The sequence below is a fragment of the Haliotis rubra genome, unplaced genomic scaffold (genome assembly GCF_003918875.1).
Source record: "Haliotis rubra isolate DU_JTF1 unplaced genomic scaffold, ASM391887v1 Scf354, whole genome shotgun sequence".
Classification (NCBI taxonomy): Eukaryota; Metazoa; Mollusca; class Gastropoda; order Lepetellida; family Haliotidae; genus Haliotis; species Haliotis rubra.
In genome coordinates, this window is record NW_025767029.1 from 951507 (window position 1) to 1095685 (window position 144179).

General features: G+C 42.4%; 3 protein-coding genes and 5 long non-coding RNA genes across 17 annotated transcripts; 6 read left to right on the forward strand and 2 right to left on the reverse strand.

Annotated features, from left to right (window-relative positions):
- Positions 1 to 8659: 8659 nt before the first annotated feature.
- Positions 8660 to 18558, forward strand: LOC124285171 (pre-mRNA-splicing factor 38B-like). Its single transcript, XM_046721354.1, has 6 exons — positions 8660 to 9108; positions 11048 to 11118; positions 12805 to 12877; positions 13352 to 13542; positions 14386 to 14640; positions 17715 to 18558. Exons 1-6 carry the CDS (start codon positions 8779 to 8781, stop codon positions 17770 to 17772), a joined length of 978 nt encoding a protein of 325 aa, XP_046577310.1. The 5' UTR covers positions 8660 to 8778; the 3' UTR covers positions 17773 to 18558.
- A 2536-nt stretch (positions 18559 to 21094) lies between these two features.
- LOC124285182 (baculoviral IAP repeat-containing protein 5.2-like) lies at positions 21095 to 33280 on the reverse strand. Its single transcript, XM_046721367.1, has 4 exons — positions 33076 to 33280; positions 30400 to 30509; positions 23197 to 23314; positions 21095 to 22704 (listed from the first exon to the last, which is right to left on the reverse strand). Exons 1-4 carry the CDS (start codon positions 33187 to 33189, stop codon positions 22618 to 22620), a joined length of 429 nt encoding a protein of 142 aa, XP_046577323.1. The 5' UTR covers positions 33190 to 33280; the 3' UTR covers positions 21095 to 22617.
- A 2025-nt stretch (positions 33281 to 35305) lies between these two features.
- LOC124285172 (cell death-inducing p53-target protein 1-like) lies at positions 35306 to 79350 on the forward strand. 8 transcript variants are annotated; one of them, XM_046721356.1, is made up of 9 exons: positions 35306 to 35391; positions 40101 to 40195; positions 42665 to 42706; positions 46452 to 46478; positions 48291 to 48311; positions 52949 to 52969; positions 66435 to 66458; positions 70566 to 70761; positions 78384 to 79350. In XM_046721356.1, exons 2-9 carry the CDS (start codon positions 40123 to 40125, stop codon positions 78490 to 78492), a joined length of 513 nt encoding a protein of 170 aa, XP_046577312.1. In that variant the 5' UTR covers positions 35306 to 35391; positions 40101 to 40122; the 3' UTR covers positions 78493 to 79350. The 8 variants fall into 8 exon arrangements, with proteins under 8 accessions (XP_046577312.1, XP_046577315.1, XP_046577313.1 ...); XM_046721355.1 differs by lacking the exon at positions 35306 to 35391 and adding an exon at positions 35440 to 35460 and having other exon boundaries at positions 78384 to 79101; XM_046721359.1 differs by lacking the exon at positions 66435 to 66458 and having other exon boundaries at positions 78384 to 79101.
- On the forward strand, positions 69141 to 70101 carry LOC124285176. Of its 3 annotated transcripts, none has more exons than XR_006900747.1 (3): positions 69141 to 69264; positions 69459 to 69505; positions 69962 to 70101. It is a non-coding gene; the product is annotated as an uncharacterized LOC124285176 (long non-coding RNA). The 3 variants fall into 3 exon arrangements; XR_006900746.1 differs by having other exon boundaries at positions 69145 to 69234; positions 69429 to 69505; XR_006900748.1 differs by having other exon boundaries at positions 69176 to 69234.
- Positions 74349 to 74945, forward strand: LOC124285178. Its single transcript, XR_006900750.1, has 3 exons — positions 74349 to 74393; positions 74720 to 74748; positions 74916 to 74945. It is a non-coding gene; the product is annotated as an uncharacterized LOC124285178 (long non-coding RNA).
- Positions 77347 to 77775, forward strand: LOC124285177. Its single transcript, XR_006900749.1, has 3 exons — positions 77347 to 77400; positions 77681 to 77725; positions 77765 to 77775. It is a non-coding gene; the product is annotated as an uncharacterized LOC124285177 (long non-coding RNA).
- A 1201-nt stretch (positions 79351 to 80551) lies between the features above and the next one.
- On the forward strand, positions 80552 to 82202 carry LOC124285174. Its single transcript, XR_006900744.1, has 2 exons — positions 80552 to 80755; positions 80901 to 82202. It is a non-coding gene; the product is annotated as an uncharacterized LOC124285174 (long non-coding RNA).
- LOC124285175 lies at positions 81736 to 82248 on the reverse strand. Its single transcript, XR_006900745.1, has 2 exons — positions 82214 to 82248; positions 81736 to 82061 (listed from the first exon to the last, which is right to left on the reverse strand). It is a non-coding gene; the product is annotated as an uncharacterized LOC124285175 (long non-coding RNA).
- Positions 82249 to 144179: the final 61931 nt, after the last annotated feature.

Sequence of the window (144179 nt, forward strand, 5' to 3'; positions counted from 1 at the left end):
GTTCACTGAGGGGTTGTTTGGTGTGTGCTGGCTCCTAACGCTTAGTTACTGGATCCTGTATCCTTACGCTTTGTCCAGGTCTAAGTTCGGACATAAGATTACTTGCTGTGTCATGGTTAGCAAGCATTCTATCTCTCCGTTTTTGAAATTTTTGAACTGTGTTCTCGTTCATTTCGTGTCTGTTCACGACCGGCAGGTTTGACTGTATTATTCGATTGAAAAACAGTTCAGCTGGAGATGGAATTCCAGAAGCAAGTGGGGTTGTCCTCACACATAGAATTGCCATGTGTTCATCTTCTCCAGCCTCTAGTGCTTTCTGTAGGGTATGTTTCCCTTGCCATTGGCTTGGGGATGATGTGGGCTACTTGTCTCATGTTTGAAACAATATTCTTGACTGACACTGGCAAAGTCAATGGAGCTATATTGTGGCCCATTGTCACTTATGAGAACATTTGGCACTCCATATTCTGAGAAATAGATTTCATGTGACTGATTACACTTGTTGAGGTAATGGAATTCAGTTTTCGTATGGTAGGGAAAGAGCTTTGGTATGATAACCCTGTCACCCTTCAAAGGATGCCATCATAGATAGCGATTTCGTCACGATAGTTCCAAAAGTCTTGGATTTCAGCACTACACTGATTCCTTGAAGCTGGCCATCCAGTCATGACAGATTTCTTCAAAGCTGCTAGTGTTAAGTCCTGGTCACTACATTCTTTGATTTGTTGTAATCTTGGCTGGGAGACATTGGCTACTTCATGGATGGTAATGTCCATGTCTGGTATTTCCACACCACTGACAGGAACCCTCGATAGAGTGTCAGCAATTGGTATGTCCTTGCCAGGAACATACTTCACCTCAAAGTCATATCTCTGTATGCGTAGCAGCATCCTCGTCAGTCTTGGAGGAGCACTCGCCAAACATTTCTTCGTTATGCTCTCCAACGGTTTATGATCCGATTCAATGACCACATGTCTGACATAAACATATTGGTGAAAGCGTTCTAGACCAAACACAATTGCAAGCATTTCCCTCTCAATGTTGCAATAGTTGCTTTTTGTTTCAGACAGACTTTTGCTAGCATATGCTACTGGTCGTCCATTTTGGAACATAGCAGCTCCTAGTCCTCGTTTGCTAGCATCTGTTTGTAGCACTACTGGTTTCAGTTCATCGAAGTAGGTCAATACGTCAGCTGAAAGAAGAATATCTTTCAGGTTTGTGGAATGCTTTTTGGTGTTCTGGACACTAAGTAAACTCTACGTCCTGTTTTGTGAGGTCACGCAACGGTGCTGTAATGGTTGCAAGGTTTGGTGTGAAGCGGCTTAGGCAGTTCGCTGTACCTAGGAACGACTGCAATTCACTGACCGACTTTGGGGCATTCATGTTCACAATTGATGAAATTTTGTCCGGATCTGGCTTCAGACCATCCTTGCTGATTACATTGCCGAAAAAATTCACACTGTCCTGTTTCACGTCACATTTGACGGGGTTCAGTCTCAGACCAACTTGCTCTGTCCGTCTGAGCATAGCAGTTAAGTTTGCATCATGGTCTGCATCGTTTTCACCATGCACAATAATGTCATCAGTGATCCCAATCACACCAGGTAGACCTTCATATGTCTGATCAATCTTCATCTGGAAGACATCCTGTGCTGAGACCAGACCAAAGGGAAGTCGCTTGAAACAATAGCGACCGTATGGTGTATTGAACGTCGTCAAGCGTTTGGATTCAGTGTCCAGTTTGACATTCCAGTATCCAGAACGTGCGTCAAGCTTACTGAATACTTTCGCTTTGGATAGAGAGGGTAAAACATCATCTAGAGTCCTTGTGTAATGATGTTCTCTCTTGATCCACTTGTTTAGATCGCGTGGATCTAGAAAAATTCTGAGATCTCCATTAGGTTTTGTGACATAAACTAGACTATTAACCCAGTCGGTAGGGCAGTCTACTTTCTCAATGACATCAAGACCTGTCATTCGTTCCAGTTCTTTCTTCAAAGGAATTTTGAGTGATTCTGGGACGCGTCGTGGAGGATGAATAACTGGTTCTGCATCAGCTCGCAACTCAATGTGGTAGTCACCTGGAAATAACCCTACTCCTTGAAAACATTTTGCAATTGATCTAACATATCCTTTTATGGATCTCCTGTCTTGCTACCAAATGGTGAGCATTCTTTATCGCACCTTGTGTCCGTATGAAGCTCTGAAATGTCACTAGTTTTATGACATGAGTTGCAATAAGAATGTTCACAGTTCAGTTTCATAATCCCAATGTCAATGCATGTACGTAGTCCAAGCATTGTATTTCCGTTGGCTTCTGTCACATGGAATTCACACTTTGAGGACTTACCCCTATGGCTACAGTTCAATTCACATGTTCCCTACTGTTTGATGGGATAACCTCCATAAGCTTTCAGCTTTATGTTTGTCGGTTTGAGATGCTTCTCATGGTCAGATTTAGGGTGTTGCTCTGGTACAAATTCCTTGTAGACTCTGAGAGGAATTACATTTGACTGAGCACCAGTGTCAATTTTACACCTGACTGTATGACTGATGTCATTGAATGTAATGATAACGTTCGCAAAAGCTTGATCCCTTGGACCATCATTGTAGATTGATTCAATGATTATACTGTCACAAAATTGTTCATCTGTATCACATTTCTCATGTTCAATGTCTATAGTGTCCAACACAAAATCCTTGAAATCGTCTGTCATGTCATTCACATTTGTGTCCCCATTGTCATTGTTTGTCAGCTCATGCACCTTCTTATTGTGTCTGGTTTGAGCTTATTTTCTGCGTAAATGTGATCGTCCTCTTGACTGAGATCTTGTGTTTGTTGTCTTTCGTCCTCGTTCGTTACTGTCTGTGTTGTCTTTCGTCCTCGTTCGTTACTGTCTGTGTTGTCTTTCGTCCTCATTCGTTTCTGTCTGTGTTCAACTTTGGCTTGGAAATGCACAAACTGGCCCAGTCATCCTGTTTCAAGTTTTCCTTGTGCTGGACATTTAGCATCACGTCCATGATCTAGTCCACAATTCCAACATTGTCCCGTTTTGAAAGGAGCTTTCTTGTAACGTGTGTAGAACTGTCTATTGTCCTTTAGTTCACTGTTCTTTGTCACTGTGTGAACAGTTTTGGTGTCTTGAATGTCGTTCATTTGAGTCCTTGTTGCTTCTTACGTTCGTACAATTGTCATGGCTTGATCTAAGGTAAGAGTGTTGTCTTTCGCAATTAGTTTTCGTTGAATGCTTTCATTATTCACTCCTGCAATGCGAGTGTCAAGCAACTGATCGTTTGTGTCTGTGTACTCAAATTCGGCTGCAATGCTTTTCGACCTGGTGATAAATGCATCCACTGTCTCTGAAGATTATTGTTTAAGAGCTCTCAGCTGAAATCTAGCTACTCTGAAGATTGATTTCGGTTTCACATACCTTTCGAATTTAGTCCAATGCACATCTAACTTCCCTTTGTCTTCCTCCGAAAGATTCCATCCTTCTCGAATATCCATACCTTTTCACCAATCCATAGCATGAGATATTGAATTTTGACAACTTCTGTTTTGTCAGCCAATGGTCCATCGAAAATAAATTGAGATGTTTGTTTAAATTTACGAAATGCTTCTGGTAAATTACTGGATTTTAAGTCTAAACTCGGAATTGGAATACCTGTGAGTTCTGCCATGATTTACAAATAATGTCCCGTATGGTTCCCCATACATCCGATGTCGCCAGCGAGAGAAAGTTGAATTTCACGATTCTCGTCTCTCAAGACGCTTTCTGTCATGTTTCACACACACCACGTGAAAGTCCATTCACTCGGCGCGGCGCAGTGCACTTTATATTGTCCAAAAAGTGGGTTGTCGTCCAGTCCTAACGAATGCGTGTGGCTTCGCTTTTTCTGACACCATGTTAAGCTTGGTCCTTGGTCAAAAAGATGACGTGAATGTCTATTAAACTTATATAACAGCGCCTTGTTTGCGTATGTTAAAGAATACAAACGGCTGTGGGTTGTGAGGCCGATACGTTTATTGCTGGTCTATTTAATATACAGCCTGAAAGAACATATAAGAAAGTATATTAAATGGAATCACATAAATATGTACACGTTCAAATCACTCATAAGTCTATAAGATACACCTAGTTAAATACATCTGAACTATGTCACAAGTTATAATGTTACATAATATTAATACAAATATACAACGATCATAAAGACATACTGTAGGTATCTTTAGGAAATATTATAGTAAATACATTTCTGGTATATATGGAATCTGGTCAGGTATTGCATACCAGGTTGGTTGTACCCAAGCTGATCATAATGGAGGATATTCTTCTGAATGATCACACTCACAGATCTGCAGAGAACAATATATATACAAGTGATATGATATAAAATAATGTTTAAAAGTAAAATTGCATTCGCCACACAAATAAAACATAAAATGACATGTAATATTACATATATGTGTCAATTAATCACACATTAAAACATACGGGCATGCATTTAATTAAAGGTCACATGCAACCAAAAAATCAAACATAATTAAAACACAATTATCACTTCTTCATGACATATAATATGCATTGCTGATTATGAAAAAACAAATAAACAAAATTATAAGCGTATAATCGCAAATCAAAAGTGCAATATTTTGTACTTGGGTTTACCTCCCTCGAAACGAAGCAGCCGGATACCGAACCCAGTCAGAGCGGGTGGGTGTGCACTCAAGTGTAACGGCTGGTTCATTAGCAGATGCCGCCTTCACGGCTCATTGTGTGTGTATATAGAGAGATGTTGGGTTTTGTAAATACATGCTCATTTTTTGTGTATAACATTTTGCAATCAACAGACATCAGAACATGTCATGTGTTCAAGTATCACACCTGCCTGTCTGTGTAATTACATAATGTGACAGAGACCGAACTCGGGCCATAAATCAATGCGTTTGTTTATGGTGTATAGCCTGATTGGTGTTAAGTTCAAACTGCATGTGGTCAGTGATCGCAGTTGTGTATTGAATATTGTTGTCATTAGCAGACAGGCAGGCAGACACACAGGTGTCAATAAAACAAGACATTGAGTTTTGCGAAGCTGACCGGAACATCGCCATCGACAGCGACATATCAGCCTGGCACGTGTTCGATGGTGCAGGAACGTCCAGAGATGGAATTGGAGACATTGGCAGCGAATTTGGTTCAGCGACGAATCTCGTTTCCAACTTCAAAGACACGATGGTAGGACGAGGGTCTATAGACGGAGAAACGAACGTTACGCCCGTAATTGTGTAGTTGAAGCGGACAGATTTGGAGGGGAGAAGTGTGATGGTATGGGGGGCCATTTCTTACAACGGGAGAAGTGACTTGGTGCACGTCCGTGGTAACCTGACTGCAATTCGTTACAGGGATGAAATTCTGCAACGTCATCTTTTACCTGTCATCAACCCTCAACGTCACGTTTTCCAACAGGACAACGCCAGACCGCACGTGGCTCGCATCACGATGGACTACCTGATGAATCAGAACATCACAGTTCTTCCCTGGCCTTCAAAATCCCCGATTTGAACCCAATAGAGCATTTGTGGGACCAGCTTGGGAAACGCGTTCGACGTCGTCAGCCTCAACCCCAAAACCTGTGCGTTTCTTTTTTGCAGAGTATATCTATATCACAGTTAGAAATTGTGTCAACGCTAAATAATGACATTGCTTTTAAGTATCGAACTGAGAAAGTGACTCGGTAAGAAGAACGTGTGGTGAAATAGACAAATGAAATTATATAAACAGTTTATTTACTGTCATAACATATAAAAAGCTCGCGCCTGTGAGATATCAACAAAACATTATGAAAATAGCTCACACCAAAGCCTTCACCGAGTATTCACCAGACAGCCCGCTTCCAAGTTGCGCGAACCTATTTCACTGTGCACGTGCTATGAGCGCAGCCAAGCTGTTGAAACCCGTATTCCCCAGAAAAGTCTGGGGAAAATTAGTGAAACGTTTGAACTCCGATTTCGCGCGTTTTTTCATCGCGTTATTTTTCAACTTTATAAGTTGAATTTGCATTTTTGACGCTTTGTTTCGGTAAGTCCATACCGAAAGGTATCAGAATCTGCAAAGTTGTGTTTTACGTTGCATGTGACCTTTAAGCGGACTAGTAATTACTTTTATAAGTTGTCTGATATTTAGTTGATATACGTTTAGGATTGCGTTCAATACATAAACAATCCATATACTCACAATAACACAGTGATCTGATAGTTTATCTTCAACTATACATATTTATATTATATTTCAAGTAAACCAAGTCTGACTTACATGCCACAATACATTATATTTCTAATTATAGTAAACAAGAAACTGTCTAAATATACAACGCTTTATACAATATTAACCATACAAAATTCCCGTGACTCTGGCTATATCTCTCCTTCAACAGTACAAGACGGCATCTGAGTTTAAAATCTGAACATTGTAGTTAAGCTGTGGCCAGCTTGGCCTATCAGTAAAACAATAGAAATGACTGAGAGTTGGAGCACAGGGTGTTGAAAGCATGCAGTGTGACAATTAGTGGAGGTTAGACTGACAGTTACAAGGCTTACTATGCAGAGCTATGGACTAAGAGTAAAATAAAGTATAAAACATAACTAAGATTCTTACAGGTGTTCCTATTGTTTAATAGAGTAAGTCATTAAATGGAAACAATGCCATCCACCTTGATACTTAATATAATCTTCCAAACTTTAACTAGAACTATGTACATATATATATATATATATATATATACTCTCCCCAAAAAGAGACGCATCGTGAAAATAGCAATTTCATGTAGCAATGAATTAAAACGTGATTCATTTTACAAAAGGTTTTGCTCTGTTTATGAGTCCTATGGTGTTTATGTTTCGAAAAATCATAACAAAACGCACCATCCGTAAAATACCCGTATTTAACAGCATGATTTTCAATTTCGGCGTGTAGTGTCACAGAATACACAATTCACATGCAATGCACGTGAAAGTTGGGGATCAGATAGTCTCAATGATGGGTATAAAAGGTTGATCGCTGTCTGTCGATTATTCACTGTATTTGGAATATTGTTGACGAACGCAAAATGCCACGTCTAAGTGAAGCCAACCGTCATATCGCCATTGGTTTGCTTGAAGCTGGCCAGTCTCAACGTGCAGTTGCCCGACGCATGAATGTTCACCAAAGCACCATTTCACGGCTCTGGGAGAGATATCGCCGGTAGAATGCGATAGCAGATGCCCCTCGTAGTGGGCGACCTCGAGCGACCACTGCGGCGCAGGATCGCTACATCCGGGTACATCACCTGCGTCATCGAACAGCTACGGCGACCAGTGCCGCTCGACAAATACCCGGATTGAGGAGGCTTTCTGCACAGACCGTCAGGAACAGGTAGAGAGAGGCTGGTTTACGAGCCAGAAGACCTTATTTTGGCCCTGTTCTTCGACAACAACATCGTCGACATCGAGTTCAATGGTGCACCAACGTTCAGGCCAGGAACCTACCGAATTGGCGTAGAATCTGGGTCAGTGATGAATCACGATTTCTATTGGAACGACGCGATGGAAGAATGCGGGTGTACAGACGTCGACGTGAACGTTTCGCCGACGCTTGCGTTCCCCAGGTGGACAGATTCGGCCGGGACAATGTTATGATGTGGGGAGCAATCACCTGCCGTAGGAGAAGTGATTTTGTGATGATCCAGGGCAACCTGACAGCTCAACGGTACTGTGACGAAATCCTACGCCCACACCTCCTTCCAATCATTGATCGCCAAAGGGAGTTATTTCAATAGGACAATGCCAGACCCCACACATCACGTCACAACATCAATGTGCTCCCCTGGCCCTCAAGATCACCGGACTTAAACCCGATCGAACATCTGTGGGATGCCCTGGACAGACGGGTGCGACGCCGTAACCCTCAGCCCCAGACACTTCAGCAACTCGCACAGGCACTACAGGCAGAGTGGGCTGCGATTGGGCAACACGAGATTCTGAGACTTATTCGTTCGATGCCGAGGCGATGCCATGCAGTTCTGGATGCCCACGGTGGTCACACGAGGTATTGACTTCAGCGCCACCAGACGTCTCCATGTGACACTCAAATTGACTTTTCTCGAGTTGGCGCCAAAGACGGATAAGTCCACATTCCCAGTGTGCAATTTCGCTATATTTCATTGACTCATAAAGCCTACAAGTTGTTTCAAAATAAACATAAAAATACAGTTGAAATTCCTATATGCGTTTCTTTTATGGGAGAATATATATATATTTGAGTCTGCCTCACTTAAAAGTTTAATCTTCAAGTTCAAGTTACATTCGCCATGTCTTGGTGCACTGTTTACCAAGGGAGACAACTCCCAGTTCACTGAAAGTATTACCGTGAACTGAACGAAACGAAATTCAATCACGTAATGTGACACTGTTGGTGTACAGAACGCTTAGGCGTTGCTCGCCAGCATTGCTTCGATCAGGTTTACTGGCAATGTACGACAGCTAGTTATATTTTACGTACGCTTCTAACAATATTTTCAGGCGTGTCACAAGGTAGATAACTCTCCCAATTTAGGTGATCGCTTGAACAATCCCGCCGTCAGGTGAGAATTTCAGGTATTTGTATTTGCGCATGCGCGATGACTCAGGTAAGAGGAAGCTACTGCATGACGGTTAAAAGTTAATAACAAACGGCGGATATCGAAATTGTCGGTTCAAGAAGTTTGTGACCATTTCTCATGACCTAACACCTGCAATCAGCTATGAAGGAGAAGGATCTTGATAAAGATACCATTGTAGCGTACCACGCGTACCTACAGACGCGCATCCACAACGAGCTGAATGGCGTGGGACTGGGCCCAGGATCGCTTCCGTGTCGTATGGGACTGATCTGCATCGCCTTCTCTCTGGCGTCCCTCGTCACGGGTGTACTGGTCATCACTCTGAGACACAGACATGTCTACCTGGTGGACTGGTGGCACGCTTTCATCGGACCATTCTTCATCATTCTGTCACTGATACTGATCACGCTAGCTACCTACCTGATCATCACAGCCAAGAGACGCAGCAATCAGTACAGACGAGAACTGTTTGTAAGTACCACACCTTTACAGGTAGATACGCAGGTATACAGGTGTTTCTGTTTACTTTCCACATCTCTGCTGCACCACCAACGTCGTCTCAAACAAACTGTGTCACTGAGTAATCATGGACCTTAAATGGCTCAATCCAGTTATTTTAAAATCTGTCTTCCCATTTCCTGTTTAGTGTTTACAAACACCTGGCTGAACTGACTGTAAGTTTAGTTCCTTCATGCTTACAGTATATGTTACGGCTCATGTTTCAAATGCTTATAATGACTACTGCAGTTTACTTGAAAATAACTATAGTACAAATTCTTTAGGGCTACAAATTAGGGACCTTAAATTAGACAGCTAAACACATGGTACAACTAACAAAAAATAAAGGTAAATGGGTCGGCTGTAACATTGTACATGCTGATCTCAAAGTGGGTACATGATTGTAGCATGAGTCCAAAGGCTAATGTGTTTTGATAACATACCCTAAAACTATTTTTCAAATTTGATTGATATATTTTCTTGCTAATGTGTACATGTCAAGAACTGCAGATGCTTCACAAGTTTAATTTCCAGTGTTTTACACAATGCAAAATATGTACACAGAAAACCCACAATACAGCATCAGGAGTTGTCCATAAACGTGTGTGCTTCATCATTTACTCACTAACTTCTAGAATGCAGATCAAACAATTTCTAGTTATGTTTTTTTCATCCATCAGCATGATCACTGTCCACATGATCACTGTCCACATGATCACCAATTCATTCCAGGCTTGGAAGTCATTATCTGAACATACTCTGCACTACACCATTTTAATACTTTACCTCATATTACCAGCAAGGGCCTGAAAAATTGATTGATGTGGGTTGCCCTGTACCACCACTTTGTATGTCAGGGTAAAACCCTGCACCACCAGGTGGTACAATCAGTTCTGTAATGCATGCACAAATACAACATCCGGGAGCCAGCAAGTGTATTATTTGTAAAATGTACTTCAATAAAGACTTGACCAACTGAGCATGTTTCTTTAGGGTGTGGGGCGGTGGGGTAGCCTAATGGTTGAAGCGTTGGCTTGTCACGCCGAAGACCCAGGTTCGAATCCCCACATAGGCACAATGTGTGAAGCCCATTTCTGGTGTCCCCCGTCGTGATGTTGCTGGAATATTGCTAAAAGCGGCGTAAAACCACACTCAGTCAGTCAGTTGTTAGGGTGTTTTAAATGTATGACTCTAAGAAAGCCAGTTCCACGTCAAAAGACAGAAGAGTAGACATGCTAGCAGTAAATGTTTCCTGTTCTGTAAATGTCATGTGAGGATGTTGAAACCAGTGATGGGCACAGAGGTAGCATATCCCGGCCTTGGTTTATGTTTTAGTACATCGTGATCTTTGAACTGTCGCTGAGCTGCACAAAGCAGGGAGAACTCCATCCTCGATAATCTCCACTATACCCTGGATGCATCCACGGCTTGGCCCGATGATTTTATTACCTCCCTTGGCTGGCTTTTTATCCAATCAGGTGTCTACACTGGGAAGTTGAGCGAACCAATCACAACTCACTTTCACTTCTTAAATTATTCTAACCATTTAAACTTGGCAACACAATTGATGCAGAGGTACTCTGAAAGAGGTAGAAGGAGTTCTTTGAAATATTTTTTTAAAGTTTCAGATCTGTCAATTTGTCTGTATTCTTTTCTCAAAAATCTGAGTGGAACTGCGAAGAAACCACTGCGACTGCTATCTTTGTTGACAGTGGCAAGCGCGGATGTAAGGGCGGCTTAGCTGATTGGCTACTGTGAGAATGTGGAGCCATCAAAGGGAGGTAATATAATTGTCGGGCCAAGCCGTGGGTGCACCCAGGGTATAGTGGAGAGTGATCGTAACGTATACCCTGGAGATTATCGAGGATGGGAGAACTCATTCCAATTGCTTTACACTTCGTGTCTGTTTCAGTTCCGTCCAATCGGGGACTATGGCGTGGCAGTTGTACACAAGAGCACGTTGATCCATGAACAGGAGCACAGGTAGGACTCAGTCTGCATCTGAATGGAGATCTGTGTAGTGTTTAGTGAGTGACTGGATCTGAATGGAGATCTGTGTAGTGTTTAGTGAGTGACTCTGGATCTGAATGGAGATCTGTGTAGTGTTTAGTGAGTGACTCTAGATCTGAATTGAGATGTTTGCATAATCAAGCTCCTTTATATCTCTCTGAACTTCTCACTGTCTACTCCCTTACCAGAACTCTCAGATCTCAAGGCCAATGTCTTCTCTCCATTCCCAAAGTTCTCCTTTCTTCCTTTAGCAAGAGGTATTTCCAGTACGCTGGTCCTACTCTGTGGAATTCTCTCCCTCTCCACATAAAGCAGTCTCCCACATTGGAAACTTTCAAAATTAAGTTGAAGACTTTCTTTTTTTCCAAAGCCTATCCCTAAAATCAATCTTTCTGTCATCAATTTCAATGTATACTTATTTTACTATTTTATCCTCTGTATGCATTGTATGTATGCTTTTATGTAGCGCCTTGAGCATGTATCAGTGGGTGGAAAAGGGCACGCTAAAAATATCCATTATTATTATTATTATCTGTGTAGTGTTTAGTGAGTGACTCTAGATCTGAATGGAGATCTGTGTAGTGTTTAGTGGGTGACTCTGGATCTGAATGGAGATCTGTGTAGTGTTTAATGGGTGACTCTAGATCTGAATGGAGATCTGTGTAGTGTTTAGTGAGTGACTCTGGCTCTGAATGGAGATCTGTGTAGTGTTTAGTGGGTGACTCTAGATCTGAATGGAGATCTGTGTAGTGTTTAGTGGGTGACTCTAGATCTGAATGGAGATCTGTGTAGTGTTTAGTGAGTGACTCTGCATCTGAATGGAGATCTGTGTAGTGTTTAGTGGGTGACTCTAGATCTGAATGGAGATCTGTGTAGTGTTTAGTGGGTGACTCTAGATCTGAATGGAGATCTGTGTAGTGTTTAGTGGGTGACTCTAGATCTGAATGGAGATCTGTGTAGTGTTTAGTGGGTGACTCTGCATCTGAATGGAGATATGTGTAGTGTTTAGTGGGTGACTCTAGATCTGAATGGAGATCTGTGTAGTGTTTAGTGGGTGACTCTGCATCTGAATGGAGATCTGTGTAGTGTTTAGTGGGTGACTCTAGATCTGAATGGAGATCTGTGTAGTGTTTAGTGGGTGATCACTATGAAACCAACACCTGGGTGTTTCATTGGCAGCTAAATAGTGAATGACAATCAAGGTGTATAACTTGAGATCTCCAGGGGAATGTACCCATATGTTGGTGTTTACCACACTGTGAGCATTGAAGACAGTGCATGTCACAGTGACTGTGTCATGTTGTACCTCACAGCAAGTGATTACTTGTCATTTGGTCTGTGTACATATCATTTGGCTTATGTGTTTGAATTAATTGTGTCTTGTCCACTGATAGACTACTCTTTCCTGATTGGCCGGTATTAGAATGGGTGGTATTTGCATTGCAATATTACACTGAAGAGTGTTTTAATATGATTGTATCTACAATATTTTTCATGATAAATAAGCAGTCAATTGAAGGGTAGACTACATAAAGATGCTCATGAATGAACTCCACATGAAGAGTGTACTGCATAATTCAACAAACAAACAATTTGTCCACTACTCAGCTGCTTTAGTTTGATTGTAACCATGGTAACATTATTACTGCCTTTGTTCAGGTCGGACCTCAAGACTGGCACCACACCACACAGAAAAGTCCTGCCCAGTTCTGATGCCTTTTCTTCGCGCTCGGTAAGTGAGCAACTGGGCTGGGTGGGTATAAGCTGCAATCAGTCAAAGTGCCTTAAAGCCAGGTGTTACAGGTATAGAGCCATGTGTTCCTGGTATAGAACCAGGTGTTCCTTGTATAGAGCTTGATCTTCATGGTGTAGAGCCACGTGTTCCTTGTATAGAGCCATGTGTTCTTCTATAGAGCTAGATGGTGTCGAGCCCTCTGCATGGTATAGAGGCCTGATCATGGCAATTGGAGCCCTGTGAGTGCCTCAAAGCCAGGTGTTCCAGGTATAGAGCTAGATGTTCGTGGTATAGAGCCATGTGTTCTTCTATAGAGCCATGTGTTTTTCTATAGAGCTAGATGTTCATGGTATAGAGCCATGTGTTCCTGGTATAGAGCCTTGTGTTCCTTGTATAGAGCCAAATGTTCCTGTGTAGAGCCATGTGTTCCTGGTGTAGAGTCCTGTGTATTGTTCTTATCTGTTCGAACAGCGGGACCGCAAGAAGGGCCATGAGAACCGAGGCTACAGTCACAATGGTCAGGAGGATCGTCATCAGAGGGATGGCCGAGACAGACGCCATGATGATGACAGAAGACGCCATGATGACCGCCACAGAGACAGGGACCGTGATGACAGAAGACGCCATGATGACCGTGAGAGGAGGCGACCCCCAGATGACAGGTGAATTTTGGAGGCTTCAAGCAGTATTTGCTCACTTGGTCATTCAACTTGACATACAGATACTCCCAGGATCTTTCCACCATTGGTGCATATGTCTCAAAATGTGAATAAAGTCTTAAATTTTATGACCTTTAACTTTACTGAGATCTGATCTTTCAAGTTGATGTATCCTTATGTCTTGAGTTAACAAGCTCTCCATGAGAACAGGGGAACTTTATGATGAGTCATGTGGATTAAGGACAATCTTAATTCTCAATGTTGGTGACAAACACAGAAGGTCACTTTACAGTGAGTTGGACACTGGTGCTATTGGTGTATCCTTGCCACCTTGACCATTGTCACGTCATCTAGACCAAACAGGTTGTGGAGCAATAAGAAACACAGGTGGGAAAAAATGTTACAAAAGAGAAACACTGCAACAGCACATCATGTGACAAAAATCAACAGCTTGGACCATATTGTTATATTACTGGAATCAGATTGGCTCAAAACTATGTGAAAAGCAGGCTGTAGGTTCTCCGGACACCCACTTTTGGAGAGATTGTTACATCTTGTTTGAGGTATCAGATTTTTGATTTTAAAGCACTTTCTTCTCAAAGCCATCTGATCATCTTGATAGGCAATTTTAAATAATAAACCCAGACCCAGAATTTTAGAAGCTATCATTTTACTTCCAGTATCAAGCAATGCCTCACTATTTGTCCCCTGTTACCAAAGAATTCACATTATTTGTCAGTCTCTACTGGTACAGTGGAAATTCGGTTTTCAGGTTTGAACTTGAAAACCTCTAAATTGAAAGCACAAATAGTTTATCTTCCAGCTGAGTACTTGTGTTTGTTCCAGACGAGATGACCATCGCAGGCCTCCCAGAGATGACAGAGACCGAGGTGACCATGAGAAAAGGCGACCTCCACCAGAGAATCGTGAGAGAGGAGATCATGAGAAACGACGACCACCACCCGGTGATCATGAGAGGGGAAGTCAAGAGAAACGACCACCACCACCAGAGGACGGAGAGCAGAGGACATCTACTCAGGGCGGTCGGAGAGCAGCAAGGGGAGCGCCAAAGCTTCAAGTTACAGACACCTCTAAGGATAGGTGGGGAGACGTAATGTTCCTCGTGTTACAGGGAGAGACGTAATGTTCCTCGTGTTACAGGGAGAGACGTAATGTTCCCGTGTTACAGGGATAGATGTAATGTTCCTCGTTTTACAGGGATAGACGTAATGTTTCCAGTGTTACAGGGAGAGACGTAATGTTCCTCGTTTTACAGGGATAGATGTAATGTTCCTCGTGTTACAGGGAGAGACGTAATGTTCCCGTGTTACAGGGATAGATATAATGTTCCTCGTGTTACAGGGATAGATGTAATGTTCCTCGTGTTACAGGGATAGATGTAATGTTCCTCGTGTTACAAGGAGACGTAATGTTCCTCGTGTTACAGGGAGAGACGTAATGTTCCTCGTGTTACAGGGATAGACGTAATGTTCCTCGTGTTACAGGGATAGATGTAATGTTCCTCGTGTTACAGGGAGAGACGTAATGTTCCTCGTGTTACAGGGAGAGACGTAATGTTCCCGTGTTACAGGGATAGATGTAATGTTCCTCGTGTTGCAGGGAGAGACGTAATGTTCCTCGTGTTACAGGGATAGATGTAATGTTCCTCGTGTTGCAGGGAGAGATGTAATGTTCCTGTGTTACAGGGATAGATGTAATGTTCCTCGTTTTACAGGGAAAGACGTAATGTTTCCCGTGTTACAGGGTGAGACATTATGTTCCCCGTGTTCCAGGAAGAGACTTAACGTTTCTTGTGTTACAGGGATAGACGTTATGTTTCCCATGTTACAGGGAAAGGCGTAATGTTCTTGTGTTACAGGGAGAGACGTAACGTTCCTTGTGTTACAGGGAGAGACGTAACGTTCCTTGTGTTACAGGGAGAGACGTAATGTTTCCATGTGTTACAGGGATAGACGTAATGTTTCCATGTGTTGGGACACGTTTTCTTCAATACAGTGATGACATTGAACTCACACAATTTAAGAGTGGAAGAAAAATATCAACAAGTTATAACTGACATGAGCTACTGTAGGAGTATGAATGTCTCCCTGTCAGAATGGTGTGTGTGCTGCCTCCTACTGTCAGAATGGTGTGTGTGCTGCCTCTACTGTCAGAATGGTGTGTGTGCTGCCTTCTACTGTCAGAATGGTGTGTGTGCTGCCTCCTACTGTCAGAATGGTGTGTGTGCTGCCTTCTACTGTCAGAATGGTGTGTGTGCTGCCTCCTACTGTCAGAATGGTGTGTGTGCTGTCTTCTACTGTCAGAATGGTGTGTGTGCTGCCTTCTACTGTCAGAATGGTGTGTGTGCTGCCTTCTACTGTCAGAATGGTATGTGTGCTGTCTTCTACTGTCAGAATGGTGTGTGTGCTGTCTTCTACTGTCAGAATGGTGTGTGTGCTGTCTTCTACTGTCAGAATGGTGTGTGTGCTGTCTTCTGTCAGAATGGTATGTGTGCTGTCTCCTACTGTCAGAATGGTGTGTGTGCTGCCTCCTACTGTCAGAATGGTATGTGTGCTGCCTCCTACTGTCAGAATGGTGTGTGTGCTGCCTCTACTGTCAGAATGGTATGTGTGCTGCCTCCTACTGTCAGAATGGTGTGTGTGCTGCCTCCTACTGTCAGAATGGTGTGTGTGCTGTCTCCTACTGTCAGAATGGTGTGTGTGCTGCCTCCTACTGTCAGAATGGTGTGTGTGCTGCCTCCTACTGTCAGAATGGTATGTGTGCTGTCTTCTACTGTCAGAATGGTGTGTGCTGCTGTCTTCTACTGTCAGAATGGTGCTTCTGTCAGAATGGTAATGTGTGTGGTGTGCTGCCTGCCTCCTACTGTCAGAATGGTGTGTGTGCTGCCTCCTACTGTCAGAATGGTGTGTGTGCTGCCTCCTACTGTCAGAATGGTGTGTGTGCTGTCTTCTACTGTCAGAATGGTGTGTGTGCTGTCTTCTACTGTCAGAATGGTGTGTGTGCTGTCTTCTACTGTCAGAATGGTGTGTGTGCTGTCTTCTACTGTCAGAATGGTGTGTGTGCTGTCTTCTACTGTCAGTCAGAATGGTGTGTGCTGCCTTCTACTGTCAGAATGGTGTGTGTGCTGCCTTCTACTGTCAGAATGGTGTGTGTGCTGTCTTCTACTGTCAGAATGGTGTGTGTGCTGTCTTCTACTGTCAGAATGGTGTGTGTGCTGTCTTCTACTGTCAGAATGGTGTGTGTGCTGCCTTCTACTGTCAGAATGGTGTGTGTGCTGCTCTTCTACTGTCAGAATGGTGTGTGTGCTGAATGGTGTTCTACTGTCAGAATGGTGTGTGTGCTGCCTTCTACTGTCAGAATGGTGTGTGTGCTGCCTTCTACTGTCAGAATGGTGTGTGTGCTGCCTTCTACTGTCAGAATGGTGTGTGTGCTGCCTTCTACTGTCAGAATGGTGTGTGTGCTGCCTTCTACTGTCAGAATGGTGTGTGTGCTGTCTTCTACTGTCAGAATGGTGTGTGTGCTGTCTTCTACTGTCAGAATGGTGTGTGTGCTGCCTTCTACTGTCAGAATGGTATGTGTACTGTCTTCTACTGATGGTGGCAATTGTGATGCCCACAGTTTGTCTTTGGCTGCAGGAATGTTTCAGTTAATGCTCCACTAGAGATTCACAAGTATCTATTGAGTCTCATAGAATCCCAAAAGTTAATGGACCATTCGTAATTTATGGGAACAGGTGTGATGATGATTTTTATGGAGAAGGATGTACAATGTGAATGACACCCCAAAAAACAGTATGTACAAAGTAAGTGAGTGACCTCTTCTCCCCCCCCCTCTTCCGCATGTCACATGAAAAATCAATGACACCCCCTTCCTTATTTCTTAAGCACAATTTTTTATATTATGTACCAAATTGACACACATACACAGTACATGTGTATAAAATTGATGAACCTCCTACCTCCCTAGAACAAAATGGCACACACACACACACCCTTAAAATCATCATCATCATCCCACTCCCCAGCCATGTCACTAACCACTTGTCAGTCTACAGAAGAACTGAGTGTGAAACATGGAACTATCAAGCTGTGTGTCTTGTCATACTGTAACATACTAAACACTATGGGTCTACATGTCAATGTTCTGTCTTTCAGTAAACTTGTTTTGGATGCTGACTTCGGGAAGCCTGCAGATGACGAGTCCGAGCTGTAGATGACCTTCACCTTGTTCATCCATAGCCAGATCTGTCTTGTGTAGCAACAGGAAACTGGGAACCACACATTTGAGATGCAACTTTCCAAATTTTAATTGTATGTGAACATAATTCCATGGAGTTAAGTGATGTATGATTTCTTCCCAAGTGCTATTACAAATAAACTCATGCTCACAGTACACCACAGTGGGGACCTTCCAGGGGGTGTGCTTGCTGATTTGTAAGTGAACTGCAATAGTACTTTACTGTGAGGGAATCAGCTGGTCGCAGCCATTCACAGCAATTCTGATCACGTTAATCATAATACTGAGTAGGCCATGATGTTGGCATGATGGATTTTCTGCAGCCTTGTATATATGTGCATCAATTATATTGGCATGTAGTTTCTATACATTCTAGGAAATGATTTGTGAATGTAAAATCATGTAAAAACTTTCTTAAGTTTATCTTCTGTAGTTTGTCTGAATACATAGTACTGTTTCTATTTACATGGTCCATTTTCATCTCAAGAAGAAATTCAATGACATTCATAAATCTCAAGATGTACATCAAGATAAAATCATCCGCATATTTTTATCTCCATAATTATGATTCATGTTTATAATTGTTATGTATCGTTTTAACTGTTTATGATTATATTGTTATCTTCAGACAGTGATGGCAGTATATGAACATAGGAACATTCCTGTGAGCTCTTGCCGATTTGAAGCCATTTTGGAAAAGGGTTCATCATACATTATTTGAATGCTCTGACTTTGTTTTGTAACATATCATAACTTTCCAAATCAATATTTAGATTTTTTATAAATCTGTACACTATTTTAATAAACATTTTGTAAAAAAAATATTGCTGTAATGACTTGACAGGTGGATGTGGCACCTGGAACAGAAAGATCCATGCCCAGCAAATGTCATCAAGATCAGGCCCTGATTTCTCGAAACAAACTTAAGGTTTTACTCAAATTTCAAAATGAGTTTGACAATTTGAAACAGCTGAATTTTTTACTTAAGGCTTAAGTTTGTTTCAAGAAATCAGGGCCAGATCTGTTACTCCTGGATGGGGCACCTGGAACAGGAAGATCCATACCCAGAAACCACTGGGTAATATACTGACTGACTGAGTTTGGTTTTACGTCGCTTTTAGCAATATTCCAGCAATATCACGGCGGGGGACACCAGAAATGGGCTTCACTCATTGTACCCATGTGGGGATTCGAACCCGGGTCTTCGGCGTGACGAGCCAACGCTTTAACCACTAGACTACCCCACAGCCCCCTGGGTAATATAATTAAGATCAGATCTGTCACTCCATTAGCAGACCTGCAGCATGCCTGTAGCAGACCTCTGTGCATTAAGATCTGAGGACACATCCATAGAAAGCAGTGCAGGTGAATCCTAAGCAGGTAGTTTTCTTTCTTTCTTTCTGTAGCTTCCACAGTGCTGAGAAAGGACAGGATGTGTACAATATCCACAACTTGTACTGGTTTGTGATAAGGAACCAGATGTGCTCACTTGTACTAACAGCTACAGAAAGCCTTGACACTGATTGGCTGATGACAAGTTCCTCAGATGGCAGTGTCTTTACACAGATTTTGAGTTACAGATATGAATGACTGGGTTGGATTATGTTGGAGAAACAGGTGGTCCACAAGTCGCTGTGGTGCCGGCAATCCCAGACATAGCTGGGGTGAACCAGGATGCAGACAAAGAAACTCACCAACATACAGGACAACGTCTGGAGATTACACAGTAGTTTGTGTACAATGTGCTTTATTGTAGCCTGTGACAGATCTCTTGCCCCTGTAGAGAATCTCATTCACCATCAGCATTCCTTGTCAGTGAGCAATGTATGGAGGGTTTACATTCAAGAAGCTTCACTTAAAGGTCAAAGGCGCTGACAGTACTTTGCATTACATGACGTCACCACACTATTCTAGTCTGTCCCCTCGGAATCAAACGTACCCTTGATAACTAACGATGCGATTCATGCCCATTGTCATTTCCCATTAGACTCTTAAAGTGCTACTGGCACAATGAACATGCTTCATCCCTGTGTTGGAGTGTGCCAGTTACCAGTACCGGTAATACATTTGTCATCTTGGAAAAGATATGCATTTCAATGTCTCCCAATGTGTAATAAGTTTTAACAAGACAAGTTCAGGGCAAAACTGTACTTTATTACACTATACACGAGGATAGAGCAAACTGTATTATTAAATTTATTACCCACAGGACATTTATGTGAAGGTGAGCTACGTCTCAATACAACAGCTAAGACACCCTAAATGGATGGTGAATGGTTTGTGGGGTCCAGCTGTTCACAGGCCGTGGGAGGTGGCTGTCCACTGTCACAACCCTTTGTCTGACTCAGCGTGTTATCTCCATGGAGTGGGGAGTTGTTCCGTGAATGGTTTGTGGGGTCCAGCTGTTTACAGGCCGTGGAAGGTGGCTGTCCACAGTGTCACAACCCTTTGTCTGACTCAGCGTGTTGTCTCCATGGAGTGGGGAGTTGTTCCGTGAATGGTTTGTGGGGTCCAGCTGTTTACAGGCCGTGGAAGGTGGCTGTCCACAGTGTCACAACCCTTTGTCTGACTCAGCGTGTTGTCTCCATGGCGTGTGTAGTTGTTCTGTGAATGGTTTGTGGGATTCAGCTGTTCACAGGCTGTGGGAGGTGGCTGTCCAGAGTCTGGCATGGATACAACACTTGGTCTGCTGCTTCAGTTCATTAACAAACTTGGCGTGGCAAGCATAATTAGTTTTCAGCTTCTTAGCAAACAAACCGTGAAGGTCCGGGTTAGAATGATCCTTCAGTAACCCATGCTTGTCGTAAGAGGCGACCAATGGGATCGAGTGGTCAGGCTCGCTGGCTTGGTTTACACATGTCATCGGTTCCCAATTGCGCAGATCGATGCTCATGCTGTTGATCACTGGATTGTCTGGTCCAGACTTGATTATTTACAGACTGCCGCCATATAGCTGGAATATTGCTGAGTGCGGTGTAAAACTTAACTCACTCACAGCGAAGATGATGTAAAATTCATTTTGTAAACTTGTGAAGCAAGTGGACAAGTGAGTCGATGTGTGTTCCCCATTTTGTTTGGCCATTCGATCCGCTTTTAACATGGTGAGTGGACATGTGACCCCATTCTGTATATATCCAGTGGTATGTGGACATGTGACCCCATTCTGTATATATCCAGTGGTATATGGACATATGATCCCCTCTTGGTATGGTGAGTGGTAGTACTGGTATGTGGTCCTATCCTTCCCACACAGAAATGGAACTACAAATATCAGTTAGGATTGACAAAAACCGTTATATATTGTGTATAAGTTTTATTATATACATTGGCAAACAATCTAAACAATGCATAGCAGTTACTGCTAAGTTTATGAATGATAAATAGTTGTGTCCTGTCCGTCAGCCACATATAGCACACACCCAGGTGTTCTGTCAGGCACACATTGCACACACCCAGGTGTGTTCTGTAAGCCATACATTGCACACGCCCAGGTGTGTGTGTCAGCCACACATTGCACATGCCCAGGTGTGTGTCAGCCACACATTGCACACGCCCAGGTGTGTGTATCAGCCACACATTGCACACATCCAGGTGTGTGTCAGCCACATATAGCACACACACACGGGTATGTTGTCAGCCACACATTGCACACATCCAGGTGTGTTGTCAGCCACACATTGCACACGCCCAGGTGTGTTGTCAGCCACACATTGCACACATCCAGGTGTGTGTGTGTCAGCCACACATAGCACACACACACGGGTGTGTTGTCAGCCACACATTGCACACACACACACACACACGTTGTGTCAACCACACATTGCACATGCTCAGGTGTGTTGTGTCAGCCACACATTCAACACACACCCAGGTGTGTTCTGTCAGCCACACATAGCACACACACGCGGGTGTTGTGTCAGCCACACATTGCACACATCCAGGTTCTCTGTTTCCACATCACCAATGTAATCTAAATCAGATTTTAGTTACTGAAACTAATAAACAAAGAAATCACGACATTCCATTACAGGTCAACTGACTACAATCTTTCAGCTGACCAATTGAAGTGTTTTCTAAGCAAATCAGGAAGGTGATGTTTTCAAACCTGTAAACTTGAAACTGCTAACACAGGGTATTCTGAATAACATGTACAGCTGATTCTGTCAAATCCATCCTCTGGCTATTGTTATCCTCTGGAAGGATAACAATATATGGATGATACTTGCTTGATAACGGTGTTACAACCTACACCGAAACATCGCCACAGCAATAAAGAAGTTGTTCATCCATATATTGTTATCCTTCCTTACTGCTCCAACTTCTATATGCCTCTCAAAGAAGTCATCATCTGACTGTAGTTTCAGATAAATCTGACATTCAAGAATTCTTTCAGTTTTCAGTTTTGAATTGAAACTTTTCAAAGTTTAGTCTTCAAAGGAAGGCACCATTTTGAAAATGTGTGCTGTAAAGCTGAAGATAGCTGCTTTCTGGCTTTTTGTTTAGTACTTTCATTGATGGTTGAAGTTGGTGAAAGGACATTGTGACCTGTAATGGGATGCCCTCAGAAATTTGTTTAATGGTAATAACAACTAAAATTTGATTTCAAGGAGATTGCAAAATCACCTAAACACTTGTGACAATACAAGAGTAATGACAATGGTATGTTTGTGTTATGAAGATGTTGATAGTATACATTGTGTAAAGGGAGGAGGTTGCTTCAAGAGAATAATGACAGCAGGCAGGTGAAACAAGGTAGCAAAGATTTCAGTGATATCAAGTGTAAAATGTCTTGTGTGTCTGGTTTTTCACAGGTGTAATACGTCAGTTATCCACCAGATTCTTCATGGCATCTCGGACTGCATCAGCTTGGATCTTGTATTCTTCTATTCTGGCATCTAAGATCTTACGCTGCAAAATCAGAGCAGAACAAAAATTACACTGATTTACTAGACAAAAGTGAAAGGTTTTCAGGTAGATTTACCTGGGCAAACTATACATATAAAGAGATATGCAAGAATACTTATGAAATTTGGACAGGATACTTCTACATAGAAATGAGTAACCAAAATGACCCTGTGTTTATGAGGCAGTTTTATAGGTTGTGCAGCAATGTTAATACAGTGGACATGTACAGTTAGTGAGGGGAATGCTATACAATGTATTTAGACAGTGCTGGAATGGGGGTTTCTTTTGGTTGAATAAAATTACTAACTGCAGCTACATTTCCTTGTTGCCTGGTTTCACACAGTTTTCTTTATCGACTGGTACCCAGTTAGCTTTCAAGGAATGATATTGTTTCTGTCGTGTTCACAGAAGCAGTATTGTGATATTAAACCTCAACCATCTATACATTCAAATATTCTATACTGTAGCTAAGAAATGGCTTCACTGGCTTCTTACCATTTTGAGTGACCATCTCTTTATCTCCAGGTTGAGCAACTGTTCCACTGTCATCTTACCAGTTGTCTTGGGCAGCTTGAGAAACGGGCACTGGGGGGAGTGCTTCATATGTTCCTTCCTGCGGTGAAACCAGGTTTAACATGGCACTCAAAACATTTCAGTACTTACATCAGCAACAAGTGTGTGGCTGCTGGGGAGGTAATGTAAGTAGTGAGCGATTGCCTGTGTTGCAGGTGTGTGTAGAGACCACTGTATGTATCTGGGGAATAAGCTTGTGGTCAATCAGGCTGTGCAATAGAGCTTGGGAAGTACTTAAGAACTGATTTGAAAGGTGAAAGTTTGCAACCAATGGGAAGTGTGTGTCATGTTGGCTGTTTCTCCTTTATCTCCGACTGCTGTGAGTAATATAAATGATAATTTCATGTTTTAGCTAAACTATGTCACTGTACAGTGTTGCTGTTTGTGGTATTGGAGCAAGTATAAGTAAAAATTGCTGTAAACTAGTCCACTGTGTTTGACAAGTATGGCCATGAAGATGTCCGTATAGTTATGTGTGAAGTCACCAAGTACATGGTGTACCTTTCAAATCCAGTGTCTGGGGTTGGTGATATATCCTGTATGTAAGGCAATCATGGACAGATCGAGAAGGGGGCGAACCCGACATGCATCCCGATGTGTTTGGAATGTGTGACATCTCTAGTGTCTGTGATATACCCTGTATGTAAGGCAATCGTGGACAGATCGAAGGGGGCGAACCCGACACGCAGCCTGATGTGTGTGGAACGTGTAACATCTCTAGTGCACTGACAAAAACAATCACAGTACCATAACATAAGGCCTAAATAAATATGTTGTGGTTCCGATTACCTGACTGACCCTAGAATTCTTGTGCCGACCCTATTTTTTTCAGATACCAGTTTTTTTCCCCCCGACACCGACAGACATTGGTCATTCTGATAGAGAAAGTCGACATGATGGCCGCAAGTTTGATTGCATAAACAACTATACATTGATAAATGTGTTACTAGTTTGTACTTTACTCCTAAACAAATGTAAATTAAAAAAACAAATCCTACCTACCTACCCTAAATTTTAAAGAGGTGTAATTGGAACCACAACATGTTTTTCGTTTGGCCTATCTAACATTACTAACAATACTAATTCTCTTTAAAAACAGTTCTTATAATTATATTATATCACCGGGAAAATTTAAATATTATATGCATGATTGGGTGAACAATGGGAGAGAGAATGCATGATGTGTTTGTGAAAATAAGTTTGTGAATCACAGCATATACGAATCATTTTAAGCAAAGAAGGTTTAGCAAATATTTAAATTTCCTTTCAAATTGGTGTTTGTGATTCCTCTAGTGTGTGACACAGGACCAATACTGTTGCTCTTGCCATAGTTCACATATCCTACTCATACAAAATTCACAAAAAGGGCTGACAACTCCTTGTTTCATTCCCTTAACACCATGCACAAGGAAACATAACAACAAGCACCATATTTTGAAATGTTTTGGTGTGATGGGACTCCACCAATCATACACTCCTTAGGCCAACATTTCATTCACAGCCAATTCCTTGCTAAAGAACCCTGATAACACATACTGGTGCTAAAATTTTATAATAATAACACCAACAGCACCAGGGAAAACATTAATAGCCACTGATTTTGAGCTATATTTCTACACCACATAGATAGTGTAGTGCATGCCCTTATCACTACCCCGGTCAGTTGATCACACAAGGTGCCTGTGGGACATTAGCATGTAGTCCCACTGGGTTCTCCTTCACTGCGGAGTGAGCAGGGTGATAAATGAACAAAGTCACTTCACTGAACAGTAAGGCTGTAACGATTCACTCGCATATTCGGTGAATCGAAACGTAGCCATTCATGAATTCAATTCTTTATTCGTGGTCACCAGAACCGAATATTAACGAATATTTACGATTTTTTTAAGGGAGCATGTTTTACTCTTGAACCCTTGCGTACTTTTGGAAAGTGAGATATGCAAGAATATGTACTAGCATTGCAGTAGTGCAAGTCATGTCAGTTTGCCAAGGCCGCACATGGTACTGTCGACTATAACTATTACATACCAAATTTGAGTGTCATGAGATCACTGGTTATTGCTGTTACAAATCAAAACTGTCAACATGGGCGTTCCATATTGTACATCAATCACTTAACTACAATTTTGTATTCGTGAATAATTATTCGTATTCGTTACCCAATATTCATGATACGTATCATATTCGCCACAAAGTGTATTCGTTGCAGCCCTACTGAACAGATACAAGTGCTTCAGTGTGGGGGAACGACCAAAGCCCCAGAAACCCAACCAGGTACTTGATTAACGTTGCTTAACCTTATGGGATTTGTGACCTGTGCATTGTACACAGGCCCATGTATCACCAGTATCACAGCTGGTCATGTGATGGAAACACATATCATTTACTCTCAACTTCAACTAAGCCAAAATGTGAAAATAGAAGGATCTGTTAGACAGTGCCCCGTACTGATATACTTGTTAAAGATCACATATACTGTAGGAGGGTACTTTTTTGACAACAGTGCACAATTCTCACCCGCGAACGAAATTTCAACCAATCAGAGCGGGGCGTCTCTGTGACGTCATATGAGGGCCGATGCAGAATTCATCTACATTTCAGGGGGTAAATTATCTTGTTTACAGGTTTGTATAAACCTGAAATCGTGACAACTGTTGTGGAAAATGAAAGCTATATGTTCTCACAATCTGCTGTCTTTTAATTTTGTCTCCTGCTTTGCCTAGTTTCCGAAGTTACAACTTGTTTTCATAGACGATTCTGTCAAAATCGCTTTGTGTCGTTAGGCCTTATTTGTATAATGACTGATCCAAATTGATCCTATTTCTGTGTTTTTTTACCTCGATATTTCATCATGTCATGTAAAACTCTGTTTGTATTCTCAAAACAGTGTCGGCCCATAAGTTTTCACATGCCATACAGCAATTAATACTCCCTTGTTGTAACCAGTGTTAGGTGGTATAAACCTACACATGTTATTTGTCATCATTCACTTGATGGTCAGTTAATGAATTCATAACAGGTATAATTAGTGGTTACACACTTAGATTACCTGACAAAGGTTCACATTTGCCATTTCTTGTGTCTGGAGTAAATATTCAACATTATAAACATCGATCAAAGGATTAACCGATAACACGCTGATTGATTAATTACTTTTATCTTACGCAGCGGATTTGTCAAAAGGTAGTGTTTATGTATGTAGATTTACTAATCTATACTGAATACACTCTGTCGTGTCGGTGTCTGCTTAAAAACAATGTCCTTCTTTCAAAGGATTAACCGGCAATACATTGATTGATTGCCCACTATTGGCTAACTAAATTACTGTTTTTAAAGAAAGGCGGACATTATGCAATTAGTTGCCAGGTGTGCTATCTGGGTGACCAATGAAATTATACACTAATGTGAAATACCTGAAAACATTTATCCATTTTTCGTATATTAAATTGTTAGAAGACACATCACTTGGAACAGCTGCAGATGAATGGCATATCACTCGTTTTTGTGGATATTAATGGATAAATTCCTCGAACAGGGTAATAGCCTGACATTGTTCCTATAACTTTAATCTGTTTTAATTTTAATATTTACATTTGGTTTTTATTCATTTGTCGTAGCATTCAACAGAATCATTGTTTTCGCCGTGAAGTGTAATGAGACGGACAACATACACTAGGGTGTGTGTGCGAATTATGATTCACATTGGAAAACTATAAAATGTCTAGGCATTACAGTTCTGTTAAAAATTCACTATAAGTATCAGCAGATTGTCTGCTTTTTATTTAGTTTCAAAATGCATACAGGTATGATAATAAACTAATTAGGATTATAAGACCAAATATAAAGACGCACATTGACTAGTATCTAAATACTGGTGCGTGGACATTAACCATGTTCACGAATGTAGCAAGAAATTTATCGCGCAGTATTGTGACTTCGACCCCCCACCTCGCTTCCGAGGAAGAAATCGTTATGTTAAAAGTTGTGTCATGGAAAATCTTATGGTCATCAATCATATACATATTTTACAACAACTAGTAAGTAGTTTTGATTCTTTAACTTCCGTGAAGCAATCTGAACACAAGTAAGAATTACTAAGATATCGTTTCAGGCTTCCACAATGCTCGCTTCGCACTCACAAACATAACCCATTTAGCACGAACTGCGGGGTCCTGTGGAAATCTGTGCATGGTAACACCATCGCCCGACCCTTAGGAGCAATTGACGACAAAGCAACGATTCGGCATGTCGTTGTTCATGTCGAGAAATCATCAAAATGATGAGCGTGCTACACACTTTCTATACAACTAACTGAAAATCGTTCCTCATATGACGTCACTGCAGTGCTCTGGCGACAGAGTTACGTAACCTGTCTGTGGTTTCGTTGGCGGGCGAGAGTGAAGCAGGCGACTTTTTGGCAACTTTTAATCGCTCGGTATTAATTAACCACAAGTTTTTGTAGAATGAATTTGGTGTTCCGCATAAGTCTAACATCAAATATTTCATATGTAATAGTTAAAAGAGTACAAAAAAACAAAGTTTATTTGTTCTTGAATTTGTTAAACTTTGTCATACTTGCCACAGTTGTTAACCGACGTACATAGTCCTGATGTTTGTCACTGTTGTTAACTGACGTACATAGTCCTGATGTTTGTCACTGTTGTTAACCGACGTACATAGTCCTGATGTTTGTCACTGTTGTTAACTGACGTACATAGTCCTGATGTTTGTCACTGTTGTTAACTGACGTACATAGTCCTGATGTTTGTCACTGCTGTTAACCGACGTACATAGTCCTGATGTTTGTCACTGTTGTTAACCGACGTACATAGTCCTGATGTTTGTCACTGTTGTTAACCGACGTACATAGTCCTGATGTTTGTCACTGCTGTTAACCGACGTACATAGTCCTGATGTTTGTCACTGTTGTTAACCGGCGTGCCGCCGACGCATATAGTCCTGATGTTTGTCACTGCTGTTTACCGACGTACATAGTCCTGATGTTTGTCACTGCTGTTAACCGACGTACATAGTCCTGATGTTTGTCACTGCTGTTAACCGACGTACATAGTCCTGATGTTTGTCACTGTTGTTAACCGACGTACATAGTCCTGATGTTTGTCACTGTTGTTAACCGACGTACATAGTCCTGATGTTTGTCACTGTTGTTAACCGACGTACATAGTCCTGATGTTTGTCACTGTTGTTAACCGACGTACATAGTCCTGATGTTTGTCACTGTTGTTAACCGACGTATAGTCCTGATGTTTGTCACTGTTGTTAACCGACGTACATAGTCCTGATGTTTGTCACTGTTGTTAACCGACGCATACATAGTCCTGATGTTTGTCACTGTTGTTAACCGACGTACATAGTCCTGATGTTTGTCACTGCTGTTAACCGACGCATATAGTCCTGATGTTTGTCACTGTTGTTAACCGACGCATATAGTCCTGATGTTTGTCACTGTTGTTAACCGACGCATACATAGTCCTGATGTTTGTCACTGTTGTTAACCGACGTACATAGTCCTGATGTTTGTCACTGCTGTTAACCGACGTACAGTCCTGATGTTTGTCACTGCTGTTAACCGACGTACAGGTACATAGTCCTGATGTTTGTCACTGTTGTTAACTGACGTACATAGTCCTGATGTTTGTCACTGTTGTTAACCGACGTACATAGTCCTGATGTTTGTCACTGCTGTTAACCGACGTACATAGTCCTGATGTTTGTCACTGCTGTTAACCGACGTACAGTCCTGATGTTTGTCACTGCTGTTAACCAACGTACAGGTACATAGTCCTGATGTTTGTCACTGTTGTTAACTGACGTACATAGTCCTGATGTTTGTCACTGTTGTTAACCGACGTACATAGTCCTGATGTTTGTCACTGTTGTTAAACGACGTACATAGTCCTGATGTTTGTCACTGTTGTTAACCGACGTACATAGTCCTGATGTTTGTCACTGTTGTTAAACGCGGCGCACATAGTCCTGATGTTTGTCACTGTTGTTAACCGACGTACACAGTCCTGATGTTTGTCACTGTTGTTAACCGACGCACAGGTACATAGTCCTGATGTTTGTCACTGTTGTTAAACGACGTACATAGTCCTGATGTTTGTCACTGCTGTTAACCGACGTACACAGTCCTGATGTTTGTCACTGTTGTTAACTGACGTACATAGTCCTGATGTTTGTCTGAGCTACAGATAACATTTAGGGTCACTGAGTTTATACTCGCCTGTGCTCATCTCAATTGGGTATCCGAATTTTCCTTTGAGTAACCAAATAAATTTTACCTACCTCACTCAAACTGTAATATCAAATTTATTGAGAATTTATAAAACTTCCAACATACTTCTATCAGGGATTTACCTGGAGTCTTGTATATGAGGGACCCTGGGACTCATACTCTTAAATTCCAGGGGTCCTGGACAACAAAATGGCGATCCCAGACACTTAAATATTATTTAATACTGTTACTGTATTGTGTATCATGATCATCGTATTGTTACAGTAATTGAATTGCAAATGATACCATAACTGAGCTAGTAGCAAGCTCAGTGATAACTTATTGTTACTTGATTGGAATTTTTCTGCGTTCCTGTGGATGCTCTAATAAATTTTGTTGTGTCCATTGTCAATTTTTATGAGTATAGGAAGCAGGAATTTGCGTCCTTTAAATCCCTGCTTCTACTCAATAGGCTTAACAAGAAATGAGTTTTCACATAAATATTCGTGTAATTTACGCCGATACGCAGCTTTTCTGTACCTCTGTGTTTGTTGTGTGGATTGTGCAGGAACCAAAGACTCCATGAAAACTTTATAACTACATTATTCTGATTAATTCACATTCATGTGTACCCGTGAAGTTCCGTGTTAGAATATTGGCCTTCAGTAACCCATGCTTATCGTAAAATTCGACTAACAGGATCAGGTGGTCAGGCTGACTGACTTGGTTGACACATGTCATCGGTTCCCAATTGCGCAGCTTGATGGTCGATCGCTGGATTGTCTGGTCCAGACTCGATTATTTACAGACCGCCGCCATATAGCTGGAATATTGCTGAGTGCGGCGTAACACTACACTCACTCACTCACATTCATGTAAAATGTTACCATGGGTCATCATTGGGCTCCCATCCATCCAGTTCTTTGAGGCAGACAAAGCAGCGGACAGCATCTGGCTCCTGGTCAGTGGGGATGTGATACCACCCGGCAGCAGCCAACTACAAGAAGCAGCATCAACCATGTTTCATTGAGTTTATCAATGGAAGACCTACATAAAATTTAGGAACATTAATATGAGATAGAAATGTATTGCTTAACAGGAAATACTTGATATTGACACACAAGACACTGCATTTATTGTCGAATTCTGTCAAGATATGGGAAATTGTGTACATGTAGGCAGTGTGCACATTTAGGTCAGCAAGATGATCAATGTTTTGGCTAGAGTGCACTTTACAGGCCGCAGAGCTCGCGGCTCGCTGCGGGGCAATTATCGCGCTGTCTCACGCACTGTCTCGCTATATCGCCGTAATTGCTCCATCTCCCATCACTGCCAGTCAACCATCCTTAGGGTTTAAGGTTAGGTACCCTTTCCGATCCTCAGGGTTAGGGTTGGGTTTGGGAACCTCTGATACTTAGGGTTAGGGACCCTCACTTCTGTGCAAATGACCCGTTAAACGAGCACTCGTTAACTGTGATGGAGCTTGTGGTCCCGAGGTAGAGTGTCCGCTAATTACGCCATTAATTAACGAAGTCAGTTCACGACGAAGCGTGTTCGAGTCCCAGCAGAGCTAATTAATCTGAAAAAGTGCGCGCCCGGTAAAGTGCACTACCCCCAGTGTTTTCAGGTCCATAGCATATTTCCTATTTCGCATAAGAAACTGATGCAACTTCTGAATTGAAAACTACATGAAAGCTAAGTTCATTTGGGGTACATAATGGATCATCAAATTTTGTTCCAACCTTTCATGGTATTCACTTTTCTGGCTAAATCAGCCCAAATAAGCTTCAAGGCCTGTAAGCAGTAACTGTCATTGTCTAATATTGTCAAGTCAAATGTGCCAATGCATTTCAATCTTGGTACACAGTAAAAGTTCACTTTGTGGAACATTATGAATCACTGGATAATGGATTTAATCCACACAAAGATGTTGTGTTGTGGGTTGATTTATCCTACCATACATTTGAAATGAATACCTAATACACATTTATAATAATAATAATAAAGTTCATATTTGTAGTGCACCTAAATACAAAATTTGCTCAAAGACACAAGTCATAGGCTCGTTTGGACAGGAGGGTCTTCAGTTCACTTTAAAATATGTCACAGTCATTGATTTGCTGGATATTTGGTGGGAGTTCATTCCAGAGTGCAGGGCCTGCTTTGGCAAAACTCCTGTCACCGTAGAGTGTTGTTCTTGTTTTGGGGACATTTAGTTGTTGAAGTGAAGCTGACTGCAGCGTTCTCGGAGGTTGGTATCTGGTTAAAAGGTGTTCCAGATACAGAGGGGCTAGACTGTGAAGAGCTTTAAACACAAACATCAGTAATTTGTAAACAACCCGATGGTGAATTGGAAGCCAGTGTAGGTCGTATAAGATTGGTGTAATATGCTTGTGTTTGCGTTTTCCACCTATCAATCTTGCCGCTGAGTTCTGAACCTTCTGAAGTTTGCTCAGGCATAGCTGGTACAGCAGTGAATTACCGTAATCCAGCCGAGATGTCACAAAAGCATGGATAAGTGTCTTGGTTGCCGCAATGCCTACATACCGCTTGATTTGACTGATATTTCGCAGGTGGTAGCAGAGCTCCAGATAAGATTTAGCTCATGTGGGTACTGTGCCCACTGTATTTTTGTGGAGTGGGTATTATGAATGTTGAGTGTATATTTCATTTTCCGTTACCCACTGCTTTAAAAAATGTGCGTATTTCAGTCATTTTACTCACCTAAGTATTATGTCATTGAGTAAGTTTACTAAGCAGGTAAGTTCTGCCTTGTGTCATACCTAATCAAAACCAACTAAAATATAATGGAAATGATTTCATAAAAAATCACTCATCCTATACTGACAGTGCAACACTTATCCTATACTAACAGTACAACTTGATAGCAATCAATGTCTTTTTATTACGCAAGTGATTTTTATAAATATATTCCATATGCATTTGTTTTAAACTTTTTGCGTATCTAACATGTCAAATGCGTATTTGCTACGCAACAATTACTTTTCAATGCGTAAATGGAAATTTTCTATGTGTATTTTACCCAGATATGCAGCTTATCTGGGCCTCTGTGGTAGTAAACAACCTTGCATACTGCATTTTTATGATGTGCAGTCCCTAGTGTTGCCTGAAAGATGAAACCTAAGTTTCTGGCTTTGATGGCCTGATAACAAATTCTCCAATGTGAAGGGGTGGTGTTGACATCTTGGAGAGCGTTTGTCTGGAACTGATGATCATGAGTTAATTGATTTTGTACATACATGCGGGGGTGTCACTTATTTTGTACATACCATTTAGGGGGGGGGGGGTAATTCACATTGTACATGCTTCTCCACAAAAATCATCACTCCCACCTAGCCATAAATTATGAACGGTCCCTTAGTTAGTATCAACTTACTTTAAAGAAAGTATGTAGAGACGACATACGTTAAAACTGACGTCATGGTCTGAAAAGCAGTACTTCCCATTCCTCTATGAGATAATATCAGCTCAAAACGTGCAATACAAATTACAAATTATACAATATCGATTTGGGCTCAGAAGAGCTTTGACTAACGTTGTACCTTTGCAGCAGTACATTCGTGCTCTGCTTCATATGGCCAGTTCTGGAAACTGTTAAGTCGTTTTTCTTCTAAATGCATAAAATAATCGTCGATTTCAAGACTGATGTTTGCCATGATGATGCCAACATGAAAACAAATACAACGAAGTTGTTCGAACTACTTTTCAAACCTGCCGGGTCGAAGGCAAGCAGCGCCATCTGCTGGGGGAAGGGACGTCACTCCAGCTTGACTTATGTCGCAAAGCGCACGTAAAATCTCCAAATCATCGTATTCGCTTGCCACTTGGTTGTGCGCTCCCAGCAAATACATCTTGGCTTGGAACTCCTATCTCAAATAAAAGCTAATATATATTTCTTATTAAGATATAGAGATTAAGCTATCAGTCCTTTAACGATTCTATAAATAGGCGCACTCTATCACATTAATACAAACAGGGATACACCTGTCGGTATTCCGCGAAGAAACAACCGATCATTTCAAAATTGTTATGTTTTTCTTTAAGGGTTAAAATAACTCAAGATCATTATAAACATGTGTAACTTCTCAACAATGCAAAAACTGTGGAAATGGAAATGGATTGAATGGGTTGGCAAAATCAAAACAAGGTATTTTGGCCAAGAAGTTTAACTTAGCTTTCGGTACATCGATAATCGAATATCGTTCAATAACCATCAAATAGCCAATTGCCCTCCACTGATTTACCCATCTCAACTTGAAACTAAAGAGACAAGTGAGATCGCCTCAAATGTTTCATGTTTAGATCTATGTATAAAGATTCAGAGTGACAAATAATCTCAGCAAAGCTGTATGACAAAAGGGATGATTTCAACTTTCCAATAGAATCTAGTCAACCTCCCTTTCATGTCGAGCAATATTCCATCAGCTCCAGCCTTTGGTGTTTACATTTCACAACTTTTGAGGTACAATCGAGCGTGCTCTTTTTATCAGGATTTCAAAGAGCGGCATGCCACTCTTGCTCAGGTTGTTTTGTTTGTACATTGTTCTACTCGACTATCTCTGTGTCCGAGTTATGTATCTTGTACATCGTTCTACTCGACTAGCTCTGTGTCTGTTTAGTTCTGTATCTTGTACATCGTTCTACTCGACTAGCTCCGTGTCTGTTTAGTTCTGTATCTTGTACATCGTTCTACTCGACTAGCTCCGTGTCCGTTTAGTTCTGTATCTTGTACATCGTTCTACTCGACTAGCTCCGTGTCCGTTTAGTTCTGTATCTTGTACATCGTTCTACTCGACTAGCTCCGTGTCCGTTTAGTTCTGTATCTTGTACATCGTTCTACTCGACTAGCTCCGTGTCCGTGTAGTTCTGTATCTTGTACATCGTTCTACTCGACTAGCTCCGTGTCCGTTTAGTTCTGTATCTTGTACATCGTTCTACTCTCGGACTAGCTCCGTGTCCGTTTAGTTCTGTATCTTGTACATCGTTCTACTCGACTAGCTCCGTGTCCGTTTAGTTCTGTATCTTGTACATCGTTCTACTCGACTAGCTCCGTGTCCGTTTAGTTCTGTATCTTGTACATCGTTCTACTCGACTAGCTCCGTGTCTGTTTAGTTCTGTATCTTGTACATCGTTCTACTCGACTAGCTCCGTGTCTGTTTAGTTCTGTATCTTGTACATCGTTCTACTCGACTAGCTCCGTGTCTGTTTAGTTCTGTATCTTGTACATTGTTCTACTCGACTAGCTCTGTGTCTGTTTAGTTCTGTATATTGTACATTGTTCTACTCGACTAGCTCTGTGTCTGTTTAGTTCTGTATATTGTACATCGTTCTACTCGACTAGCTCTGTGTCTGTTTAGTTCTGTATCTTGTACATTGTTCTACTTTGACTAGCTCTGTCTGTTTAGTTCTGCATGGTCTGTTCTGTTCTATTATATGGTCCTGTTCTATATTTTCAGTCTAGCCATGCCCCTCAGTATAGAAAACTGTTTCAACGGAACGTTATGTCCAGTAGTTTTATTCCTCGGTAACAAATCTCTCCAGTAATCTTTTACTGTTAGGTCTGTTCCAGTACGGACTATTTTCTCTGCGGAACTGTTCATCATTTAGGTAATACCTGAGAACGAAATTTTGGTATTTGATAACATTAAATCACGAGGTTAGAGCCTTCACTTGAAGGAACACGAGTTCTGTCATTTGCGTCGCCAAGTCGCACGTGCATGTTGAACAAGGGACCAGTCATGTGATGTAGGAAGGGAGACAATTCGGTTTTCCCCCAACGAAATAATTTCTGCACACGGCACCATAGTACTTACATTAGGTGTGACCGAGCGCCAGTGATCTAAGTATCTGACATTTAGGTATGTAACTGGCTCTTGTTGTCCTTCTTGGCTGTACTGACATATCAAACACATTCGTTAACATTTCAGGTATTGTCAGCTGACGGAATCCTTTGTCTTTACAGACAGACAGGTTGAGGCGGACAATTTGTGTTTTGTTGGGGCTCAACCTATCATGTTTACGTTCTCATCAAGCGTTGTTGTGCTCGTATTATGCCTTCATGCCAGTGCTGAACCCGGTTCCTTGTGTTGGTAAGAGGGTGGTCATGGAGGAAATTACCATACTTTCCTCTCTCAAACCAAACCGGCGATATTCGAGCAGGCAGCCTGCTACAGAATTAGCCATACGTAATTAGTCCGACGGCATGTTCCACCATTAGGCAATGTTCAACGACAGGACGCGCCTTACATGTTGGCTGGTGTTATGGTGGACTCAATAGATGTATTGCGTGACAAGGCCAGTCGGGTAAACATCCAGCACTGATAAGTAGGGGTATTGTTTTCACATGTACGCTAAATGGTACGTATTATCAGACAGCAGATAATTACTGCTTTCAACAGACTTCAGTATCAGAGACAGCTGTCAGTTCACTATTCCAAGACTATTCTTTCCGGATAATAAGTGTCATGCCAATCACCAGTTGGCTGACTACTCCCTTTTGGTACTCAAACATCAGGGTTAAATGTGAAGTTTTAATCCAGACTTAGTAGCTTGCAAGAAGCTATTAAACTCAGATTAGGTTCTAAGATTCAACATGTAAATGGTGCATGTACAAGTTTATTTAATGTCACATTTTTCAGATGTTTTGTCAGTTATAAAACTTCAAAGTGGGCCTATTTCTCATCAGCTCAAAAAAGCTCAATCAAGCATGCAAGTGCTCAAAATCTGAATCTGTTATTTGTGACTCAAGTACTAGCTAATGCAAGGTAACGCTAAATACATTGATATTGTTTCTTCCATTCAGTTATCTTGTTGAATAATTGTTCTTTCAGTTATCAAATCAAATTGAGGTAAGAAATGGAGGTTGCATAAGTGAACAGACCGAATTGTTATTTAGAAAGATATTCCGTTATCAGAAGTATTCTACCTGGTTCTCTAACACAAGTCAAGTTTCACCCCTGTCTTACTTGGCTCCTCAAATAATAAACATTGGACATGTTTAAGTTCTGGAGTTGAAAAGGAAATGGTATCAGAGATTCTGGGAAGACGGGCGTCGTCACTGTTAGTAATGGACTGTGTGTCAATAATTCACTGTCACCTTCCTCCTTGTGACAATGGGCTTATTCTGAGGCTCTGGTACCTTTCATGTATCTTCTGGGTTTATTGTGTATGGCACATATTTGGAATCTTTTGCTTTTGTAGCACATGGTGCATATCATGTTTCTACTAGCTTAGTACATAGTGAGCTAAGATAGTATGGGTAGTACATAGTGAGCTAAGATAGTATGGGTAGTACATAGTGAGCTAAGATAGTATGGGGTAGTACATAGTGAGCTAAGGTAGTATGGGGTAGTACATAGTGAGCTAAGATAGTATGGGGTAGTACATAGTGAGCTAAGGTAGTATGGGTGAGTACATAGTGAGCTAAGATAGTATGGGTTAGTACATAGTGAGCTAAGGTAGTATGGGTTAGTACATAGTGAGCTAAGATAGCATGGGTTAGGGGCATAGTGAGCTGAGGTAGTATGGGTTTAAGACATGAGTAGAGCTAAGATAGTATAGGGTAGTACATAGTGAGCTAAGGTAGTATGGGGTAGTACATAGTGAGCTAAGAAGATAGTAGCACATAGTGAGCCAAGATAGTAGTACACAGTGAGCTAAGGTAGTATGGGTTAGTACATAGTGAGCTAAGATAGTATGGGGTAGTACATAGTGAGCTAAGGTAGTATGGGTTAGTACATAGTGAGCTAAGATAGTATGGGTTAGTACATAGTGAGCTAAGATAGTATGGGTTAGTACATAGTGAGCTAAGATAGTATGGGTTAGTACATAGTGAGCTAAGATAGTATGGGGTAGTACATAGTGAGCTAAGGTAGTATGGGTTAGTACATAGTGAGCTAAGATAGTATGGGGTAGTACATAGTGAGCTAAGGTAGTATGGGTTAGTACATAGTGAGCTAAGGTAGTATGGGTTAGTACATAGTGAGCTAAGATAGTATGGGTTAGTACATAGTGAGCTGAGGTAGTATGGGTTAGTACATAGTGAGCTAAGATAGTATGGGGTAGTACATAGTGAGCTAAGGTAGTATGGGGTAGTACATAGTGAGCTAAGATAGTATGGGGTAGTACATAGTGAGCTAAGATAGTATGGGGTAGTACATAGTGAGCTAAGGTAGTATGGGTTAGTACATAGTGAGCTAAGATAGTATGGGTAGTACATAGTGAGCTAAGGTAGTATGGGTTAGTACATAGTGAGCTAAGGTAGTATGGGTTAGTACATAGTGAGCTAAGATTGTATGGGTTAGTACATAGTGAGCTAAGATAGTATGGGGTAGTACATAGTGAGCAAAGATGGTATGGGGTAGTACATAGTGAGCTAAGATAGTATGGGGTAGTACATAGTGAGCTAAGATTGTATGGGTTAGTACATAGTGAGCTAAGATAGTATGGGGTAGTACATAGTGAGCAAAGATGGTATGGGGTAGTACATAGTGAGCTAAGGTAGTATGGGTTAGTACATAGTGAGCTAAGATAGTATGGGTTAGTACATAGTGAGCTAAGATTGTATGGGTTAGTACATAGTGAGCTAAGATAGTATGGGTTAGTACATAGTGAGCAAAGATGGTATGGGGTAGTACATAGTGAGCTAAGGTAGTATGGGTTAGTACATAGTGAGCTAAGATAGTATGGGTTAGTACATAGTGAGCTAAGATAGTATGGGGTAGTACATAGTGAGCTAAGATAGTATGGGGTAGTACATAGTGAGCTAAGGTAGTATGGGTTAGTACATAGTGAGCTAAGATAGTATGGGGTAGTACATAGTGAGCTAAGGTAGTATGGGTTAGTACATAGTGAGCTAAGGTAGTATGGGTTAGTACATAGTGAGCTAAGATGGTATGGGGTAGTACATAGTGAGCTAAGATAGTATGGGGTAGTACATAGTGAGCTAAGATTGTATGGGGTAGTACATAGTGAGCTAAGATAGTATGGGTTAGTACATAGTGAGCTAAGATTGTATGGGTTAGTACATAGTGAGCTAAGATAGTATGGGGTAGTACATAGTGAGCAAAGATGGTATGGGGTAGTACATAGTGAGCTAAGGTAGTATGGGTTAGTACATAGTGAGCTAAGATAGTATGGGTTAGTACATAGTGAGCTGAGGTAGTATGGGTTAGTACATAGTGAGCTAAGATAGTATGGGTTAGTACATAGTGAGCTGAGGTAGTATTGGTTAGTACATAGTGAGCTAAGATAGTATGGGTTAGTACATAGTGAGCTAAGATAGTATGGGTTAGTACATAGTGAGCTGAGGTAGTATGGGGCAGTACATAGTGAGCTAAGGTAGTATGGGGTAGTACATAGTGAGCTAAGATAGTATGGGGTAGTACATCGTGAGCTAAGATAGTATGGGATAGTACATCGTGAGCTAAGATAGTATGGGGTAGTACATCGTGAGCTAAGATAGAATGGGGTAGTACATCGTGAGCTAAGGTAGTATGGGGTAGTACATCGTGAGCTAAGATAGTATGGGGTAGTACATCGTGAGCTAAGGTAGTATGGGGTAGTACATAGTGAGCTAAGGTAGTATGGGGTAGTACATAGTGAGCTGAGGTAGTATGGGTAATTACATAGTGAGAAAAGATGGTATGTTTAGATACAATGGTGAGTGGGTTTGGAGTGTATAGCACGAAGCTTGCCATCATGTGTCGGTATTTCAGATTATATACAAGCCAGGAAATACGCTTGTTGATGGAGTGTATCCTGCTGGGGTCATGACAACACTGCCGAGTACCATGCATTGAACAATTTGAAGAGGAAGAGGAAACTATTTCCTTTGTATAGAGGAACAGTTTGGTCAGAGAGTCGTATGTTGTGAAGAGGAAATTTAAATGATTTTATTGTTATGATACATGTTCACGGAACCATATTACAGAACCTAGCTTCCAGCAAGCAACGATGTTTATATGTCACAGTAATTAATGTCCCAATTGAGATCAAATTTCAATGTGATTTAATTTAATGTGTATTTTGTTTGTTTGTTTGTGCGTGTGTTTGTTTGATGCTGCACTCAGCAATATTCCAGCAATATGGCGGCTGTCATTAAATAATCAAGTCCAGTGATCAACAGCATGAGCATCAAACTATGCCATTGGGATACGATGACATGAGTTAATGAGTCTGACCAGCTGTTCCTGTTAGGCCCCCCACCTGTTCCCATTAGGCCCCCCCCAAAATATGTCCTCTTCCAGTTACCCAACCGACCCTATCCTATTGTGTGTTGATATATCCATGTGTGTATAAAGCTGTGTTGTATCGTGTGTTGATATATCCATGTGTGTATCAAGCTGTGCTGTGTGTTGATATATCCATGTTTCCAAGTCCGACGCAAATCTAATATCAAGTTGAGGATAGCAGTACTGCTTGTGCTTGGTGCTTCTTGTGAATCATTGTTGGGATGTGATTCACGTTTTCATAAATCATCTGTTTTGAGTTTTTTTCTTACATGGTTCAGATTGAATGTCTCCTGTATCATTGTTCACTGTTGTATATAGTACTGTATATGTCACAGAAGCTGCTCTCAACTTTGAGATATGTCTGGACCCCCACCACCATACCCAGGAGGCCCAGCCTACCCCGTAGACAACAAGGGAGTGCCCCCTCCAGGTAGGTATACGGTCAATGTCTGGACCCCACCACCCTACCCAGGAGGCCCAACCTACTCCGTAGACAAGGGAGTGGCCCCTCCAGGTTGATATATGGTCAATGTATATATGATACAACAAACCTCCTTGGTCCACTGTGGTGTACCCCAGGGATCGGTACTCGGTCCGCTTCTTTTCATAGCATACACGACCGATGTTGCAGACGTAATTGACAAACATGGCATTTCCCATCATTCGTTTGCAGATGACACTCAACTTCAGAAAAACTCAACTCCCAAGGACTTTCACACTGGTCTTCATAAAATAACAGACTGTACTAAAGATGTTAAGTCATGGATGACAAACAACTTGCTAAAGTTAAATGATGACAAAACTGAGGTGATGGTTATTGGATCCAGGCAAATGCAAAAACAAATTACCACCAAAACTGTTCTGGTAGCAGATGCAGAGATACAAGCTGTCGACTCTGTTAAAGACCTTGGAGTTACACTTGACTCACACCTGGCGATGGACACTCATGTAAATCAACTCTGCAGAATATGCTTCTTTCATCTACGAGCCATTGGCAGAATACGCCATCTCATCAGTCGTGATGCAGCACACGGTCTGGTCCAGGGACTTGTTATATCAAGAATTGATTACTGCAATAGCCTACTTTTTGGTATCTCTCAGAAGCTGCTATCAAAATTGCAAAATGTCCAAAATACAGCCTCCCGAATCATAAGCAGAACTTCAAAGCTCACACATAACACCTGTCATGAAAACCTCCACTGGCTGCCTGTTAAATCAAGAATTGTCTTTAAAATATTGTGTTTTGTCTACAAATGCCTCAATGGCATAGGCCCAGAATACCTGAAAGAACTCCTTACCCCGTACACTCCAGAAAGACAGCTCCGTTCTCAGAATCTGAACCTACTCTCTGTGCCTCGGTTCAAACTGCAAACTTTTGGAGGAAATCCTTTGTCTGCTCTGCCCCTCTACTCTGGAACTCTCTCCCTATCACCATTAAATCAGCAGTTGACTTTTATTCCTTCAAACGACTTCTCAAGACTCATCTGTTTTCACTGCATTATGACTAGCAACTAGTCCCTTATTGTATATATGTATTATTATCCACTCACTTTGTTAGCGCTTTGAGCATGGGCCTTGTGCATGGAAAAGGCGCATTATAAGTTCACATTTATTATTATAATGTCTGGACCCCACCACCCTACCCAGGAGGCCCAGCCTACTCTGTAGACAAGGGAGTGGGTCCTCCAGGTTGATATACGGTCAATGTCTGGACCCCACCACTCTACCCAGGAGGCCCAGCCTACTCCGTAGACAAGGGAGTGGGTCCTCCAGGTTGATATATGGTCAATGTCTGGACCCCACCACCCTACCCAGGAGGCCCAGCCTACTCCGTAGACAAGGGAGTGGGTCCTCCAGGTTGATATATGGTCAATGTCTGGACCCCACCACTCTACCCAGGAGGCCCAGCCTACTCCGTAGACAAGGGAGTGGGTCCTCCAGGTTGATATACGGGTCAATGTCTGGACCCCACCACTCTACCTACCCAGCCTAGGCCCAGCCTACCCTCAGACAACAAGGGTCAATGTGCCCCTCCAGGTAGGTGAATACATGGGGGCATGGTATACATGGGGCATGGTGGGCGAGCTGGCTAAGCGCCTGGGTAGTGATCAAGCGAGCATGAGGTGCCGGGATCGAGCCCACCTGTGACCGGTTGTAAAAACCTTGGAGTCAACTCTTTCAGTGTTGTCACAACCCCTAGTGTACAGTACACAACCCTGTGCACTTAAAAGAACCCATGAAACCGTTGGTATATGACCAGATGGTGGCCACATGAATACGTGCAGACAACAGTTGCGGGTACAGCAACGTGCAGTGATCTTGGACAACGTACTGTGACTGTGTCCCAATCCACCCTGCTGTGAATGGGTACCTCGTATGGATGGGAAAGCCGCAATAACTCGGTGCGCCTAGTGGCTGCAAGACATGTATGCTCCCCAGGGAGCTGAGATTGATAATAAGATGTGCCGTTGAGATTGACATCCAATGATCGAGGGAAAAACTATCAGCGCCTTGAGCATGCACTAGTGTGTGGATATGTGCGCTATATAAATATCCAATAACAAATAAATAAATAAATATACGGTCAATGTCTGGACCCCACCACCCTACCCTGGAGGACCAGCCTACCCTGTAGGCAACAAGGAGCACCAACTCCTGGTAGCTATAACATTGACAGTCACGGTTGGCCTGAATACTAATTTTGAAGTATGAGAAAAGGCATTAGTGCAGGACGTAAGTTGAATTCAATCCAAAAAGTCGTCATTCTGATGTTTGTATTTGAGAGAAACTGTGAACACTGTCCATGATTAGACAGGTTATTCTCCAACATATAGTATCATCCTAGTTAGGGCTGTCCTTACAGAATGTTTAACATTCAGCTTATTTTTGTTACTTACAGTGCAGTATCCCCCGCCTGGACCTCCACCCCCTGGATACCCAGGTAACATTGGTAATATGTATCTTCTTTGAGAGGCATTTTAGAAGTTGTATAGATGAAGGGCAACCAAGTTCTATGGATAGTCAACTTCTTTATTGCAATGGGTGCGACGTTTCGTCGTAGATATCGGTGGTAACATGTATCATTGCTTACTTGGTAATATGTAGATATCGGTGGTAACATTGTCATTGGTTACTTGGTAATATGTAGATATTGGTGGTAACATTGTCATTGGTTACTTGGTAATATGTAGATATCGGTGGTAACATTGTCATTGGTTACTTGGTGATATGTAGATATCGGTGGTAACATGTATCATTGCTTACTTGGTGATATGTAGATATCGGTGGTAACATTGTCATTGGTTACTTGGTAATATGTAGATATTGGTGGTAACATTGTCATTGGTTACTTGGTAATATGTAGATATCGATGGTAACATTGTCATTGGTTACTTGGTAATATGTAGATATCGGTGGTAACATGTATCATTAGGTACTTGGTGATATGTAGATATCGGTGGTAACATGTATCATTGGTTACTTGGTGATATGTAGATATTGGTGGTAACATTGTCATTGCTTACTTGGTAATATGTAGATATTGGTGGTAACATTGTCATTGGTTACTTGGTAATATGTAGATATTGGTGGTAACATTGTCATTGCTTACTTGGTAATATCAGTGTTCCCGTTCTCCGGTAATTACCGGATTTTTACCGATAAAAATTGTGAAGATCCGGTATTTTCAACTGCCGTCGGTAGCTGCCGCCGGTAAATTTTGTATTGCTTAAAGTTGCCATTTATCGGCAGATTTAATAAACTTGCAGATAACATCTTTGTTTATTCTTTGTTCTCTTCAGATCATTATGCAAACGTATATTGAAAACTAGGGTGGCAATCCCACATCTAAATATAGACTATATAGTTTTATTGGTTGTAACATGTTTATTTTATTGGTTAAAGATTGGTTTCTAATGACGCTTTTAAGCCACAGTCTGCTATAATGGGTCGTGAATTGGTCAAAATCTGAGGCTTACTTTTGTGATATGTAGATATCGTCTCGGCAGACTAACATATCGTCATTGGTTACTTGGTAATATGTAGTTATCAGTGGTAACATGTATCATTGGTTACTTGGTGATATGTAGATATCAGTGGTAACATATCATTGGTTACTTGGTAATATGTAGATATCAGTGGTAACATATCATTGGTTACTTGGTGATATGTAGATATCGGTGGTAACATGTCTCATTGGTTACTTGGTAATATGTAGATATCGGTGGTAACATGTATCATTAGGTTACTTGGTGATATGTAGATATCGGTGGTAACATTGTCATTGGTTACTTGGTGATATGTAGAGTGGTAACATTGTCACTGGTTACTTGGTAATATGTAGATATCAGTGGTAACATGTCTCATTGGTTACTTGGTGATATGTAGAAATCGGTGTAACATGTATCATTAGTTACTTGGTAATATGTAGTTATCAGTGGTAACATATATCATTGCTTACTTGGTAATATGTAGAAATCGGTGTAACATGTATCATTGGTTACTTGGTAATATGTTGATATCAGTGGTAACATGTATCAGTCATTGGTTACTTGGTAGTATGTAGTTATCAGTGGTAACATATCTCATTGGTTACTTGGTAATATGTAGATATCAGTGGTAACATATCTCATTGGTTACTTGGTAATATGTAGTTATCAGTGGTAACATGTATCATTGGTTACTTGGTAATATGTAGTTATCAGTGGTAACATGTATCATTGGTTACTTGGTGATATGTAGATATCAGTGGTAACATGTATCATTGGTTACTTGGTGATATGTAGATATCGGTGGTAACATGTATCATTGGTTACTTGGTGATATGTAGATATCAGTGGTAACATGTATCATTGGTTACTTGGTGATATGTAGTTATCAGTGGTAACATTGTCATTGGTTACTTGGTAATATGTAGTTATCAGTGGTAACATTGTCATTGGTTACTTGGTAATATGTAGTTATCAGTGGTAACATATCTCTGGTTACTTGGTGATATGTAGTTATCAGTGGTAACATGTATCATTGGTTACTTGGTGATATGTAGTTATCAGTGGTAACATATCTCTGGTTACTTGGTGATATGTAGTTATCAGTGGTAACATATCTCTGGTTACTTGGTGATATGTAGATATCGGTGGTAACATGTATCATTGGTTACTTGGTGATATGTAGTTATCAGTGGTAACATGTATGTCATTGGTTACTTGGTGATATGTAGTTATCAGTGGTAACATAGTCATTGGTTACTTGGTAATATGTAGTTATCAGTGGTAACATATCTCTGGTTACTTGGTAGATATGTAGTTATCAGTGGTAACATATCTCTGGTTATCTTCTAGTTACTTGGTATGTATGTAGTTATCAGTGGTAACATATCTCTGGTTACTTGGTGATATGTAGTTATCAGTGGTAACATATCTCTGGTTACTTGGTGATATGTAGTTATCAGTGGTAACATATCTCTGGTTACTTGGTGGTAATATGTAGTTATCAGTGGTAACACTTGGTAATCTCTGGTTACTTGGTAATATGTAGTTATCAGTGGTAACATATCTCTGGTTACTTGGTGATATGTAGTTATCAGTGGTAACATGTCTCTGGTTACTTGGTGATATGTAGTTATCAGTGGTAACATATCTCTGGTTACTTGGTAATATGTAGTTATCAGTGGTAACATATCTCTGGTTACTTGGTGATATGTAGTTATCAGTGGTAACATATCTCTGGTTACTTGGTGATATGTAGTTATCAGTGGTAACATATCTCTGGTTACTTGGTGATATGTAGTTATCAGTGGTAACATATCTCTGGTTACTTGGTGATATGTAGTTATCAGTGGTAACATATCTCTGGTTACTTGGTGATATGTAGTTATCAGTGGTAACATATCTCTGGTTACTTGGTGATATGTAGTTATCAGTGGTAACATATCTCTGGTTACTTGGTGATATGTAGTTATCAGTGGTAACATATCTCTGGTTACTTGGTGATATGTAGTTATCAGTGGTAACATATCTCTGGTTACTTGGTGATATGTAGATATCGTTATCAGTGGTAACATATCTCTGGTTACTTGGTAATATGTAGTTATCAGTGGTAACATGTAGTTATCAGTGGTAACATATCTGGTTACTTGGTGATATGTAGTTATCAGTGGTAACATATCTCTGGTTACTTGGTAATATGTAGATATCAGTGGTAACATATCTCTGGTTACTTGGTGATATGTAGTTATCAGTGGTAACATATCTCTGGTTACTTGGTGATATGTAGTTATCAGTGGTAACATATCTCTGGTTACTTGGTGATATGTAGATATCGGTGGTTACTTGGTAACATGTAGATCTCTGGTTACTTGGTAATATGTAGTTATCAGTGGTAACATATCTCTGGTTACTTGGTAATATGTAGTTATCAGTGGTAACATATCTCTGGTTACTTGGTGATATGTAGATATCGGTGGTAACATGTCTCTGGTTACTTGGTAATATGTAGTTATCAGTGGTAACATATCTCTGGTTACTTGGTGATATGTAGATATCAGTGGTAACATATCTCTGGTTACTTGGTAAAATATAACTGGTAGAATGTAGTGGTTACAGATGTCACCGGTTACCATAGTAGCAACCAGATAATATACTGATAGCACTCTCGATATTTTGTTAAATCTGAAATTTGTGTTGCAGCTCATCCCGGTTATCCCCAACAAACAGGTAGGTCAACCACATCTCTGTCAGTTTACAGCATCTCTCGCACACCCGTACAGACTGTGGGCTTCAATGTAGGATAAATGTATTGTTTACAACAGAACTGTGATGGTTTGAGTATGTTGTGTACCTTGTACAGATTCCAGCGATTTCTTCAAGCTGGATGGTGCTATACCCTGTGTAGTGTATCAGGTTCGGGAGTAGATAGTCAACATGACTCTTAGAAGCACTGTGGGGGTTAATGTCAGCTGTAGATGAAGGGCTGTCACAAGTGTTACGGTTAATAAATTGCCGTGACAAAAGGTTTAAGAATCCCCTGTGAACCAGCAAAATATAACACAGACAAGTCTAAAATATTCAATAATATATTGAGCAAACAATAAGTAAGATACAATAAATCACAATCCAGATTTCTAGTACAATGCAATTGAGTCACAAATCTGAAGTTTTGAGTCACAAGTATAAAATATTAACTCACCAGAGTCTTGGTATTTACAGTGAGAATAGTTATATTAAATGAAGCTTGTTTACAAATGAGAGCAGTAGTCAGACACGCAGTATCAGGGTCAGACGATGGCGATGGTGACGAAGGACGACAACGATAGGCAACTCCAGTGATATCGAAAGTTCTGTGTAATTCTGTGTGTTAGTCCGTGTGTCAGTCCTTGTGTCGCACCACACAACAGCCAGCCTTTATAATATATACTGACACAGATTCTCGAACTTCCCAGCAAAGCATGGCTGTATCATTAACCACTTAGTTCTTTCTTGATATTGCTGGGAGACTCCGCAACATGACGATGTCAACACATAAACATCCGGTCAAGGGAGGTAACTCTGGAGTGCCATCCCAAAAGGCGTGCCGCTAAAAATACTATTGCCATTGAACATATATGACGCGAAATGTGACCAACAAGCAACACCCAAAACTTTAAACATTGTGACTCATAATTATTATCACCTAACCAATGTTATTACAAAACACACACTCGCGTAACACAAGCCTTTGGGGGTTAATGTCAGTTGTAGATGAAGGGCTGTCACAAGCCTGTGGGGGTTAATGTTATTCTTGATCAAGGGCTATCACAAGCCTGTAGGGATTAATGTTAGTTGTAGATCAAGGGCTGTCACAAGCCTGTGTGGTTTAATGTCAGTTGTAGATCAAGGGCTGTCACAAGCCTGTGTGGTTTAATGTTAGTTGTAGATCAAGGGCTGTCACGAGCCTGTGTGGTTTAATGTCAGCTGTAGATCAAGGGCTGTCACAAGCCTGTGCGGGTTAATGTCAGCTGTAGATCAAGGGCTGTCACAAGCCTGTGCGGGTTAATGTCAGCTGTAGATCAAGGGCTGTCACAAGCCTGTGTGGTTTAATGTTAGTTGTAGATCAAGGGCTGTCACAAGCCTGTGTGGGTTAATGTCAGCTGTAGATCAAGGGCTGTCACAAGCCTGTGGGGGTTAATGTCAGCTGTAGATCAAGGGCTGTCACGAGCCTGTGTGGTTTAATGTCAGTTGTAGATGAAGGGCTGTCACAAGCCTGTGTGGTTTAATGACAGTTGTAGAATGAGGGCTGTCACAAGCCTGTGTGGTTTAATGCCAGTTGTAGATCAAGGGCTGTCACAAGCCTGTGTGGTTTAATGCCAGTTGTAGATGAAGGGCTGTCACAAGCCTGTGGGTGTTAAAGTCAGTTGTTAATTAATCTATGGGTGTGGCATTAGTCAGAATTGTGACTAGACGTATTCATAGAAGCACTTATCTTACTGTTGCCTTGACAATATGCTATTATGTACTTATGATAATAAAGAAATAATTGGACAATTACAGGTCAACCCTATGGAGTACCAGGTCGGTTTTAACTGCATGCTCCATCACTAACAGTGGCTGTGTTTAAGTGAATTTTTGCATGTGCCCATTATGTTTTTGTTGGTCTGCACTATAATTTGTTGTAAATTACCTGAAACCTTGTACTTGGATGCTAAGTGTTGACTCCCTTGCATCCAGTGTGCATCCAGCTGCAGTTTTGCTGTAAGCTTTGCTTTGTACTTTCTACTAACACAGTAGTAAGTGGATCCTCTCGTCAGTAGGAGGGTGCCCACGTTAGAACTGTTCTCATCTCGCTTCTAAAACCTGCAACATGATGGAGAGTAACATAGCTGAGTCCTGCGTGGGTGAGTCAGCCTTACAAACCGCCAAGAATGTTGTATTTTAGTACACATTTTGTGATCATGTGATTAGTACAGCTTTGTTTCATTTTTGATGGCAGCAGTATTTGATGTTGTAAATGAAAGTCCTTGAGTCCTTGTCATGACCCCAGTGTTAAATCAAGCCAGATTGCAGTGTTCAACTTCAAGGAGCCCAGCATTTCCCTGAGTGTCTGGCATCCCAGCACACTGTCTGTGTTAACGTATCTGGAAATGTGACCAATCTCACCCCAGCACACTGTCAGTGTGACCAATCTCACCCAGCACACTGTCAGTGTGACCAATCTCACCCCAGCACACTGTCAGTGTTAACGTATCTGGAAATGTGACCAATCTCACCCCAGCACACTGTCAGTGTTAACGTATCTGGAAATGTGACCAATCTCACCCCAGCACACTGTCAGTGTGACCAATCTCACCCCAGCACACTGTCAGTGTGACCAATCTCACCCCAGCACACTGTCAGTGTTAACGTATCTGGAAATGTGACCAATCTCACCCCAGCACACTGTCAGTGTTAACGTATCTGGAAATGTGACCAATCTCACCCCAGCACACTGTCAGTGTTAACGTATCTGGAAATGTGACCAATCTCACCCCAGCACACTGTCAGTGTGACCAATCTCACCCCAGCACACTGTCAGTGTGACTCACCCCAGCACACCGTCAGTGCGTGTACAATCTCACCCCAGCACACTGTCAGTGTTAACGTATCTGGAAATGTGACCAATCTCACCCCAGCACACTGTCAGTGTGACCAATCTCACCCCAGCACACTGTCAGTGTGACCAATCTCACCCCAGCACACTGTCAGTGTTAACGTATCTGGAAATGTGACCAATCTCACCCCAGCACACTGTCAGTGTGACCAATCTCACCCCAGCACACTGTCAGTGTTAATGGATACACATAAAAGGTAAGAAGTTATGGATATCAACTTGTTTGTTATGAGAAACACGCTTTTTCAGAGTATATACTTACTCCTTCATCATTCATCTGATGGAGGAGTAAGAATATACACCGTTACGTCATGTTCCTCAAATAAACATCCATAACTTTTCACCTTTCATGTGTATCCGTTAACACTTACAGATATGTGTGTCCTCATTTAAAACTGAAAATTTGCATGACGGTCCATATTTTGTTACAGAATTTTTTACAGAAAGCAGTAGTGTAGAAGGGCTGTGTAAGTATCAAGAAAATACTTTTGGCGACCTTTGAAGTATGTACGGTTACAACCTCAGAAAATACGTAGTTTTTGTATAGTACCCTCTTTGGTAATATTTTTATAAAGGACATTTATGATGGCAAATATGGTATGAAGGTGTTTATTTTTATCTGCCCATCTGCCAAGTTATGTGTTCAGTGGAATGAATAATGCACTCAACCAGTCTACTGGCTTGTGCTAGTTGACGCCACTGGTACTAAACTGTGCACTTGTCATACAGTGTGGCATGTAATTACTTGTGGCCAACCAATGCCGGTCTCCGTATGAACCAGCTGAACCATGGTTTGAAACAACCACGCAACCATGGTTTACAACTACTGTTTCCACTGAACACATTCTGATAACCTCTTCCTAAGAAATATTACACACAGCGGACAAGACACTTCTACCACTTTACTGTGTGTTTTAGTAAGTGTATTTGGAACCACAACATGTTTCTGTAGCTTTTGTATCAGCTAGATTCACATTCACTCATAACCCACCACTCACCACAGTCCTCAGTATCATGATTCACATCTTTTGACAACCACCAAACTCACAATCATTACTTCCATATCCCTTGATGGTTCATAGCTGAAGGAGTCATGATTCACATCTTATGACAACCACCAAACTCACAATCATTACTTCCATATCCCTTGATGGTTCATAGCTGAAGGAGTCATGATTCACATCTTATGACAACCACCAAACTCACAATCATTACTTCCATTTCCCTTGATGGTTCATAGCTGAAAGAGTCATGACTCACATCTTATGACGTCCCACCAAACTCACAATCATTACTTCCATATCCCTTGATGGTTCATAGCTGAAGGAGTCATGATTCACATCTTATGACAACCATCAAACTCACAATCATTACTTCCATATCCCTTGATGGTTCATAGCTGAAGGAGTCATGATTCACATCTTATGACAACCACCAAACTCACAATCAGTACTTCCATATCCCTTGATGGTTCATAGCTGAAGGAGTCATGATTCACATCTTATGACAACCACCAAACTCACAATCATTACTTCCATATCCCTTGATGGTTCATAGATGAAAGAGTCATGATTCACATCTTATGACAACCACCAAACTCACAATCATAACTTCCATATCCCTTGATGGTTCATAGCTGAAGGAGTCATGATTCACATCTTATGACGCCCCACCAAACTCACAATCAGTACTTCCATATCCCTTGATGGTTCATAGCTGAAGGAGTCATGATTCACATCTTATGACAACCACCAAACTCACAATCATTACTTCCATATCCCTTGATGGTTCATAGCTGAAGGAGTCATGATTCACATCTTATGACAACCACCAAACTCACAATCATTATACTTTATGACAACCACCAAACTCACAATCAGTACTTCCATATCCCTTGATGGTTCATAGCTGAAGGAGTCATGATTCACATCTTATGACGTCCCACCAAACTCACAATCATTACGACCGCCTCCGTGGTGTAGTGGTTAGAGCGTCCGCCTGGAGAGCGGAAGGTCGCAGGTTGATCTCCGACCGCGTCATACCAAAAGACGTTAAAATTTGGTACTTGTTGGTCCCTGCCTGGCGCTTGGCATTAATGGGTACAACAAGGACTGGTCGGCTCGGAGTCAGTATAATGTGTCTGAGTGGGGTATCCATGCTTCACTGCGGCATGGTTTCTCAGTTGTTTGGCACTATAAAACCAGCTTATGTCTGGGCTAGTACAAGCAGCCGCACATACACACACACACGTCTGCACTTCTTCATATGAGCGAAATATTCTCAAGCACGACGTTAAATCCAATTTCACCTCACCTCACCTCACCTCACAATCATTTCTTCCATATCCCTTGATGGTTCATAGCTGAAAGAGTCATGACTCACATCTTATGACAACCATCAAACTCACAATCATTACTTCCATATCCCTTGATGGTTCATAGCTGAAGGAGTCATGATTCACATCTTATAACATCTCACCAATCACCACCGTCCTTCACATACCTTGATGGTTGATTATAGGTAGAGGAATCATGATTCACATCTTCTAAAAGCACTCCAGTAAAATGCCTGCATGGATGAGGCTGTCTCAATGTTTCAGAACTGCTGTATATTACTTGCACTGTCAATTTTCAGGACCTATTCAATTTGTCTATTACATCCAAAACAGGAAATAACTGTTTTGACAGTTGTTGAACTATAATAATCATATTCTAAGTTGTGAATAACTTGTGAATGATATTTCTCCATTAAATGCCATGTTGAGGTAAACAGAGGTGACAGGAGTGATCACAGTGAAACATTAAGGATTGTCTCAACCTGTTTGCTGGTGTTTTGATATGCTGTATAGTTTACATTGTCAGTAGTGTTTCATATATTTGAGTGTTTTTATACTGGTGATGTCTTCTTTCATGTTCAATTTGTACACATTGGTGAAGGATTTCTGAATGTTATGCCAACTTTCTGACTTTGTGATATTGTGTTACCTGTCATGAGGGCACAATTTGACCATGAACTTTTAGGATGTCACCAAGCCTCTTCTGAAGCCACGCGATGTACCATGCCATGTTTAGATTGATGTATTGAACCTATTCTAGAATTGTTACATGTACTCAAGCTTCCAGTAAGAATGATTGTGTCCATACCTCCCTGTTGATACTGATTACAGGATGGGTCAGTCAGATGACCTTCAGATGAAGCTGACAATCTAGAGAGCTGTTTGTACAAGCATCTAATGTGATTTGCATATCATTGTTCAAAATTTTGTTGCCATTTGACAGTATTTTCACTTTTAAATAGAAACAGTCATGCTTGGTTGTGGTGTCTTCAAGATGGTGGTTCAAGACATCCTGAAATAATCTACTCATGTCTGAAATAGTCTCTGCCTTCCTTCCCAAGAGACTTCATGTGCGTGTGTGAGAGTGTATGTGTGTGAACAGATACTTTGAGTGTGTGAGTGTGTGTGCAGGTATGGGCATGCATGTGTGTGCCATTCCATTCAAGGAAATATTTTAGTTAGCTGACCAAAGAACCACGTTACTAATCCTGTGACCTTTGTTTCCAGGCCAGCCGATGTATGGTCAAGGTATTGTTGTCCCAACACTTAACACTAATTCGCCAACACAGACCCTGGCTCCCAAACATTGAGCCTATAGCATGGGGCTTCCACACACACTAATCTGCTTTGAAAATCATTTGCTTGTTTTTGAATAAGTATTTTGGAGAATAATTTACTTGCCATGACAACATCTTAAAGAATGTGTCATTGTGCCTCTACATTTAGTGATATCTTCTTCCATGACTTGTTGAACTGCTGTGGAAACAATGTAAAGACATTTGAGTTCAGCAGGTGCTTGCATGGTGGCGTGTACCCGTGCTATCTGCTCACACGTATAGTTGTCACAAGTCTGCATGTTAGTGGTATTCTAGCAACTTGTGTTTAGATAAATAATACCTTCTGGGGACAGTGAGGGGACACAAGCTAACCTTCTCCAGCACAACCTGTTAGTCCAGAGTCAAGGTCCCCCTTGATTGGTGTCACTAGGAATGGCTTTCTAGATGCATGAATAATGAACTGTTAGCTGTTGAACACAGGGAGCCAGAAGATAATTTAATTTAATTCTTGCCTCCAATCAAAGATAACATGTCTACATGTACAATACATGTTAATGCTAAATCATTTTATTTTTTGTTTATTGGATTGCCAAGATGGAGATTCATACAGAAAAATATGAACTTACTGCACAGTTTTCACCATAGGTTTTTTAGACATTTTGTCGAGCATTAGTTACTTCACATTGGCTGTCATCAATGTCGTCTGGTCATGAGTGAGTGAGTGAATATGGTTTTACGCTTCATTTAGCAATATGTTAACCTGTAGATCTGGTTGGATGAGGAAACATGATATATGAGGGCATACATTTGAAGGCACTCAGACATGCAACATCTTGGTGGAAGAACTTGCATGGTTTGCTGACAGCTGTCAACATGTTTTCGGGTATAGGGCACCTGTCTACTTGCAATATGTGCATTTAATGTCAGTTTGCTTATTATGTATGGCTGGGATTTCTGTTAACTGACATAGGGTCTCTGACCTTATATAGATCATTTAATTGTAAATAGATCATTTGTTTCTCTGCACTGTGGCATGAATGGTATAAATGTTCTCAACCCTGTGATATAGTTGTTCCACTACACTGTGGTATAGTTGTTCCACTACACTGTGGTATAGTTGTTCCACTACACTGTGGTATAGTTGTTCCACTGCATTGTGGTATGAATGTTCCAGTGCACTGTGGTATAATTGTGCCAGTGCTCTATGGTATAAATGTTCTAGTGCACTGTGGTAGAACTGTTCGAGTGCTCTGTGTTAGGACTGTTCCGTGGCATAACTGTTCCAATGCTCTGTGGCATAACTGTGCGAGTGCTCTGTGATAAAGCAGTTTCAGTGCACTGTGGTTTGTTCCACTATACTAAATGCAGCTTGTTGTGCTGAGGACATCCTGCAGCTTTTTCTGTTGAGGACATCCTGCAGCTTTTTCTGTTGAGGACATCCTGCAGCTTTTTCTGTTGAGGATATCCTGCCGCTTGCTTTTTTGAGGACTTCATGCAGCGTCTTGGACATCCTGCATCTAGTTCTGTTGTGGACATCCTGCAGCTTGTTCTGTTAAGGACATCCTGCAGCTTTTTCTGTTGAGGACATCCTGCAGCTTCTCCTGCAGCTTGTTCTGTTGAGGACATCCTGCAGCTTGTTCTGTTGTGGACATCCTGCAGCTTGTTCTGTTGAGGACTTCCTGCAGCTTGTTCTGTTGAGGACATCCTGCTGCTTGTTCTGTTGAGGACTTCATGCAGCTTGTTCTGTTGAGGACATCCTGCAGCTTGTTCTGTTGTGGACTTCCTGCAGTTTGTTCTGTTGAGGACATCCTGCAGCTTGTTCTGTTGTGGACATCCTGCAGCTTGTTGTGTTGTGGACATCCTGCAGCTTGTTCTGTTGTGGACTTCCTGCAGCTTGTTCTGTTGAGGACATCCTGCAGCTTGTTCTGTTGAGGACATCCTGCAGCTTGTTCTGTTGAGGACATCCTGCAGCTTGTTCTGGTGTGGACCTCCTGCATCTTGTTGTGCTGAGGACTTCCTATCCTATAGCCTGTTCTGTTGAGGACATCCTGCAGCTTTTTCTTTTGAGGACTTCCTGTAGCTTGTTCTGTTGAGGACATCCTGCAATTGTTCTTTTGAGGACATCCTGCAGCTTGTACTGTTGTTGACCTCCTGCATCTTGTTGTGTTGAGGACATTCTGCAGCTTGTTCTGTTGTGGACTTCCTGTAGCTTGTTCTTTTTAGGACATCCTGCAGCTTGTTCTGTTGTGGATCACCTGCAGCTTGTTGTGTTGAGGACTTCCTGCAGCTTTTTCTGTTGTGGACATCCTGCAGCTTGTTCTGGTGTGGACTTCCTGTAGTTTGTTCAGTTGTAGACCTCCTGCAGGATGTACTGTTGAGGGCATCCTGCAGTTTTTTTCTGTTGGGGACATCCTGCAGCTTGTTCTGTTGAGGACTTCCTGCAGATTGTTCTGTTGAGGACATCCTGCAATTGTTCTGTTGAGGACTTGCTGCAGCTTATTCTGGTGTGGACCTCCTGCAGCTTGTTGTGTTGAAGACATCCTATCTTATAGCCTGTTCTGTTGAGGACATCTTGCAGCTTGTTCTGTTGTGGACTTGCTGCAGCTTATTCTGGTGTGGACCTCCTGCATCTTGTTGTGTTGAAGACTTCCTATCCTATAGCCTGTTCTGTTGAGGACATCTTGCAGCTTTTTTCTATTGAGGACTTCCTGTAGCTTGTTCTTTTGAGGACATACTGCAGCTTGTTGTGCTGAGAACATCCTGCAGCTTGTTCTGTAGAGGACATCCTGCAGATTGTTCTGTAGAGGACATCCTGCAGCTTGTTCTGTAGAGGACGTCCTGCAGCTTGTTCTGTTGTGGAACTCATGCAGCTTCTTGTCTTGAAGACATCCGGCAGCTTGTTTTGTCGAGGACTTCCTGTAGCCTGTTCTGTTGAGGACATCCTGCAGCTTGTTCTGTTGAGGACATCCTGCAGCTTGTACTGTTGTGGACATCCTGCAGCTTGTTCTGTTGAGGACATCCTGCAGCTTGTTCTGTTGAAGACATCCTGCAGCTTGTTGTGTTGAGGACATCCTGCAGCTTGTTCTGTTGAAGGACATCCTGCAGCTTGTTCTGTGTGGACTTGCTGCAGCTTGTTCTGGTGTATACATCCTGCAGCTTGTTCTGTTGTAGAGATCCTGCAGCTTGTACTGTTGAGGACATCCTGCAGCTTGTTCTGTTGAGGATCTCCTGCAGCTTGTTTGTGTTTTGGACCTCCCTGCATACTGTTCTTTTGAGGACATCCTGCAGCTTTTTCTGTTGGGGACATCCTGCAGCTTGTTCTGTTGAGGACATCCTGCAGCTTATTCTGGTGTGGACTTGCTGCAGCTTGTTCTGGTGTAGACCTCCTGTAGTTTGTTCTGTTGAGGACATCCTGCAGGTTGTACTGTTGTGGACATCCTGCAGCTTGTTCTGTTGAGGACATCCTGCAGCTTGTTCTGTTGTGGACATCCTGCAGCTTGTTCTGTTGTGGACTTCCTGTAGCTTTGTTGAGGACATCCTGCAGCTTGTTCTGTTGAGGGCTTGTTCTGTTGAGGACATCCTGCAGCTTGTTCTGTTGTGGACATCCTGCAGCTTGTTCTGTTGAGGACATCCTGCAGCTTGTTCTGTTGAGGACATCCTGCAGCTTGTTCTGTTGTGGACTTGCTGCAGCTTGTTCTGTTGTGGACCTCCTGCATCTTGTTGTGTTGAGGACTTCCTATCCTATAGCCTGTTCTGTTGAGGACATCCTGCAGCTTTTTCTATTGAGGACTTCCTGTAGCTTGTTCTGTTGAGGACATCCTGCAGCTTGTTCTGTTGAGGACATCCTGCAGCTTGTACTGTTGTGGACCTCCTGCATCTTGTTGTGTTGAGGACATCCTGCAGCTTGTTCTGTTGAGGACATCCTGCAGCTTGTTCTGTTGTGGACATCCTGCAGCTTGTTCTGTTGTGGACATCCTGCAGCTTGTTCTGTTGAGGACTTCCTGCAGCTTGTTCTGTTGAGGACATCCTGCAGCTTGTTCTGTTGAGGACATCCTGCAGCTTGTTCTGTTGTGGACTTCCTGCAGCTTGTTCTGTTGAGGACATCCTGCAGATTGTTCTGTTGAGGACATCCTGCAGCTTGTTCTGTTGTGGACCTCCTGCAGCTTGTTCTGTTGAGGACATCCTGCAGCTTGTTCTGTTGAGGACTTCCTATCCTATACCCTGTTCTGTTGAGGACATCCTGCAGCTTGTTCTGTTGAGGATCACCTGCAGCTTGTTGTGTTGAGGACTTCCTGCAGATTGTTCTGTTGAGGACATCCTGCAGCTTGTTCTGGTGTGGACTTGCTGCAGCTTGTTCTGGTGTAGGACCTCCTGTAGTTTGTTCTGTTGTAGAGATCCTGCAGCTTGTACTGTTGAGGACATCCTGCAGCTTGTACTGTTGTGGATCTCCTGCATCTTGTTGTGTTTTTGGACCTCCTGCATACTGTTGTTTTGAGGATTTCCTATAGCTTTTTCTGTTGGGGACATCCTGCAGCTTGTTCTGTTGTGGATATCCTGCAGCTTGTTGTTGTGTTGACTTCCAGCTGCAGAGCTTGTTCTTCTGAGGAAATCCTTCAGCTTGTTCTGGTGTGGACTTCCTGTAGCTTGTTCAGTTGTAGACCTCCTGCAGGGTTGTACTGTTGTTGACCTCCTGCTGCTTGTGTTGTGTTGAGGACATCCTGCAGCTTGTTCTGTTGTGGACTTCCTGTAGCTTGTTCTGTTGAGGACATCCTGCAGATTGTTCTGTTGTGGATCACCTGCAGCTTGTTGTGTTGAGGACTTCCTGCAGATTGTTCTGTTGAGGACATCCTGCTGCTTGTTCTGGTGTTGACTTGCTGCAGCTTGTTCTGGTGTAGACCTCCTGTAGTTTGTTCTGTTGTAGAGCTCCTGCAGGTTGTACTGTTGAGGACATCTTGCAGCTTGTTCTGTTGAGGACTTTCTGTAGCTTGTTCTGTTGTGGACATCCTGCAGCTTGTTCTGTTGTGGACATCCTGCAGCTTGTTCTGTTGAGGACATCCTGCAGCTTGTTCTGTTATGGATCACCCTGCAGCTTGTTGTGTTGAGGACTTCCTGCAGATTGTTCTTCTGAGGACATCCTTCAGCTTGTTCTGTTGTGGACATCCTGTAGCTTTTTCTGTTGTGGACATCCTGCAGCTTGTTCTGTTGAGGACTTCCTATCCTGCAGCTTTTTCTGTTGAGGACATCCTGCAGCTTGTTCTGTTGAGGACTTCCTGCAGATTGTTCTGTTGAGGACATCCTGCAATTTTTCTGTTGAGGACTTGCTGCAGCTTATTCTGGTGTGGACCTCCTGCATCTTGTTGTGTTGAAGACTTCCTATCCTATAGCCTCTTCTGTTGAGGACATCTTGCAGCTTTTTCTATTGAGGACTTCCTGTAGCTTGTTCTTTTGAGGACATCCTGCAGATTGTTCTGTTGAGAACATCCTGCAGCTTGTACTGTTGTGGACCTCCTGCATCTTGTTGTGTTGAGGACATCCTGCAGCTTGTTCTGTTGTAGACTTCCTGTAGCTTTTTCTGTTGAGGACATCCTGCAGCTTGTTCTGTTGTGGATCACCTGCAGCTTGTTGTGTTGAGGACATCCTGCAGCTTGTTCTGTTGTGGACATCCTGCAGCTTGTTCTGTTGAAGACATCCTGCAGCTTGTTTTGTTGAGGACATCCTGCAGCTTGTTCTGTTGTGGAACTCCTGCAGCTTCTTGTCTTGAAGACATCCGGCAGCTTGTTTTGTCGAGGACTTCCTGTAGCCTGTTCTGTTGAGGACATCCTGCAGCTTGTTCTGTTGAGGACATCCTGCAGCTTGTACTGTTGTGGACATCCTGCAGCTTGTTCTGTTGAGGACATCCTGCAGCTTGTTCTGTTGAGGACATCCTGCAGCTTGTTTTGTTGAGGACATCCTGCAGCTTGTTCTGTTGTGGATAACCCTCAGCTTGTTGTGTTGACTTCCCGCAGCTTGTTCTGTTGAGGACTTCCTATAGCCTGTTCTGTTGAGGACATCCTGCAGCTTTTTCTGTTGTGGACATCCTGCAGCTTGTTCTTCTGAGGACATCCTGCAGCTTGTTTTGGTGTGGACTTCCTGTAGTTTGTTCTGTTGTAGCCCCCTGCAGTTTGATCTGTTGAGGACATCCTGCAGCTTGTTCTGTTGTGGACTTCCTGTATCTTGTTCTGTTGAGGACATCCTGCAGCTTGTTCTGTTGTGGACTTCCTGTAGCTTGTTCTGTTGAGGACATCCTGCAGCCTGTTCTGTTGAGGACAACCTGCAACTTGTTCTGTTGTGGACATGCTGCAGCTTGTTCTGTTGTGGACTTCTTGTATCTTGTTCTGTTGGAGGGACATCCTGCAGCTTGTTGTGTTGAGGACATCCTGCAGCTTGTTCTGTAGAGGACGTCCTGCAGCTTGTTCTGTTGTGGAACTCATGCAGCTTGTTGTCTTGAAGACATCCGGCAGCTTGTTTTGTTGAGGACTTCCTGTAGCCTGTTCTGTTGAGGACATCCTGCAGCTTGTTCTGTTGAGGACATCCTGCAGCTTGTTCTGTTGTGGACATCCTGCAGCTTGTTCTGTTGAGGACATCCTGCAGCTTGTTCTGTAGAAGACATCCTGCAGCTTGTTTTGTTGAGGACATCCTGCAGCTTGTTCTGTTGAGGACATCCTGCAGCTTGTTCTGTTGTGGAACTCCTGCAGCTTCTTGTCTTGAAGCTATCCGGCAGCTTGTTTTGTTGAGGACTTCCTGTAGCCTGTTCTGTTGAGGACATCCTGCAGCTTGTTCTGTTGAGGACATCCTGCAGCTTGTACTGTTGTGGACATCCTGCAGCTTGTTCTGTTGAGGACATCCTGCAGCTTGTTCTGTAGAAGACATCCTGCAGCTTGTTTTGTTGAGGACATCCTGCAGCTTGTTTTGTTGAGGACATCCTGCAGCTTGTTCTGTTGTGGAACTCCTGCAGCTTCTTGTCTTGAAGCTATCCTGCAGCTTGTTTTGTTGAGAACTTCCTGTAGCCTGTTCTTTTGAGGACATCCTGCAGCTTTTTCTGTTGTGGGGTCACCTGCAGCTTGTTCTGTTGAGGACTTCCTGCAGATTGTTCTGTTGAGGACATCCTGCAGCTTGTTCTGGTGTGTGGACTTCCTGTAGTTTGTTCAGTTGTGAGACCTCCTGCAGGTTGTACTGTTGAGGACATCCTGCAGCTTGTTCTGTTGAGGACTTGCTGCAGCTTGTTCTGGTGTGGACCTCCTGCATCTTGTTGTGTTGAAGACTTCCTATCCTATAGCCTCTTCTGTTGAGGACATCCTGCAGCTTTTTCTATTGAGGACTTCCTGTAGCTTGTTCTTTTGAGGACATCCTGCAGATTGTTCTGTTGAGAACATCCTGCAGCTTGTACTGTTGTGGACCTCCTGCATCTTGTTGTGTTGAGGACATCCTGCAGCTTGTTCTGTTGTAGACTTCCTGTAGCTTTTTCTGTTGAGGACATCCTGCAGCTTGTTCTGTTGTGGATCACCTGCAGCTTGTTGTGTTGAGGACTTCCTGCAGATTGTTCTGTTGAGGACATCCTGCTGCTTGTACTGGTGTGGACTTGCTGCAGCTTGTTCTGGTGTAGACCTCCTGTAGTTTGTTCTGTTGTAGAGCTCCTGCAGCTTGTACTGTTGAGGACATCCTGCAGCTTGTTCTGTTGTGGACTTCCTGCATCTTGTTCTGTTGAGGACATCCTGCAGCTTGTTCTGTTGTGGACTTCCTGTAGCTTGTTCTGTTGAGGACATCCTGCAGCTTGTTCTGTTGTGGATCACCTGCAGCTTGTTGTGTTGAGGACTTCCTGCAGATTGTTCTGTTGAGGACATCCTGCTGCTTGTTCTGGTGTGGACTTGCTGCAGCTTGTTCTGGTGTAGACCTCCTGTAGTTTGTTCTGTTGTAGAGCTCCTGCAGCTTGTACTGTTGAGGACATCCTGCAGCTTGTTCTGTTGAGGACTTCCTGCAGCTTGTTCTGTTGTGGACCTCCTTACTGTTGTTTTGAGGACATCCTGCAGCTTTTTCTGTTGGGGACATCCTGCAGCTTGTTCTTCTGAGGACATCCTGCAGCTTGTTCTGGTGTAGACCTCCTGTAGTTTGTTCTGTTGTAGACCTCCTGCAGGTTGTACTGTTGAGGACATCCTGCAGCTTGTTCTGTTGTGGACTTCCTGTAGCTTGTTCTGTTGAGGACATCCTGCAGCTTGTTCTGTTGAGGACATCCTGCAGCTTGTTCTGTTGAGGACATCCTGCAGCTTGTTCTGTTGAGGACATCCTGCAGCTTGTTCTGTTGTGGACATCCTGCAGCTTGTTCTGTTGTGGACTTCCTGTATCTTGTTCTGTTGAGGACATCCTGCAGCTTGTTCTGTTGTGGACTTGCTGCAGCTTGTTCTGGTGTAGACCTCCTGTAGTTTGTTCTGTTGTAGAGCTCCTGCAGGTTGTACTGTTGAGGACATCCTGCAGCTTGTTCTGTTGAGGACTTCCTGCAGCTTGTTCTGTTGTGGACATCCTGCAGCTTGTTCTGTTGTGGACATCCTGCAGCTTGTTCTGTTGAGGACTTCCTGTAGCTTGTTCTGTTGAGGACATCCTGCAGCTTGTTCTGTTGTGGACTTGCTGCAGCTTGTTCTGGTGTAGACCTCCTGTAGTTTGTTCTGTTGTACAGCTCCTGCAGATTGTTCTGTTGAGAACATCCTGCAGCTTGTACTATTATGACTCCCTGCGTCTTGTTGTGTTGAGGGACATCCTGCAGCTTGTTCTGTTGTGGACTTCCTGTAGCTTGTTCTGTTGAGGACATCCTGCAGCTTGTTCTGTTGTGGAACACCTGCAGCTTGTTGTGTTGAGGACTTCCTGCAGATTGTTCTGTTGAGGACATCCTGCAGCTTGTTCTGGTGTGGACTTGCTGCAGCTTGTTCTGGTGTAGACCTCCTGTAGTTTGTTCTGTTGTAGAGATCCTGCAGCTTGTACTGTTGAGGACATCCACCTGCAGCTTGTACTGTTGTGCATCTCCTGCGTCTTGTTGTGTTTTGGACCTCCTGCATACTGTTGTTTTGAGGATTTCCTATAGCTTTTCTGTTGGGGACATCCTGCAGCTTGTTCTGTTGTGGATATCCTGCAGCTTGTTGTGTTGACTTCCAAGCAGCTTGTTCTTCTGAGGACCTCCTATAGCCTGTTCTGTTGAGGACATCCCTCAGCTTTTTCTGTTGGGGACATCCTGCAGCTTGTTCTTCTGAGGACATCCTGCAGCTTGTTTTTTGTGGACTTCCTGTAGTTTGTTCTGTTGTAGCCCCTGCAGCTTGATCTGTTGAGGACATCCTGCAGCTTGTTCTGTTGTGGACTTCCTGTATCTTGTTCTGTTGAGGACATCCTGCAGCTTGTTCTGTTGTGGACGTCCTGTAGCTTGTTCTGTTGAGGACATCCTGCAGCTTGTTCTGTTGTGGATAACCTGCAGCTTGTTGTGTTGAGGACTTCCTGCAGATTGTTCTGTTGAGGACATCCTGCTGCTTGTTCTGGTGTGGACTTGCTGCAGCTTGTTCTGGTGTAGACCTCCTGTAGTTTGTTCTGTTGTAGAGCTCCTGCAGGTTGTACTGTTGAGGACATCCTGCAGCTTGTTCTGTTGTGGACCTCCTGCAGCTTGTTCTGTTGAGGACATCCTGCAGCTTGTTCTGTTGTGGACTTCCTGTAGCTTGTTCTGTTGAGGACATCCTGCAGCTTGTTCTGTTGTGGACCTCCTGCAGCTTGTTGTGTTGAGGACTTCCTGCAGATTGTTCTGTTGAGGACATCCTGCAGCTTGTTCTGGTGTTGACTTGCTGCAGCTTGTTCTGGTGTATACCTCCTGTAGTTTGTTCTGTTGTAGAGATCCTGCAGCTTGGTATTGTTGAGGACATCCTGCAGCTTGTACTGTTGTGGATCTCCTGCATCTTGTTGTGTTTTTGGACCTCCCTGCAAAATGTTGTTTTTGAGGATTTTCTGCAGCTTTTTCTGTTGGGGACATCCTGCAGCTTGTTCTTCTGAGGACATCCCTTCAGCTTGTTCTGGTGTGGACTTCCTGTAGCTTGTTCTGTTGTACATCCTGCAGACCTCCTGCAGGATGTACATGTTGAGGACATCCTGCAGCTTGTTCTGTTGTGGACTTCCTGTAGCTTGTTCTGTTGAGGACATCCTGCAGATTGTTCTGTTGAGGACATCCTGCAGCTTGTTCTGTTGAGGACATCCTGCAGCCTGTTCTGTTGAGGACAACCTGCAACTTTGTTCTGTTGTGGACATCCTGCAGCTTGTTCTGTTGTGGACTTCCTGTATCTTGTTCTGTTGAGGACATCCTGCAGCTTGTTCTGTTGTGGACTTGCTGCAGCTTGTTCTGTTGTAGACCTCCTGTAGTTTGTTCTGTTGTACAGCTCCTGCAGATTGTTGTGTTGAGAACATCCTGCAGCTTGTACTGTTGACCTCCTGTGTCTTGTTCTGTTGAGGACATCCTGCAGCTTGTTCTGTTGTGGACTTCCTGTAGCTTGTTCTGTTGAGGACATCCTGCAGCTTGTTCTGTTGTGGATCACCTGCAGCTTGTTGTGTTGAGGACTTCCTGCAGATTGTTCTGTTGAGGACATCCTGCAGCTTGTTCTGGTGTGGACTTGCTGCAGCTTGTTCTGGTGTAGACCTCCTGTAGTTTGTTCTGTTGTAGAGATCCTGCAGCTTGTACTGTTGAGGACATCCTGCAGCTTGTACTGTTGAGGTATCTCCTGCATCTTGTTGTGTTTGGACCTCCTGTTACTGTTGTTTTGAGGACATCCTGTAGCTTTTTCTGTTGTGGACATCCTGCAGCTTGTTCTGTTGTGGATATCCTGCAGCTTGTTGTGTTGACTTCCTTGTTCTGTTGTGGACTTGCAACTTGTTCTGTTGAGGACTTCCTATAGCCTGTTCTGTTGAGGACATCCTGCAGCTTTTTCTGTTGTGGACATCCTGGAGCTTGTTCTTCTGAGGACATCCTGCAGCTTGTTTTGGTGTGGACTTCCTGTAGTTTGTTCTGTTGTAGCCCCCCTGCAGTTTGATCTGTTGAGGACATCCTGCAGCTTGTTCTGTTGTGGACTTCCTGTATCTTGTTCTGTTGAGGACATCCTGCAGCTTGTTCTGTTGTGGACTTCCTGTATCTTGTTCTGTTGAGGACATCCTGCAGCTTGTTGTGCTGAGGACAACCTGCAGCTTGTTCTGTTGTTGGACATCCTGCAGCTTGTTCTGTTGTGGACTTCCTGTATCTTGTTCTGTTGAGGACTTCCATCCTGCAGCTTGTTCTGTTGTGGACTTCCTGCAGCTTGTTCTGTTGTAGACATCCTGTAGTTTGTTCTGTTGCAGCTTGTTCTGTAGAGCACATCCTGCAGCTTGTTCTGTTGAGAACATCCTGCAGCTTGTACTGTTGTGGACCTCCTGCATCTTGTTGTGTTGAGGACATCCTGCAGCTTGTTCTGTTGTAGACTTCCTGTAGCTTTTTCTGTTGAGGACATCCTGCAGCTTGTTCTGTTGTGGATCACCTGCAGCTTGTTGTGTTGAGGACTTCCTGCAGATTGTTCTGTTGAGGACATCCTGCTGCTTGTTCTGGTGTGGACTTGCTGCAGCTTGTTCTGGTGTAGACCTCCTGTAGTTTGTTCTGTTGTAGAGCTCCTGCAGCTTGTACTGTTGAGGACATCCTGCAGCTTGTTCTGTTGTGGACTCCCTGCATCTTGTTGTGTTGTGGACTTCCTGCAGATTGTTCTGTTGAGGACTTCCTGCTGCTTTTTCTGTTGTGGACATCCTGCAGCTTGTTCTGTTGTGGACATCCTGCAGCTTGTTCTGTTGTGGACATCCTGCAGCTTGTTCTGTTGAGGACCTCCTGCAGCTTGTTCTGTTGAGGACATCCTGCAGCTTTTTCTGTTGTGGACATCCTGCAGCTTGTTCTTCTGAGGACATCCTGCAGCTTGTTTTGGTGTGGACTTCCTGTAGTTTGTTCTGTTGTAGCCCCCCTGCAGCTTGATCTGTTGAGGACATCCTGCAGCTTGTTCTGTTGTGGACTTCCTGTATCTTGTTCTGTTGAGGACATCCTGCAGCTTGTTCTGTTGTGGACTTCCTGCAGCTTGTTCTGTTGAGGACATCCTGCAGCCTGTTCTGTTGAGGACATCCTGCAGCTTGTTCTGTTGTGGACATCCTGCAGCTTGTTCTGTTGTGGACTTCCTGTATCTTGTTCTGTTGAGGACATCCTGCAGCTTGTTGTGCTGAGGACATCCTGCAGCTTGTTCTGTAAAGGACATCCTGCAGCTTGTTCTGTAGAGGACGTCCTGCAGCTTGTTCTGTTGTGGAACTCATGCAGCTTGTTGTCTTGAAGACATCCGGCAGCTTGTTTTGTTGAGGACTTCCAGTAGCCTTTTCTGTTGAGGACATCCTGCAGCTTGTTCTGTTGAGGACATCCTGCAGCTTGTACTGTTGTGGACATCCTGCAGCCTGTTCTGTTGAGGACATCCTGCAGCTTGTTCTGTAGAAGACATCCTGCAGCTTGTTCTGTTGAGGACATCCTGCAGCTTGTTCTGTTGTGGAACTCCTGCAGCTTCTTGTCTTGAAGCTATCCGAGAACATCCTGCAGCTTGTTCTGTTGAGGACATCCTGTAGCTTTTTCTGTTGGGGCATCCTGCAGCTTGTTCTGTTGAGGACTTCCTGCAGCTTGTTCTGTTGAAGCTATCCTGCAGCTTGTTTTGTTGAGAACTTCCTCTAGGCTGTTCTTTTGAGGACATCCTGTAACTTTTTCTGTTGGGGGCATCCTGCAGCTTGTTCTGTTTAGGACTTCATGCAGCTTGTTCTGTTGTGGACCTCCTGCAGCTTGTTCTGTTGAGGACTTCCTGCAACTTGTCCTGTAGAAGACATCCTGCAGCTTGTTCTGCAAGTGTTTTTACATTATGTAGAGTGGTGTATCTGATTTGTGTATTTTATGTAGTCAGCACTTGCTTCAACTCCCAATACATTTTGGCAGGGGTACTTTGTGTTAACACCATTTCAATATCTTGGTGGTGGGATGCAGTCTTTATTGTGTTGTACCATACTGCATGCTACTTGACCTATGTTAGTTGGTGCCCTTTGTAAGACCATAACCAGAATATTAAATATATATAGCATCTCTTAATGGCTGGATTAATGCTAAGTTTTAACATTAATGTCAGTAATTCCTGAATGTTTTGTTTCTGCTGTCCAGATTATAAGTCTGACTAATCAGTTCAGTTCAATTTAATTTGACATTTTGTGACGTTCCACATGGCAACGTGCATTAATCAGCTATGCAGCAATATGGTACTGTGTAAATATTGTCAAGTCATCCTTGATATGTCGATTTGTGGTGGTTTCATTTCTTTTAATCCTTGTGCTTCATTGTGTTAATATTTCAGGTTACCATGGTTACAGTCAGCCAGGTGTGTAAGGAAGAAGGTCTGATAGTTTATTTGTCAGTCATTGATTGTTAACCTTGTTCAACCCCTTGATGTTTGTGGCCATCAGAAGTGATTTGTTGGCCACTTCTATTCACTGGTTTTGATTACAATATCTTGGTGCTGGTTGTGTTGTTTACATGTTCTGTATGAGTGTTCAAACAGTTGACTTAATTTAGCCAGTTGGAAAATCAGTATCATTCACTTATAATGACTCTTAGTGACTCGCATAGGAATGTGTCAAACAGATATCATGTTTATTCAGAGAATTGATTTACTGGATTTGTTCAGTGCTATTGATCTTTCATTGGCTTTTGTACATTGATACCTGGATTTGAGTCTTTTAAATTAGTTTATGTTAAAAGTAAATGTGCATTTGATTGACTTTCTGCCTGTTTGAACACCATACTTGAATGTGACACCTGTAACCAGTGTCTGTAGTGACACCTGTAACCAGTGTCTGTAGTGACACCTGTAACCAGTGTCTGTAGTGACACCTGTAACCAGTGTCTGTAGTGACACCTGTAACCAGTGTCTGTAACAAACTCACTGTTTCTCCATACATAGACATTATCACTCAGTTTCTTTCACTTTGTAAATCTATATGTTGTTTCCTTTGTCTTCCAATTGATACGATTTCATTTGTTACGGTTATTTTTGGTTTTCTTTCCCTGGCACAATATAGTTCACAGTGACCTCAAGATGTGATATTGATATGAATACCGCCTCTGTGCAACCATTCTTATGCTGCTAAGGACACTGTCAGTAAGCTGAAGAAAGCAACACTGCCATGATGGTGACTGTGTGACGTCTGCTCTTTCTGACAGATTGTGTCCCCGTGTTGCATGTAAGCTAAATTCCCTCATCCAGTGGGCTGGTGGTCAACAATCTTCATCTGGAGATGGGGATCTTGACCTTTGATCCAGTCAATGTGACCTGCTGCTCAAGACCCTTAACTCCTGTCCTTATTTTGAACCCTGTACTTTTTGTTGAGGTACATTCAGAAACAAGGATTTAGTTTGCCCAATCTTCTTGGTTGTGGTGTGTAGTCCCATTTTGCAGATAGGTATTATTCTGGCATATGTACACTTTTTGGGGTTCATTAAGGGGCATTCGGCCACCAACTGCAATTGGTACTAAGCAGTTGAATTTACATCCAACACAACATTTTACTGTCTTGAATGAACTAGGCATTTAGACGTGATTCCTGATATTTACTTGTCTTTGGTTACCACTCTTGCAGCATCAGTCTATTATATTTGGCTCACCTGGCCATGTGACCAAGTGGAAGCCATGTTCAAACTGATCATTGTCATTATCTTAAACCTTTTGTGAATCGATTCTTGTTATTAGAAATGAAATAATTTTTTTCGATGGTAGAGTATATAGTGACAAGTTTCATTATTTTTCTTTTATGTTTGTTTACAAAATATTAACATTTTTTATCTTTTTTTTTAGGATATATGTTTATTGCAGTAACTAGCTCATGATTGAGAAATATTCATTATCAAGGCAACATTAGTAGCTCCAAACGTATTCTAAATATTGATACAGGCACAAATACTAAAGGCTGTTGATGTTAAGAATTTGTCAGTGTGAAACCCTTGACAGGACAATACTGTGAAACGTTTAAAACTGTTCTGTGTATCTATAGCATAGTCCCATAGGGAATGTTGAAGTCCATCTTACAAGGCAGGGAATGTTGAGGACTATCATACAAGGCAGGTAATGTTAAGGTCCATCTTACCAAGGCAGGGAATGGTGAGGTCCATCTTAAGAGGCAGGAAATGTTGAGGTCCATCTTACCAAGGCAGGGAATGTTGAGATCCATCTTACCAAGGCAGGGAATGTTGAGGTCCATCTTACAAGGCAGGGAATGTTGAGGTCCATCTTACAAGGCAGGGAATGTTGAGGTCCATCTTACAAGGCAGGGAATGTTGAGGTCCATCTTACAAGGCAGGGAATGTTGAGGTCCATCTTACCAAGGCAGGGAATGTTGAGGTCCATCCATCTCTACAAGGCAGGGAATGTTGAGGTCCATCTTACAAGGCAGGTAATGTTGAGGTCCATCTTACAAGGCAGGGAATGTTGAGGTCCATCTTACCAAGGCAGGGAATGTTGAGGTCCATCTTACCAAGGCAGGGAATGTTGAGGTCCATCTTACAAGGCAGGGAATGTTGAGGTCCATCTTACCATACAGGGAATGGCCATCTTACAAGGCAGGTAATGTTGAGGTCCATCTTACCAAGGCAGGGAATGTTGAGGTCCATCTTACAAGGCAGGGAATGTTGAGGTCCATCTTACAAGGCAGGGAATGTTGAGGTCCATCTTACCAAGGCAGGGAATGTTGAGGTCCATCTTAAGAGGCAGGGAATGTTGAGGTCCATCTTACAAGGCAGGGAATGTTGAGGTCCATCTTACCAAGGCAGGGAATGTTGAGGTCCATCTTACAAGGCAGGGAATGGAGGTCCATCTTACAAGGCAGGGAATGTTGAGGTCCATCTTACAAGGCAGGGAATGTTGAGGTCCATCTTACCAAGGCAGGGAATGTTGAGGTCCATCTTACAAGGCAGGTAATGTTGAGGTCCATCTTACCAAGGCAGGGAATGTTGAGGTCCATCTTACCAAGGCAGGGAATGTTGAGGTCCATCTTACAAGGCAGGGAATGTTGAGGTCCATCTTACCAAGGCAGGGAATGTTGAGGTCCATCTTACAAGGCAGGGAATGTTGAGGTCCATCTTACAAGGCAGGGAATGTTGAGGTCCATCTTACCAAGGCAGGGAATGTTGAGGTCCATGAGGTCCATCTTACCAAGGGCAGGGAATGTTGAGGTCAGGGGAATGTTGAGGTCCATCTTACCAAGGCAGGGAATGTTGAGGTCCATCTTACAAGGCAGGAGTTGAGGTCCAGGCAGGGAATGTTGAGGTCCATCTTTACAAGGCAGGGAATGTTGAGGTCCATCTTACCAAGGCAGGGAATGTTGAGGTCCATCTTACAAGGCAGGGAATGTTGAGGTCCATCTTACAAGGCAGGTAATGTTGAGGTCCATCTTACAAGGCAGGGAATGTTGTGGTCTATCTTACAAGGCAGGGAATGTTGATCTTACAAGGTCCATCTTACAAGGCAGGGGTAATGTTGAGGTCCATCTTACCAAGGCAGGGAATGTTGAGGTCCATCTTACAAGGCAGGGAATGTTGAGGTCCATCTTACCATGGCAGGCATCTTACAAGGCAGGTAATGTTGAGGTCCATCTTACAAGGCAGGTAATGTTGCCATCTTACAAGGCAGGTAATGTTGAGGTCCATCTTACAGGTCCATCTTACAAGGCAGGGAATGTTGGAGGTCATCTTACATGGCAGGAATGTTGAGGTCCATCTTACCAAGGCAGGGAATGTTGAGGTAGGCAGGGAATGTTGAGGTCCATCTTACCATGGCAGGGAATGTTGAGGTCCATCTTACAAGCCAGGGAATGTTGAGGTCCAAGGCAGGGAATGTTGAGGTCCATCTTACCAAGGCAGGGAATGTTGAGGTCTATCTTACCATGGCAGGGAATGTTGAGGTCCATCTTACAAGGCAGGGAATGTTGAGGTCTATCTTACAAGGCAGGTAATGTTGAGGTCCATCTTACAAGGCAAGTAATGTTGAGGTCTATCTTACAAGGCAGGGAATGTTGAGGTCCATCTTACATGGCAGGGAATGTTGAGGTCCATCTTACCAAGGCAGGGAATGTTGAGGTCCATCTTACCATGGCAGGGAATGTTGAGGTCCATTTTACCTAGGCAGGGATAGTTGATTTCTATCTCATAACGGCTTAGAATGTTGAGTTCTGTCTTATGAAGGCAGGGAATGTTGAGTCCTGTCTTAGAATGGTCTAGAAAATTCATCTTAGAAATGTCTTGATTATTTAGGTCTCTTGTAAGATCTTGTATTTTTTGCTGTTTAGTGTATAATATCTCTTGAAATGAGTCCCTACCTTTTGTATTCGCTCAAGATATACTTTAAAGAAAACTATTTTCATAAAGATGAACCTGTCTTATAGAAGGACTGGCAAGTCTGTATAAACTGTGCTGATGGTATGAGGATATGTTGCAGGTCAGCCCGGTTACACACAGGGACAGACAAGCACCACTGTGGTGGTCCAACAGCCTACCATCGCTGTCGTACAGCAGTTCAGGGAGGCACCGGTACAGACCCAGTGTCCACACTGTGCCGCACAGATCGTCACGGCAACTCACTATGACAATGGCACGTTTACCTGGGTCATCTGTCTCATCCTGTGCCTTGTTGGGTAGGTGTGCTTGGTTGGATTGTGTGAGCCCGTTTTGTTGGGTAGATGTGCTTGGTTGGATTGTGTGAGCCCGTTTTGTTGGGTAGATGTGCTTGGTTGGATTGTGTGAGCCTGTTTAGTTGGGTAGGTGTGTCTGATTGGATTGTGTGAGCCTGGTTTGTTGGGTAGGTGTGCTTGGTCGAATGGTGTGAAGCTGGTTTTTGGGTAGGTGTGTCTGGTCGAATTGTGTGAGTGTGTTTAGTTGGGTAGGTTGGTCTGAGTGGATTGTGTGAGCCTGTTTGTGGGGTAGGTGTGTCTGATTGGATTGTGTGAGCCTGGTTTGTTCGTTAGGTGTGCCTGATCGAATGGTGTGAAGCTGTTTTGTTGGGTACGTGGGTCTGGGTGGATTGTGTGAGCCTGTTTGTGGGGTAGGTGTGCATGGTTGGATTGTGTGAGCCTGTTTGTTGGGTAGGTGTGCCTGGTCGAATTGTGTGAGCCTGTTTGTGAGGTAGGTGGGTCTGGATGGATTGTGTGAGCCTGTTTGTGGGTAGGTGGACCGAGTTGTTTGATCTGTTGATGTAGGGTGATCATAAACTTTTAAGAATTGTTCACATTGACAGTTAACATCTGAAATTTGTCCATACATTTGTAGTAGCAGTAGCAGTAGCAGTAGCAGTAGTAGCAGTAGTTAGTAGTTAGTAGTAGTAGTGGTGGTATTTAGTAGTACTAGTAGTTAGTATAGCTTTGTGTTTTTATACCTATTATATATCACACTTTGCATCTCTCCTTATACTCCCATTTCTCGTATCCCCTGCTGTGGTATAGCTGGAATATGGTTAAAAGTGGCGTAACACTGAGCTCACTCACTCTCTCCCTATACTATCAATCCCTGTTGGAACCAACAGTATATTTCCAGTTTTAAAACACTTGACCCAATGCACCACAGTTTCCATCATCTTCCCTTGTCATTGTCACCGTTCTGTGCCTATAAAACTCTGTGCCCATACAGCTCTGTACCCACACAGCCCTATCCCACACAGCTCTGTGCCCACACAGCCCTGTACCCACACAGCTCTGTACCCACACAGCCCTCTACCCACGCAGCTCTGCCCCCACACAGCTCTGTACCCACACAGCCCTCTACCCACGCAGCTCTGTACCCACACAGCTGTGTGCCAATACACGTCAGCGTCCATACAGCACGTGTAGCTCGTTCTTCCACAGAAGACCGCCTCCGTGGTGTAGTGGTTAGAGCGTCCGCCCGGAGAGCGGAAGGTCGCGGGTTCAATCCCCGACCGCGTCATACCAAAAGACGTTAAAATATGGTACTTGTTGGTCCCTGCCTGGCGCTCGGCATTAATGGGTACAAGAAGGGACTGGTCGGCTCAGAGTCAGTATACTGTGTCTGAGTGGGGTATTCATGCTTCACTGCGGCATGGTATCTCAGTGAGCTAGCACTATAAAACCAGCTTAAGTCTGGGCTAGTACAAGCAGCCGCACATACACACTTATGCACGTTGTCATATGAGCGAAATATTCTCAAGCACGACGTTAAACCCAATTTCACCTCACCTCTTCCACAGAAATATCATTCTCTTTTATGACCTGAGTCTGGTCCATGACGGTGCACGCATTTTAGCAGGTGATTTTGTGCATTGACCTTATTCATAAAAATTGAGAGGCATTATCATGCAGCATTTCAAAGACCAAGATGCGACAAGTCTGGTGTTTCCCAGTGTTTAGCATACACACTATGCTTTGTCCTGGACAAGGGAATAGTGGAAAGGATTAGATATTTCTAACCAATTGTGAGAGTGTGTTACATGAACAACCAGTTGGATAAGATGTCAACTAGTTTGCATTAGCACAGTGAGTATTAAGCAATGCACTCATGCACAAGCCGTCAGTATAAGACTACTTCATGAGGTGTGTGTTTGTAGGTGTCATCAGTATAAGACTACTTCATGAGGTGTGTGTTTGTAGATGTCATCAGTATAAGACTACTTCATGAGGTGTGTGTTTGTAGATGTCATCAGTATAAGACTACTTCATGAGGTGTGTGTTTGCAGGTGTCATCAGTGTAAGACTACTTCATGAAGTGTGTGTTTGTAGATGTCATCAGTATAAGACTACTTCATGAGGTGTGTGTTTGTAGGTGTCATCAGTATAAGACTACTTCATGAGGTGTGTGTTTGCAGGTGTCATCAGTATAAGACTACTTCATGAGGTGTGTGTTTGTAGGTGTGTGTTTGCAGGTGTCATCAGTATAAGACTACTTCATGAGGTGTGTGTTTGTAGATGTCATCAGTATGAGACTACTTCATGAGGTGTGTGTTTGTAGGTGTCATCAGTATAAGACTACTTCACGAGGTGTGTGTTTGTAGGTGTCATCAGTATAAGACTACTTCATGAGGTGTGTGTTTGTAGGTGTGTGTTTGTAGGTGTCATCAGTATAAGACTACTTCATGAGGTGTGTGTTTGCAGGTGTCATCAGTGTAAGACTACTTCATGAGGTGTGTGTTTGCAGGTGTGGTCAGTATAAGACTACTTCATGAGGTGTGTGTTTGCAGGTGTGGTCAGTATAAGACTACTTCATGAGGTGTGTGTTTGTAGGTGTCATCAGTATAAGACTACTTCATGAGGTGTGTGTTTGTAGGTGTCATCAGTATAAGACTACTTCATGAGGTGTGTGTTTGCAGGTGTGGTCAGTATAAGACTACTTCATGAGGTGTGTGTTTGCAGGTGTCAGTCAGTATAAGACTACTTCATGTGGTGTGTGTTTGTAGGTGTGTGTTTGCAGGTGTGGTCAGTGTAAGACTACTTCATGAGGTGTGTGTTTGTAGGTGTCATCAGTATAAGACTACTTCATGAAGTGTGTGTTTGTAGATGTCATCAGTATAAGACTACTTCATGAAGTGTGTGTTTGTAGATGTCATCAGTATAAGACTACTTCATGAGGTGTGTGTTTGTAGGTGTCATCAGTATAAGACTACTTCATGAGGTGTGTGTTTGTAGGTGTGGTCAGTATAAGACTACTTCATGAGGTGTGTGTTTGCAGGTGTGGTCAGTATAAGACTACTTCATGAGGTGTGTGTTTGCAGGTGTGGTCAGTATAAGACTACTTCATGTGGTGTGTGTTTGTAGGTGTGTGTTTGCAGGTGTCATCAGTATAAGACTACTTCACGAGGTGTGTGTTTGCAGGTGTCATCAGTATAAGACTACTTCATGAGGTGTGTGTTTGTAGGTGTGTGTTTGCAGGTGTCATAAGACTACTTCATGAGGTGTGTGTTTGCAGGCTACTATAAGACTACTTCATGAGGTGTGTGTTTGCAGATGTCATCAGTATAAGACTACTTCATGAGGTGTGTGTTTGTGAGGTGTCATCAGTATAAGACTACTTCATGAGGTGTGTGTTTGTAGGTGTCATCAGTATAAGACTACTTCATGAGGTGTGTTTGTGTTTGTAGGTGTGTGTTTGCAGGTGTCATCAGTATAAGACTACTTCATGAGGTGTGTGTTTGCAGGTGTCATCAGTATAAGACTACTTCATGAGGTGTGTGTTTGCAGGTGTCATCAGTATAAGACTACTTCATGAGGTGTGTGTTTGCAGGTGTGGTCAGTATAAGACTACTTCATGAGGTGTGTGTTTGCAGGTGTGGTCAGTATAAGACTACTTCATGAGGTGTGTGTTTGCAGGTGTGGTCAGTATAAGACTACTTCATGAGGTGTGTGTTTGCAGGTGTCATCAGTAGTGTGTGTGTTTTGCAGGCCTGCATAAGACTACTTCATGAGGTGTGTGTTTGTAGGTGTCATCAGTATAAGACTACTTCATGAAGTGTGTGTTTTGCAGGTGTGGTCAGTATAAGACTACTTCATGAGGTGTGTGTTTGCAGGTGTCATCAGTGTAAGACTACTTCATGAGGTGTGTGTTTGTAGGTGTCATCAGCATAAGACTACTTCATGAGGTGTGTGTTTGTAGGTGTGGTCAGTATAAGACTACTTCATGAGGTGTGTTTTGCAGGTGTCATCAGTGTATAAGACTACTCATGAGGTGTGTTTGTTTGCAGGTGTGGTCAGTATAAGACTACTTCCATGAGGTGTGTGGTGTCATCAGTATAAGACTACTTCATGTGTGTGTTTGGTGAGGTGTCATCAGTATAAGACTACTTCATGAGGTGTGTGTTTGCAGGTGTCATCAGTATAAGACTACTTCATGAGGTGTGTGTTTGCAGGTGTCATCAGTATAAGACTACTTCATGAGGTGTGTGTGTTTGCAGGTGTCATCAGTATAAGACTACTTCATGAGGTGTGTGTTTGTAGGTGTCATCAGTATAAGACTACTTCATGAGGTGTGTGTTTGCAGGTGGCCATCAGTATAAGACTACTTCATGAGGTGTGTTTGCAGGTGTCATCAGTATAAGACTACTTCCATGAGGTGTGTGTTTGTAGGTGTGTTTGCAGGTGTCACTCAGTATAAGACTACTTCATGAGGTGTGTGTGTTGCAGGTGTCATCAGTGTAAGACTACTTCATGAGGTGTGTGTTTGCAGGTGTGGTCAGTATAAGACTACTTCATGAGGTGTGTGTTTGCAGGTGTCAATCAGTATAAGACTACTCATGAGGTGTGTGTTTGCAGGTGTGGTCAGTATAAAGACTACTTCATGAGGTGTGTGTTTGCAGGTGTGGTCAGTATAAGACTACTCATGAGGTGTGTGTGTGTTTGTAGGTGTGTGTTTGCAGGTGTGGTCAGTATAAGACTACTTCATGAGGTGTGTGTTTGCAGGTGTCATCAGTATAAGACTACTTCATGAGGTGTGTGTTTGCAGGTGTCATCAGTATAAGACTACTTCATGAGGTGTGTGTTTGCAGGTGTCATCAGTATAAGACTACTTCATGAGGTGTGTGTTTGTAGGTGTCATCAGTATAAGACTACTTCCATGAGGTGTGTGTTTGCAGGTGTGGTCAGTATAAGACTACTTCAGTTAATGCATGAGGTGTGTGTTTGCAGGTGTGGTCAGTATAAGACTACTTCCGATGTAGGTGTGTGTTTAAGACAGGTGTGTGTTTGCAGATGTCAGTATAAGACTACTTCATGAGGTGTGTGTGTTCAGTACAAGTACTTCATGAGGTGTGGGTGTTTGCAGGTGTCATCAGTATAAGACTACTTCACGAGGTGTGTGTTTGGAGGTGTCATCAGCATAAGACTATTTCATGAGGTGTGTGTTTGCAGGTGTCATCAGCATAAGACTACTTCATGAGGTGTGTGTTTGTAGGTGTCATCAGACTACTTCCATGATAAGACTACTTCTCCATGAGGTGTGTGTTTTGCGTCGGTCAGCATAAGACTACTCAAGGTGTGTGTTTGCAGGTGTGGCTCAGTATAAGACTACTTCAACGAGGTGTGTGTTTGTAGGTGTCATCAGTATAAGACTACTTCCATGAGGTGTGTGTTTGTAGGTGTCATCAGTATAAGACTACTTCATGAGGTGTGTGTTTGCAGGTGTCATCAGTATAAGACTACTTCATGAGGTGTGTGTTTGCAGGTGCATAAGACTACCTACGAGGTGTGGCTCATCAGTATAAGACTACTTCATGAGGTGTGTGTTTGCAGGTGTGTGTTTGCAGGTCAGTATAAGACTACTTCCACCGAGGTGTGTGTTTGCAGGTGTCATCAGTAGAAGATTTCTTCATGAGGTGTGTGTTTGCAGGTGTCATCAGTGTAAGACTACTTCAACGAGGTGTGTGTTTTGTAGGTGTCATCAGTATAAGACTACTTCATGAGGTGTGTGGTTCATGAGGTGCAGGTGTGGTCAGTATAAGACAACTTCATCTGGTGTGTTTTGTAGATGTGGTCAGTATAAGACTACTCTAAGGAGGTGTGTGTTTGCAGGTGTGGTCAGTATATGACTACTTCATGTGGTGTGTGTTTGCAGGTGTGGTCAGTATAAGACTACTTCATGTGGTGTGTGTTTTGCAGGTGTCATCAGTATAAAGACTACTTCATGAGGTGTGTGTTTGTAGGTGTCATCAGTATAAGACTACTCTTTGTGAGGTGTGTGTTTCACTTCACGACAGGTGTGTTTGGAGGCGTGGTCAGTATAAGACTGCTTTATGAGGTGTGTGTTTGTAGGTGTCATCAGTATAAGACTACTTCATGATTCATGAGGTGTGTGTTTGGAGGTGTGTGTTTACAGGTGTGGTCAGTATAAGACTACTTCACGAGGTGTGTGTTTGTAGGTGTCATCAGTATAAGATTTCTTCATGAGGTGTGTGTTTGTAGGTGTCATCAGTGTAAGACTACTTCACGAGGTGTGTGTTTGTAGGTGTCATCAGTATAAGACTACTTCATGAGGTGTGTGTTCGCAGGTGTGGTCAGTTTAAGACAACTTCATCTGGTGTGTTTTTGTAGATGTGGTCAGTATAAGACTACTTCATGAAGTGTGTGTTTGCAGGTGTGGTCAGTATAAGACTACTTCATGAGGTGTGTGTTTGTAGGTGTCATCAGTATAAGACTACTTCATCAGGTGTGTGTGTTTTGCAGGTGTCATCAGTATACAAGACTACTTCACCAGAGGTGTGTGTGTTGTAGGTGTCATCAGTATAAGACTACTTCATGAGGTGTGTGTTTGCAGGTGTGGTCAGTATAAGACTACTTCATGAGGTGTGTGTTTGCAGGTGTGGTCAGTATAAGACTACTTCATGAGGTGTGTGTTTGTAGGTGTCATCAGTATAAGACTACTGCATGAAGTGTGTGTTTGCAGGTGTCAGGTGTGTGTTTGCAGGTGTGGTCAGTATAAGACTACTTCATGAGGTGTGTGTTTTGTAGGTGTCATCAGTATAAGACTACTTCATGAGGTGTGTGTTTGCAGGTGTCATCAGTATAAGACTTCTTCATGAGGTGTGTGTTTGTAGGTGTCATCAGTGTAAGACTACTTCACAAGGTGTGTGTTTGCAGGTGTGGTCAGTATAAGACTACTTCATGAGGTGTGTTTGCAGGTGTCATCAGTATAAGACTACTTCATGAGGTGTGTTTGCAGGTGTGGTCAGTATAAGACTACTTCATGAGGTGTGTGTTTGCCAGGTGTCATCAGTATAAGACTACTTCATGAGGTGTGTGTTTGCAGGTGTATCGGTATGAGACTACTTCCATGAGGTGTGTGTTTGCAGGTGTGGTCAGTATAAGACTACTTCATGTGGTGTGTGTTTGTAGGTGTCATCAGTATAAGACTACTTCATGAGGTGTGTGTTTGCAGGTGTGGTCAGTATAAGACTACTTCACGAGGTGTGTGTTTGTAGGTGTCATCAGTATAAGACTACTTCATGAGGTGTGTGTTTGCAGGTGTCATCAGTATAAGACTACATTCATAAGAAGTGTGTGTTTTGCAGGTGTCATCAGTATAAGACTACTTCATGAGGTGTGTGTTTGCAGGTGTCATCAGTATAAGACTACTTCATGAAGTGTGTGTTTGCAGGTGTCATCAGTGTAAGACTACTTCACGAGGTGTGTGTTTGCAGGTGTCATCAGTATAAGACTACTTCATGAGGTGTGTGTTTGCAGGTGTGGTCAGTATAAGACTACTTCATGAGGTGTGTGTTTGCAGGTGTCATTAGTATAAGACTTCTTCATGAAGTGTGTGTTTGCAGGTGTGATTTCTTCTGCTGTCTAATCCCGTTCTGCGTGGATGGCTGCAAGGATGTTATCCACACCTGCCCCAACTGTAAAGCCATGGTGGCCCGATGGAGTCGGATGTGAGCCCCCTGACATGGCAGAAGAGAGCAAGCATCACCATGGTGACAAGGAGTAGGCTAGTGTCAACAAATTCACCACATTTCCTAAATGGTGGCCTACAGCTATGTATTGTCTAATTCTGTATTGTTATGTTAAACTAAACAATGTCTTGTATGATATAACATATTCTGGACCAACCTGTTTCTTTTTTGTTGGTTTATCTTGTAAATGATATACATGTGTTTTACTCAAGTGTACTTTTACCAATTTTGTCTTGCAGTTAAACAGTTTAACTAGGGTTTAGTGGTTTCCATCTATTGCACAATGTTAATACAGCGACCTTCATCTTCTGTCTTATTGATGGGACTTGGGTTGTTGACAGCGTACCATACAGTGGTCTTTACATAATGTATGGTGTCCTGTGATGTACATTGTTGATGTGCGGTATCACTGTACTATTTAGTGGAAGAGTAAAGGCAGTTGACAACTTTGATGTCTCTGTTCTCACCACCTTGATGCACGTCGGCATTATGTAAAGTGTTAATGTTAATGTTAATTAACATGCAGTGAAAATTCTCAATCCTCACAGACACAATCTTGATGGATTTTATATTTTTATAATAGAATAGTGCAGAGAAAGACACGTCATGAATGTGGGTTTGTTCTTGTGTGGGAAGTGTTGCTGCTGGATGCAAGCTGTAGGCCCCTATCACGTACTGATCATACTGGTCGGCAACTCAGTACTGTAGGCCCCTATCACGTACTGATCATACAGGTCGGCAACTCAGTACTGTAGGCCCCTATCACGTACTGATCATACAGGCCGGCAACTCAGTACTGTAGGCCCCTATCACGTACTGATCATACAGGTCGGCAACTCAGTACTGTAGGCCCCTATCAATGACTGGCTCATACTGGTCGGCAACTCATTGCTGTAGGCCCCATCCGCGCACTGATCATACTGGCGCTCAGCAACCTAGGTACTGTAGGCCCCTATCACGCACTGATCATACCGGTCGGCAACTCAGTACTGTAGGCCCCATCAGCATTACTGATCATACTGATATAGGCAGCTCAGTACTGTAGGCCCCTATCGCGTACTGATCATACTGGTCGACAACGCTCAGTACTGTAGGCCCCTATCATGTACTGATCATACAGGCCGGCAACTCAGTACTGTAGGCCCTATCCGCGTTACTGATCATGCTGATGTCGGCAACTCAGTACTGTAGGCCCGATCGCGTGACACTGATCACACAGGTCGGCAACTCCAGTACTGTAGGCCCCTATCGCGTGCTGATCATACAGGCGGCAACTCAGTACTGTAGGCCCCTATCGCATGCACTGATCATACAGGCCGACAACTCAGTACTGTAGGCCCCGATCACGCATTGCTGATCATGCTGGTGCGGCAACTCAGTACTGGTAGGCCCCTATCGCGTACTGATCATACAGGCCGGCAACTCAATTACTGTAGGCCCTATCGCATTACTGATCACACAGGCCGGCAACTCAGTACTGTAGGCCCCTATCGCGTACTGATCATACTGGTGAAACAGCAACTCAGTACTGTAGGCCCCTATCACGCGACTGATCATACAGGCCGCAACTCAGTACTGTAGGCCCCCTATCACGCATGCGATCATACAGGCCGGCAACTCAGTACTGTAGGCCCCTATCACGATACTGATCATACAGGGCGGCAACTCAGTACTGTAGGCCCCTATCGCATTGCTGATCATACTGGCGGCAACTCAGTACTGTAGGCCCTATCACGCATTACTGATCATACTGGCCCGCAACTCAGTACTGTAGGCGTAGGCCCTCGCATGCTGATTTCGTACTGATCATACGTGGCGCTCAGTACTGTAGAAGCCCTATCATCATTGCTGATCATACTGGCCGGCAACTCAGTTGCTGTGAGCGCCTATCACGCATACTGATCATACTCCCGACAACTCAGTACTGTAGCCTATCGCGTTACTGATCATACAGGCCGACAAACTCAGTACTGTAGGCCTATCATGTACTGATCATACGATCATACAGGCCGGGCAACTCAGTACTGTAGGCCCCTATCACGCACTGATCATACAGGCCGGCAACTCAGTACTGTAGGCCCTATCGCGTGCTGATCATACAGGCCGAGCAACTTCCAGTACTGTAGGCCCCTATCACGTACTGATCATACAGGCCGGCAACTCAGTACTGTAGGCCCCTATCACGTACTGATCATACAGGCCGGCAACTCAGTACTGTAGGCCCCTATCACGTACTGATCATACTGGTCGGCAACTCAGTACTGTAGGCCCCTATCACGTGCGCGATCATACAGGCCGACAACTCAGTACTGTGTAGGCCCCTATCGCATTACTGATCATGCTGGTCGGCAACTCAGTACTGTAGGCCCCTATCACGTACTGATCATACAGGCCGGCAACTCAGTACTGTAGGGAAACATTTGTCTCTTTAGTAACTGTGGTTAAAGTACCCATAAGATTGTTTGTAATAATCCCACTTTTACCTTAATTGTGTCAGTACTGATGTGAAGCCAAGTGAATATTGACCAGATTGTATGATGAACTGTCTCCTGTACATGAACATGCAAGTTCTCTCACAACAGATACAATATAGCTGCACTATGGTTTTACTATCTACATTTTTCAGCATGGTAATTTTAGTTTCTGTATATAAGAACCAGATACATTTAGCATTTTGTTTTTGTGTTTTTGTCATGAGACTTTAAAATAACCTTACTGTAGGAATCTTTTAAAGGATTTTAGGTGAATTATTCTTTAATACTGATGTAGGCTGCCCCTGTTCACCAGATGCGCTTTCTCCAACCGTAGTACACAATGTAAAACATGGCCACCAGGTCACTGATCAACTTTGATTTACTTCTGATGGTGGCTATTGTTTCTGATGGTGGGAACTATCAGCTCCTGATTGTGACCAGTTTGATCTTGACTATCAGATTATACCAATTTCAATTAAGTTTTCTTTGTAATGATCTACTCTGTCAAGGACAGTTTTTGGTTGATCTTGATGAAAATATACACTGCATTTTGCAGTTCTTGCCACCCATTTTCGATTGCTTCCTCAGTTTTCTCAATTTCCTTTTTGATTTCGGCTTTTATATCTCATGTTATCACTGATCTGTTTCACAAGTGATAACATAGAATAGATGAGCTTTAAATGTGTAAACATACCACGTGCCAAATTACAAGGACCCAAACTGTAGATACACGTATCACACCACTAGTTCCCAAGCAATATAGAGTGATGAAGTACTGTTAGACTTAGACTTACTGCACCAAATATGAAGTTTTCACACTAGAAAATGTAATATTGGTCACAGAGAAACAGTTCTCGTTGACCTGTCAATGCTAGATTCATAAAATGTGATTGCTCAGAAAGAGTCTGATACCAGAAGAGATTTGGTTCTCACAAGTGGTATTCACAGTTCATTTGCTCATGTGTTGTTATGAACCATCCACATACAGCTAGCTACACCCGTACACACCCACATACAGCTAGCTACACCCGTACACACCCACATACAGCTAGCTACACCCGTACACACCCACATACAGCTAGCTACACCCATTAATACTCCCACATACAGCTAGCTACACCCGTACACACCCACATACAGCTAGCTACACCCGTACACACCCACATACAGCTAGCTACACCAGTACACACCCACATACAGCTAGCTACACCCGTACACACCCACATACACCTAGCTACACCCGTACACACCCACATACACCTAGCTACACCATTACGCACCCACATACACCTAGGCTACACCCGGTACACACCTACATACACTGGCTCCACCGTGTACACACCTAATACACCTATCCAGCTTTACACACACTACACACACTCTAAAGTACTTTCAAACCAGTTTATGCTAATTTTTGCTGTCGTCCATTCATACATTATGTTCTTATTTTGAGGAAATCTGCCCTGTGTATTTGGCTCTACTTGTTATTTGTGTCCAATGCTTTTATCGTTAGTTTTGTATCCTAATATTCCTTCATAAATAAACTGTGTGTGCATAATATTGCAGTTGGCCATGTTTGTGTGTGGTGATTACCTGAAGGTGATGGTGTGGGCTAGTTCAGCCTCCTTGTAGCAGCAGGGGTGGATGTTGCAGCACTTGCCCTGGCAGTCACCATTGTTCCATCTGTAGTAGCCACAACTTGGCAGCAGCAGGATGGAAATGCTTTGTTTAAACCCAGTATATATGTATATGAGTGAGAGAGTTTAGTTTTACGCCACACTCAGCAATATTCCAGCTATATGGCGATGGTCTGTAAATAATCAAGTCAGGACCAGACAGACAATCCAATGATCAACAGCATGAGCATCGATCTACGCAATTGGATACAATGACATGTCAACCGAGTCAGCGAGCCTGACCACCCGATCCCATTAGTCGCCTTTTATGACAAGCATGTGTTACTGAAGATCAATTCTAACCCGGATCTTCACGTGTCGTATATGTATACTATTCACACTTTGCTGAGGATCAAATCATGGATTCAACAGAAACCTATGACGTGGGGTCAAATTTGGTTTAAATATCTAAGCTTATTGTAAGCATGGATCCTAAGTTTTAGTATGTCATTTCATCTTGTGGATCCCATACCTGCTATTGACAGGTGTTGTGTACTTGTCAGTGACTCGTTCCATGATTTGCAAAATGGTTGATTGGTGCCATGAAAACCATTTTTATCCCCCGCAACAACGAAGTTGCCGGGGATATAGAAACGAGTTCCGTCCATCCGTCACACTTTGTCCGAAGCATATCTCCTAAGCTATTCGTGATAGCTTAAAGGTCAAATGCAACCAAAAAATCAAACATAATTAAAACACAATTCTACCATGAATCAAGAAAATACTAGATTCTGGTTGACCGTTGTTCAGAAAAATCAAACGGCATCAATTGTGGATTGACGCTCATCTGATTGTAAGGCCGCTTCACCGCGCATTGACAAATCTTATTGTGAGAACTACTCCCGTTTGACCACAATGGTGGCGGATCATAATAACAACTCCGTGGATTTTGACGCTGATTTTCGAATATTCCACATAGGCAATTGGAAATTTTTGGATTAAAAATGCGTTTGATTTCATTGCGCTTCACTGCGCACGTATAGAACACTGCCGCACTACTTCAGCTTGACCACCAACATGACTAATATCAACACAACAGACGTGATGGAAATGCTGATAAAACATTTATTTAAACTCGAAAAATGCAATTATATGATTCCCCGTTTAGAATGGGAAATTTGCAAGATAGATCGAACGGTCTGGCGAAACACCACATTTATGCCACTCATAGTCATACTCCATCATATCCCGTTGCATCGTTCACAAAATAATTCTGATCTCTGCCAGCTTCCCCGCAAGGTTGTCACTGTTATGTTCATCTACTTTGAAAAACGCTTGGACACAGTCCAGTCCCAAACGATGAAAACAACGTTCCAAGGAATCACAAGTTAGTGGCATGTACACTAAGTGACTAAGCAGCAGCACTGTCACCCTTTTGTCGCATGCCGGGGTGGAGGCAGTACGTGAAATCATGATCGGCCGGTCATAAAAATCAACAGAGTAGTCCGACATCACCATTCTCGCCAACAACCAAACGGACTTCACTAAACGCAAGCTCACAGAAGCCATTCAGATCAAACGCCACAAGCCTACCATCAACCGTGACCAAGGATACTTCATTCCATCTGCTTATGATCCACTCCTCCACCAAGCCCAGTCTATTGTATAAACATCGCATCCATTGTATAATCATCTCATTGTAACTACATCTCTGGCTTCCATTCACTATCCTTTATGTACTTACTGGCTTCATCAGCTTACTGCTTAGCCAATCATGGCAATTATGTTGTTTCCTTTGTCTATTATGTTGTTTCATTGTTATATACAGTATATATATGCAGCTCCTACACTTCATGTATCACTCTTGCTTGACAACGGTACAAGAATCTGTATCGAAACGTCGCACTCACCAAAATAAAGAAGTTGTTATCTATAAAACTTGTTATATATTGTACGTCTCAACTTCTAAAATGCCACTCAAACAAGTTAGTCTTTGATGAGTTACAGGTCGTAGGTTGATCAGGAAAGTATCTATCCTTCGATTCTGCAGGGTTTAGATTCGACAGTCAGTCAAGTATTGCCCACTGTCACTTCAAATTTCAACCTTTCGCAAAATGTAAACACTGGCTCGTCCGCCATTTCAAACTGTTGCGTAACTGTCTACTTCGAAGAAAATAAGTAGGTCAGACGATTCCATTATAGTGTGGCCAGGGGGGTACAGTTTCACGGCACACGAAACAATAGGCTGGTTTTAGTCGTGTGGAGTTGGGATGAAAAAAACCCCAAGATCTCGGGTATTACATAATTGCATTGAATAAACAGGAGTTTGATTTCTTTGGACAGAATATTGTTATGTTGTAATGTTAAAAAAATACGAACGGCACCTACCGCTCCCTTCACAGACGAGTTCAATTCGCCTCGTCCCATGCCGGATTACGCAGTGTCTTCCGCAGAGCGAGGAAGTTCGATTTTAAATGGTTCATGGTAGAATGGAGATAACCCTAGTGTGTTTGAAAATCAGAGACATGCTTTACTGAATTGATGGCGACTAAATATTTCAATTGAAACCTCACGCTACGCGTTCGGTTCCAATTGAAATTTAGTCGCCATCAATTCAGTACGCGTTCGGTTCCAATTGAAATTTAGTCGCCATCAATTCAGTAAAGCATGTCTCTGATTTTCAAACACACTAGGTTTATCTCCTAATTATCACTTATTCATGACATATAATATACATTGCTGGTTATGGAAAAACATATAAACAATATTATAAGCGTACAATTGCAAATCAAAAGTGCAATATTTTGTACTTGGGTTTACTTCCCAGGAAACGAAGCAGCCGGGATGTTGGGTTTTGTAAATGCATGCTCATTTTTTGTGCATAAGATTTTGCAATCAACAGACACCATAACATGTCATGTGTACAAGTATCACACCTGCCTGTCTGTGTAATTAGAGACCAAACTCGGGCCATAAATCAATGCATTTTGTTTATGGTGTATAGCCTGATAGGTGTTAAGTTCAAATTGCATGTGGTCAGTGATCGAAGTTGTGTATTGAGTATTGTCATTAGCAGACGGGCAGGCAGACACATAGGTGTCAATAAAACAGACATTGAGTTTTGTCTGTGACAACGACATGTCTATATCACAGTTAACAATTCTGTCAACGCTAAATAATGACATTGCTTTCAAGCATCGAACTGAGAAAGTGACTCGGTAAGAAGAACGTGTGGTGAGATAGACAAATGAAATTATATAAACAGTTAAATCAGTAATCTACTGTCATAACATATAAAAAGCTTGCGCCTGTGAAATATCAACAAAACATAGCTCACACCAAAGCCTTCACCGAGTATTCACTGGACAACCCGCTTCCAAGCTGCGCGAACCTATTTCACTGCGCATGTGCTATGAGCGCAGCCCAGCTGTTGAAAGCACTTCAATTCCCCCAAGCGCTGGGGGAAAATTAGTGAATCGTTTGAACTACGATTTCGCGTGGGTTTTTTCATCGCGTTATTTTTCAACTTTATAAGTTGAATTTGCATTTTTGATGATTTGTTTCGGTAAGTCCATACCGAAAGGTATCAGAATCTGCAAAGTTGTGTTTTACGTTGCATGTGACCTTTAACCAAGCTTGGTACACATGTCAACCATGATCCCTAGATGTGCCTTTTGGGGGTAAGACCCAGATGTGAATTTTATTTTTTGCGGTTTCCATGGAAATGTGACTTAGGCTGTGGCTACGAGGATGTCATCTTGTTCGGAGCAGATCTTCCAAACTATTCATGCTAGCTTCATCAAACTTGGTACACATATCAAGCATGATCCCTAGATGTGCCTTTTGGGGGTTAGACCCAGATGTGAATTTTATTTTTTGCGGTTTCCATGGAAACATGACTTATACTGTGGCTATGAGGATGTCATCTTGTCCGGAGCAGATCTCCTAAACTATACATAATAGTTTCATCAAACTTGGTACACATATCAAGCATGATCCCTAGATGTGCCTTTTGGGGGTTTAGACCCAGATATGAATTTTATTTTTGGTGGTTTCCATGGAAACATGACTAAGGCTGTGACTATGAGGATGTCATCTTGTTGCATTTTCATGGCAACAAGTTAGGCTTCAACTGAATTTGGTGGTAGTGCTCCTTTCTGGAGCAGATGTTAAAAACCTTTCAATACTCTCCTTCCATCTTGCTTTATACACTCCAAAACATTTGACATAATCATAACTAGTAGACATATTCATAAAGAGTATTTTGCCATTGCGGGGGATATTGATGACTTTGTCTTGTTATGGTTACTCATGTATTAGGTGCATAAGGTTATATTAAAGTGACTGTTTGCCTATTTATCCAGTTTTAACTGGATACAATTTCAAATTATAAATCTACGTTTCAGAGTGTGAGTAGTATATATGGACATTTAAGTCAAGGAAAACTTGCAACCTCATGCTTTAACGTTTTACTAGTTCATGGTGAAAGAATACTATATTACACTATATTAGGTGGTAGAGTGAACTATATTTTTTTTCAAAGATGCCAAATATAATACTTATTAAACGTATTGTTCCATCAGTGATGCTAGTCGCTTGAAATGTGAAATGGGGTTCTAACTGAGTTAGTTGCCCTTTATAAAACTCTACCAGGCAATGACAACTGACATACGGTTACCAAGGGTGCGTTGTTTTTGATGGAATTATTGTTTGATGTCACAGTCAATAATATTCTAGCAAAAGGATGGCAGTTTGTAAACACAGTCGGCACCAGCCAATACAGTAGGTCATTTTGTCAGCAACAAGCGAGGTGTTTACGATGACATTCGATCAACCAGTTCATCTGTTTTACACAGCTATGAGATGGAGAGGTCGGTCTATCCTGCAGTACTGGATATGAGATGGAGAGGTCAGTTTTAACTGCAGTACTGGATATGAGATGGAGAGGTCAGTTTTAACTGCTGTACACAGCTAGGAGATGAAGAGGTCAGTCTTTCCTGCAGTACTGGCTATGAGATGGAGTGGTCAGTCTTTCCTGCAGTACACAGCTATGAGATGAAGAGGTCAGTCTTTCCTGCAGTACACAGCTATGAGATGGAGAGGTCAGTCTTTCCTGCAGTACACAGCTATGAGATGAAGAGGTCAGTCTTTCCTGCAGTACACAGCTATGAGATGGAGAGGTCAGTCTTTCCTGCAGTACACAGCTATGAGATGGAGAGGTCAGTCTTTCCTGCAATACTGGCTGTGAGATGGAGTGGTCAGTCTTTCCTGCAGTACACAGCTACGAGATGAAGAGGTCAGTCTTTCCTGCAGTACTGGCTATGAGATGGAGAGGTCAGTCTTTCCTGCAGTACTGGCTATGAGATGGAGAGGTCAGTCTTTCCTGCAGTACTGGCTATGAGATTGAGAGGTCAGTTTTAACTGCTGTACACAGCTATGAGATGGAGAGGTCAGTCTTTCCTGCAGTACCGGCTATGAGATGGAGAGGTCAGTCTTTCCTGCAGTACTGGCTATGAGATTGAGAGGTCGGTTTTAACTGCTGTACACAGCTATGAGATGGAGAGGTCAGTCTTTCCTTCCTGGCAGTACTGGCTATGAGATGGAGAGGTCAGTTTTAACTGCTGTACACAGCCATGAGATGGAGAGGTCAGTCTTTAACAGTGCTGTACACAGCTATGAGTCTTTCCTGCAGTACTGGCTATGAAGAGATGGACTGGCTATGAGATGGAGAGGTCAGTCTTTCCTGCAGTACTGGCTATGAGATGGAGAGGTCAGTCTTTCCTGCAGTACTGGCTATGAGATGGAGAGGTCAGTTTTAACTGCTGTACACAGCTATGAGATAGAGAGGTCAGTCTTTCCTGCAGTACTGGCTATGAGATGGAGATGTCAGTTTTAACTGCTGTACACAGCTATGAGATGGAGAGGTCAGTCTTTCCTGCAGTACCGGCTATGAGATGGAGAGGGTCAGTCTTTCCTGCAGTACCGGCTATGAGTACCGGCTATGAGATGGAGAGAGGTCAGTCTTTCCTGCAGTACTGGCTATGAGATGGAGAGGAGGAGAGGTCAGTTTTAACTGCTGTACACAGCTATGAGATGGAGAGGTCAGTCTTTCCTGCAGTTCTGGCTATGAGATGGAGAGGTCAGTTTTGACTGCTGTACACAGCTGTACACCTACGAGATGGAGAGGTCAGTCTTTCCTGCAGTACAGGCTGTTAGATGGAGAGGTCAGTCTTGACTGCATTACACAGCTATGAGATGGAGAGGTCAGTCTTTTCAGCAGTACTGGCTATGAGATGGAGAGGACAATCTTTCCTGCAATACTGGCTATGAGATGGAGAGATTGGTCTTGACTGCATTATACAGCTATGAGATGGAGAGGTCAGTCAAATATCAATCTATATTTCAGAACTTAAAGAGGACACCGGCCTGTAGTATATTTAGAGTTTACATGAGTAGATAGAAGTCATTTATAAATTCTTTTCTGTAACAATAAACTCATAGCGAAATAGATGTACATTGCCAGATTCTGTAATAGTGATGTGGTAATATCTGTTAATAGTGAATTTAATTCTCTTACACTTGGATGCTCATAATAGTATGGCTTTAGGTAATTCGTTCGTAGAGTTGTATATACAGGACATATTAGAAGGAAATGTAGTTCATCCTCAACAGTATTCATATTACATAATTGGTATATTCTGTTTTCTCTTTGTATACCTGCCTACATGCCAGTTTCAATAGATAATTCATGGGGAGAGCAACGAAAACGGGAGAGAGCTATACGAAACTTCTTTACGTCGATTTTTGCTAAATAGTCTTCAAAACGTATGCCCGATTTTATGGTGTCCTATAATTGCCATTGCGTGGTGCGTAAAAAAAAGAACTACGTCGTGATCGCACACGATGTCGAATAAAAAAGACGACGTCTTGCGCGACGTCGCTTTGTAAAATATATTTTGGCTACAAATATAACGGACGACGTCGTGAGCGACGTCTGACTACCGTATATGACCGTCTATAAGCCGAATTTTGAGAACCAAAAAAAGCAGTCTGTAGAAGGGGGTCGTCTTATCCATGAGTTACACTTTCGTCAAACTTTTTTCCAGGGGTAAGAAAACAACATCGTATCACTTCGCGTGAACAAACAACAGAACACGACATTGTCAGTAGAGACGTCAAATTTGCAATTAAACATCACTAGACAAGATTAATTACCATTTAAGTTATAAGTTGTTTTTGCTGGGCATTGTTTTATTTGCAGGGATTAAGATTACCGTGCGTATTTGTCTCGTACACAAAGCCGGAAATAGCAATCAGCTGTGCACACGTTTCCCGGCGAACAAGTTCAAACATGCACAATAATATAACGGGACGAATTCTGACGCAGTCACCAGTAAAATATAATACAGAATACCGTTATTTAACCCAAAGAAATATATCCTAGCATTGTGTAATTATATGTATATCGAGTGGTTATCGGCCTCTGAACGTGGCTGACCAAGGTGACGTCTAAAAGAAGAATCGTTAAACGAAACAGGATTTAAAACGCAAAAATGCTTCAGTCACTCCCGATAAACAATTTTGTCGACCCGAAAATGTTTTTTACACCTATATCCAATCATATACCACCCTAGAAGGCCACTGTTCATTGTATGTAAGGCATAGCAATCTGCAAATGAAACGATCTCTTCCCCACACTCTAAACATAATCACCGCCACTACTGTTCGGTCCGGCATACCCCGGGCCGTCAAAAGCAGCTTAAACCTCACACATGTATCTTGAATTGCGTTTTAATTCACAGATTAGTATTACATCTACCTATATATCACTTTTCCAGCCCTGTTCTCTCTCCATCTTCACCCGTGAAGGTCCGGATTAGAAAATGCCATGCTTGTCGTAAGAGGCGACTAACGGGAGCGGGTGGTCAGGCTCGCTGACTTGGTTGACATATGTCATCGGTTCCGAAATGTGCAGATCGATGTTCATGCTGTTGATCACTGGATTGTCTGGTTCAGACTCGGTTATTTACAGACCGCCGCCATATAGCTGGAATATTGCTTAGTGCGGCGTAAAACTAAACTCACTCACTCTCCATTTTCAACATAGCCTCAATCAAAAGTGTTAAGTCTCTGATGGCCCCACTTGGCCCGGGCTGTCAAAAGCAACTTATACCTCACACATGTATCTTGAAGTCTCACAGATGAATCCTAGATTCTGTTTACATCCAATGAATATAGTTATATCTATCTAAATACCACTTTATAGACCCAATTTTCTTTGTAACATCACAATGTGGCATTTAGGTAGATATAATACTGATCTATGGATTTAAACACATTTCAAGATACATGTGTGAGGTTTAAGTTGCTTTTGACAGCCCGGGCCAAGTCAGGCCGAACAGACTGAACACTTTTGATTGAAGCTATTTTTAGGGTGGGCAGACAAGGGCTTCACTTTAACGGACCAGTTACCTTTACATGTGGCATTTTGTAACATTTCGATGTGATATGTAGGTAGATATAATACTGATCTATGGATTTAAGCACAATTAAAGATACACCTTTGAGGTGTTAGGTGCTTTTGACGACCTGAGCCAAGCCGGACCGAACGCTTGTGACACAGTGTGTTTGTTGAGAATATATAGAAAAGAAGGCTTCACTTCGAGCAGCGTGTTTGCTTGAAATACTACGCTTTGCGACTCTATAAAGAAGTATACTGTAAGCCATTAAAAACGCAATTTGTATTTGTTGTCCTGAAACTCACAAAACTTCCATTGAAGATTTTTGTCTATGATACAGAGGATGTAGGGATAAAAGGCTGTTATTCTGGCCCATTTCGAATTCGAGTCCCGGAGCATTGCTCTCACATGAACTTTGATACTTAAAACTGAACCTTTGACATTTCTCGTAAACACAACCACATTCATGAAACACGTTGTGCACATGCATTACCTGCACCCAGGCCCTGTAAAAGCACAAGGAATTGTGGAACTCAATCACTTTGAGAAAATGCCACACTTGACAAAAGACGACAGGAATCAGGTTATCGGTATGGTCAGCCAAGGTGCTTCAGATGTGATGATTGCCAGGCACTTTAATGTGCATCCATCCACTGTAAGTCGACTCAGACACCGTTTTCGGGCAACCGGAAGTGTTGCTGATCGTCCGCGACCTGGTGCACCACCTGTGATAACAGCTCGACAAAACCGCAATATCCGAGTTTCACACTTGCGAAATCGGTTCCAAACAGCTGATGATGAGGCAAGGAGGACAATTGGGACAAGTCAACCTCATTTCAGCGCCCAAAAGGTACCCATACCATGGTCCAACCTTATTGCATCGCCACAGACTTGCCAGACACCGATGGGCAGCAAATGGGGCCAATCTTGGCAACAGGACATTGCCAGATGTCATTTTGTCAGATGAATCCAGGTTTAACTTATCCTTTGCAGATGGATGTCCACAGATTTATCGACGTAAAGGTGAAAGACTTGCGCCAAACTGTGTCCTTGAACATGATCGTTTTGGAGGGGGTGGTGTCATGATCAGACCACAGACAAGCAGAGGCTGCAGACCATCCAACAGCTGTTCCTGAGAAATGTGTGTCTTTCAATGGCCCAAAGACTGCGAGCATGTGTGGACACACACGATATTGACTGCAAGTGACCCCTCCTTTGTTTGATGTCGTTGTTGCGTCACTGATGTTGACTGGACATTTTCAGATGAAATTATTCACAGATGTTCACTTAAAACATATCTGCCAGTTAGGTTTATATATGTTGAAATTGGTGTGAGTAAAGAAAGTATGAATGTCAAATTGCGTTTTTAATGGCTTACAGTATATTTAGGTAGATATAATACCATTTTGCCTTTCATGTATACTAGCAAATTTAAGCATATGCATACGCGCTGGCTATCGGATTTGGGCTGATGTTGTTTACGGTTTTAAATACAATGAAAACACATAAGAATTTTTGTGTGTGTAAATGTATACTTTCTTTGATCCTTTATAACATATTACAAAAGGTTGTGATTTAATATATTTCTTTTAACATATATAATCATGTCATAATTTCCAGTATAATATGGTCTGGTGTCCCCCGCCGTGATATTGCTGGAATATTGCTAAAAACGGCGTAAAACCATACTCAGCCAGCCATATAATATGGGGAGCAAATTATTTCGAAGCCATTAAAAATGTCCATGCATCCTATTTTAAAAGATTTCTTACAGTAGGTACATTTGCTTCCAATAAAGCCATACTTGGCGAAACAGGACGCTATAACATGCATAGTGTAATAAACTCTGTCAAAAACGCAACCCCCCTGTATTTTAGAGATTTTGATCTGAAGTTTTAGGACGACACGGCATTTTTATTATTTAAGACAGAAGTCTGAAATTTGGCAGAATAATAACCCAGATGGGCATGTTTAAAATTGTCATTTCAAAAGTCATCTCACAGACACCAGTTTGTCACCAGGGGGGCGTCTTTCTCAGTATCTCGTATGAGCACCACGCGCTGCAATCACTGCACGGCATCTCCTTGGACAAGAACGGATAAGACGCCGGATTCTTTCCTGGGGAATGGCTCTCCACTCCTCCTGCAGTGCAACGGCGAGCTGTTGCAGCGTCTGTGGCGGCGGCTGACGTTGACGTACGCGTCGATCCAGAGTATCCAACAGGTGTTCAATAGGGTTGAGGTCTGGTGATTTAGAGGGTCATGGCAAGACATTGACGTTGGAATTCTGCAGAAAGTTCATTGTTGCACGTGCAGTATGAGGGCCGGGCGTTGTCCGTTGAAAAATCTGTGTCTGTTGGTCAATAATCGGGAGAAGGTGAAGCTCTAACACGTGGTTGATGTAACGTTGGGCTGTCAGGTTCCCTGGAACGATCACCAAGTCTGATTTCTGGTTGTATGAGATGGTTCCCCAAACCATGACGCTTTCTCCGCCAAATCTGTCCACCTGTCGGACGCAGATGGGCGCAAAACGTTTATGACGTCTCCTATACAGACGCTGTCTTCCGTCGTGACGTTGCAAAAGAAAACGTGATTCATCAGAAACCAGATTCGCCTCCAGTTTTGTAAAGTCCGTATCCTTACGTTGTTGCACCACCTGAGTCGTCGGCGTCGATGTAGGGGCGTAGTACAGGTCCAACAACTGGTCTACAGGCACGTAAACCCGCTTCTTCAGACGGTTCCTAATCGTTTGAGCTGACACTCTCCTCAAACCTGGTATTTGTGTGGCAGTCACGGTTGGTAGGGCATGCCGATTACGCAGGTGATGGACCCGGATGTACCGATCTTGAAGGGGTCGTGATTCTTGGCCTTCCACTTCTCGGGCGATCGTTGGTCAAATTGAAGTTGTTGTAGCGGCTCCAAAGTCGGGATATCGTTGTTTTGTGAACATTTAGGTGCCGTGCAACAGTTCCAAAACTTTCTCCGGCTTGAACACGACCAATGGCGATATTTCGGTCGGCAGCACTCAATCGTGGCATTTTAACACAGCTTTTCGGCGACAAATGAATGAATATAATACGGAAGCACATGGGCTTTTATACACCCCTACATTAACTGCCATTTTCATGATTTGCATGTGTTTTTTTTGTGCGAAGTCACCATGAGGGTCATTTCATGCGTTGTGACGGAATAAGCAATAAAATACACTTATGCGTACAAATGCAGTTGTTTGGATGGTAATCTTCATTAATTACGTGTATCATTTCAATACATTCGAATAAAATTTAGTTTGGAAGCAATAACTTCATTCAAACGAATTTTTCATTTCTGAGGACAGGGGTTGCGTTTCTTTTTTGACAGAGTTTAGAACCTAAATTGATATAGTACCATGCCGTCATATGATTACGTGGTACTTACGTTTCCGTGGAATTTTCTAATGACATAATTTCTCACGAGCCACTTGCCAAATCGAGCTACTTATCGATTGTTTACGTTCATCAGTTGATCGGCACAGGTCTGAACAAAAAATGTTCAGACTTTCATCGATTTGCGTACGTACAGTCATCTACTATTAAAAACTAATGCAATTTTATATCTAGCACGTAATGCATTTTTTGCGCGATCTTTGCAAACATTTTCTATAAACTTACTCAGCTTCAAAGTTTTCCAAACATCGCTCGTCTGCTAGCAGATGTCATCAATAAAAACAATCACGTGACCTAAGGGGGGAATCCCAGCTCTATTTTTCAAACTATAGAAGCCCGATATAGTGGAGCTGCTTGGTGAAATTTATGTTCACTTCTGGCAGGAAAGCTGAAATTTGGCACAGACATAACCAAACAGCCCATAATCATAAAACAAGCAGGAGGCAACAGTTTTGGAAAGTGCATCCTACTTTTTGGGGCAAAAATACAAAAAAGTGTGTTTTTTGCATATTAATAATGTTTGAGAAGACATTAAAGACCTTAGGTGTTAAGTTCAGAATGATTATGTGAGTTAAATGGAAAATCCTAATTTAAAGATTATTAATTGGCATACTTAGGCAGTACTTCGAAGATTTTACTCGCTGCATCTGTTCGATTTACTGTACACATTGTCCAGAACAGGAACATAAGTGTGTGCTCTGAAGTCCCGCTTTGCTACATTTACACCGCCCACTGCAGTAGGCCTTACATCCACATTTGATCAGTTCTCTGCACACTTTTAGCTGCTTCAGGCAATGTTGTCCATTTGGGAACCCATGATGTCTCTTCCCGAGTCCAACCCCATTCAGACGGGAAAAGAATGATTGGGTGTTTGTCAAGAGTTTGTCCCCATATATGTCCACTCTGGTAGGCTGCTCTTTTGGCATACTGGATTAGCGCGTCCAGAGTTGGTGGGATATTTTCAATATTCCTATCACCTTGGGTGAACAAACTCATGCGTGCCTCATTCACACTGAGTATGGGCAAAGTGCGTTTGTACATGGCCACAGTAAATCGCTCCAGTTGAGACAATTCTGCTTCACCAATCTGTGCTGGCGCCATTGACAGTTGAGTAAAAACTGGAGTGATGATATCTTTCATTGACATCCAGACATTCCATGCTGTAGTCTTCCCAATACCGCAGAAGGTGGAGACCGTGTCACAGCCTGTAAAGGCATGGAAGAAGAGAAGACCCCTGGATATACTGAGTCCAAGCTTTTCAGCAATCAGATGAGATGGAATGTATCGTTTATGGGCACCTTGACCAAAGTTCACCCACAGCTGACAGTCAAGATACGAGGCCATGACAACGCTGGGGAGAACGACATATGTATCCGTTGCAACCACCAGAATTGTCTTGTAGCCTTGAGTTGCCGCGTGTTTACAGTGCAGAAGCATCCTTGTATCCGCCTCTTCGTGATTACATGGCTGGAGACCAGACACATCAGTCTGCCTGCTGAGTGCCGTGTCTTTAAGAGTAGTGCAGAGGACTTTGTCATCTGGAACGTCAGCATTTGATACACCCTCTGCCAAAAATTGAAACAGACCTGTCTTGTTGGAGTTCACCCTGAGGAATGATTTCCAGTTAGATGGTAAGTGGGTTTGGGCCTCTACCCCCAGTGCCATGCCTTCCCCACGGATTAGTCTGGTGTGTGATTTCAAAGTGTCTTGAAGAGAACGATCCCATACAATGTCCAATCTTTCAACAGTACTCAGCTGATGCAGCACATATGGAATGAAGACCTTCTTGGAGAAATCATCGAATGTGTGAAGTACAATGTTTCTTTCCTTTTTTATGCTCACAGGATCCAGAGTTTGAACTATAGCAGCACCATCAAGTATCATGACTTGTACATCAGGTGGTTCAACATACTGAGTTGTGGCTAAAGGCTCCAAGGTTTTGAGAATTTCAGCTTTACTGTGAGTTAGTCTCATCTCATTGTTTTCTGCAAGTGAAGGTGGCCAGGCATGATTCTCATGCTGAAAGAACGTTTCCATATCACCATCCCTGTTCTGACAAGAAACGTACAATCTGGAGAAGAACTGAACATCTTCCTCATGTTTGACACTTTTGTTCTGTTTTTCTTAGAAGCAGACTTCCTAATGCCACTGCCAAGTAAGGTGAAATTGTTCTTAGAGATGTTGTCATAAAACTTTGAGGAAGAATCTGTCAGGCGTTGATCTACGAATTCTTGATGTTGCTTCCTTCCAGCTGCTTCTGCTTTGCGTACATTGTCAGCAACATCCTCACTCATGACCAGCCTTGTATCCAGTGTCAGAATGTCATTTGTTTCATCTGAGAATGGGTTTCCTTGATCTGAAATGGCTGTAACAACATCTTGGACATTCTTTGCAAACTGTCTCTGGATGCTTGGTTATATGGTGGTTTATTTCAGAAAAGTAATATAGGCCATAGGCCCAGGTTACACTTTGAGAATTACAGAGTGAGAAAATATGTTATAATGAGGACTGTCTCAGTAACATAGCTTGATATATATATGCCGATAAATGTTTTAAGATGCTTGCATTTGATGATTGCAGAAGCGTATTAAATTTTTGGATTGTTGGATATTCATAAAAGTGTAAAGGTATATACAGTCGCCGCAATACTTGATATTTATTACAAATAAGTAAGAAGTGATATTCATCTTCTATATATGGCAATTTACAGATATTACATAATCTGTCATTTCTAGCCTCACCAATATACCTGCCAGTTTCTATTCGTAGTTTATGAGACCCCGATCTAAACTGAGCAAGCGCACGTCTATGTTTAAAATAGCTAACTATGAAGATATAAGATTCAACACCGAACATAGGTTTAAACAACGTGTATCCAAATGTTTTGTGCCTTTTATTAGTGCAGAATGCCAGTCCTGTTGATACGAAACTTTGAGTCTACCAAGAAATTCATTTAAAATAGCGTTTCACTTCGAACCATCTGTTCTTGCCAAACAAATCCAAATCCATAGACTTCTAATATATGCTTTATCCTAGATGCCCAGCTCCTGCAACCATTACTTTCCATTTGTACAAGCATGTTATAACATTTCTTTACATATCGCTCATTTGACATTTTCAATATTTTACACCAATATTTGATAGACCTGTTGATGGTATAAATATACAATGGATATCTTCCACATTCGCCTCGCACAACATGCGCTGAAACAGAGGATTTAATTCCTAGAAATCGTTTACAAGCTGCTACATGTATAACTTCTATTTCGTTAACAACATTCAGTCCCCATATTTCTGCTCCGTATAATAAAATTGGACAAACTTTGGTGTCGAAAATCTTAAAGAACAAGTGAAAAGGTAATGGCTTAAACATTGACAGTGATCTAAAAATACCAAATAAAACTTGCTTAGCCTGCAGACATACATTTTCTATGTGTTTGGTCCATACTAATGACCTACTGAATAAAATACCTAGATATTTGTACCAGGAAACACATTCTATTTGTACACCATTATAGAACCATTTTTCATACTTCGACAGTCTTCCACCTTTCTTAAAGACTATTACCTTTGTTTTTTCCATATTTACCGTCAAACAATTCTCAGAACAAAATATCTTTAGGACATCAAGTCTTTTCTGTAAACCAAACACTGTATCAGAGATAAACACAACATCATCAGCAAATAAAAGAAGAAATAACTGTACAAGTTCAGGATGAAGCTGAATTCCTGGTACGCAACATGCTTCGATTTCATAAGCTAGTTCATTGATAAGAATAGAAAAAGAAGAGGGCTTAGGATACACCCTTGTCGTAGACCCAATGGACAATCAAAACATGTTGATAAATTATTTTTGAATTTGACACACGCTTTAACACTTGCATAGAGGGCTTGGATTGATTTAAGCATTTTGCTGCTTACTCCTCTTAGCCTTAAAATATTCCACAGTTTTGTCCTATTCACGAAGTCGAAGGCTTTGGAAAAGTCTATGAAACATGCATACACTTTACCTCTCTTTTTTGAGAGATAGCGTTCAATAATGGACTGTAGGATAAAAATGTTATCAATAGTACTGTAACCTTTATGAAACCCCGCTTGCGATTCAACGATTTTTTCATAGCAAGAGCACCAAAATGTTAGTCTATTATTCAGAATATGTATGTACAGCTTGCTGAAGATACTTGTAATTGATATACCTCTGTAATTGTTAACTACACTAGAGTCCCCTTTTTTATGTATAGGTACAATAAGACCCATACACCACGATTCTGGAAAATACGCTCGATCAAACAGAACATTGAATAGCAACTGAATATAGGGAACTAAAATATCCTGTGAGGACTTAAAAAAATTCTGATATGATATGATCAGGCCCAGCACTCTTGGATGATTTTAGTTCTTTAATCGCTGCACAGATCTCATCTCTTGTAATAGGAGCGTCAAGTATACTAGGGCTGTCTTGATCTATCTTCTCTTCAATATCATGATCGATAGAATGTAAATCGACATTAAATGTATCCGTATGTTGAACTATGTTTGTGAAATGTGTATACCACGAGTCAATTGTTATGTTGGGAATAGAATTCTTAGATGAAGAAAGCCTGCACATGGTGTTCCAGAACAATTTTGAGTTATTCAGATTTGTAAGTAATTTATCTTTTACAGATCCGTAGTAATTTCTTTTTTTTAGATCTTAAAGTACAATTGTACTTGTTTCTGGCGAGTACATACTTTCGTAGCGATGCTCCATCATTAAAATGCCTAAAACACCCCAGAAGTCTGTCTTTCTCATGTCTTAGAAATGTGCACTCTTTATCAAACCAAGGTTGTGAATTTCGTCTATTTATGCCATGTTTGCGTTTCATACACTGTGCAGCTTGACATATTGCATTTGTAAGAAATGTTACTGCGTTGTTAATATCTGAAAGAACGTTATCACAAAAGCTTTCAAGCAATCTAGATATATCAGGTGAAAGTAAATTCTCCCTGAATTGGCCGACCTTGTCCACATCCCACTTAAATCTAAACTTCGCACCCTCGCCGAGTGCATCCTGTGTTACATTACCATCCTCGCGTAGAGTGGCGTCAATGCCACGTGACTGAAACGTACATCGTACAGGTAAATGATCAGACTCAGACCTCGTAACGACATCGAATTCGTGACACAATGTGAATAAAGAACTTGAAGTGATAATAAAGTCAATGACACTTGTACCCACTGCTGAAACAAAAGTATATTCACCAACACCTGCATCTGAACCACATCTTCCATTCATGATAATGAGATTGAAGTATATACAGAGCTGTAGCAATGAACGCCCGTATTTGTTTATCACCATGTCACGCGAATGACGTGATATATTACTGGTATCGTGTATATATGAGCAATGGTCTAAACCAACATGACTCGAAATATCATGTAGAATGTAATCCAACTCTATACCTGTTCTTGCATTAAAATCCCCACCTAGTAGTACATCTACATTGCCAAGCTCTTGAATTATGTCAAGTAATGATTCTTGTAAAATACGTATACCGCACTTATTGGGCTTGTTGTTATACCATGGAGAACTTTCTGGGTGTATATACACACAAGCCATAAGTATATCCTTATTTGTAGAGAGCATAGCTTTGTCAAACACAATAAAAAATTGCATTCTCAGTACATTTGTGTAACTTAATGAACTTCTGTATACTCCTTCTAACTAACACTAGAATGCCGCCTGATAGTCTTCCTGCATTAGATAGTTTCACTGCTGGAACACTATAACGCACATACTCAGGGAAATCATCTTCAAGAGAAGTATGATCATGCCAGGTCTCAGTGAGTCCCACAATGTCATGGTGTGCTAGGAAGGATAAGAAGACATTATCACACACCTTAGAATACAGTCCATTAATGTTGCAAAAAAGGAAACTAATACAAGATTCCGCCTGGGCGGGGCCATGCCCCTCTGTTATCATTCTGCCCACCCTTCCTATGGGCTCGTAGTCGAGGGCGAGTTTTGGTATCGCTCTGTCTGTCTGACTGGCTAGCAGACGATTCATCAGCGTCCTTGATGATAAGCTTGCCGTTCTTATAATAACCGAATTTGTTTTCACTTTTCAGTTTCTGTAAAGTTTCTCTCTGTTTCTTTGTAAGGTCGTTAGAGATCCCATACCCAATACATTTCAGTTTATGTCTCAGACTGACCGCCCATGACTTATCTTCTGGGTACATAAACTTCACTATCATGGGTCTAGGTGATCTTTTACCTGTTGGGCCCAGGCGATGTGCTGCTACGATAGTATCAGGTGTCAGTGGTGAGTCCTCTTCTCCGGCTGTGTCGTTGAGTATATCGCAAACATACTTCTTACATACGAGAGAAGTCTCTGTTCTCCTTCTCTGACATACCGTAGATGATCGCGTTATTTCTTCTGCTGTACTGCTCCTGTCTGTCGATTTCACTAGTAAGCGCGTCAATCTGCTGTAGTAGGCCTGTTCTATTGTCGGGGTTTAACAACTCGGTTACGTCTTCCAGGTGATCTAGGCGGTTAGCAACTTCAACAATGTCACATTGTATTATGTCCTGCTGATGCTGAATATTGTTCATATCTCGTTGCACCTCAGCCAGGGTCGTATTAATTCTCCGTGTCTCCATCTTTAGTTCATCTATTTCTTTCTTCATGTCAGTCTTAAATGATTTTAATTCTGATAATATTTCCTTTTGAATAACCATAACTCTTTCTTCACCTGTAGGCCCTGGGTTGAGTTCAACATCTCCACATAATGCAACATGACTGGTTTTGCTCATGTTTGCTCATGATGGCACTCTGTACTTGGCTTCTGTGTTCTGCAGTTAATTTCATACTCCTTTAACAAGTGTGTGATGTTTGGACCACTTACCATCCACCTTGTCAATGCTGTCTCACTTTCTGTGATTCCAATCACGCTACCATCTCCTTTCAACACAGCATTAAGTTGTTCATGGATCTGGAAGCATACTGAACCTGCGTTGAGTCTTCTGGGTTACAAAATGTCGCTGTGAATGGCAGGCGCAGTGTGTTCGAGTTGGAGAAGATCACAAAGATGTACTGTCATCCATCTTGCATAATGAACATGGTCAAGAGCAAACATCCATGGAATCATATCTGATAGGGATTCAAGGTACATCTTGTAATTTCCCTCACACAGTGAGTGCAAGAATTTGAGGAAGAGAATTTCAAGCTTTATGGCAGTGTCCCAGAAGCAAAACTGTGGACATATGTTCTTCCGTTCCTTACACCAATCATCAAATGAGAGTGTGTCTTCAGTTTCAGCAAGGAAGTCAGAGAAGGCTTTCTGTTGCAAATGCCAGAGTGCAGCTACTGTAACTTGGTGAGCCCACTGACATCTGGATACATGTGTTCCTTTTTCGAGTGCAGAGGCCCTTCCTTCCGTTGTCACATTGGAGCTTGCGAGAACTGATGTCCACCCACTTCCTTGTAACTAATCTCCTAAAACAGCCAGAAATGTCATCTCTATGTGGAGTCCGCCCATCAAGACTACAAACTTGTCTTCTCCTTATACCTCTGGCCATGTCCACTGAATCTTCTTTGCTAATGCAAAAAGTGGTTGATCAACAGTAAACACGGGTATTTGCCCAGGATTCAAATACTGAATTGCACTCTTGATTACATTCATGGCATGCAATACCATAGCTGGAGAATGAGCAGTGTCTCTGAATAAAGGCAGCATACCAGTGACAGCTGGTGGACGTGGAGTTGATGGCATCTTGTCTGCAAAGTAAGCTGACCAGGAAATGTTGACTTTCGTGTGTATTTGTCCACTGTTCAATAGCAAAGAAACTTCTTCAAGCCACTGTTTCTGTTCCAAATCAATGTTACCTGTGAAGTTAACAGTGCTGCTCCACGAGGTTTGGATGGTAATGGTTTGTTGCTTGGAAAGGCGACTGGTGCTACATTAGTGTATGATTCAGGCAGTGGTGCAACCCTCCTTGATTTCATATCGACTTCTGGTAAATGTTGAAACTGTCTATGCAATCCAGGGTTCTCGTGAGTAATATGATTTGTAAGAGATAAGGCACTGCCATGAAAAGCGGACTTGGCAAAAGTTGATGATAGGTTGTGATCTATGTTGTCAAAATTGCCAGTTGTAAAACATGGGCTTTAAGCTGGAGATGGGCAAACAACTCCTTGCTGTTCATATCCTGCAATCATTTGGTTTGCAAGGTTCGTTGACACATGTAGAACTCTGTCATAGGATACCCACAGTCCTCTTTCAAAGAGAATATACACCAAGTGTCGTTTCCGAGTTTTACTGGGAATGAGAAGTCCTAAGTAATATAATGGCAGTGCAGTTTCTCTGTCTGGATTATGACGACGTGTGCCATGAGACATCTTCTCCTTTCTCTCTCTTCGCAGGCAGTTGAATATCAGCGGTTGGGAAATGGAAGATGCGGCTTCTAAGATACCTGTTGTATCATTCTTTTCACTTGTGAAGCAAGTACAACCAAGTATCATTTGTATGAGAGTGAGTAGTGTCAGTGGTTCCTGATGAGACTGACTTGATTTCAGTGGGTTTTCTGAATCCATTGTGAAAATATCTCTTCTAATAATTTTAGCTGCCCGCATGATAGTCACAGCATCGCTATCTGAACTTTCATCTGTTAACAAGGTATCACCAATGTTAAAGGATAAAAGTGTACCTTTTTTTTGATGTGAGTGCTTCTAAGCCAGGTATTTCAGCAAGCAAAGCTTCTTTCAGTCTGGAGGTATTAACAGTTCTATTGTCACCAAGTTGCTGAAGTCTTCTTGTAAACAATTTCACAATGTCTGCCAACTTCAAAACTGAATTTGCCTCATATCTGTGTTCTTCTACATATGAAATTAATTCTGCAAAAGCTATTGAATATGGTCCAAATTTATTCTGTCGTTGGTTGTTTTTGGCTCTCAGGGATGATCTGTATTTTATAGATCTGTGTAGCAATGTTTATGATACACAACATCAAGTGCAATTACTTCACCTGCAGATAATTTGCCTATAAGTTTTCTATCCTGAAGTTCATGAGCCATCAAACGAATGTTAGAATCAAATGTCATTGTTTGAGCCACAGGGTCATTACCCAGATAGCATTCAGACGTTGGCCCAACGTTGGCAATGGTTTTGCCAACATTGCCAACGTTGGGTCAACGTCCGAATGTTATCTGGGTTACTATCTGTTGGTAAGTCACAAAAGAAACACACAGATTTGTCAGAACTATGGATTGTGTCAGTGGATAATTCATTTTCATTTTCAGAATTGTCTAAACATATTCTCAGTTTCTTTTTCACAGGTGTTGTTGGTAGATGTTCATTTTCCACTAATTTATGTGCCCTTTTCATAACTCTCTCAACTGCTCTATCCCCACACTTGTCAAAACAGTGCTTGTGCCATTTAACTTGATTTTCTTCCAAAGTATTCTGGATTCCATTCCCTTCATCTAATCTTGACAGTTCAATATTCAGTGGTAATGAATGCAGCTCAAAAGTTTGGTCAAAGTAATTACTAGTTTTCTGAAGCCAGCACCTTTCATGTTTTGTCTTGTGACATTGGATGGATCAACTAATTTGCTGTCATCTTTTATCTGACATAATGCACAAACTGACCAATTTGTTTGCAACTTGCTAGTATCTGATGAACTAATGGTTGGTAAGCCTGTACTACAGGCCATGACTTCAGTATGTGATAAATTACAATATTTCACAAGATAATTAACCTTTCTCACTCAAAATTACACCCCAAAACATCAGAAACCTTCATTGAAATTCCATGCAGAAAACAGACAAGGGAGGTCAATCTCGTGTTCAAGTTCATGAATTTGCATGTAAAGGGAGGTAACTTTCATGTAAGGGAGGTAAGTATGAGAAAATGGTGATTTTATGATGCTTCAGTCACTAGTGTTTTAAAGGATTTTTGAAAAGGTTAAACACTATGCATTTTTATTACATAATGTCATTCAAACATGAATATATACCACACCTGCACCATCCATTTATGAAAAAGCTCGTAAAAAGTATAAATATGCACCAAAACTAGCTGATGTAAAAGTACGTCATAATTTGCGCTCATGTCTTATTTTCGATCAGAGATATATTTTCACAGCCACTGTAAGTGTAACTGTTACTCAGTAGAGCCAGGTCATCTATTTCCCTAGGCGAGTGTGTTGTTGTGTGTGTGTGTAAGTGTGTTTGTGGAGGAAATTGGGATGGGGATGGGCATGGAAAAATTAGAAATTGCAACATATGGGTGCAGTGGTGAGAGAGAGCACATAATTATTAAAAAATAATTAAAAATGAGTCATATCAGACTGACTGACTGACTGAGTTTGGTTTTACGCCGCTTTTAGCAATATTCCAGCAACATCACGGCAGGGGACACCAGAAATGGGCTTCACACATTGTACCCATGTGGGGATTCGAACTCGGGTCTTCGGCGTGACGAGCCAACGCTTTAACCATTAGGCTACCCCACCGCCCAGTCATATCAGATAATTATCCACCAGGGACTGGTCCCCAACTATGTTAATATGGTATGTGAATTGAGGGAGGGGGTGGGTGGGATGTTAGGGCATGATTCAAATGTTGACTCTCATTCTTTCTCTCTTAAGGCAATGTACAATACATAAAATGAAAATGACTGCTCTGCACAGGTATAAGCGCGTCAATCTGCTGTAGTAGGCCTGTTCTATTGTCGGGGTTTAACAACTCGGTTACGTCTTCCAGGTGATCTAGGCGGTTAGCAACTTCAACAATGTCACATTGTATTATGTCCTGCTGATGCTGAATATTGTTCATATCTCGTTGCACCTCAGCCAGGGTCGTATTAATTCTCCGTGTCTCCATCTTTAGTTCATCTATTTCTTTCTTCATGTCAGTCTTAAATGATTTTAATTCTGATAATATTTCCTTTTGAATAACCATAACTCTTTTCTTCACCTGTAGGCCCTGGGTTGAGTTCAACATCTCCACATAATGCAACATGACTGGTTTTGCTCATGTTTGCTCATGATGGCACTCTGTACTTGGCTTCTGTGTTCTGCAGTTAATTTCATACTCCTTTAACAAGTGTGTGATGTTTGGACCACTTACCATCCACCTTGTCAATGCTGTCTCACTTTCTGTGATTCCAATCACGCTACCATCTCCTTTCAACACAGCATTAAGTTGTTCATGGATCTGGAAGCATACTGAACCTGCGTTGAGTCTTCTGGGTTACAAAATGTCGCTGTGAATGGCAGGCGCAGTGTGTTCGAGTTGGAGAAGATCACAAAGATGTACTGTCATCCATCTTGCATAATGAACATGGTCAAGAGCAAACATCCATGGAATCATATCTGATAGGGATTCAAGGTACATCTTGTAATTTCCCTCACACAGTGAGTGCAAGAATTTGAGGAAGAGAATTTCAAGCTTTATGGCAGTGTCCCAGAAGCAAAACTGTGGACATATGTTCTTCCGTTCCTTACACCAATCATCAAATGAGAGTGTGTCTTCAGTTTCAGCAAGGAAGTCAGAGAAGGCTTTCTGTTGCAAATGCCAGAGTGCAGCTACTGTAACTTGGTGAGCCCACTGACATCTGGATACATGTGTTCCTTTTTCGAGTGCAGAGGCCCTTCCTTCCGTTGTCACATTGGAGCTTGCGAGAACTGATGTCCACCCACTTCCTTGTAACTAATCTCCTAAAACAGCCAGAAATGTCATCTCTATGTGGAGTCCGCCCATCAAGACTACAAACTTGTCTTCTCCTTATACCTCTGGCCATGTCCACTGAATCTTCTTTGCTAATGCAAAAAGTGGTTGATCAACAGTAAACACGGGTATTTGCCCAGGATTCAAATACTGAATTGCACTCTTGATTACATTCATGGCATGCAATACCATAGCTGGAGAATGAGCAGTGTCTCTGAATAAAGGCAGCATACCAGTGACAGCTGGTGGACGTGGGAGTTGATGGCATCTTGTCTGCAAAGTAAGCTGACCAGGAAATGTTGACTTTCGTGTGTATTTGTCCACTGTTCAATAGCAAAGAAACTTCTTCAAGCCACTGTTTCTGTTCCAAATCAATGTTACCTGTGAAGTTAACAGTGCTGCTCCACGAGGTTTGGATGGTAATGGTTTGTTGCTTGGAAAGGCGACTGGTGCTACATTAGTGTATGATTCAGGCAGTGGTGCAACCCTCCTTGATTTCATATCGACTTCTGGTAAATGTTGAAACTGTCTATGCAATCCAGGGTTCTCGTGAGTAATATGATTTGTAAGAGATAAGGCACTGCCATGAAAAGCGGACTTGGCAAAAGTTGATGATAGGTTGTGATCTATGTTGTCAAAATTGCCAGTTGTAAAAACATGGGCTTTAAGCTGAGATGGGCAAACAACTCCTTGCTGTTCATATCCTGCAATCATTTGGTTTGCAAGGTTCGTTGACACATGTAGAACTCTGTCATAGGATACCCACAGTCCTCTTTCAAAGAGAATATACACCAAGTGTCGTTTCCGAGTTTTACTGGGAATGAGAAGTCCTAAGTATAATGGCAGTGCAGTTTCTCTGTCTGGATTATGACGACGTGTGCCATGAGACATCTTCTCCTTTCTCTCTCTTCGCAGGCAGTTGAATATCAGCGGTTGGGAAATGGAAGATGCGGCTTCTAAGATACCTGTTGTATCATTCTTTTCACTTGTGAAGCAAGTACAACCAAGTATCATTTGTATGAGAGTGAGTAGTGTCAGTGGTTCCTGATGAGACTGACTTGATTTCAGTGGGTTTTCTGAATCCATTGTGAAAATATCTCTTCTAATAATTTTAGCTGCCCGCATGATAGTCACAGCATCGCTATCTGAACTTTCATCTGTTAACAAGGTATCACCAATGTTAAAGGATAAAAGTGTACCTTTTTTTTGATGTGAGTGCTTCTAAGCCAGGTATTTCAGCAAGCAAAGCTTCTTTCAGTCTGGAGGTATTAACAGTTCTATTGTCACCAAGTTGCTGAAGTCTTCTTGTAAACAATTTCACAATGTCTGCCAACTTCAAAACTGAATTTGCCTCATATCTGTGTTCTTCTACATATGAAATTAATTCTGCAAAAGCTATTGAATATGGTCCAAATTTATTCTGTCGTTGGTTGTTTTTGGCTCTCAGGGATGATCTGTATTTTATAGATCTGTGTAGCAATGTTTATGATATACAACATTAAGTGCAATTACTTCACCTGCAGATAATTTGCCTATAAGTTTTCTATCCTGAAGTTCATGAGCCATCAAACGAATGTTAGAATCAAATGTCATTGTTTGAGCCACAGGGTCATTACCCAGATAGCATTCAGACGTTGGCCCAACGTTGGCAATGGTTTTGCCAACATTGCCAACGTTGGGTCAACGTCCGAATGTTATCTGGGTTACTATCTGTTGGTAAGTCACAAAAGAAACACACAGATTTGTCAGAACTATGGATTGTGTCAGTGGATAATTCATTTTCATTTTCAGAATTGTCTAAACATATTCTCAGTTTCTTTTTCACAGGTGTTGTTGGTAGATGTTCATTTTCCACTAATTTATGTGCCCTTTTCATAACTCTCTCAACTGCTCTATCCCCACACTTGTCAAAACAGTGCTTGTGCCATTTAACTTGATTTTCTTCCAAAGTATTCTGGATTCCATTCCCTTCATCTAATCTTGACAGTTCAATATTCAGTGGTAATGAATGCAGCTCAAAAAGTTTGGTCAAAGTAATTACTAGTTTTCTGAAGCCAGCACCTTTCATGTTTTGTCTTGTGACATTGGATGGATCAACTAATTTGCTGTCATCTTTTATCTGACATAATGCACAAACTGACCAATTTGTTTGCAACTTGCTAGTATCTGATGAACTAATGGTTGGTAAGCCTGTACTACAGGCCATGACTTCAGTATGTGATAAATTACAATATTTCACAAGATAATTAACCTTTCTCACTCAAAATTACACCCCAAAACATCAGAAACCTTCATTGAAATTCCATGCAGAAAACAGACAAGGGAGGTCAATCTCGTGTTCAAGTTCATGAATTTGCATGTAAAGGGAGGTAACTTTCATGTAAGGGAGGTAAGTATGAGAAAATGGTGATTTTATGATGCTTCAGTCACTAGTGTTTTAAAGGATTTTTGAAAAGGTTAAACACTATGCATTTTATTACATAATGTCATTCAAACATGAATATATACCACACCTGCACCATCCATTTATGAAAAAGCTCGTAAAAAGTATAAATATGCACCAAAACTAGCTGATGTAAAAGTACGTCATAATTTGCGCTCATGTCTTATTTTCGATCAGAGATATATTTTCACAGCCACTGTAAGTGTAACTGTTACTCAGTAGAGCCAGGTCATCTATTTCCCTAGGCGAGTGTGTTGTTGTTGTGTGTGTGTAAGTGTGTTTGTGGAGGAAATTGGGATGGGGATGGGCATGGAAAAATTAGAAATTGCAACATATGGGTGCAGTGGTGAGAGAGAGCACATAATTATTAAAAAATAATTAAAAATGAGTCATATCAGACTGACTGACTGACTGAGTTTGGTTTTACGCCGCTTTTAGCAATATTCCAGCAACATCACGGCAGGGGACACCAGAAATGGGCTTCACACATTGTACCCATGTGGGGATTCGAACTCGGGTCTTCGGCGTGACGAGCCAACGCTTTAACCATTAGGCTACCCCACCGCCCAGTCATATCAGATAATTATCCACCAGGGACTGGTCCCCAACTATGTTAATATGGTATGTGAATTGAGGGAGGGGGTGGGTGGGATGTTAGGGCATGATTCAAATGTTGACTCTCATTCTTTCTCTCTTAAGGCAATGTACAATAAATAAAATGAAAATGACTGCTCTGCACAGGTATAAAACTTAGGTATTAATGGAACCCTTGTAAAAACATCCTGGCAGCTGTATATATAGGTAACGTTTAACCCACTTTCAAAAATGGGAAATCAGGGAAATATGTTCATTCAGATAATGGATTTGTTTGTTTTGGCAAATGTAAAAATGCTACTTTAATGCTATTTTTAGGATGTGCATGGCAGCATTTCACATCAATGAAAACAGCCTAAATGCCCTAGCAGTGACCAAGACTGGAGAACCCAAGTGGGCAATCAGCTTCCCCAAAGCCTAAACCAAGAGGCCAAGCCAGTGATCAAGAGACCAACATGTGGTAAATACAATTCAGACAATCAATAATTTTTGCCTCCCTCCTCCTTTTGTTGAACTGGTACACTCCAGTTTGAAAAAAACACTGTTCCTATTACTGTATGTTTTTTTTCTCTAACTAATGAGTCAACACTAAGTCTTGTTTGCATAGACACTGGTTTTTAATCCTCATATCTATTTTTCCTCTCAGCATTTGTTAAGACAAAAGTACTTACTTTATTAGTGCAGATTTCAAAGAAAATTATTTTTATGATTGCCAAAACGAAATATACTGAAATTGTGTTTCAAAATGTCTCTAATTCAATGTCAAATCTATTCACAGAGTATGTGGAATTCCTACTCAGGGCCATTCTCGGGAGAAGAAACATGTTTCCTTCCTACAGACTTGCAGAGCACAACAGCCTATTTTTCCAGGATATTCTGCCAGACACTTTCATTTATAAGTAGTAAACAGGAACTGGTGAATTCACTAACATCAAGATATAAAATGAAATCATGTATATGTGCCTAGGGTGTGAACTGAAACCAGTTGTGCCTGATGTCTTAAGGTCTATTGTATTCGTCTGTTTGAATCCTGGGACTTGTTCAGATGGTAAATGTTTCCAAATTGCAGTCACCACTGTGTCACATGGTGTTATTGGAGAGCAATCTTGTTCTCTTAGGCTTTTACTAGTCCATCCAGTTAATTTACACGGAAGCCCTTGCCTTCATGATGTTGGTGTACACACTGTATTCATTATTTTGACATAAACAGTTTAAAGTATGCAAATAAACTATTTGCTTTAATTTTTGTGTGCTGGTTTCTTGATTTGATCGCTGGTCTTTCTTTAGGGCTGATCACACTTTACACATTACTACTAGAACACAATGAAGAATTTTCACTAGCTGACAGTTAAAGAGAACGATAAGGATTTGTCAGTATTTATTGCATCTATATTTCTTTATTATATCTATTATCAGCTGTTAAGGAGGTTACTGTACATATCTTTATCATTTTACATTTTATGTATATTTTGCAGATTTATATGACAAGTATCACGACAAATGACAGATGCTTTACATGTGCATGGAAATTAAAATGTAATAGAACTGATCCTTGATGCACCAATATACCAACTTCTCCGAAAACATACACTAACGAATATAGGGTACTTCTCTACAGTACAGTAGTGAGATCGAACTTATCGACCTCCGTAGCGGTACGTATTTCATAGAAAAGAGTATCACCATACTAAAACCTTTACTGATAAATGTAATCAGAAGACGCATTTAATGAAATAAAGCTGAAAGTTACTTAATACTAGTAACCTTAATAAAATCATGAACCTCGAACGTAACTATTTCAGTGTTAACTTTCCCGATGGATACCGGAAGACAGGCTCAACACATTGATCGAACATTGTTGTTATCGTGACTGCAAATTTTACTGTGACTGCTGAAAAATTAATTCAGTATCTAATTTGCTTTCCATGAACATGTGATAGGCAAGTGACTTGCATACCAGTCTGCAGTAGGTCGATTCAAAACGTAGTCGGGATAGGGATCGTCCCACGGCTGTATGTTGTCATCTGGTGGAAAGTCGTCAATATTCCTGTCGGTTTTGCCGCTAGAAATACTTTCAAATTGAAAAGGTTGTATGTATGTGATATTATCTGTATCTAGTATTGCGAATAGGCGAAATATTTTTGAGGGACTTTCGTTTTAGATTCACAACAGAAGCTGTATAATGAAATATTACTGTTAATAACTGTATTTTTTGTATATTATATGTATCTAGGTGTTCATTAAGATCGAATATAAACAATGTGTAGTGACCTTTTTAAAAACCCTTTAAGTTTAGGAATTTCATTAGTCAATAAAATTAAAACTGGAGTAAATATGGCCTGCCTCCTGATCGTTCTATGTTTAGAATACTATAGGCCACCTATGTGCAAAATATGATCTTTCCTGCCACAAAGTATCAATTTGGCAAAAATTTGTTACCAAGCGGCTCCACTAGGACTGTTCCCAGCCTACTCATGGCGAGCAACTCTGGGAACACCTTCTCTGTTACCGCCGAGGTACACAGAAAACAGGACTGTGAGGTAGGGGGAGTAGCCGTGTCTACTCCCAACGGGAAAGGTAGGGGAGTGGCCGTGTCCACTCCCCATGGTGAAAGGAGGAGAGTGGCCATGTCCACTCGCCAGAGGGAGAGCAGGGGAGCGGCCGTGACCACCCCCCAGAGAGAGAGTAGGGGAGTGGCCGTGTCTGATCCCCCAGGGGAAAGCAGGGGTGTAGCCATGTCTACACCCCAGCTAGAGAGAGGAAAGGGAGCAGCCGTGACTGCCAAGGAGATTGAGCCCGAGAGTCTGCCCAACTCTCAGGGCCTTACAATTAGCAAGGAGGTAGCCGTGTCTACCTCCACACCAACTGCCGGTAGGGTTGGCACAGATATGGGACTAACGACCCCAATATCTATAAATATAGAAATGGACTCTGAGTCCGAAGAGGGAGTGCCTAGCCCTCAAAATATCACAAGGGGAATGCCCAGCCCCAGCAGAGATAGCTAAAAAATGAAAGAGCCTGAGAACGGTCCCGGTAAGACCAGCCAGGATTTCAGTCCGCAACCCACAAACCCCCAAAAGCGCAAAATCAATACAGCAGAAAGTCAAAACAGCTCCTACTCAGAAGCTGCAATGAGTCACTGGTTACACTGAAATCAGCCAGTCAGACCGGGCACTAGTTCAAGAGCTTTGGACCAGGAACAATAAGAAGTCCAATGACCAAGCTAGACAAGCCAAAGCTACGGTTAAGGCTGCCCTCCAAACAAAGCAGCAGGGGTGGGAGAGGCTAGTCTACTGTACAGACTACAACCTCACCTTCTCCAGCAGGGTCTCGTCCCAAGCTTTACGGGAGGAACTAGCAAAGTCAATCTCTGTAACAAAAATACATAAAGCAAATCGGGGATATGTAGTCAGAGGTGACAACATAAATCATTTCGCCAAGCTCCCAACAAAAGTCCTTGACCAGGTTAAAGTTTGGAAAGTGCCAGGCTGGGTCTCACACACAAGATGCGCGGTGCATCTTGATAAGGGTATCAATGACGAAAGGCTCACAACCCAGCAGCAACACGATCCTACCATAACCGACATGTATAGGATTAAAAGCCAAGGCAGAAATACCAGAGTAGTAATACTCACAATATTGGGAACGACAGTCCCAGAGACAATCAAAGTGGCAGGCGAAGTAGTAGCGACACTTCCCTACCTCAGGCGACCAAACAGTGCGTCAACTGTTTAAATTACGGGCATGTAAAGGCAAACTGCCTCAGCGAGGAAAAATGCCGAACATGCTCTAGGCCAGCCAAAAGCTGCAAGGGCAACTGCTCACTCTATTGCACGAACTGCAAAGTTAAGGGACACTCGTCCCTATCCAACTCCTGCAGGAGCAGGCAGTATAAAAGATTCTTGGCCTCAAACAGACGACACAAACTGTTCAGGGCAATAAACAGGCGGCGGCCAAGGGCAAGGTCAATGCTAAGACACAGGCGAACAAAGACGCTGAGGCAACCAGCGCAGGCAACCCTACGGGCAAGGGTGCCAAACCAAAGCGGCGTAAAGGCAAGAGAGGAAAAAGGGGCAAAAAGGGGCCAAATAAGGTGGCAAACAACACGGGCAATGTTGAAACCACCAGCACAACGGGAACAGGCAAAAGGCATGCTGAAATAAGCCATGACAGCAATACAAATGCCCACAACCAGAGTACCCCAGACAAGCTGGTTGAATTCATGTGCGCCGCCTTAATCAAACTAGGCACACAGAGGGAGAGTGATGAAGGGACAAAACTCACCATACTCTGGGAGTTGGCAACCAGCATCCTGTCCTATGGCCAATCTGCTTCCTATCTCACACAGCAGATGCATAGGCTTAAATAAACATTTAAGCTACAAATAATAAGGACACAACTGTCATCATGTGCTTACAAATATTGCAATGGAATGCCAATGGTCTGAGGTCGCATGGCCAAGAACTCATAGCCCTAGTCAGACAACAGGTACTGAACCCCCACATTATACTAATTCGAGAAGCGAAACTGGGGAAGAGAGCAAACTTTCGGTTACCTGGCTACACACAATACCGCAAAGACAGAGCGGGGCGAATGGGGGGTGGACTGGTCACTTTTGTCGTCGACAACTGTACATCCACTGAGGTCAAAGCAGAGGTGGGAAGCCTTGAAACCCAGGTCATCACGGTCAGCATGGCAAATAGCAAAGAGATACGCATTGCAAACGTCTATCACAGGACTGCCGATCCCACCAACATCGAGGAGCTTAACACACTCAGCGACTTGGTCGGGCATTCAGGCCTAATCCTTGGCGACTTCAACGCCCACAGCCCGCTGTGGGGTGAGGAAACCAACCACTCTGACTGCCCAGGCAGGATGGTGGAGGATTGGGTAGAGTCACAGGGACTCGTTATACCGAATGATGGCTCTCCTACAAGACATTGTCCTAACCGAGGAGTATGGACCAGCATAGATCTTGCTATTGCCACCAAAAACCTAGCCCATGATTGCCAGTGGCAGGTTCATGATGACAGTTGGGGAAGTGATCACTCTCCGTGCTTCACTTTTCTTGGTATCCCACCAGTATGCGATGAAATCTCAAACCCTAGAGAGCGGTGGAACTTCTCCAAAGCAGACTAATCAAAATTCAGAACTGAATGCAATAAAATCGAACCGTCTGAAATCGTCTCTGACAACGTTGATACCTTTTGCCTAAACCTAACGTCGGCCATACACAAGGCAGTACTGGCCTCAATCAAAGCAAAGGTCGGCGCCTGAGCCGTCCCATGGTGGAACGAGGGAATAGCCAAAGCACGACGCATTAGGAAAAAGGCATAAAACAGGTTAAAACGAGACAAGTCTGTCATAGGAGAAGTTCGTGTAGCTAGGAAACAAGTGAAAGATCTCATCGATCAGTCCAGGTCTGACTCATGGCAAGAGTTCTGTGGATCCCTCAACCACAAAACAAACAGTAAAGCAGTCTGACAAAAGATACATGCTTTCCGGGGGAAACGCAAGTCTGCTCGCATTCCCAAACTAACAGGGGCTACCAAAGTCACGGATAAAGCAAGTATCTTAGCCACCCACTTTGCCTCTGTCAGTAGCAACAACAATTTTTCTGAAGAGTTTAAAAAGACAGAAAAATTGCCACCACGGCCCAAACAGCCCCCGTGCGATCAGCACGCATACAACCATGGTTTCAGTGTGGAGGAGTTCAGAACTGCTATACGTAACAAAAAGGGTACTTTTCCAGGGGAGGACATGGTCAGCTATGAGATGCTCAAAAGGATGCCAGACAGCATCACCAGCGTCGTCGTACAATTGTACAATTTGATTTGGGATCAGGGGGAGGTACCTGCAGCATGGAAACATGCAGCAGTAATACCTCTGCTCAAACCAGGCAAGGAGGAGGCATCGGCCAACTCATATCGCCCAATATCCCTCACATCAAATCTGTGCAAGAGTATGGAGGTAATGGTGAACATACGCTTAAAGCACCACCTTGAGACAAACGCACTCTTATCCCATGACCAGAGCGGTTACAGAACAAACTGCTCATGTCTTGACCACATTTTCCGACTGGAAAATGATATCAGTTTAGCCCAGGTCAAGAAACAGTACCTAGCTGCTGTCTTTTTAGACTTCAGCAAAGCCTTTGACATGGTATGGCACGATGGACTCCTCCCAAAAATAGAGAATGTTGGTGTACAAGGGAAATTGGCAAATTATGTTCAAAGTTTTCTGCAAGAAAGGTCAATATCAGTCTTAGTTGGAGACCACCTGTCCGATCCACACAGGTTAGATAATGGCACGCCGCAAGGAAGCATTATCAGTCCCACACTCTTCAACATCATGATTGATGACCTATTTGAACATGTCCGAAAGGACGATAACATCAACACCTCTAAGTTCGCTGACAATGGGGCTGTTTGGGTTAGACATCGAGAGGTTCTCAAGATCCAGGCTCTGATCCAGAAAACCCTCGATGGTGTGGAAAAATGGTGCGACAAATGGGAATTTACCATCTCACCTGAAAACAATCGGAGTGGTATTCAAGCAGAAGGGTAGCAGAATATGCAACAAACCCAGTCTCAAACTCAAGGGCAAAACGGTCAAATTTGAGAAATCAGCTAAGTTCCTCGGGGTTCCTTTCGACCAACATCTCACATGGGCAAAACACATAGCCAGCATAGCCCATAGGTGTCAGAAAGACCTCAATGCAATAAGAGCTGCATCCGGCAGCTCTTTGGGAGCTTACAGCGATACTCTCCTGACCCTATATAAGACCCTCATCAGAAGCAAAATAGACTATGGGTGTGAAGCATACCACAGCGCCTCCAAAACGGTTCTAAACCGGCTTGAAACGATCTCTTAATATCGTGCTCTTAAACTGGTAACGGGCGCGGCGGCCCATACCTCCCACCAGGCCCTACTAGTGGAAACTGGGGAGCTACCACTCAAACTCAGGCGTGAGAAGATGACATTGAACTATTGGAGTCGCTGCTCCAATCCACTTGTCACTAGACTATGGGAAGAGAAACTCTGCCCCGGACGCATGAAAGCATGGCTCCAAAAGAGACCTGACATAACACCAGGCGGGCTCAGAGTCATTCAGCTTAGGCGAGAACACGGATGCGACCGGGTAGAGCCTCCAACATGTCAAATGACAGTGCAATGTCCCCCATGGGAATTAAAATCACCCAATGTCGATACCACTCTCACAAAAGAAGTGCCTAAAAGTGAGAACCCAATGTTGCTACGAAGCATTGCGCTTAGTAGGATTGACTCACTTTACGAAGACTCGGCTCACATATATACTGACGGATCCAAGGATCCTGTGAGAAATAGAACCGCCTATGGTATCCAGATATACACAGCCTCTACCAACCAAACAATCTCGGTCCGCCTCCCTGACGGACAGTCAGTCTACACAGCGGAGCTAGAAGCCATACACCATGCACTAAGGTACAGTGAAAACCTTAGAGAGAAAAGATTGGTCATCCTCTCTGACTCTCTCAGTGCACTACAGTCACTGGCAACTAAGCATTCGAGCAGTAGACCTGACACCATCCGAGACATTTTGGTTCTCATTCAGAAACTAAGAAGGGAAAATGAGAAAGAGATCACAATTTGCTGGATACCATCTCACATAGACATTCCCGGTAATGAGAGAGCTGACAAACTAGCTAAACAGGCGCTAGAATTGGACGTGTCACTGGATCATCCTTACTCAAAAAGCGAAATTCGAAGTATGATCCAAGGTTCGATCACTAGCAAGTGGCAGAGGCAATGGGACACCTCAGACAAAGGCAGATGGTATCATGGACTCCGCCCCAGTGTGAAAGGGACGCGAACGTCTCCCTCACAAAACAGGCGAGTCGACATCATGATCACCCGCCTAAGACTAGGTACCACCAAAACCTCATATAAAAACTGTCAAACATGCCACACCAAAGCTACAGTCCCTCACATTATGCTGGATTGCCAACGGTTTGACACAACCAGGCAAACACTCAGAGAGGAAACAGGGCTAGGTACATTGACAGCCATGCGGCTGCTGGCTCCCACAGAGCACCTTGCAATGTACAGACCGCTAGCCAATTTCCTCTTGGAAAGTGAACTATGTCAGTATATCTAAAAAGAAATTATATCAATCAAGCCAGTCTTCAGTTTGCTCGAGGGTGCCAAGGAGATTATACCACCCAAGCTCCTGACCTCAGAGGACCAGCCCAGCCAGAACAGGGAGACAATATCACACAGGCTCCCCCCACCACGCTCACGCCGGTCGCACAGCCTGTCATCATGCCCGGTTGGCAGACTGGTCCACCAGTCCACCATGCGTCCCAAAGAGGGACAACACATGCGTCCCAAAGAGGGTCTTGAAACAGGGTGTGGCCGTGTCCACCCCCTAGAGTAACAGCAGGGGAGTGGCCGTGTCCGCTCCCCAGGGTGAGAGAGCAGAGTGAGAGCAAGGGAGTGGCCATGTCCACCTTCCAAGGTGAGAGCAAGGGAATGGCCATGTCCGCTCCCCAGAGTGGAAGAAGGAGTGATAGCAGGGGAGCGGCCGTGTCTGCTCCCCAGTGTGATAGTAGGGGAGCGGCCGTGTCTGCTCCCCAGAGTGTGAGCAGGGGAGTGGCCGTGTCTGCCCCCCAGAGTGAAAGCAGGGGAGTGGCCGTGTCTGCCCCCCCAGAGTGAAAGCAGGGGAGTGGCCGTGTCTGCCCCCCCCCAGAGTGTGAGCAGGGGAGCGGCCGTGTCCACTCCAAAAAAAAATATATATATATATATATTGCATAGATAAATAAAAACAGAATGCCTTTTTCTCCAACATGTTTCGTTCTTTACTCTTCAGGGAGATTGTAGCGGTTACAGTATGACGTCATTACATATATATTGTGACGTCATAATAGGGACAACATTCTAGAGCGACAAGGTCACAGCTTGCAATGGTTAACATTGGTTTGTACTTGTCTATGAAGTAGTGTTCTTTTAAAATTCGTTTTACTTTGTCCGAATTTTGAACTTGATAAAAAGGAAATATTGTAAATTTAACATCGTTTCCTTTCGCACAGACATCTAGATGTTCACTCAGTGGGATACATCGGGTTTCAGGACACTTTATTTGTTGTTTGTGGACACGAACCCGGGCTCTTAAATTTTCTGATTGACCAATATACTGTTCATTACAGCCCGTGCATGTTATGACATATATTATGTTTTTGCAAGAGCAGTCAAAATTCTGTTTTACTTAGAATTCTCCGTGTCTCGTGAAAGTTACAGAGTGTCCTTCAACAATATGTCGACACGTTCCACAGTTACCTCTGTTGCATCTAGACACTGTAGGATTTGATAGATTCTGTTTCTTTAAAATAAATTTGGCTTTTGTTAGTATCTTTTTAAGATTCTGATTTTGTCTTTTGCTATTTATTATTTTTCTAGATTTCAGCATTGATTTCAGTTTTTCATCTTGTTCTAAGATGCACATATTTGTTTTTATGTTCTGGAACACATTTGGGTTCAACGGATTATAAGTAGATACAAAAGCAATTACTTTTTCCTCATTGGTTTGTTTCATCGTTCCTGTCAAAAGATCGTCTCTATTAAGCTGTAAAGCTTTATATATTCTGTCTTCAACAAGAGATTTTGGATATTCCCGTAATAGTAAAAACGTCCTAAGTTCATTCAGTCTTTGAGTGCGGGTGTCTTGGTTTGAAACTATTGTACATATTCTTCGTGCCAGGTTATATGGAAGACTTCTTTTGGTATGGCTCGGATGACAAGATTTGAAGTTTAAATATTGTTTCGTATCTGTAGGTTTGTAGAAAATATCTGTGTCCAATTTCCGCCCCGATTTGATGACCATTGTGTCTAAGAAAGCTGTTTTAGTTTCATCTGCCTCCATAGTGAAAACAAGATTTTCGTCCATGCTATTTAATAGTTCGTAAAATGTATTTAGTTTCTCCTCAGAAAATGGCCAAATTATGAAGCAGTCGTCTAGAAATCTTTTCCAATTTTCCATGAAATAATGGGCAACATCCTCTCCAAGAATTTGACTAATTTTATGCTTGAACTTTCCCTCCAGATATCCTAAGACAAGCGTCGCATAAGTCGGCGCCATTTTGGTTCCCATGGCTGTTCCTTTAATCTGTTTATAGTACTTATCGTCAAAAAAGAATATATTGTTTTTTAAGATGAATTCAACGCTTTCCAAAATGAATGATTTTGAAATTCGCTCAGGTATGTGTTCTTCACAACGGTTTAACCAATAATCCAACGCTTTAATTCCTAGGCTATGTGGGATATTTGAATACAATTTTTTTACATCAAAAGTTACAAGTTTGCTTGTTTTATTAACGTTTTGTGGTAAAGAGGAAAGGAAATGCATGGTGTCACGAGTAAAACTTTTAACATTTGATGAGATTGGTTTCAATAAAATATCAATGAAATTACTTAGTCTATGTGTAGCACACGCTGGGCCTGCAATTATAGGTCGGAGTTTCAAATATCCCGGGTGTTCCATCTCAACATAGCTGCTTTTAGGATTTTTACATTGTCTTATGATCTCCTTACTTTTTTTGAATTTTGGGTAAGCCATAGAAATTGCTCGATTTGCAGTCAAAATGTGTTATATAATTTAATTCCTTTGATGTCAGCTCTTCTGAGTACTGACTGGTTAGGTTCTTTAATTTCCGAAGTACACTGTCTGACTCTTTTTCACTGCACGGGACATAAGTACCTTTGTCCAGGAGTAAGTCCATTGCCATGTGTTTGTAGTTCGTTGAATCCATTATCACTGTTCCTCCGCCTTTGTCAGCTTCTTTTATTATGATGTTCGGATCATTGGCCAAAGAGTTTAAAGAATCTCTCTGTTTGCTGGTTATATTAGAGTGTTTCTTGCTTGCGTTAGGAATTATTGGATAACTGTTTATTTGATCCACAAAATTATCCAAATGTTTGTTTTGTCCCTTTTTGGCGCACCAAAAAACTTTTATTTCTAACTAGGGATTCCTCCCCATTTTCACACTCGAAAAAGTATTCCTGATTTCAGAGTTTTCTGAAGAATTCAGTTAAGTCTTCTTTCACTTCATTGCAGTTACTTGATTTTGGGGTAGGTGTACATTTGAGTCCCTTATTTAATATTGTAATTTCATCTTCTGTTAAAGGGCGCCTGGACAAGTTAAATATCTTTATGTCTACTGTCTTTGGTTTTTCATTTTCCTTCTTTTCTTCAAATTCCAAGTGTTGAATAAAAAAGGATTTTCAGAGTTGTAGTATCTGTGGCTTTGTGAGGGGAATACATCAGTTTTACCTTGATTTCGCGGCACTGGATTCTGATTTTTGTATTCCTCCTGGTGTGTTTGATGCTGGTATGGAACTCCAGACAGGAAGTGAACATTACTGTTATTTGTCATTATCCTTCCATTCTTGGTCTTGCTTCCGATAAATGTAACTGATCTGGATTTCGAATTGTGGTGGACTGACTCACGAAGTTTGGATTTTCCTTCTTGTTTGTTTAATTTAGATTTCAGCCACGGATTATCAGCGTAGATTTTGGAAGAAAATTCTTGTTCGTACGAACAAGAATTTTCTTCCAAAAGTACGAACAAGAATTTGACAAGAACTTGGCCATCTCGAGAAGGTTGGGATGTTGTTTTCCCACAACCTTCTTGAGACGGCCATGCCAATTGCGACCCCGGAGGTTGTTGTTTGTGCGGGGGCCGTCAGTATTTTTGGTACAGTCGAAAAGATTCACTTTGACTTCGCTGTGTACAGGTCCTTGGTTGAGGTCTCCAGGTATTTGGGAAATTATGTCGTTCACTGTTAAGACTGATATGCAGTGGTTCTGAATGCCTCTCCACGAGATCCATTTTCCCCTTTTCTTCTTGTTCACAATAAACATATAACCATTTACATATATGTATGTTCCACCACGAGAAGTATGAAGAAACCAATGCATTTTCCATGACTGAATTTGTGGAAATGATGATGAAAACTGTCAATTCCAACATTCTTATAGCTTGCAAGTTTATGTAAGAAATTAAATAACTCATTACTAATGAACTGAGTGAACTAAACTCACTCACTAAACCCGCTGGTTCACATGTCAACCCGCTGGTACAAATGTCATATTTCGTTTCCTGAGTGGAGACATTTTACATTTTGTAGAAAACCAGTGTATTGATCCCTTAAAACAACACCGTTTTCACAACATCAAACATCAACTAAATTTGACAGAATTTTTTACTGAAGGTGTTCTGGCACTAAGCCCTCGATTGGTTTACTTAAATAAGTAGTAATGTTGAACATGAAATCAGTGATTAGAGATCAATAGCAGTACAACTGCATCACAAAAGGTTATTCCCCGATTTTCCAATATAACAATTTCTAAACACGACGTCGCCCGCGACGTCGGCCTCGACGTCGTGGGTGACGTCGCCATCGACGTCGTTCTTTTTTTACGCGCTACGCAATGGCAATTGTAGTACACCATACGATTTCCATTCATTATAGTATAAACATTATGTGAATAAAGGTAATGACTCCAATCAAGATTGGAAATACATATCTTTCATTCTTTGTGTATATGCTATGATAAATTTTCATGGGACTGAACATTGTGATCACACCACACATAATCATAACCCGTTTTGTACAACAACTCTCTAATATCAGTCACCCAATGTCTGTTCCCATTTTCGTCATAAAATTTCATCATATAACATTTTTTCGGAAACCTATGGCATGGCATATGCAGCAATTTTACTCAATACTTTATGGAAGAATACATAAACAAGGGGAATCTACCTAATTCTCCGTAAACAATCATATTACATGTGTTCGGTTTTACACCAAGAAACTTTTTGCATGCATATAAATGAACTCTTTCAATACTGTCATATTGTTGTTATCCCCATATTTCAGAGCCATATAGAAATATTGGACTTATCTTCATATCGAATATTTTAAAGAATGTGTTAAAGGACATTTCACCTAAAGATCTCATATTTTTACAAACACCGATTAAAATGTTCAAGGCTTGTAATGACGCTTGTTTTGTATGTTTGAATCAGGATAGGCTATTAGAGAAATATACGCCAAGGTACTTATAAACATTGGTAGTGTTGATTAGTTGCCCTTTATAATACCATTTTTCTAACTTAGAAAGTTTTCCACCTTTCTTAAAGACGATCATTTTGGTTTTGTCTCTGTTTGCACACCATTTATATTGGTCAGAAAATTTGTCTAATTCATCTATTTGTTTCTGTAAACAGCTAACAGTACTAGAGAATAATACAATATCATCGGCAAAGAGTAGCAGAAATAGTTGTATTGTATCTGGGTGCAGTTGGATCCCATTCGTACATGTGTCACATATTTGTACTGCTAATTCATTAATGAGAAACGTAAAAAGGAAAGGGCTTAAAATACAGCCTTGTTTAACACCTAGTTCACTAATAAAAGGTTAAGATAATTCATGCTTATTCCTTACACACACTTTAACATTTTCGTATATACTCTTCAACATTTTATTCATTTTACTACTAAGACCGTACGATTGTGGAAGTCCCCATAGTTTATTCCGCTGCACAGAATCAAAATCCTTTGTAAAATCAACGAATAATGCGTAGAACTTTCCACCTTTTGAGCTGAGGTATCTTTGTATTAGACTTTACAGTGTAAAGATATTATCTGTTGTTGTATATCCATCCCTAAAGCCCGCTTGATCCTCGTATATCTGATCCATGACGTCAGCCCATTTAACTAATATTTGTTGATAACTTGCCAAATATACTAAGTACAGTTATTCCACGGTAGTTATTGGTTTCTTTAGGGTCACCCTGTTTATAGATTGGAACAAGAAATGCCAACTGACCAAGATTCAGGAAAGTTCCCAGTGTCGAGAATGATGTTGAATATAAGCTCAAGATATGGAAGTAAAAGATCAGATGAATGTTTGAACAATTCCGGGAGGATGTTGTCTATTCCTGGTGATTTATTACACTTTAGATGTTGTATACTGTTAATTATTTTATCTCTACTAATTAGGGCATCCAATATGTCGGAGGCGACACCTGAAATGTGAGTAGACTCAGTATCGTTCATACTGTCTTGTCTATGTGGAGCCGGGTTGTTAACAGAGGTAGAGAATAGTGACTGAAAGTAGTGGAGCCATTCGTCGATTTCAATATTGTTGTTTTGACTATTCTTAGGATTTAGTGTTTTAAGTTCATACCAGAATTTTTTGGATCATTTATATTATTTTCTAGTTGTTTTTTTCTTTTCTGTTCGATAAATACCTTTCTCTTTTCCTTGCAAGTTGTATTATATCAATTTCTAGCTTCGTGATAACTCTCCAGGTATTGCAAGGTCTTATCTTTTCGGAAGAAGTTAAGAAATTTACACCGTTGTTCTTTTAAGTGATTACATTCATCATCATGCCAGATATTCGTGTTATGTTTTTCTGACAATGGGCGTATCCGTCTTTCATATCCGAAGCAGCTAGACACAATGCTTCCACGACATAATCTACACATTGACTTATATCAGTGAATGCTACATCAACACATTTATCAAAAATGCCTTGTATATCATCCGATTGTAAATTATTTCTGAATTGCGACAGCATCTTGCTATTCCAAACAGATTTGTATGCTTCATGGTCAGGTTTAGATGTACCACTCATCGTCATTGACTGTACTCGTGGGTGGTGCGCACGTACATCTAAGGTTAACGGGAGGTGAGAAGACTCTACTTTGGTAGGTATAACAAAATCTAATACTTTGTCAAACAGATGTGCAGAAGCTAAGATATAATCTACGACGTTTGTGCTATTTGTACCTATAAATGTAAAATCACCTAATTTAAAATCTTTACCACATCTGCCATTCATAATGTGTACATCTGAACTGCTACATAAATCTAAGAGACATCTACCGATATGGTTGACGACTTTGTCACAGGAGAACCCTTCTAGATTAATATATTCCAATATGAAATCCCACATGGAATGATCTTTACTTTCCGTATGACATATTATGTCATCATCAACAAAGTCGGGAAGTGTAGCTGTCCGAGCATTACAATCACCCCCACAAAGCAAGTATATATTTGACAGATCAGACATTATATCCAACAGTTTCTCCTGGAAAAGTGAAATATCATTTCTACAATGTCCAATAAATTTCTCATACCAAGAAGATCCCTCTGGTTGTATATATACACAGCTATATAAAAGCTCTATATCGATGTCAAACAGTGATTTCTCTAATAATATATAAATTGCATTTTCTGTGAACGCAGTACATTTGATATATTTAGTTAGTGATTTTCTTACCATTACAGTTATACCACCAGAGAGTCTTCCAGTTTAGGCTATCTTATCTCCATCTTTATTCAAACTGTCAAAATCTGTAAATACATCATTTGCCCAATGATCATTACGCCAAGTCTCTGTTAAACCAATGATATCAAACGATTTGATAAAGTTAACAAAGTCGATGTCATGAAGTTTCTGAGTAATACCTGAAATGTTCCAGAATATGAATTTGATGTTTTTCCTACAGTCTTCCGCGTTGTTTACAGTGTCCTTCTCGTCCTCTTGAAGTGTCCTTCTCGTCCTCTTGAAGTGTCCTTCTCGTCCTCTTGAAGTGTCCTTCTCGTCCTCTTGAAGTGTCCTTCTCGTCCTCTTGATGTGTCCTACAATCACGCACACAGGATCGCGCACCAGATCAACATCGCACATTAGATCGGCCCGTGCCACATCCCTAACGCGACTGACCCCGATTCCCATCACGGGAGGTCTCAGTGATCGCGACCTACCTGTGGTAGGGTTTTGTCCTCGATCCTCGGGTGGGTCGACATTTCACAAGTTATCTGTTTCCCTTGATGCAGAATCTGGTTTCCGGGTGCTCGGTTCGAAGCCTGCTAAGCTCACTTCTCTGGGATTTCGTCAGATCGTTAGCAATTCCGTATCTTCGCTCCTTCAGGACAGCTTTCAGCTTGACGGAGTGCCATTTGTCCTCCCAGTGACACATTCTGGCAATGATAGGCCTTGTCTTGTGGGTCCGTTCTACATCCCTAGGGACTAGAGTGGGTAAGTTCTTTGTCTCCCATGCACTGTTGATTATATCCAGTACTTTCCTTTTGCTCTCTGTGTAGGTTTTGTTCCTGCTGTCGGGTACACCATACAGAATCATATTGTTTCTACGATTTCGTCTCTCATGATCCTCTATTCTATCCTCGATCTTTGTCACACGGTTTTTTATTATGTCTGTCTTTTCATTGATAGAGTCGATATCAAGCCTTAGTACTTCCTGCTCCTGTTTGTTTATCAATGGTCACTCCGTATGTCCGACCTCTCTTCACCGAATTGACATCTTTTGACAATCTATCCTCCGAGTCTCTTATTTGTTTAATAATTTCTACTTTCACGTCCTCTAGATCCCAACTGGAAGGCCCAGGGTTTAGTTCGACTTCTCCGGCTCTTAAAGAACAAATAAACTTTCTTTTTTGGGGTACTCTTTAAACCATTACATATGAAGGATCTATGGTTAGTCTTATGCGGAATACCAATTTCATTCTTAAAAAAACTTGTGGTTAATTAATACCGAGCGATTAAAAGTTGCCAAAGTCGCCTGCTTCACTCTCGCCCGCCACCGAAACCACAGACAGGTTACGTAACTCTGTCGCCAGAGCACTGCAGTGACGTCATGTGAGGAAGGATTTTCAGTTAGTTGTATATGAAGTGTGTAGCAAGCTCGCCATCAACGAAGACATGCCGAATCGTTGCGTTGTCGTCAATTGGTCCTAGGGGTCGGGCGATGGTGTCACCATGCACAGATTTCCACAGGACCCCGCAGTTCGTGCTAAATGGGTTATGTTTGTGAGTGCGAAGCGAGTGTTGTGGAAGCCTGAAACGATATCTTACTTGTGTTCAGATCGCTTCACGGAAGTTAAAGAATCAAAACTACTTACTAGTTGTAGTAAAATATGTATATGATTGATGATCATAAAGATTTTCCATGACACAACTTGTAACATAACGATTTCTTCCTCGGAAGCGAGGTTGTGGTCGACGTGACAATAATACTGTAAGTAGTATTATATTGACACCCACCTCGCTTCCACGAGAGAAATTGTTACGTTATAAGCTATGTCATGCAAAATCCTATTGGACATCAATCAAATACATATTTTACTACCAGTAGAAAGTTGTTTTGATTTTGTAACTCGGTGAAAACAAACCAAAACAGCATCTATCCTCAGACTGGCGCCGCCATTTTGAAAATCGTAAAGTCTGTTAGAATTAATGAGATTATGGTTTGTTTTCATCAAGTTAGAAAATCCAAACTACTTTCTACTCGTAGTTAAATAAGTATTTGAATCATGACCAAAAGGATTTTGCATGACACAACTTGTTAACATAACGATGTCTTCCACGAAAGGGTGGTGGGGGTCGAAGTGAAAATACTGCGCGATACATTTCTTGCTACATTCACGTGGTGAACGTTCACTCACCAGTATGTAGATACTAGTCAATGTACGGCTTTATATTTGGTCTTATAATCCTAATTAGTTTATTATCATAATTGTATGCATTTTGAAACTAAATAAAAAGAAGACGATCTGCTGATACTTATAGTGAATTTATAACATGACTGTAATATCTAGACATTTTACAGTTTGCCAATTTGAATCATAATTCGCACACACACCCTAGTGTATGTTTTCTGTCTCATTACACTTCACGGCGAAAACAATGATTCTGTTGAATGCTACGACAAATGAATAAAATCAAAATGCCAATATTAAACTTAAAACAGATTAAAGTTATAGGAACAATGTCAGGCTATTACCTTGTTCGAGGAATGTATCCATTAATATCCACAAAAACGAGTGATATGCCATTCATCTGCAGCTGTTCCAAGTGGTGTGTCTTTTAACAGTCTAATATACGAAAAAGTGATAAATGTTTTCAGGTATTTCACATTGGTGTATAGTCTCATTGGTCACCCAAGATAGCACACCTGGCAACTAATTGCATAATGTCCGCCATTCTTTAAAAAAAAGTAATTTAGTTAGCCAATAATGGGCAATCAATGAATGTATTTGCGGTTAATCCTTTGAAAGAAGGACGTTGTTTTTACACAGACACCGACACGACAGAGTGTATTCAGTATAGATTATTAAATTTACATACATAAACACTACCTTTTGACAAATCTTCTGTGTAAGATAAAAGCAATTAATCAATCAGCGTGTTATCGGTTAATCCTTTGATCGATGTTTATAATGTTGAGCATTTACTCCAGACACAAGAAATGCCAAATGGGAACCTTTGTCGGGTAGTCTAAGTGTGTTACCACTAATTATACCTGTTATAAGTTCATTACAGACAGACAGACAGACAGACATTTTATTTCAGTAATGTAGGCCATTTGCCCATAATACAACATAGTGCAAATATAAAGAATACATACATGCTCGATATAGGATAACGATTGGAATACAGGGTCAATTAGTTGTAGTAGTGGGTTTACTTCTTAGTTTCAATATAGTGGAGAGGAATGTAGTTAATGGTTTTAGGTCATTTATGTTGTTGAGAGTAATTAAACGCACAAAGGTTTCAATTGTTGGAGGGTGGGTCTGGTGGGTTGTGAAACATTTATTTCTTATTTCAGAATATTTACCACGGATAAGTGGGACATGGAGCTCGTCTTCAACATAGTTTAGGCCAACAGAGCGGCAGTAGAGGCAGAGACGTTGATCATGGGATGTATTTGTGTGACGGCCACTGCTAATCTAAAGTTGTTACAGCGGAACATAGCTATAACTTTCCTTTGATATGAAGGGGTCCACAGGACAAGTAGTGTTCAACATTAAGTAAAGATTTAAATTGTGAATAATATTTACATTTAGATGAAGAGTCAAGTGAGGAACTCCAATGTTGAAGGAAGCAGTAATAAAATCGCTGCTTGAAGATGGATATAAATGTTTTAATGCAGCCAATTTCTTGTGAGATCCATACAAACCCAAAACCATACTGAAAAAGGATTTGTCTTATGTGTGAAGCCCAGGTAAATTTATTATAATCATCAAGAGAGCTGAGCATTTGGTAGGCCTGATAAGGAAGTCTATGGTGTTGTAGCTGCAACAGTCCGCACCAGTACAGATGTATTACAGTACATCTAGAGGTATAGTGGTATTGCAGTGAGAGTCTGCCACACTCTCCAAACACCATGCTATTGTTGGTATACTTGCTGACTTTGAGAAAAGGCTTACAGAACTTAAAATGTACAGTTTCAATATGTCTGCAATAAGTGGTTCCCCAAATCTCTGATCCATAACACAGAATAGGTGCAATCATGGAATCCAATATCTTAAAAATGTCCTTGTGATTAATACATCCAAAATGTTTCTGGTAATTATAGATGGAGAATATAGCTTTACTTGCTTGGGCTGCTAAACAGGATTGGGCTTTAGGAGTGAACACAATCCCAAGATATCTGTACATATTCACAACTTCTATATTTTGTTCACCATTTAAAAACCATTTCTCATAAGAACGGAGAGGACCACCATTTCTAAAAGCAATAATTTTGGTTTTGTTCAGATTGACTTTTATTCCTCTATCTGCATAGAATTTTTCAACAATATTAATTTTCTTTTGGAGCTGTAAAGCAGTGTCTGATACAGTTGATACATCATCAGCAAATAATAGCGAAAATACATCAGGAATATGAGTTGATATGAATACACCTCTTCCACCATCTTCCTCCAGCATTTGAGCAAGTTTGTTTATGAATATAAGAAACATCTGCGGACTCTGCTGTTCATTAACTGACCATCAAGTGAATGATGACAAATAACATGTGTAGGTTTATACCACCTAACACGGGTTACAACAAGGGGGTATTAATTGCTGTATTGCATACAATTTTAATTGCATGTGAAAAGTTATGGGCCGACACTGTTTTGAGAATACGAAGACAACTTCATTGCTGCATAAGAAATACATATAAGCATTTGCTGTGTGCTTAAACTGTATGTACCTATTTACCTAAGTAAATTTTCAGATTCTTGTAGCAATGGCAAAGTAGGGTTGTTCAATGTATGAATTCAAATAAATCAAATGTCAATTTATAATATCATACGTAATAAACGTCATATTTTCACATGACATGATTAAATATCGAGGTAAAAAAACCCCACAGAAATGGGATCAATTTGGATCAGTCATTATACCATCCAGGCATTAGGAAACATGAAAAAGCACACACTGCTTTGATACTTTATTACAATCAGACAAGAACTACCGGATATATTTTCAAATAACTGTATAAGTCCTATCACACAGTTAGACCCAATACTGACCACCACTGTTCCTTCTCTGTCCCCTGCCCTAACACACAGTTAGACCCATTACTGACCAAGACTGTTCCTTCTCTGTCCCCTGTCCTAACACACAGTTAGACCCAATACTAACCACCACCGTTCCTTCTCTGTCCCCTGCCCTAACACACAGTTAGACCCAATACTTACCACCACTGTTACTTCTCTGTCCCCTGTCCTAACACACAGTTAGACCCCATGCTGACTAGGGCTGGGACGGGTAGGAATAAATGGAATCGAGTACCCGCATGTGCTTACCCGAATCGGAATCGAGTACCCGGAAATGTAAGGAATACAGCGCTTCTGTCAACTGTCTGAAAATTCAATCACGGGTTGACAGAGATTATTATAGAAACTTGAAAGAATGGCAATAAGACATTAAAACAGATCTTAGGCTATTTAATTTACGTCTATTTAACCAATATAAAGAGTATCAGCATTACTTACATTCCTCGTTACACTGGAAAAAAAGTCCACATTTACAAGCTTGGAAATGTCTTGGAAAGATGATGTTTCCAAGACATTTCCAATTTTGGAAAGATGATGTTTCCAAGACATTTCCAATTTTGGAAAGATGATGTTTCCAAGACATTTACAATTTTGGAAATACGAGATTTCCAAAATTTACAATTTTGGAAATGTCCACAAGGGGGGATAACTTGTGGGTGATGGTAAATGATTGTTCTTTGCACGCCCAGGACCTAATCCCTTGTTAACTGATGAGTAAGTCAAGGCAGTTAAGAGTCACCAATTAACAAGGCCTACTGCCTTGTTAAATTAATGAGTGAGTGAAGTCAGTTTAGACAGCCTCTGGAAGGAAAACCAAGTTGCAAGTTTTTATGCCTCTTAAAGAAGCCTCTGGAAGTAAGTTATATCTTTGATGGCCATTTAGAAGTGGAATGCATACAAAGAGCAAGACTTATGGATGTCAACTTCCTTACTGTGACCTGATTTTCACCTGATGAAGGAGCAAGCATATGCTCCGAAACATCGTGTTATTCACAATAAAGAAGTTGACATCCATAAATCTTGCTTTTCTTATTAAAAAGGTAAGTTATTAAAATCCACTGAGCTGTAGGTTTGTTAATCATGTCTCGATGTGATTATCGCTCTAACACACCTGAGAGATTCGTTAACAGTGTTGTATGCACAGGCGGTGAAAGTTGTATTGTATTGAATTTGGTTGGTTGCATATTGTTTTGTGTTATGCTGTCAGTTTGTATGTATGTGTGAATGAGGAACCTCACATATTATGACATTGAAATCAAACTGAACTTAACATTATTCCATGGTCAATATCGCAATGTGAGTGAAATGGTAGTATACGGAAGTTTGTTTCACATTTTTGATAATACCTTCTTTTATGCAGATAAAATTATTAAAAAATGAAGGAATAATGCCATGCTTCTCTCAGAGTAAGGGAAGATAATTTATATAGTGATTCTTATCAAATTAGATATTTCTTTATCGTCCGAACGGAATTCACAAATTACAGATGTTTTGTGTGGGTTTGTGTGCATGCACTCGTGTATAACATCTAACTTGATAGGTATTAAAATCAAGCCGTTTGTAACCATGACTATATTGGTTGGAACACTTGAGGAACAAAAATAATTTCTCGCTTCAAAAGGAACTGGAACAGTAACATTTTTCATGTTATCATATGAGCTTCAAAACATTGAATGAAATAAATGCTGTATGATGAAATGGATCAGAGAACATTATAATGGCATAAATGACGTGTTTATGACACATGTAATGGTAAAAATACATAATCACTATGTTAGTTAACTCATGACCAGACACGTCAAACTGGTACCGATAGATTTATATCTAAAATGTAAAAATTCAGTATTTCTTAGTACCTGAAATAGAAAACACGAATTTGGATGAGATGTTTTAATCTGAGATCAATCTGTAGAACTTAAATCAACTTCAAAAGATTGGTCATTCGCAAACTGAAGCAGATCTCACTTATACTGCAGTAAACAATATGGGGATACATAACGAAACATACCACTTACGTGATAACAACTCCTGTTTATTGCATAGAACGGCATTCCGATGTACATCGTTCAGAATAAACAAGCTGATTGAATGTTGATTGATTCCATCACTTGGATAATGGAGTGGATTTCGACTTGTTGATCTTACTCTCCTGTTGACCTCAACGATGTGCTACTTGCTGAAGTACCTGTTGTTGTTAATTTGCTGCTTGTCACTATGCATATATACTTCTATTCACCTGGTTGTAGTAACTTTTAACCAGATAATGGCGTGAGAATATACATGGAAACTCCCCTCTATCGACCTTTGGTCCAAACGGATGAGTTAAGAAAAAAGGTCGATGTCCCGTCCATTAGCCATTTCACATTGGATTATAGAGACAATGATGGGCCTACGTGTTGATAGAAGAGGATATTCCGGATTATGCGAATGAGAGCACACCTAATGAGAAAACGAGCCAAATATATGTATAAAGATAGTGTTTTATTTCACAGAACTTTTCGTTCCCGCCGCTCACGCGTAGATAAATTACAGTCGTTAATAATAACCTTCATTAATCGGACAATACCAATGATGTAATTGTGTGTTACGTCAATTATGAAAAAGACAATTTATTATCTGCCCTTGTCATTACAGAGTTCTCTCCCTTTCCGGGTACTCGATTCCTAGAAATAGGACTCGATTCCAGGTGTACCCGACCCGGATTCGAGTACCCGAGTACCCGTCCCAGCCCTAATGCTGACCACCACAGTTCCTTCTCTGTCCCCTGTCCTAACACACAGTTAGACCCCATGTTGACCACAACTGTTCCTTCTCTGTCCCCTGTCCTAACACACAGTTAGACCCAATACTGACAAGACGGTTCCTTCTCTGTCCCCTGTCCTAACACACAGTTAGACCCAATACTGACCACAACTGTTCCTTTTCTGTCCCCTGTCCTAACACACAGTTAGACCCAATACTGACAAGACTGTTCCTTCTCCGTCCCCTGTCCTAACACACAGTTAGACCCCATGCTGACCACCACTGTTCCTTCTCTGTCCCCTATCCTAACACACAGTTAGACCCAATACTGACAAGACGGTTCCTTCTCCGTCCCCTGTCCTAACACACAGTTAGACCGAATACTGACCACTACTGTTCCTTCTCTGTCCCATGTCCTAACACACAGTTAGACCCCATACTGACCACAACTGTTCCTTCTCTGTCCCCTGTCCTAACACATAGTTAGACCCCATACTGACAAGACGGTTTCTTCTCCGTCCCCTGTCCTAACACACAGTTAGACCCAAAACTGACAACACGGTTTCTTCTCCGTCCCCTGTCCTAACACACAGTTAGACCCAATACTGACCACCACTGTTCCTTCTCTGTCCCCTGCCTAACACACAGTTAGACCCAATACTGACAACCACTGTTCCTTCTCTGTCCCCTGTCCTAACACACAGTTAGACCCAATACTGACAAGACTGTTCCTTCTCTGTCCCCTGTCCTAACACACAGTTAGACCCCATACTGACCACAACTGTTCCTTCTCTGTCCCCTGTCCTAACACACAGTTAGACCCAATACTGACCACAGACCCTTCTCTGTCCCCTGTCCTCCTTCTCCCCATACTGCCCTAACACACACAGTTAGACCCAATACTGACTAGACTGTTCCTTCTCCGTCCCCTGTCCTAACACACAGTTAGACCCCATGATGACCACAACTGTTCCTTCTCTGTCCCCTGTCCTAACACACAGTTAGACCCAATACTGACAAGACTGTTCCTTCTCTGTCCCCTGTCCTAACACACAGTTAGACCAAAAACTGACAAGACGGTTTCTTCTCCGTCCCCTGTCCTAACACACAGTTAGACCCAATACTGACCACCACTGTTTCTTCTCTGTCCCCTGTCCTAACACACAGTTAGACCCAATACTGACCACCACTGTTCCTTCTCTGTCCCCTGTCCTAACACACAGTTAGACCCAATACTGACCACAACTGTTCCTTCTCTGTCCCCTGTCCTAACACACAGTTAGACCCAATACTGACCACAACTGTTCCTTCTCTGTCCCCTGTCCTAACACACAGTTAGACCCAATACTGACAACCACTGTTCCTTCTCTGTCCCTGTCCTAACACACAGTTAGACCCCATGCTGACCACAACTGTTCCTTCTCTGTCCCCTGTCCTAACACACAGTTAGACCCAATACTGACAACCACTGTTCCTTCTCCGTCCCCTGTCCTAACACACAGTTAGACCCAATGCTGACCACCACCGTTCCTTCTCTGTCCCCTGTCCTAACACACAGTTAGACCCAATACTGACCACCACCACCACTGTTCCTTCTCTGTCCCCTGTCCTAACACACAGTTAGACCCCATGCTGACCACAACTGTTCCTTCTCTGTCCCCTGTCCTAACACACAGTTAGACCCAATACTGACAAGACGGTTCCTTCTCTGTCCCCTGTCCTAACACACAGTTAGACCCAATACTGACCACAACTGTTCCTTCTCTGTCCCCTGTCCTAACACACAGTTAGACCCCATACTGACAAGACTGTTCCTTCTCTGTCCCCTGTCCTAACACACAGTTAGACCCAATACTGACAAGACGGTTCCTTCTCTGTCCCCTGTCCTAACACAGTTAGACCCAATACTGACCACCACTGTTCCTTCTCTGTCCCCTGTCCTAGCACACAGTTAGACCCAATACTGACAAGACTGTTCCTTCTCCGTCCCCTGTCCTAACACACAGTTAGACCCAATACTGACCACCACTGTTCCTTCTCTGTCCCCTGTCCTAACACACAGTTAGACCCAATACTGACCACCACTGTTCCTTCTCCGTCCCCTGTCCTAACACACAGTTAGACCCCATGCTGACCACAACTGTTCCTTCTCTGTCCCCTGTCCTAACACACAGTTAGACCCAATACTGACAAGACGGTTCCTTCTCTGTCCCCTGTCCTAACACACAGTTAGACCCCATACTGACCACAACTGTTCCTTCTCTGTCCCCTGTCCTAACACACAGTTAGACCCCATACTGACAAGACTGTTCCTTCTCTGTCCCCTGTCCTAACACACAGTTAGACCCAATACTGACAAGACTGTTCCTTCTCTGTCCCCTGTCCTAACACACAGTTAGACCCAATACTGACCACCACTGTTCCTTCTCTGTCCCCTGTCCTAACACACAGTTAGACCCAATACTGACCACAGTTAGACACTGTTCCTTTCTCTGTCCCCTGTCCTAACACACAGTTAGACCCAATGCTGACAAGACTGTTCCTTCTCTGTCCCCTGCCCTAACACACAGTTAGACCCCATACTGACCACCACTGTTCCTTCTCTGTCCCCTGTCCTAACACACAGTTAGACCCAATACTGACCACCACTGTTCCTTCTCTGTCCCCTGTCCTAACACACAGTTAGACCCAATACTGACCACCACTGTTCCTTCTCTGTCCCCTGTCCTAACACACAGTTAGACCCAATACTGACCACCACTGTTCCTTCTCTGTCCCCTGTCCTAACACACACAGTTAGACCCAATACTGACCACAACTGTTCCTTCTCTGTCCCCTGTCCTAACACACAGTTAGACCCAATACTGACCACCACCGTTCCTTCTCTGTCCCCTGTCCTAACACACAGTTAGACCCCCATGCTGACCACAACTGTTCCTTCTCTGTCCCCTGTCCTAACACACAGTTAGACCCAATACTGACAAGACGGTTCCTTCTCTGTCCCCTGTCCTAACACACAGTTAGACCCCATGCTGACCACCACTGTTCCATCTCTGTCCCCTGTCCTAACAAACAGTTAGACCCAATACTGACCACAACTGTTCCTTCTCTGTCCCCTGTCCTAACACACAGTTAGACCCAATACTGACAAGACGGTTCCTTCTCTGTCCCCTGTCCTAACACACAGTTAGACCCAATACTGACCAGACTGTTCCTTCTCTGTCCCCTGTCCTAACACACAGTTAGACCCAATACTGACCACCACTGTTCCTTCTCTGTCCCCTGTCCTAACACACAGTTAGACCCAATACTGACCACCACTGTTCCTTCTCTGTCCCCTGTCCTAACACACAGTTAGACCCAATACTGACCACAACTGTTCCTTCTCTGTCCCCTGTCCTAACACACAGTTAGACCCAATACTGACCACCACTGTTCCTTCTCTGTCCCCTGTCCTAACACACAGTTAGACCCAATACTGACACCACTGTTCCTTCTCTGTCCCCTGTCCTAACACACAGTTAGACCCCATACTGACCACAACTGTTCCTTCTCTGTCCCCTGTCCTAACACACAGTTAGACCCCATACTGACAAGACTGTTCCTTCTCTGTCCCCTGTCCTAACACACAGTTAGACCCAATACTGACCACCACTGTTCCTTCTCTGTCCCCTGTCCTAACACACAGTTAGACCCCATACTGACCACCACTGTTCCTTCTCTGTCCCCTGTCCTAACACACAGTTAGACCCCATACTGACAAGACTGTTCCTTCTCTGTCCCCTGTCCTAACACACAGTTAGACCCAATACTGACAACCACTGTTCCTTCTCTGTCCCCTGTCCTAACACACAGTTAGACCCAATACTGACAAGACTGTTCCTTCTCTGTCCCCTGTCCTAACACACAGTTAGACCCAATACTGACCACAACTGTTCCTTCTCTGTCCCCTGTCCTAACACACAGTTAGACCCAATACTGACAAGACTGTTCCTTCTCTGTCCCCTGTCCTAACACACAGTTAGACCCAATACTGACCACCACTGTTCCTTCTCTGTCCCCTGTCCTAACACACAGTTAGACCCAATACTGACCACCACTGTTCCTTCTCTGTCCCCTGTCCTAACACACAGTTAGACCCACATACTGACCACCACTGTTCCTTCTCTGTCCCCTGTCCTAACACACAGTTAGACCCAATACTGACCACAACTGTTCCTTCTCTGTCCCCTGTCCTAACACACAGTTAGACCCAATACTGACCACAACTGTTCCTTCTCTGTCCCCTGTCCTAACACACAGTTAGACCCAATACTGACCACCACTGTTCCTTCTCTGTCCCCTGTCCTAACACACAGTTAGACCCCATACTGACCACAACTGTTCCTTCTCTGTCCCCTGTCCTAACACACAGTTAGACCCCCATACTGACCACCACTGTTCCTTCTCTGTCCCCTGTCCTAACACACAGTTAGACCCAATACTGACCACCACTGTTCCTTCTCTGTCCCCTGTCCTAACACACAGTTAGACCCAATACTGACAAGACTGTTCCTTCTCTGTCCCCTGTCCTAACACACAGTTAGTTAGACCCAATACTGACAAGACTGTTCCTTCTCTGTCCCCTGTCCTAACACACAGTTAGACCCAATACTGACCACAACTGTTCCTTCTCTGTCCCCTGTCCTAACACACAGTTAGACCCAATACTGACCACCACTGTTCCTTCTCTGTCCCCTGTCCTAACACACAGTTAGACCCCATACTGACAAGACTGTTCCTTCTCTGTCCCCTGTCCTAACACACAGTTAGACCCAATACTGACCACAACTGTTCCTTCTCTGTCCCCTGTCCTAACACACAGTTAGACCCAATACTGACCACAACTGTTCCTTCTCTGTCCCCTGTCCTAACACACAGTTAGACCCAATACTGACAAGACTGTTCCTTCTCTGTCCCCTGTCCTAACACACAGTTAGACCCCATACTGACCACCACTGTTCCTTCTCTGTCCCCTGTCCTAACACACAGTTAGACCCCATACTGACCACCACTGTTCCTTCTCTGTCCCCTGTCCTAACACACAGTTAGACCCAATACTGACAAGACTGTTCCTTCTCTGTCCCCTGTCCTAACACACAGTTAGACCCAATACTGACAAGACTGTTCCTTCTCTGTCCCCTGTCCTAACACACAGTTAGACCCAATACTGACAAGACTGTTCCTTCTCTGTCCCCTGTCCTAACACACAGTTAGACCCAATACTGACCACAACTGTTCCTTCTCTGTCATCTGTCCTAACACACAGTTAGACTCCATACTGACAAGACTGTTCCTTCTCTGTCCCCTGTCCTAACACACAGTTAGACCCCATACTGACCACCACTGTTCCTTCTCTGTCCCCTGTCCTAACACAGTTAGACCCAATACTGACCACCACTGTTCCTTCTCTGTCCCCTGTCCTAACACACATTTAGACCCGACACTGACCACCACTGTTCCTTCTCTGTCCCCTGTCCTAACACACAGTTAGACCCAATACTGACCACAACTGTTCCTTCTCTGTCCCGTGTCCTAACACACAGTTAAACCCAATACTGACCACATCTGTTCCTTCTCTGTCCCCTGTCCTAACACACAGTTAAACCCAATACTGACAAGACTGTTCCTTCTCCGTCCCCTGTCCTAACACACAGTTAGACCCCATACTGACCACCACTGTTCCTTCTCTGTCCCCTGTCCTAACACACAGTTAGACCCCATACTGACCTCCACTGTTCCTTCTCTGTCCCCTGTCCTAACACACAGTTAGACCCAAAACTGACAAGACTGTTCCTTCTCTGTCCCCTGTCCTAACACACAGTTAGACCCAAAACTGACAAGACTGTTCCTTCTCTGTCCCCTGTCCTAACACACAGTTAGACCCAAAACTGACAAGACTGTTCCTTCTCTGTCCCCTGTCCTAACACACAGTTAGACCCAATACTGACCACAACCGTTTTGCTCTGTCCCCTGCCCTAACACACAGTTAGACCCAATACTGACCACCACTGTTACTTCTCTGTCCCCTGTCGTAACACACAGTTAGACCCCATACTGACAGGACGGTTCCTTCTCTGTCCCCTGTCCTAGCACACAGTTAGACCCAATACTGCCAACAACTGTTCCTTCTCTGTCCCCTGTCCTAACACACAGCCGCAATACTGACAAGACTGTTCCTTCTCTGTCCTCTGCCCTAACACACAGTTAGACCCCATGCTGACCACAACTGTTCCTTCTCTGTCCCCTGTCCTAACACACAGTTAGACCCTATACTGACCACAACCGTTCCTTCTCTGTCCCCTGTCCTAACACACAGACGCAATACTGACAAGACTGTTCCTTCTCTGTCCCGTGTCCTAACACACAGTTAGACCCCATACTGACCACCACTGTTCCTTCTCTTTCCCTGTCCTAACACACAGTTAGACCCCATACTGACCATAACTCTTCCTTCTCTGTCCCCTGCCCTAACACACAGTTAGACGCAATACTGACAAGACTGTTCCTTCTCTGTCCCCTGTCCTAACACAGTTAGACCCAATACTGACCATAACTCTTCCTTCTCTGTCCCCTGTCCTAACACACAGTTAGACCCAATACTGACAAGACTGTTCCTTCTCTGCCCCCTGCTATAACACCCAGTTAGACCCAATACTGACCACCACTGTTCCTTCTGTGTCCCCTGTCCTAACACACAGTTAGACCCCATACTGACCTCCACTGTTCCTTCTCTGTCCCCTGTCCTAACACACAGTTAGACCCAAAACTGACAAGACTGTTCCTTCTCTGTCCCCTGTCCTAACACACAGTTAGACCCAAAACTGACAAGACTGTTCCTTCTCTGTCCCCTGTCCTAACACACAGTTAGACCCAAAACTGACAAGACTGTTCCTTCTCTGTCCCCTGTCCTAACACACAGTTAGACCCAATACTGACCACCACTGTTCCTTCTCTGTCCCCTGTCCTAACACACAGTTAGACCCCATACTGACAGGACGGTTCCTTCTCTGTACCCTGTCCTAGCACACAGTTAGACCGAATACTGCCAACAACTGTTCCTTCTCTGTCCCCTGTCCTAACACACAGCCGCAATACTGACAAGACTGTTCCTTCTCTGCCCCCTGCCATAACACCCAGTTAGACCCAATACTGACCACCACTGTTCCTTCTGTGTCCCCTGTCCTAACAGACAGTTAGACCCAATACTCACCACCTCTGTTCCTTCTCTGCCCCGTCCTAACACCCAGTTAGACCCAATACTGACAAGACGGTTCCTTCTCTGTCCCCTGTCCTAACACACAGTTAGACCACCTGTCCCCTGTGTCTGGTGGTCTGGTTGTCTGGAGGATGTGTCTGGTTGTCTGGGGAATGTGTCTGGTTGTCTGAAAGATGTGTCATGTTGTCTGAAAGATGTGTCATGTTGTCTCTTCTTGTCTCGAGGATGCGTTTGGTTGTCTGGAGTATGTGTAAGGTTGTCTGGAGGATGTGTCAGGTGGTCTTGTTGTCTGTATGATGTGTCTGGTTGCCTGTATGATGTGTCTGGTTGCCTGTATGATGTGTCTGGTTGTCTGTTTGATGTGTCTGGTTGTCTGGAGGATGTGTCTGGTTGTCTGTATGATGTGTCTGGTTGTCTGGAGGAGGTGTCTGGTTGTCTGTATGATGTGTCAGGAGGGTCTGGTTGCCTGTATGATGTGTCTGGTTGTCTGTATGATGTGTCTGGTTGTCTGTATGATGTGTCTGGTTGCCTGTATGATGTGTCTGGCTGTCTGTATGATGTGTCTGGTTGCCTGTATGATGTGTCTGGTTGTCTGTATGATGTGTCTGGTTGTCTGGAAGATGTGTCTGGTTGTCTGGAGGAGGTGTCTGGTTGTCTGTCTGGGGGATGTGTCAGGTGGTCTGGTTGTCTGTATGATGTGTCTGGATGTCTGTATGATGTGTCTGGATGTCTGTATGATGTGTCTGGGTGCCTGTATGATGTGTATGGTTGTCTGTAGGATATGTCTGGTTGTCTGGAGGATGTGTCAGGTGGTCTTGTTGTCTGTGTGATGTGTTTGGTTGTCTGTATGATGTGTCTAGATGTCTGTATGATGTGTCTGGTTGTCTGTATGATGTGTCTGGTTGTCTGTATGATGTGTCTGGTTGTCTGTATGATGTGTCTGGATGTCTGTATGATGCGTCTGGTTGTCTGTATGATGTGTCTGGTTGTCTGTATGATGTGTCTGGTTGTCTGTATGATGTGTCAGGTGGTCTGTATGATGTGTCTAATTGTCTGTATGATGTGTCTGGTTGTCTGTATGATGTGTCTGGTTGTCTGTATAATGTGTCTGGTTGTCTGTATGATGTGTCTGGTTGTCTGTATGATGTGTCTAATTGTCTGTATGATGTGTCTGGTTGTCTGTATGATGTGTCTGGTTGTCTGTATAATGTGTCTGGTTGTCTGTATGATGTGTCTGTTTGTCTGTATGATGTGCCTGGTTGTCTGTATGATGTGTCTGGATGTCTGTATGATGCGTCTGGTTGTCTGTATGATGTGTCTGGTTGTCTGTATGATATGTCTGGTTGTCTGTATGATGTGTCTGGTTGTCTGTATGATGTGTCTAATTGTCTGTATGATGTGTCTGGTTGTCTGTATGATGTGTCAGGAGGGTCTGGTTGTCTGTGTGATGTGTCTGGTTGTCTGTATGATGTGTCTAATTGTCTGTATGATGTGTCTGGTTGTCTGTGTGATGTGTCAGGTTGTCTGTATGATGTGTCTAATTGTCTGTATGATGTGTCTGGTTGTCTGTATGATGTGTCTGGTTGTCTGTATAATGTGTCAAATTGTCTGTATGATGTGTCTGGTTGCCTGTATGATGTGTCTGGTTGTCTGTATGATGTGTCTAATTGTCTGTATGATGTGTCTGGTTGTCTGTATGATGTGTCTGGTTGCCTGCATGATGTGTCTGGTTGTCTGTATGATGTGTCTGGATGTCTTTATGATGTGTCTGGTTGTCTGTATGATGTGTCTGGTTGTCTGTATGATGTGTCTGGTTGTCTGGAGGAGGTGTCTTGTTGTCTGTATGATGTGTCTGGTTGTCTGGAGGATGTGTCAGGTGGTCTTGTTGTCTGTGTGATGTGTTTGGTTGCCTGTATGATGTGTCTGGTTGCCTGTATGATGTTTCTCGTTGTCTGTATGATGTGTCTGGTTGTCTGTATGATGTGTCTGGTTGTCTGTATGATGTGTCTGTTTGTCTGTATGATGTGTCTGGTTGTCTGTGTGATGTGTCTGTTTGTCTGTATGATGTGTCTGGTTGTCGGGGGATGTGTCTGGCTTTCTGGAGGATGCGTATAGCTGTCTGGAGGATGTGTCTGATTGTCTGGATGATGTATCTGGTTGTCTGGAGGATGTGTCAGGTAGTCTGGTTGTCTGGAGGATGTGTCTGGTTATCTTGAGGATGTGTCTGGTTGTCTGGATGATGTATCTTGTTGTCTAGAGGAGGTGGCAGGTGGTCTGGAGGATGTGTAACGTAGGCCGGAAGATGTGTGGTTGTCTGGAGGATGTGTCAGGTTGTCTGGAGGATGTGTCTGCATGTCTGGAGGATGTGTATGGTTATCTGGAGGATGTGTCTGGTTGTCAGGAATATCTGTGGATGTCTGGAGGATGTGTATGTTTGTGTGGGGGATGTGTCTGGTTGTCCGGGGAATATGTCTGGTTAACTGGAGGAGGTGTCTTGTTGTCTGGAGGATGTGTCTGGTTGTCTTGAGGATGTGTCAAGTTGTCTGGAGGATGTGTCTGGTTTGTCTGGGGAATGTGTCTGGTTATCTGGAGGATGTGTCTGGTTATCTGGAGGATGTATCAGGTGGTTTGGTTGTCTGGAGGATGTATCAGGTTGTCAGGAAGATCTCTGGTTGTCTGTAAGATGTGGTCGAGCATGTTTTCGTAGAAACTGGAGAATGTTCTGCAGGTTTGCAGAAAAGGGCATATATTTGCTTAATGCTGAATGCCAAGTGTTTAAATCCCAGTACGTGTTGATAAAGTACTATTACATGGTTCATGTCGTGGTCAGCGTATCCTGCAACCAACCAGATGCATAATCCACTGAACACAAAACACGCATATTGAACAACAAAATAACTACAGTAAGAGATGTTTTATTTGCACACACAAAGAATCTTCTTCCTGTGCCTTTTTTTGCCTCTGTAAAGAAAGGTCAGGCAGAATTAGGAAAGTGTAGGGTGTAGAACAGTGTACTTAGTGGGGTCCTTGACAAATGTGGAGAGTGTAAAACAGTGTGCTTAGTGTCGACCTTGACACATGTGGAGGGTGTAAAACAGTATACGTAGTGTGAACCTTGACACACTTGGAAAGTGTAGAACAGTGTACTTAGTGTGGACCTTGACACATGTGGAGGGTGTTAAACAGTGTGCTTAAATGTGGACCTTGACATATGTGGAGAGTGTAAAACAGTGGACTTAGTGTGGACCTTGACACAAGTGGAGGGTGTTAAACAGTGTGCTTAAATGTGGACCTTGACACATGTGGAGAGTATAAAACAGTGGACTTAGTGTGGACCTTGACACACGTGGAGGGTGTAGAACAGTGTCCTTAAGTGTGGACCTTGACACATGCGGAGGGTGTAGATCAGTGTGCTTAGTGATGACCTTGACACATGTGGAGGGTGTGGAACAGCGCACTTAGTGAGGACCTTGACACATGTGGAGGGTGTAGAACAGAGTGCTTAGCGTGGACATTGACACATGTGGAGGGTGTAGAACAGTGTGCTTAGTGTGGACCTTGACACATGTGGAAGGGGTAGAACAGTGTGCTTAGTGTTGACCTTGACACATGCGGAGGGTGTAAAACAGTGTACTTAGTGTTGACCTTGACACATGCGGAGGGTGTAGATCAGTGTGCTTAGTGATGACCTTGACACATGTGGAGGGTGTGGAACAGCGCACTTAGTGAGGACCTTGACACATGTGGAGGGTGTAGAACAGAGTGCTTAGCGTGGACATTGACACATGTGGAGGGTGTAGAACAGTGTGCTTATGTGTGGACTTTGACACATGTGGAAGGGGTAGAAGAGTGTACTTAGTGTGGACCTTGACATATGTGGAAGTGGTAGAACAGTGTGCTGAGTGTGGACCTTGACACATGTGGAGGATGTTGAACAGTGCACTTAGTGAGGACCTTAACAGATGTGGAGGGTGTAGAACAGAGTGCTTAAGTGTGGAACTTGACGTATGTGGAAGTGGTAGAACAGTGCACTTAGTGTGGACCTTGACACATGTGGAAGTGGTAGAACAGTGTGCTTAGTGTGGACCTTGACAAATGTGGAGGGTGTAAAACAGTGTGCTTAGTGTGGACATTGACACATGTGGAGGGTGTAGAACAATGTGCTTAGTGTGGACCTTGACACATAATGAAGGGGTAGAACAGTGTGCTTAGTGTGGACATTGACACATGCGGAGGGTGTAAAACAGTGTGCTTATGTGTGGACTTTGACACATGTGGAAGGGGTAGAAGAGTATACTTAGTGTGGCCCTTGACACATGTGGAGGGTGTAGAACAGTGTGCTTATGTTTTGACTTTGACACATGTGGAAGGGGTAGAAGAGTGTACTTAGTGGGGTCCTTGACACATGTGGAAGGGGTAGAACAGTGTACTTAATGTGGACCTTGACACATGTGGAGGGTGTAAAACAGTGTACTTAGTGTTGTCCTTGACACGTGTGGAGGGTGTAGAACAGTGCTCTTAGTGTGGACCTTGACAAATGTGGAGGGTGTAGA

Bases quoted from the DNA above. Each gene is read 5' to 3' on its own strand.
- LOC124285171 (XM_046721354.1), top strand. From the start codon at position 8,779: ATGAAGGAGAAGGATCTTGATAAAGATACCATTGTAGCGTACCACGCG. The intron at 12,878-13,351 runs GTAAGTGAGCAA...CTGTTCGAACAG, and splicing joins ATGCCTTTTCTTCGCGCTCG to CGGGACCGCAAGAAGGGCCA. The intron at 13,543-14,385 runs GTGAATTTTGGA...TGTTTGTTCCAG, and splicing joins AGGCGACCCCCAGATGACAG to ACGAGATGACCATCGCAGGC.
- LOC124285182 (XM_046721367.1), bottom strand. From the start codon at position 33,189: ATGGCAAACATCAGTCTTGAAATCGACGATTATTTTATGCATTTAGAA. The intron at 23,315-30,399 runs GTAACATTTTAC...GTTTCACCGCAG, and splicing joins GAGCCCAATGATGACCCATG to GAAGGAACATATGAAGCACT. The intron at 22,705-23,196 runs GTAAGAAGCCAG...CTGATTTTGCAG, and splicing joins AGAGATGGTCACTCAAAATG to CGTAAGATCTTAGATGCCAG.
- LOC124285172 (XM_046721356.1), top strand. From the start codon at position 40,123: ATGTCTGGACCCCCACCACCATACCCAGGAGGCCCAGCCTACCCCGTA. The intron at 40,196-42,664 runs GTAGGTATACGG...TGTTACTTACAG, and splicing joins CAAGGGAGTGCCCCCTCCAG to TGCAGTATCCCCCGCCTGGA. The intron at 70,762-78,383 runs GTAGGTGTGCTT...GTGTGTTTGCAG, and splicing joins CTCATCCTGTGCCTTGTTGG to GTGTGATTTCTTCTGCTGTC.